Consider the following 144,179-nt stretch of genomic DNA (forward strand, 5'->3'; position numbering starts at 1 on the left):
CACCGGTTTATACCAGCTGGGGATCTGACCCATGTATTCTATTTTCTACCCCAGAACAGGGAGAAATTTTCATCTCAGTATTCAGCTAGCTCCCCAAAACGAGGTAATTTAAAACAATAATCACATCACAGTTTGCTCGGTGTGAACCGCTTTTGTTCGGAATAGTTCCCTGTCACTTTAATTAGCATCCCAAATGGAAATCTTTTGTTTCCAGCCCTTACATACCACTGATTTGCAAAGAGCCCTTGGACTGCATCCCTGGCTCCCTTTTCGCACGTGGGTGGAAAATAACAAGATATCACTGACACACAGGCCGACAAATGGATAATGGAAGCCTAGATTCCGAGGTCTATAATTTTTAATAATTTTTAAACTAGCTACAAAATTTCAATCACGTCACAAACTGACAGGAGACAGAAAGAATTTTCATATTACATGCGGCAATGATATTTATCTCACAGTTTATCTAAGATTTCATTCGTGTAGGTTATTTTTTATTATTATTTTTCATTAAGTCAGCTACTAAACATCTCAGCGATTTGGTGTGCATAGCCCTAGGTAAGCAACAGAGAACTGTACTGATAACAAACCACACGAGGAGAGCGAGTAGTAAGATAGAGCCTTATAAAAATTACATCTCTTTGCATCGATTCCTATGGTAGTCGTTTCCTCCAAAAGATAAGTCTTCAAAAGCAACAGACAAACCCAATATATTACACCTATTTCTTTTTGCCTTTGACATATTTTCAGCCAAAGGTTCAATTTTACTGGCAATGATGAAATGGTGAGTGCCCAAGCCATCTTTTTTTCCATAATTAAAAAAAAACGATCATGGTTAAAAACTGTATATATATCAACAAGAAAAAAGTGGCACGACTGCATACTTGCTGGTATAACACAGTCCCAATACCGAGCATGCTTTTGTTGTCATTTGTTGGTGTGCTACTGCCATGGGAAAAGTCTTGTTTAAGTAGAAGTCTAGAGGTCTAGTTATTTCTCATGCATAAATGCATAAATCACATCACTTTTTAGTGCAATGCTTGTTATAGTTACATAATTCCACATTGTCTTATCATGAAATTATAACAACAGATGACAGCAATGGAGAACAGAAGACAGTAAGTTTAAGTGATACCCAAAGACAGGAGTATGGCAGTAGCTCTGTGGAATGTCACAGTTTTACAAGAACAATACTGTATATTTAAGGGTTAACAGCACAGTTAGCATTCCAACATTGTTGTCATTCAGCAAACATCATAAAAGAAAACGAAAAGAAAGCAACCCAAAAGAGAGAGAGAGAGAATTGAAACAAACAAACAAACAAAAAAACCCAACCAAACAATCCCCCCCCCAAACTTCAAAGTGAGCTAGAGCCATCAAATCAGCACTATGTACAACCTTTGGAAAGAAAGGTCTCTAGAAAAAAATAATTACAAGTATCATTTTTGGAAAGCTGACAGACTACACAGGACAACATTGACAATGGGGGCTGATATGTGCATGTGTGCAAACCTAGTAGGTAAATACCATGAGAAAAGCATGAAGAGACTGCCGCCTGGGACAGTGCTAAGAGGGAAAAGCACTACGTGGCATTTAACCACTGCCCAGCATCTTTGTTGCACGTTGGTTGGCTTCATCAATCCTGGTTTTGTTGGAGTCAGCCTAGGGGAAAGGAAGGAAAGAAACAACTGATTAAACAGCAGAGAGAGAACATCTGCTTTGCTAAATATGTAGTAGAGTATTTCACCTATCGGGGCCCTCTCTGCTACCTACCTCTCTGCTTCCTGATCCTGGCCAACTCAGGAAGGGGAAGCTCAGAAATACCATGGAATTGGCTGTTGAGTTTTTTGGGGCCCAGCAGGAAGACAGAGTAGATTGTAGATTGGGTCCCTTTTGACCTTAAACTGTGTGATTCTGCGACTAATAGAAATCACCTGTTGGCATGGAATTCCCACCCGAATTTGCAAGCCCAAGAGGTTTAGGTAAAGTCCGGGTGAGCATCTCACATTTCAGGTTTTTGTCTGAGCTTCCAAATGCTTGGCCACATCCCTGGCGGGTGTGAACTGACGTAGCACCATTAAAGTGAATGCTAGGAATCTGACCCAGTTTGAAATTCATCCATCAATAATTGTAACAGATGTGCTGGTTTCCCTGACCTCAGGCTTCGTTCATCTTTGCTATTATATAAGCATGTGGGATGCCACGGATCTGGGCTCTGTCCTGGCTGCACAACGATCTAAACCTTGTCCAGGCTGCCTAACAAGACTTTTGTTTTTGTTGCATTGGCAAAGCAATGGAGAATCCATCGGGTCAGAAAGCTAGATTGTCCTCTCATATAAGCCACTGAGAAGAGGCAGGTTTCTTTTGAAAATACATCAGACTGAATCCTCAGGCCAGAGCAGAACTTGCTGCACTTGTGGTGGGAAGGGAATAGGACGCATCAGGCCACGCTTCCACCCTTCCCACAAGATCCACTGGCACAGCTGCAAATTACGGCTGCCTCGAGGCTACTCTAATTTTCACCAGCAGATAACAGCATAAATGGGAATTGAGAGAGACCAAGGATCTGGCCCATCAGTTCCACCATATGCTCTGGGGTCAGATATATACAAGGACTTACAATGCTCCCAATCCTATATTTCTCACATGTGGTCGCATCTCAAAATCCCATTGAAATCAATGGGACTGTCAGGCAGGATTAGGTCCACAAAAAGAAGCAAAAAGAAAAGATTTCTGGAGCCCCCTTGGACACTGGCTGTAAAAGAGACGCTCAGCACACTCCCCGCAACACTTTGTAGAGGGGTCTATGTGGAAGGAAAGATTCCAGGAATACAGGTTTCACCATCTCGGAGCTCACTGGAATATCATTATAAGAACAGGATTGCAATTCCTTTTGAGAAATGTAAATATCATTGGAAATAATCAGACTGGATCTTATTGAATACAGTGGGTTAAATTCATCCTTCATATAATGTCATTGTCATCCAGGGATGGATCTAGCCCAGTAATTTTGAAAATTAAACAACTCCCCTTTTTTTGGCACAGACACGTTTTTTAATTGGATCTGTGGGTTGTAGTAGCTACCCGATGTCAGCTTTGGAGACAAAGGGGCATTATCTCAACTGAAGTTGACCGGCGCAGCTATATCCAAGTGGATGTTGCTACGCCGACTGACACCAGCTGAGGATCTAGTCCCAAATGTTCTTCAGTGTTGATAGACCAATGTATTTAGGTATGGGAAGCAGGGCTGCCAGCTGGGGCTGTGTATATTCCTGCAGGTTTCGGTGCGTGACATAATCTTTAAATCAAGGTTAATCTTTAATCCCTGGAGCCTCCAGGTCAATCCTGGAAGGCTGGCAACCCCCTGGGAAGGGTGAGAATGGCATTACTGCTCTGTTAGCATTCATTTCAAATGAGCAATTGTCCATTTCATTAGCTCGGTATTGTCTCAGTGTTGCTTTTCATGATGACTATCCTGGTAGCAGTACGGGGACATGTTTCTGTCATTTCAAGGTCTGGTCTTGCGCTCATTGGCGTCAATGGGAGTTTTGTCCGTCATTTGTGAGGCCAGAGAAGTGGGACCTGGGTTTATAAAGAATTCTGTATAGAACAAAACTGGTGGAAAAATTGGTGATGCAGTCTGAAATAGTGGGTCTTCCTGGAGCCTTTTTCTAGCTCATTCCCAGGTACAAACACTCTGGAGAAGAGAACTTTTACCTCGCCTGAACAAACCACCCTCCCCCCGTTATGATTCTCCTGGGCAGAGGATAGAGCAATGGGTCTACTATCCACTAGCTGGCTGGCTGTCCTTGGGCAAGTCACTCCCTTTCTCTGTGCTCAGTTTTCAGAGCTGCAAAATGGGGCTACAGCTAATCCAGCGAGCTAGATGAAAAGGCACTGAATAAGAGTGAGGTAGTGTTATTTTACCTCTTCTGTAAAGCATTATATCAGAGCTAGGTATTGTTTTTGTTTCTGCACCCTTGATAAAGTTGAGCCATTAATATTAGACTCGTCACCATTAAAATTTTTAGCCTTTGTAAGCTGATAATAACACAGTTGTATTCCTTATATGTTATAGGTTAGAGAATGCCATGAATACTCAATAACATTAATGCCTTACTCAGGCAATTGTGAAGATTTTAATGGAGAACACGGTACCTATCTTTTTGGAAAATGCATTAGTATTTCTGTGGTTTGTCTTTGTTTGTTAGCATCTACTGCTGTCTCCAATTTTCTGTGGCATATAAAATACGTTTCACTGAATTTGAGAGGTAAGTACAGTTATCCCCTTTTTACAGGTGGGGAAACTTAGGCACAGAGCGGCACAATGACTTGCCCAGACATGGGCCTTTCCAGTTCTTTTTAAAAGTGGCCAAATGGATAGGCTGATCATCTTTTCTTTAGCGTTTGCTGCCTTGTGTCCCATAATTGATTTGAAAGGCTACGAAGAAAGATATTTTTAGTACAGTAATGAATGCAGCGCTACTTTGTTTTATCTGTGGGCCAGCCCCTCCGCAAGTGTAAATCTGCATAGGTCCTTTCATTTCACTGGAGCTTTTGTACTGGATGCGGATTTGGCCCCAGGTATCTCTGGATATCTGCGTTTGTTCATGACAAATGGTGCCTCTGTTAGAATGCTGGAAGACCATGAACAGTTTTCCATTAAGTAACAGGAACAATGCTGGGGCAAGGTTATATTTCGTCGAAGATGAAGGCATGACAGTCTACTTGAAAATGGTAAAGGCCATGGGTGGCCATTGAACTCAGTGGGAGTCTTACAGTTGACCTCAATGGGAGCAGAGGTAGGCCAAAGCAGAGCACTTTTGAAAACCCTGCCCCATATTTATGACTCATTGTCACACAAAGTCCTCTGGAGAATGTGTCAAATCTCCAGGATGTTCCTGAGTTTTTATATCTGGATTTCTGACTTAAGAGAGGGAAAGAACAAAGGCTTTTCTTTACCACTCTCTGTAACTGGATAGGTCAGTCAAGAGCTCAGTCCTCTGAGGTAGCTCCAGGTTGTTCATAGATCCATCTTAAGTTCAGTGCCATATAAGCACCCAGAGCTGGCATTGCTGTGAACCTCTGTTTTTACAGAGAGTGGCAGCAGAGGGATTTTTAATTACTCCAAGTGATTCAGACTGCAGTTTCCTATCTCCTCTGAATGACAGCACCTTCAGCAACACAGTGCCCATATCACTAGGACAGACCATTAGTCCATTACTGACTCATGGGGAAGAGTCCTCCCTTCTGAATGACCATCACCACTACTAGGAGCACCCGGGTTTTCCCTCGGAGTTGACCTGATCCAGCTTTGCTGGCCTTAAATCTCATAGCTTGAAGTAATGTCAGTAGGGTTAGAGGGAATGATATCGGTACTGTTCCTTGGTTGTTTTCATGAGCCAAGGACTTGGTCAATATAAGGATCCGTTATTTTCCTCTTGATCTGGAGTAGGGGGTTAACATGATATATTTGTGTGATGCATGTACCTTGGTGAGCTGGGTGGTGGCATATTTTGCTGTGTTGCAGGTGTTTGGTTAGAATGAAGGAACACGCTATGGATGGGAAATGGCCTCTAGTGACAATACTGTTTAAGGAAGGATGTAGGGAATTTACACAGAGCTTGGTGCACAGTGAACACTGCCTCATTTTACCGTTTCAAAAATATGAAGCTTGCTCTGTGAGCATGGTGTGCAGATCCACTATTCAGAAGCACACAAGTCAGCGTTTTCAGACAAATGCTGAGAAGCCAAGAATCCTGCCAAGTCAGTGCTCTACCTCTGGCTAGATTTAAACATCTGTGTTAGACTACAACATAGCTTCTTAAACTCTGTACAGTGTTGTGTACCTAGCTATGTAAGAGGTTTGCATAGAGGGCCATTCTTCAGCTGGTATAAATCTGTGTAGGTGAAATAACACCTGAACTACATCCATTTATACCAGCTAAAGATCTGGCCCACAGGGCTTTACCTACACGAAGTGCCTAGTCTATGTTTTCAACATCAGTCAAGATGTTTTTTAAGCAAGAACTGGATCCAGCCCAGCAACGGGATATTCCTAGCTAGTATTCAGTGCATCGTTACGTCCCATAGGCACAAATGCCACACACCAGTATTTCATCTGTGTTAAATCACCTACTGGTAAGGCTGTGTCATGCTACTGTTGGCGGCTAGCATGTGCTTCTGCACTTCATCTAAAAAAGCACTTGTGTGCTACGCCTCCCATTTCCGAGACAGATATGACCCATGCCGTGCAATACTGCGATCCCTTCTCCTATCACAGATAGGCAACTTTCATTCAACATTGAGCTGAATATTAGCAATCTCATAACGCCCCATATCAGGTTTCCTCACTCCAGAAGTGTGATGTTTTACAGGTGGTGCCGTGAGAATGGTCATGCCTTTCTCAGTGTGTCCCAGCTCCTTTTCTTTATAAAGTTTAGATTGCTGGTCTGAAGAAAATGTGCCCTGACTCACCCTGATGTCTAACACAGGTGCAGCTGCTGTCATCAAACCACGAGGCCCTTCATTCATTGCTTCATGGGCTTGCAATCTGACAAGGAACGTCACAAAGTGCTACATGTCCCCGAGTGTCAGGGTGCAGGAACAGTTTGCATCGTGGGGGTGCTGAGAGCCATTGAACCAAACTGTCAACCCTGTATTTAATGGAAACCACTTCAAGCCATAGTTCTAGCACCTATGCCTGAGTGCGCGTACGTTTTGCATTGGGCTCTCTGATTTAGTCAGTGGAAAAGTACATGTAGCCTATTGGCCCCCCATATGAGGAGGCTCAATAGTGCAAGTTATTCTGGCGTAGGTCAGCATTAACTCCTTGGGCCAGATCCTCAGCTAGTGTAAATCTCCATTGAAGTCAACACAGCCACAGCAATTTATACCGCCGCGGTTCTGCCCCCTTATTTTCCTTTCAGTTCCTTTCGGGAGATCTGCCAATACAAAGGTAGGAACTGTGTGGCTCTTCAGATATGGGGCTGCTAATGGATTCTTAGTTAAGCATGGAAGTTGCTGTCAGCTCTTTGAATGTAAAAAGAGACCCAAATTCCAAAGATCTGCAATACAGGTCTGGTGTTGGAATGGTGGCCCTGACTTTTTAGCAAGCAGGGTTTTAATAGTGATTTCAAATGGAATATTTATTATTTGTATTGTCGTAGCACCCAGAAGCCCCAATCAGGGAGCAGGGGCCCTTGTGTGCCAGGCACTGTGTACCATGAAAAGACAGTCCCTGCCTCAAAGAATTAACAATCTCAGGTTCGGATGAGATGTATGGGTGCCATCACCATGCTAAGATGAGGCCCCAGTCTCCTTTATGGGAGTTATTCCCATGAAGGAAGATGGGGATTCTAGGTCTTTCATGGAGTTTCCTTCTAATTCTTCCATTGGAGGGGGGGGGGGGGGAATTTAATCTCCCCTACCCTGGAAGTGCCAGAGGGTTCAGCCTTCACTGCCCCCCCCCGCCCTCCCCCCAGCCAAATCTGCAGATCTCTGAGGACTTTTGCATTGCAATGCACCCTCCTCCTCCAATCCCCAAGCTCCTGCAGGAGCCATATTGAGCAATGCTGTGTCCCAGCTGCTGCTGCCATAGCACAGAAGGGCCAGCAGCACAAGTTACTGGAGACCCTTCAGCACCATGCCCTGCTTGGTCCTAAGGATTTTTTGGGGGGGGGCGAGGGAGGGGGGAAATCTGGCAGAGATCTGCCAGCTCCCAGGCCCAGCTCCCTCTTCCCAGAGCCAAAAAAATGGTCTCTGCAGAGTAACTTAGACGAAGGTTTCTAACCATCAGAGGAGTGAAGTTCTGGAACAGCCTTCCAAGGGAAACAGTGGGGGCAAAAGACCTATCTGGCTTCAAGATTAAACTTGATAAGTTTATGGAGGAGATGGTATGATGGGATAACATGATTTTGGCAATTAACTAATCTTTAAATATTCATGGTAAATAGGCCCAGTGGCCTGTGATGGGATGTTAGATGGGGTGGGATCTGAGTTACTACAAAGAATTCTTTCCTGGGTTTCTGGCTGGTGAATCTTGCCCATATGCTCAGGGTTCAGCTGATTGCCATAAATGGGATCGGGAAGGAATTTTCCTCCAGGGCAGATTGGAAGAGGCCCTGGGGAATTTTCGCCTTCCTCTGTAGCATGGGGCACGGGTCACTTGCTGGAGGATTCTCTGCACCTTGAAGTCTTTAAACCATGATTTGAGAACTTCAATAGCTCAGACATAGGTGAGAGGTTTATCGCAGGAGTGGTAGGTGAAATTCTGTGGCCTGCATTGTGCAGGAGGTCAGACTAGATGATCATAATGGTCCCTTCTGACCTTAATATCTATGAATCTATAAGGGTCTTTGTGGGTTGGAGGTGGGGAATTGGCAGGATGCTGCAGGCGAAGGCTTGCAGAGAGGGCTGGGGGCATTCCATCTGGCACTGCCTGCTGGGCAAAGTGACTTGTTAGGATTAGTATGGAAAAGTTGTTAGTCCAAGAGGCAAATCAGCCCTCACCTTCTCCATGATCCTGTCAATTTGGCGGTTCTGTGTGTCAATCTCATTACCCATATCCAGGGCCATGTGACGGAGATTTCCAATGATGCCGCTGACTTGCTCAAGGTTTTCGTCCATTTCGCCTTCTCGGTCATCATTTGTTACCCTGTGAGGGAACACACAATTCTTTTGAGTGGAGATGGACTCAGCCAGTCTGGGTACATATGCAGCTATCCAGCGGCCCTTGTTCATTCAACCCTGCCAGGTACTACCCATCCCTACATCTCCCTTCACTTTGGAGCTATTCAACCTTCCTCTGGGCCATTCACCATCAACCATGCTCATCCTGCCACTGCCGGAAGTACTGACAGATTAAGTCTGGGCTGTCACTACCAGCAGTGTTATCTTTAGTGGTGGTTCTTCTGAGCATTGCTACTCTTGAACTTGAGGTTTTGCCTATGAGTGAACAGGATATTTGGGAGCTACCTGTGGGCTGCTGAGCAAGGAGATCCCATCTACCTGCTTTGAGTTACCTATGCCTAACTCATGAATAAAGTGCTGATCTGGCAGATTTGAGACTAATCAAAACACGACGGAGGAACAGTCTCATGTCTGAAACTTTTGGCTTAAATGATGAATTTTTAAGTAATTAAAAAAAAAACAAGGGCATCAATTTCTCTTGGATTCATCTGCTTCAGTATAAATTCCCTGTTGCCCCCATTAATCCCATCTGGAGTTTGCAGTTTAAAGAGAAAATTCTAGCTGGTGGCGAGCAGACCCTGCAAAAGAACTTAAAAGCCGTTAAGTCTTGAATTATGCATCAGCTCTAATAGTTGGCCAGTTATGCAGGGAGTTACTGGTCGGTGATTCAAACACTGGAAAAAGCTTGGCCCGCTTGGAAAGTCACTGCTTTTCACCATCTCCTGTGTTTCTTACAAAAGGTGGCAGATGGATAACCCTGAAGGCAGATGTCTTCTGTTTATCCGCAGAACAAATAGAACAGCAGCATAAGCTTCCCCTGTGATATTCCACCACTGCGCCACATACCTGACCTGGAGGGGCTGCCCTCTAGGGGTGAAAAGGTACATGGCAGTCTCGGTGTACTTAAATGGCAGCTGGATCCCACTGTGGTCAGCATCATAGAATCATAGAATATCAGGGTTGGAAGGGACCTCAGGAGGTCATCTAGTCCAACCCCCCTGCTCAAAGCAGGACCAACCCCAACTAAATCATCCCAGCCAAGGCTTTGTCAAGCCGGGCCTTAAAAACCAATAAGGATGGAGATTCCACCTGTCCCACATCCTCCAGTCCCATCACAGTACACACATCTCCCTTCATCACAGCATCCAAAAAGTGAGTGGTTAGTAGTTAACAGAAGAATATTTACCTATTAATCCAGTTACCTCAGTCTTCATAGAGCAAAGCTTTGCATACTGGTAGGCCATTCTGTGGAGCAGCTGGCATTATGAACTTGACTGATAGCATTGACACCTACATATCAGTTTTATAGACACTGTAATCAATATTTACTTACCGCTGTCTCCTTAGCTAAAAGAGAAGGTTAGCAGGTGGGAAGCCAAGTCAGCACACTTTCCTGGTACCAGTGGATTTCATTTCAGCACCACATACCCAGAGGTGGCCACTACATGGCAATATTTACCTGCAGTTAATGCACCACAGCATCCCGGATACTGCACCTTGGCCCCGGTTCAGCAAGGAGCCTCAGGATGCACATAACTTGAAGCTTTGGGTAGTTCCACAGAAGACAACGGCACCACCCATGTGCTTTAAGTTATGCACTCGCTTGAGGGCCTTGTTGAGTGGGAGCCTGCACAGCTATTCATTTAGGAAACATCTCCATCGCATGCAGGGTGAGCCTTCCACCACAGGCTGACAGACTGGGGCTGGTGCGGCCCCCGGTCCCACCCTAAAGCTAGCTGTGCAGGTGTTTCACTGTGGGCTCTGGAGCCTAGGGAGGGGCACGGACATCAGAGCCCATGCTCCGGACTCTGGCCCAAGCCACCACTTCACAGTGCTGTCTACACAGCCATTCTTGCAGCACTAGTGTGAGCGCTGTAGCCCAAGCCTGTCCACCCAGGCTGGGAGGTTGGGTGTAGACATACCCTTTGATAGAAAATAAGGGGGTTTAAATTGGGTGGTGTATTCCAGTGCTGATGCTCAATGATAACCACTAGGTATCTTGGAACAGTAATAATAAATTGGCATTTATAGGACACTTTTCATCTTCAAAGTACTTTGCAATCATTAATTACTTAGACCCCTTCCCCCCCTTTTTTTTGCATAATGTTGTGCCCAGGCAGAAGCCCGTCAAAGTCAATGGGGACCATGCGGGCACAGAATTCCACCGAGGGTCAGTGCCTGAGTACTAGCAACTCCTTGGTCAAGTAATTATTATCATTCATCCCATTTTACAGCTGGGGAAACTGAAGGAGAGAGATTTAATGGCCACTGTTTCAAGAGGCCACTCAGTGTGGATACGTAGGTCCTGATTTTCAGATCAGCCGAGCAGCCACAAGTCCAGCTGAAGTCAACAGGAGCGGCTGGTGTTCAGCACCTCTGAAAATCACACATCAGGTAGATGTGAACACCAACTAATCAGTAGAAAATGTTGGCTTAAGTAACCTCCCCAGTGCCACAGAGCGAATTAATGAAGAATACAGGATATCTGACCATCTGGAAGAAATCTAAATATATCAGCACCAGGGAAAATAGAGAGAAAACTGGATAACAAGGCTCACCTGCGGATAAAGCCACCGCTGATGGCCATCTGCTCCCGCTCATCCACAACACGTGCAGGCTGACTGGCTACAACCCCATCTTGATTATTGCCCCAGGCTTTTTTGTAAGCATCACTTGATTTAAGCCTATGCAAAAAAGAGGGTGAGCAACAAAGCACCAAGTAGAAAGAGACAAGTGCAAAAATCTTTACTTCTCCAAGCTACGAGCTACATCAAGCAAATGAGTTTTAAGATAGAGGGGCATTTATCGTATACCGATATATCATAAACCTCAACAAAACTTTTTTTTTTTCACTGCCACAACAACTAGAGTGCGCCGAGATTTCGTTTCCAATAGAACGAATTGCAATGGTCAAGTCTGCAACATTGCACACTGGGTTTTTGAACAAAACAAAACAAGAATAAAAATAACGGTAACGGGGAGACCATTCAATTGCATTACAACATCACGTGCGTACTTCGACATAAGACACAGAGAACACACTGGCAGACAGACATAAAAACAAAACTGCCAAATATAGTGTGTACATCACATCACAGCAACACACTGGAGAAAAATTAGAGAAAAATAGAGCAGGTGAGATTTTAACACATTCTCATGCAAAAGAGTCCTTTTAAAAATATATCTGTGGCATTGTGCGCATCTCAGGCCCTAACCTGTCCAATGTTTTTCCAAGTATATAGCGTTGTTGGAGGAGGGGCTTGTTTTTAGCGTTTGCGTCACAGTGAGTGTAATTTCATTAGATTTCTAAATAATATATCGGTACTTGAAAATAGTAACCATACATCGACCGTTGATGTACAAACCTTTGTCCACAGAGACAAAAAGTAAAATAGGCAGAAGTGGGATGAGTGCAGGAGAAAATAAATACAAGCAAACTAGCATCAGAAAGGGAAATTTCTCTACACTTTCTTCATGCACCAGCTACAGGCATGAATAAGAAGTGAAGCATTCTCATTAAGCACAACTGCCCCAGTGGTTCATCATACTCTTAATGCACTAGCAGTAACAGCCTTCACAATGAGCAATGCCCAGGCAAAAACAGATCTTGGTCTTCTTCAGGAACCTGAAACCTCAGGACTTAAAAAAATTGACTTCCAACGGGTCATTTCTTTAGCTTATGCAAACTTTTCAAGAGCCATTTTTGACTGAGCCGCCATGATGAGAAAAATTAAAATCCAGGCATACCAGCAGTGGCAGATATTAAGATGTGCAGCATACTGTGGGTTGTTCTGACACTAAAGTGATCATGAGCTTTTTGGGTTTGTAACCAAAGAACTTCATTTGGTTCCAGAAATTGAGCCTGTTTTCAGCCAAGCTCTTGGGAATGACAAATTCCAATTTCCCTGTTCTGCACATGCCTATGACTGTGTGTGTAAGAAAGAGCCTTGCCGCTTGCACTTTGTGGGGGGAGTGAACGCACTTTAAGATGAATTGGGGACGTTACTGAAATAAGCTTTAGATACTCCCATCATGTAATTCTACTCTCCCTGGAGCTGCCAGGAATTTGTTTTGTGCAAAGATGAGTTACAATCCAAAAGGGTATTGCTAAAACACCATTGAAGGGGATTTTTCTGGAGAGTCATCAGTTCTGCTGTTTTTACCTCTTAGAATTTAGTAAGACAAAAGAAATTGAGGGGTTTTTGTTAGGTGAAATGTATGATACACTATCGTTTCTGGAAACGAATTAGGGAAATGAGTGCATCCGATGAAGTGAGCTGTAGCCCACGAAAGCTTATGCTCAAATAAATGGGTTAGTCTCTAAGGTGCCACAAGTACTCCTGCTCTTTTTGTGAAGACAGACTAACACGGCTGCTACTCTGAAACCTAAAGAGGGCTAGTGATTATCACCCCAAATGCTGCCTATAGTTATCGCTATGCACTTTCTTTTAGACCTTTGCCACATGCAGAGAGTTAGATATCTCCAGTGAGTTCTTATATCCCACCCAGAGCCTGTTCCCACTCTTTTTGTGCATGCCAACCTCCCACCCAAAATCAATGGGTGAAATCCTGGCCCTATTGCGGCCAATGGAAGTTTTAACATTGACTTCAATGGGGCCAAGGTTTCACCCAATGAGAACTCTGGCTGCTAAAGGAATGGGGGAATGGGCCCTAAATTAGAACACATGGTTCATTTAATGTTATTTCCGTGTAGCAGGGAACTATTAGATGTGAAAGTGTCTCCTCGTATATGGCTACCCAGGAAAAGGAATTGTGGGAACATGTTGTAGTAGTGTTGGTATTTAGGCCCTGATGGATTTTTCTTCCCGCCGAACGTCACTTCTAAGACCCGTCACCCTTTCTAAAGCAGTTGATTCCTGGCTTGATGTCTGGGAGAACTGCCTCTAAAAGCAATATGAGCCCAATTCTGCAGCCTTAAAAGGTGAGTACCCCCACTGAATGGTAGTATCACTTGCTTACTGGGCCACTCGTGTTATGGCTGCAGGTCTGGGTCCATGTGTTACTTTGAAACAGTAATCTCAATTAGTAACAGAGTGACACCTTTAAAAACTAACATGTACCACCCCAAAAACCTGTGGGACCCTTTCGCTATGCACTCAGGAGAGTCCATGGTACTGCCATCACCCTGAAGTGGTAAATATTTGAGGGCCAAATTCTCAGGCAGTGTAAACTGATACAGCTCCAATGGAGCTCAGCGGACTCACACCAGCTGATGATCTGGCCTTCAGTTTTTAATGGCTTTCCCAACCGTTCGTACACTCAAAAAGTCAAGATTTACTGTAATATCCCATGGGATTTTCTGTATTCAAAGGGCTCCCTTGTGGCATAGGGTTTGCAGAAGATTCCCTCCCCAAGAGGAAGTTCCAGAGGCATTGTTCCTATCTTGGGTGCGATGACTCCAGGAGAGCTGGGAAAATGTGGCTGCTGATCTACCCCGTGAAAGGAAACAGCATATGCTCCTTCCCTGCAGCTCCACACCCCACTGCAGAGCTAGAACCAAGACTCCACACCAGTGCTAGAGTACAGGTGGCAGGTAGCCCCTGCATAGGGCATATGCATGTGTATGTGTCTCCTTGAGTTCTCTCCCCAACACCACCTTGTGCACCCAGGCAGGGTTAGACACACTCTGGGGCAACCCCGGAGAGGGTATTTATACCTTAATGCAGCAAATCAGAGTAAGAAAATTGACTTTTAAAGCTCAACCACTGCTTTTATGTCCCGTTCCCCTCTCCCAAACAAATACCAGTATTACATTTCCTCTCAAGAAATTAACTTTAAAAGAAACGGTGATTGCTAAGAGACAAATGCCAATCCTGCTGTTCTTACTCAGGGAAAATTCCCAGGGAATTCTAGGAGACTTTTGACCAGTTTTGCCTCAGTAAGAATAGCAGTATGATAAGACCCCAGTTGTGAACTAAATCAAGCAGCTGTGCCCCCCAAAAGACTGTAACATGGTATAATAACCCCACTCTCAGTGAAATCTTTGGGTTGGTTAATTATAAATGTATTCTCCATAACCCTCTATTCTCAATAACCTTCAAATTGCCTGACTGCATGCTAGGTCTTTTATCCATTGAGAAATCTGGTCTTTCCAGTGTATTTCCTCACTTCCTTACCCCCACAACCACATATCATATTTTTCTGCTGCATTTGAAACAAGCTTCGTTGTACTTGGATAAGAGTTTCATTTGAGTGTGATGGCATGCAAGCGAACTAGACACATTTCAACATTTCCGCTTAGTGTACACTCTACCCAACGGAAAGAAATTTGGCACGACCACTAAAATTTGATTCTTTACAACAAGATGGTAAATACTGTAGGTTGGGATCAAATTGCAAAACATCATGTCTCTTTCAATATCATGTCAAGGGAGATATCTGCCGAGCAATGAGAAGATAGTGATTTCTCTTCCATAACTGTTCGAGATATGTGTCCCAAATGACCTCTTCTGCATGTTTGAGCTATGAGTCTTAAAAACTTAATTAAGCCTGATCATGACAACATGTGTTTTAAAATTTAGGGTCTCCAGAAAAAAACAGCCCTGATGTTACCATGATTTTTGTCAACTAGGTAGTAGTCCCACGGAGTACACGTTCTGTAAAATGTTGAAACGTTTATCATTAAAAGGTTTTTACAGTAAAGCTTTCATTGCAGTATGCCTGATTTTAATGTATCTACAGTAATTCCCACTGAATTGTCTACACTATGAGATGAATGCATTGGAACCAGAATCGTTCTATCTGCATGCCACATGCTCATCCTGTCCATGTGCCTAGCAAGGATGAGCGTCACAAGGCTTTCAAGATCGGCCTTGAGTGCTCAAAAAGATTCAGGCAGGCAGGCAGCACCTACTTGTTACATGGACAGACACAAAGACCACAGAATTTTCCTAGGTCCGTCAAATTCTTTTCTGCTTCTTTCATGTCCTTATTGATTTGGTCCATTCCCTCTTCGATGCGTTCCAGTTGTTCTGATTAAACACAAGTATTTTATCCCCACAGAATGAAGCAGATGGAAAAGGACAAAGAAAAAAAAGACAAAAAACTTCAGACATTCACTGTGACAAAAAACTGGACATCACATAGCAGAGCCGGTACCCAGTACCTACTTGTTACAAGGACATATGAAAAGGCCACAGCATTTCCCTAAATCTTTTAAATTTTTCTCAGCCTCCTTCATGTCTTGGTTGATATGGTTCATGCCTTCTTCAACACGATCGAGTTGTTCTGGTCAGGACAAAGGGATGACAGCATGGAATGAATTGTATTTTTGTTGCTTGTTTGTTTGTCTTCAACAGAACATGAAAAATGACCATGGGAAACTGAATTAATAGCAATATTACAATGCATTAATCTGGGCTGATGCATTGCTGCTGGGATGTATGCCAAGCTAGATGCTGAAGTATGATGCCTTTTACTAACATGAGTAGAGTAAAGCAAAACAAAGCAAAAAAAAGAGAGAGATGTTTGAAATATATTAAACAAGATGTAATGATGTAGAAAGAAAACACGATCATAATCCTGAAAGTCCAGAAACATAATACAGTACATCCACTTACTAAGACACCAATGACATCCAAGAGAAAGAAAGAGATAGGGTTATCATCTTGCATTTATGCGCATTCATAAAGGATAGCATCTCATTCAATGGACAATACCTTAGTTACTTACACTTACAAATGCCTTTGAATTAGATGGTTGACAATGTAACTGGTTTGACTTGTGGGTGAGTAAGTGATGGAACAGTTAGTAATGAAGTTAGGGGTGGGTATGAGCTGTCAAGTTAAGACCTATGTCCAGGTACACATTTTTGCAGAGACTGGGAGAGTTGAGATCCAGAAACTTGGTTCTGGTCCATTTCTAATCAGAAAATTCTTCTCTCTGGGATTCTGTTGTAAGTCAGTGGTAATGTCACTGGGGTCAAGGGAGTTAGGCATATCTAGAGACCTGGACCAATGCTCATTGAAGATAATGGAAAGATTCCAGTTGACTTCAGTGGGCTTTGTATTAGGCCCCTCAATGAAGTTCACAACAATTTGTTATGCCACTATAATTCCATTTATTTTAATGGAGTCACTCCAGATTTGCATTAGAACTAGTGAGCAAAGTATCCAGCCCAATAACGCGGTTTATACAGATGTGATGTGCTGCTTCACTGACATCAGTGGAATTTTTGTTGACACTTGGGCTGAATTTGCTGCACCTTTTGCTTGGTGACTCTGCAGCTGAGAATAATTTCACATCGTAATTTCTTCACTGAAACTAAAGGTCCAAAGCAGCAATATGCAGAAACTAAAATCCTAGGCCCAGGTCTTTAGGTGCTGCAAATAGTCATAACTCCACTGAGATCCTGGATCCTAACTTTGACTTCAACAGAGCTATACCATTTTGCACCAGCTGAGGTTCTGGCCTTTAGTTTTGTTTTAAAGGGAAAGAAGTATCATGTGTCGGACAAAAATTGCTTAGGGTGCTATTTTAGTCCTTTAAAACTTTTAGTCAATCGAAGCAATCCTGGTTGTACACAAATAAGGAATGATTAACCATGGTTAAACTGGTTAAACTCACGCTTCCTGCACTGGATAGAGAAAATACATCCAGACATTTCCGTGTGTTAGATCTGAGGGGAAAAAAGGACTAGAGAACACAAAAGTGCAATAGAAGTGCAATGTGATACCTGAAGTTATATGGACCATGTCAACATACAAATAATATATTTTAGAAACAAGAGCCCAGTCATGCTTCCACTGAAGTCAGTGGAAATCTTCTATTGGCTTCAGCGGGAAGAAGAGCAGACCTCATTTCCTCCTTGGGTTTCTGATAACACTTTGAGATTAAGGTTTTCAAAGCTTCGTAGGGTATTTGGATGCCCATTTCCCATTACAATTAACTTAATGTATTTCAATTAATTTTAACAGGAGTTGGGCATTTTACTCACGAGGGGCTTTGAAAATCTCAGCCCCAATTATTTAAGCTGAAAGAATTCTAAACATTGAATTTACCATTCAGTATTTACACTATTTAAGTGTTTTTAATTTGAAAGTGAAAGTGGGTGTGTCAACAGGCTCTATGTTGGTTTCACTTTTCTTGGTCTCATCCCCTATCAGTATGTTCATGTGTTTGGGTTCCCAGCAGTGCAGGAAACTGTCTGAACCTTAATTAAACCCCACATTTTGGGGCCTAAATTACCTGACAGTGTTCTTTAGAAGGAATACACTTCAGAGGGTTCAAGAGTTAAACATTGATGTGAAAACCTGAGCAACATATTTCACCTGCTTTGTCAAATAAAATTGTTGAATGAAGAACCAAAAATAAAATGGGTGTTTTGCTTTGAGAAACAATATAATTTTGATGTTGAGGCTTAACAGAAGCTTTGACCTGACAATTATCATTAGACTCCTCACATACTGAACTTAACTATCTTACTTGATCATCAGTTCTGTCTTAAAGTGGCACTTTGGTCTGAAAAGTGACCATGTGATGTAAAAATGGCATTTCTGCTCACCTGTTCTGCTCCCTGGGTATTCAAAGTCCTCCCTGCTGCTGCTGCTGACTATTTGGCTAACACTCTTTAGCTTGGAAACAGCCCTTGCAGCTGTGTGAGTTTGAGCTGGATTCTATTCTGACTCATGCATCTTGACGAGAATCGCTAGCTAAGTCCCAGTAATGTGTTACTTATTACTGGTTTTGATGAAACAACTGGACTTGCTGATGCCAGACGGGGGTCAGTTAGAAGACCCATCTTTTTACTTGAAAATGTTGAGAGAGGCAATCCCTACAGAACCTTGCGGTGCCATTTTTACAGTTACTTTTCACAGGATACCTGCATATATGTTCTCAACATAATCTGACCAGTAGAAACCACTGGGGTAAGGCAGCAAGGGTCAATCACAGATCAGATATGAATGATGGACCTTGAGAATGATCCTCATGCAGGCAAACACCCTCTGAAGTCAAGAGTAGGATGGGGCCTTTGAACTTTTACTCCCAATAGATTCCTTGTGATGTTCCCCATAATGTCCAGGTTAGGCAAGGCTTAATTGGAGGGTGTATTTTACATGGCTCAAGGCTTTATCTTTAAATTATACTTCTCACCTCAGCTCTGCTTTAATTTATCATACTTCTGTATTTGTGAGTGTGCTGCTGTTTGTGATTTCACTTGATGGCAGCCTTCATCAGAGCTTATGCTATTGCTGAGGAACAAGGGGATGCTCAGGCAATCTATCTTCCATTAAGGGAAACCTCATCAGTCCGAAAAGCCTGTATTGCACTAGTAGCCCATCAGTCTAGACATCTGGTTGCTCCTTCTAAAACTGCTTGTTTAATTTAAACCCTGTAGGCCAGATTCTTAGCTGAATTAAATCAGCATAACTCCCGAGGCTTCAATGGAGCAATGCCAATTTACACAAGCTGAAGGTCGGGCCCCCAGGCAAGACTGATAAACAGACTCTTGATCCGGATCACCATTACAGTGGAATAAAAGTGAAGTGGGGTTATTGTGGATCACGTTGGTATAACAGAAATCAGAATCTGGCCCAGACTGTTTTTTTTTTTATTGATACAACATCTGATGGCTAACAAAAGGTTAATGTCACATATATTTAACTGGCTTCCCCTAATCTAATGTTCTCTCTATTGTACTAAATCAGCTGGGGCAGAGGCTGTGACAATTTGCACTAGCAAAGGGTCTTCTTCCACGTGATTTAGTGTAACAGACTCTCCATCTCAAATGGCTATAAATGATAGGAATTCCAGCAATCCAGTCTGGAGATGATGAGCACACAGATCACCATGGCCAGAGCCTTATCTGAGAGACAAGGGTGCAGTCTCCTAATAAGTGGAAGAGAGGGCAGCTCTCGACACTGCCACGGTCTGGTCAGTAAGTGTCATGGATGAATCCACAGGATCCTTGAGGTTTGCCCCACAGTGACCAATGTGGTGCAGAAGGGAGGGAAGCCAGGGTCATGGCTAGTTCTTCAAAGCACTTCCCCCATCCTGGCCAGCACCATTGTGTCTTGCCAAGGGGTAATTTGAGCCAGTTGTTCTTCTTCCAACTGTTGACGACTCTGTGACAGCATTGATGCCATCTGTGGAAAATGAACTACAGCTGGGTGTGACTGGAGTGCTGTCAGCTGCAGAATTCGGGCATCTCACTGCCACTCCAAGTAGTCTCATGTAGGTACTGAAGGGGATGGGGACAAGGTAGATCCCTGTCAGACTCCTCAGGTGGAGTTGTCACCATTCTGTCTTGTTGGAGATGACTGATTGGAGCCTCTGTAGTTATGTCAACACCTTCTCCAGCTCTGCCCTGAAAGTGGGCCAGCAGTTCCTTTTACTCAGCTGTGATGAAAGCTGTAAGGAAGGCACGTAGTAGGAGCACTGAGATATGATCTCTGTCCATTGCCATGTGGAGGTCATCCAGTAATGCTGCTAGGGCTGTCTCCATGCTGTGACCTGGTCTGAAGCCCAGTTGTGATGTATCCAAGGCAGTGACAGATGTCACAGGTTATTGGAGCTTGGTTGTCACTGCTCTCTCAGCAATTTTGCCTAGAAATGGGAGAGGATAGGTGGTTTGCATCAAGGACTGGGTTTTTGAGGTCTGGTCAGCCCATGGCATTTTTCAATGGGGTTGACGGGTTCTCTTCTCTAAAGGGTTGTTAAGTCCTGGTTGCTGCTGTGCAGATTTGTTCTTTGCTAGCTTTCACCATGCAGGAGGAGCAAGGATCTGTTTTCCAGGTGGTGGCAGCATATGTATTCTCACCATGTCTGATAGGGCCAAACACAGTCAGGCATGGTAGAGCAGCTAAAGCCATCTGCTCTGATGTAGATTTTTTTGCCTCATGGAGTTCATGTGGGTGAGCTTATCCGGGGAGTAGGAAGAGAGCTTTTCACAGAGGCCGATGCTTGTGTCCGACGTTTGCATTATGTAGTTGGGTTGATTAACCTGTACACTTGGTACAAGGGCTCTGCTGGCTGTGTGTTTATGGCTGCAGTGGCAGAGAAGGCATGGCTTCCTTTACCGGGGCAGTGCCTTCCTAGTGGCTGACAAATGAGAGACGTAAGCTTCATCTGTCTTGTCTCGGGTGAAACCTTTGTGTCTGAAACCCAGGCCTTCCTCCTGAATGGTACATCCTGCTTTCGCTGAAGTAAATGGGAAAACTTTCCTTGGCTTCAGCAGATGCAGAACCAAGCCTGCTATTTCCCTCTGCAACATACCATGCAAGTGTATCACCGCACCCATCGTCAAGGATGGTAGGGCTGAGCTAGCCCTGTCTGAGGATGCTATCCAAGTGTGGTGCTCCTGGGTGAGAAAAGGCACTCTCTTCACTTCATAGCCCCATTGTGCACTGTCAGCTTAAATTGTGAGGAGTGATATCAAACTAGTTTTGAACAATCGCCCTATAAATACAGCTGCATTTTAACATATTTTTAAAGTTAGCATCTGTTGGAGAAACAGTTAACGAATGACAGCTATTGTCATTGCACAAACAATCCATTATTGCACCACAGATTTGGAGTTTAAGGCTTACATACAATATTTTAATGATTTGACAAATAAGGAAGCTTCCATTTGTGGGTTGGGGGATCTGGCTTGGGCTGCATAGGGAATATTTTCAAAAGCACTTAAGTGACTTAATAACCTGAGTCCCATTTTCACGTGATTTAGGGCCAGGTTTTTAAAAGGTATTTTGGGTACCTCTATATTCAGACAGGTGCCTAGAGGGATTTTCTAAAGCACCATGGCAGCTTACTCATGAGTCATGACCCAGGGGACTTAGGTACCTAGGTGCTTTTGAAAATCTTACTAGCCACCTATCTGCCTAAATGCCTGCCCATAAGTTACTTCTGAAAATAGGTCTTAGGCTGCTTAATCACTTCAGCCCATCTCCTCAGCGGTATTCAGGTGCCTAACTCCCATTGATTGCAGATGTAATTTTGTACTTTCTGATGGAGTTTGGTTTGTAAAAACAAAATCTTAAGAAACATATTAAGTATGTATTTAACACCCTAAAAGGAGAACACAAGAGTGCATTTCCTCTGCTTTTTCCTTGGTAAGATCTACAACATGAGCAAAACAATGTAGTAACCTGTGGCTTGACCCTGGGAAGCACGGAGAGTCTGCAATCTTCACTGAAGTCAATGGGCCAAACTCTGAGGTTGTCACCTCACCTAGGCCTATGCACAGAGGGAACCCTACATGCAGAAATCTCAATATATGCAAAAGGAGGTCCATTCACCTTTACTGCAGTGTCTGCTGTCCCCCCATACCCTGCAGAATGCACCTGGACCTGCGAGGGGAGAGTGGGCAGGGTGGGGGAGTGGGGGAAGGAGCAGAATGTGCATCATTCCCCAGGAACCCTTTGGAGCTCAGGGAAGAAGATGATGTAATCTCAGGCCATGTTATATCCCACCCCTCTCCTCTCACACTGGGCATGCCCCTTTAAGGGGTGGACGAAGCAAGTGCTGGTGGTGGGAGCTCTGTCAAGCAGCTCCATTGGAGTCACACAGCCAAGGTGCGTGGGCTGCTGGAGACCCAGAGCTGCAGTTAAACCATGGGGCAGCTGTGTGGGTGGGTGAGGGACCTTTAAGGATCCTTAGAGCTTGTGGATGGGGCCTGCAGCATATTCCATAGAGGGGAGGAATGACTGGAAAGAAATCTCCAGAAAGGGAACCTCCTCTCCCTTTAAGCATCTTTCAGTGGATTTCTCCTGGGGAGGGGCAGTTTCTACTTATTCCTTACTGAAGCGAATCCCAATGGCTTTGGAGAGAATGTCTGGCCCCTCAGGAGTTTTGGGTACCAAGTATCTCTTTGAATCTATTAGGGCCGATCTAAAGGCCTTTCAGATCATTGGAAAGATTTTGCTGACTTCAGTGGGCATTGGACCAGGCCCCTAGTTCTCACGGCAGTCACATTCCCTGGGGGACCTATTATAACAAAGGGCATAGTGATGGCCCGCCTGGCAGCAGCTGGCTGCGGCGATACAATGTGCTATGCAGCCTCCTGGCCTGCAGACTAGACTGAACTCTTCCAGCCAAGAGGAGCTAGCCAAACTGGTTTTTACCCAGAAAACCATCTAAATACCTACTATTAAAAAGATGCATTGGCCTCTTTCCTCTGTAGTGATGATCTCAAAGACATTTGCTTACAGGTGCCAGAAAGTGAGTTCTGCTCTGTGCTATTGAAACTGAAGTTGGCTCAGAAGAATGTCTCTAGTAAGGTGTCTACAACATCAAAGCAAACACGTTGTCTAGAAAACCTACAAACAGAAAAACCCAAAGGGGGTTGAGTGGTTGGAAAGATTAGCTATGCTGTTAGCCACCCATTGGAAAGATCAATGTAATGTTCTTTGTCTAGATGGCACCTAATAATCTTAAGTAATTTATGCCATCAGGTCAGCTGAAAAAAGATCACACAGCTGTGTTAACGAATGCTTTCATTCATCTGATAATCTGCTGAGACATCCATGAGTTACCCACACTGCAGTAACTGTAGAGTTTGAAAAGCCATCCTAGGTATATTTTGCCCAATTACACATAATAAGTATATCACAATTTAAAAAACAAGTTGCAGCAATTATTATTAGAATGACACACTGCTAAAAATGACACAGACATAATGAAAATGCATTTAACATAGTGCCATAATTACAATATTTGGTTTGCAACATGACCAGTCTGTTTTACTTGAGAAAGCTGTAATCGAAAATTAACAGAGTAATTTACTGAAGCACTTAAAACACGACCATAACCATTTTAAGGAAGCTTTTATGTTGTCTGAGTCTTTCCAGTTGTGTTGACTGGCTACATACCTGATCATACAATGTCCATGTATGTTCAATGGGAATTTAGTACTGAGATTCCTGGATTATAAAGTGGTCAAATGGCCCAATCCTGCAACCCTTATGTATGCAATCCTTGCTCAAGTGAGCAGCCAATGGGACTACACACATGACTAAGGACTGCTTGTATGTACAAGGCTTTTCAGGATCTGACCCTAAATGACAGAGGTCCGAGAACAAAGAATTTTCAAGAGACAAAAATATGGCGAATGGAAAATAGCAGTTAGATTATAACATGCTGCTTTAGCAGTTAGCAGAGTCAGTGGAAAAATCCCATTGAGCTTTTCAGATAAGGCCTTATGGACACAGGTTGAGGTTTTCAAGGGCCCCGAAGGTTGTTAGGCACCAAAACCCTATTGAAATGTAATGCGAGGTAGGCTCCTAATTCCCCTAAACCATTTTGAAATTCCCAGCCTGATTCTAGTCTGTGCTCTCATGTGTGGCACAACTTTAATGAACTGCACTTGAACATTTAAGATCCATTCATGGAGAGAGAAAGAGCATCTGTAAATTTCCTAACCCGTCTGTGGATGTTTGAGCACTGCAGTAAGGTCTCGATTGACTGGAATGAGAATTGCAAGGATAGACTCACTTGGATATTTACAGGCTTTCACTCACGATATTTGTGCTTATTGAATTATTTTAAAAGTGCAGTTCGTTTCTATGCATCATAAAGGATACATGTTACTTATGCAGATACTGTATCTGTTTTGACACAGCTAATCTTTGATTTCTGAGACCTCAAAGTCTCTTTGCTGGTATTATTCATGAAAAGTTAAAGCTGCGCAAACTTGATTCCAATAAAAATCATATGTGAAAAAATGATTTATCTAATGCTTTAAGGGTGAAACTCTACATATGGCTTATGAACCACTTAAGTTCCACTCAAGCCCTCAAAATTGGGCTGAAATTGGACTTAAATGGTGCATAGACTTTGTGCTGCCCGATACAGAGGCGTGAATTCTGTACTAAAAGAAAACAGGCTTAGGAAGTATTCTCTCTTTGATTCATTCCTGACACTCCCATTATGAATGTTGGCAGGAGCTCTGTGCATGGCGGGAGAGGAGAACGTATCCCTTACTTTGAAATGTGTTTTTCCTAGGATATGATTCTGTAATTTATTATTCTGGATTTTACTGGTGTCTAAAGTAGAACTTAGTGAAACCCCAAAGCAAATGAAACTCCAATGAGTTTTGTCTGGTTTCGATGTAAAAAGCTATAAAACAAGGCTCAGATTCATTCTAAAAGGCCATGAACCATAGTACACTTTCCAGTACAGTCAGTTTGGAGTTTGGAATGAAACACAAAAGTGGGTGTGTTTCAGAAGTTTTCACTTTGGTTTCAGATATTTCACACTGCTTTACTTATCAGCTATTGCAGGGCAAACATGAAAGGCCTGAACTGTGGCTTTGACAAGCAGGTATACATAATGGTTATGGGCCAAATCCGGCTTGTTTTGCTTATGCAAGTAGTGCCAAGAGGTGTTTTCAGCGCCCATGGAATGTGGTATCGGGCTCTAGACATGTATTTGCAGTGCCAACTCCTGCCTGCTACAGTCACACCTATAGCCCCTTTGACTTCAATTGAGAGTTTTGGATGCACAAGGAAGGCATGATCAGAAATAGCCTCTTATTAGCTGAGGAGCTTAAACAATGTTTATATTGTGGGTTAAAAGCCTTTGTTAGACTGTTAGCAAAAAAGTGACACAAGGCAACAACCACAAAGCCGGCGTAAATTGTCCCAGATCCATTAGGATCTGGTCCCAAACCTCTCACTTCCTTGTGATCTTTGGCATAATATCATAAGCACATTCCCACGTTTCGCTTTAAAGAAAAATACTGGCAACAGCTCTGTCAAGAAGCTCCTCCTTTCATTCGTTTGTGATACAGAGCAGCTTCCCCAGGCATCAGAATTCCACAGTGAAAGAACTGCCTTATTACCAGGAGTTGCCAATGTTACACAGAAGTGGCACTGTACATCCTGGGACCCAGAACTGAAAATTCCCTTTTTAGACTTAATAAGACGGTAATTTCATGGTGACTCACTGATCAAATATATGAGGTTTTGCTCTTAAAAAAAAAAGCGAGGAGGGAAAAATACTTTCCGTTTAGATTACACTATAATGTTGCACTCATTTTAACATCATAAAAGAAAAAAAATTACAGAAGAAAAGGGCTGTTATGTTATCTACTCCATTCCTTAATATGCAAAATTGTTCCGGATGCTTTTTTCTGTAGCATAGTGTTGTCAAGTGTCTAGAAAACATTCTCCACTAGTGTTTCATGTTCTGTTCTATTCAAAGATGTACCGAAGCCTCACAGGGGAGGCTGGTATGAGATAGGGCCACAGGAATTAACAGTACATTAGGGAATTTTTTTTTGGAGATACCATTTTGTTGCTACTGTGGGACTGCAGCAAAATGGATGCTTCTTAATTTTATTGAAAACATTCCATTTACTGGTCATCAGGATTACAATGGGCAAACAGTGTCATTTTCCCCATGTTTATATTAAACACATCCTACTCTGGTTTTGCCCATATCAGAGCCGCACACTGAGCTCCCTTTTAAGCCTATAAGCTTCTATACTGTACATCATAATGAGCTATATTTTGCCATCACTTTTCATGCAGAACCCTCTTTGCCTTCAGTCAGAGTTCTGCCCTGGGAATGATGGAAGAGTGCATCTGATGCATCTCTCTTTTATTTTTCTCTGTTGTTTGGGATTGCTGCCTGCTCTTGAATCATAGCTAGAAAGGGAAAAATCATACAGCGCCTGCATAAATGGTACTGCATTTTAAACAAAGTATTCAGGGACACATTCTCCCGCATTTGTGCGATATTACGGCATGATCCAAAGCCCATTGAAAGATTTTCATTGACTTCAGTGGGTGTTGGAACAGGTCCCTTTACATGAATGAGTGCCATATACACAAAGATCAAAGGCAAAATAGTCCCCCCATATGCTTATCGTAGATCACTTTATTACAGAAAGAGGTTAGAGACAGTGAGACTATGGCAGATCTCACCTCAGACACAAATGCACACAAGTGTGTTTTAAGAGCATTAGTGATTATTTATAATTGCACATAATTAATACACTTCTCTGAGAGTGCTTTTATTTTTTGACTGAAGCAATTTGAACTTACCTCCTTGCTCATCCAACATAACCAAAGTCCTGATACCAGCATCTTTACTCTACATTCCAGTAATGGAAGCAAAATGAGAAGAGAGAGAGAGAGAGAAAGAGAGAGATCAGCGAGGGAACAATTAACCCTAGATTTGGGATTTAGGAAGACAAAGGAAAAACAGTGAAAGGTATGGCAAGGCCATAAGGGGCTAGTTGAATAATTGGAAGCCTTCATGTGAATGAATACAGTAATGGAAACTGAGCATTCTCCATGGCCCCATAACCCATGTTGTACTCACTAGGGTACAGAGCTACTACAAAAAAATGGAAAATTCCAGGGCTGCATTTGGAAATTAACATTTTAGACAACAGCCATTTTCTTAACAGAAGGATTAATCTTCAGGTTCCACAGGAGGCCAGGTACATGTTGCAAACGTGCATTCATTCCCCAAGAGAAATTCCAAAGGAAAACATCTTGCACATGAATAAATACTGGTAAAGTATGAGGGTGGAAGCAACTGTATGAGGCCATCAAGACATATTACTCTCCCTCACTATATATTAGGAAACCTTTCATAAAGCTGGTTAATACTCAAGATGAAAACAGGCAGTCCTCAGACTTATGACGCAGTTGGTTCCTGAAAATCGCATTTTAAGTCAAAAACGTCGTCACTCGAATTTCCCAGGAATAATGTCGGATTGAGCGTTGTAAAGTCGAAACCGGCGTTGTAAAGTCGAAACACAATCACAATTTATAAACGTACGTGCCATTCATCGTAACTCGAATGTCGTAAAGTCGAGGACTGCCTGTATGAATCATTTTTTGGTACAAAGGTTTAACAGATGTAGGGGCTGATCCAAATCTTATTGGAGACAATGGAAAGTCTCCTGTTAACCTCAGTGGGCTTTGGGTCCAGACTTCCATGGGAACAGTTAGGCCAATGCTGAGCCCTTTTAAAAATCCCGCTAAGTGTACAGATGGCAAAGTGCCCTTTACAAACACGGCTTTTGCCATTATTGTTATTGATTTGGAAGGAGATAAATTATATTGTTGGTTTTTCAACACTAAACTATACCATAGACCTGAAAGGCATTTTTTTAATTACTAAGGATAGGCTAGACTCTTTTTGCTCAGTGCAATAATAGTCATTGCGTATAACTGAGGGTCTGAAAATGCTCATGCCTGTTGCAGTTCAAGAGCAGAGGAACTAAGTTCTTTATGGCCCTACATGGTAATATTGACACATTGCCGGGAAATAAGGGCTGCCAGCAAGGGGCCCCAAGCAACTATTTTCTGCACAGTTTAACTGCCTTCCCGGTATCTATTAACTGAGTATCACAATACCGCTGTGAGGGAGATAAGGATTATTACCTCCATTGTGCAGCAGTATAAGGAGACTGAATTCCTTGCCCGGGAACTCCGCGGCAGCTGCTAGGAATAGAACCTCCTAGTTTTGTGTCTCAGCCACACCACCATCCTCCCTCCCTGAGGCTACCTAAGGGCTCAGTCCACCAACATTTAATATCCCCAGACAGAGACTTCTTCCCAACTGCTTTTTTGCCACTATCAGCTCCTGGTCACAATGATGTCCTTGCTGCCTCTTGGGATGTCAGCAGCTTGGTCCACCCTCCCTCAGTGCTGAGCAGCCCTACGCAGTCTGGCTGCACATTCAGCGCATTGGTTCAGCTACGTGACTGAGTTTCTGAGACTCAAGGATTGTTCAGAGGCAATGGCCCGTCCCCTCCACTCAGGCCCCTCACAAGCGATGCGAGGACCTCTCCTGCTGACCCTAACTGTCAGCTCCACTGTAGCCAGCAGGTGGCTGGAGGCCATCATATCTGTGAGTTGCCTTTTTTTCCCCCTCCCCCTTTCCTTTCCTCCAAGAGGGGGTGAGGCTGGAGAGATGAGGGGCTAGCCCTATGCCTCCTCTCCATCCTCCCTTTCTTCCTGCAGCAATTCATTTCAAGTCCGTTTGTAGGCAATAGTGAGGTGGACATTTGCTGCTGCCCTATGCCCCTGTTCTCTGGCTCCTTGATGTCATTTATACTCTGACATGGGCCCTCTCCACATGCTGGTCCCCCAGGGCGTGCAGTTGTCCTGTAAAGCCCGCTGTTTTGTGGCGTGACAAGTGGTGTCCGTTTTCAGCAAAGCCAGTCACTGCCAGGCTTAGAAATGCCAAATGCAGTGAAAAACATCCTTGCCAAATACCATCTGCAGGGGCTGACCTACTCAGGTGAGACCAGTAGCGTGCCTGGGAGTTGTGCCTGGAGAAAGACTCCATGATTTGCCTTTGGTGACAAGTCCATCTGTTCAAATCCTTGCACTGAGGAAAATGAGTGCAACTTTCTTCTGCCTACCTGACCTTAGCTGCCGTTTCTGTTGATCAAGCAGAATTTAGTCTGTGTTTATTACCAAGGAGGCCTGTTCCACAGGCTGCCACAGGGTTAATACAGATGTGATCAACCAAGAATTTATTAAACGCGTGCACAGTGGATATATTTGTGTGTATTCTGGGCCTGATGCAAAGCCCACTGAAACTAAGAGGAAGGTTCCCGCAGGTTTAGATGGGAGCTGGATCAGGTGCTAGGTGATCATCTACTCATACCCCAACATTCTTTTATCATTTGTTTTCAGCTGTCCACCCCGCAGACAAGGCTAAACGGCTAGGCCCACATTTTCAAATGAGCTCAGCTCCCTTACAGGGACTTAAAGAAGAGCCAGATTTTCACCCAGCTCCTCCCAGTGTGATGCTGTGGGTGTGCCGCCCAGGCTTCAGTATGGGCTAGTCACTTCAGTAATTACCCAAGGTCCTGGATACAACCTGTGCGGAAGCCCCATGCTGCTGCCGGTACATGAATGAGCTCGATTAAAGCAAGCTTGGCTAGGTCGACAGGTGCTGCACTCACATTCCGGCTTGCAGCACGGACAGACCCTGTGACAGTGTCGGACATCTCTGGCCAGAGTTTCGTAACTGCTCAATGGCCAATGTGTCCCCAACGGGCTGCGGTTCTTTTCTGGAGACAGGCTCATTGATTTTGGTGCCAAAATGCAGATGAGCGTCTTTGAAAATCTGGCCCTCAGTCTCGGCAAACTGAGGATTCATGTGAAAATGTGAAACCCTCCTTGATTTAGAAGAACGAACACTAGCATTCACGTTAGCAGGAGCAGAGGGCAGCCAGTGTGGAGTGCTGTTGAAAATCCCGCAGGAGATTTAGTTTCTTGATATATGCAGGATCAGATTCTTGAAGTATCTCAGACCAGAGAGGTATAGCCTATACACAGGACACTACAATGTGCATGGGTCTCCTTTTGTTGAAGTATCATGAAACCAGGTTTTCCAAATCTGGGCTAACTAGTTAAAATATGCAACTGTCTCTTCTCAGTAATACTTGGACTACCTTTGTTTTCCCATTGTACCTGAGAAGAGCATTTGGACCAACATGCTTTGCCATGGCATTATTAAAACCTGAACGTTTTATATGTCTGGTCTTCAGAAAAATAAATCAGAGACTCTAGAGCTTTTGTAAGGTATTGAACTGGTGGGTCTGGAGGCTGCAATCCTTTGTTTAGCCACAAGACAGGTACATCATAGGCAGCAGAAGGATAATCTCTTCAATACATTTCTCAACCCTAACTCTAGAAATGAGGAGTTCAGTCTCCATGACCATACAGTCTTTGGCCTATGCTGGGAATGCCAAGATGCCAATTAGAGCAAATTGCCATAGTATTTATTGTGATGTGGACATATATCCACTAAGGACAGGCCTGACACCACCCACACATTTCACATAAACCACCGAACAGCCATCAGATGGTATTGACCAAAGTCCCTTTCACAAATGGAACTTCTATGGAAGCCAATTAGAGTTTTTTGAATGGAAAAACTATGTCATCAAGCACTTGAGCTGAATTTGAACTGGTAACTGATTAGTTAGACATTAATTGCATTAATAGAATAGAAACGAATAGAAAACAAAAAATGTATAAGAGCAAAAAGTTCTTATTCTTCCATTATTCAGTACTACTAAGCTCCAGCATTCTGAGTACTAATGAAGTAGCCTTTTCATAAAGGCGCTCATTCAGCAAAGAATTTAAACGTGTGCTTAACTTTAAGCATGTGAATCAATCCATTGCTTAAAGTGAGGCACATGCTTAAATGTTTTGCTGGATCTATTTCCTGATTAGAAAAGTACAATCTGGAGTGGCGTATGATTTTAAATTCTATGGGTCAAATTCTGCTCTTGGATAGATCATTGTAAACCTGGCATAACTTCAATGAAATCAGTGTAACCAAGAGCAGAATTTGACCCTGTCAGTGACTATGACATACACTACCCTCTATTTTTTGTAATGTTAACAATAGTTTTTTATTACAGTCTGAGTCAAAGCCCATTGAAGTCAATGGAAAGACTTCCACTGAAGTTTCCACAGCACTTTGAAGGTGAAATGCATTGGTATATAACTGCTAAGTATTATCATTATATGGCTTAATTTCCCAAGGAGGGAATGAAACTGGGAAGGACAATGTAAAACTACTCAAAAGCCCCATCAATCGTTTCAGAAACAGAGTGGCCCTGATTCTTCCTTGCTTTGCACTTTGTACAGACATTCACACCTGTGCTAAGTGGCTGTAAAAAGGACCTTTTCTGATATAGTGGAGGTCTACACACACTTCTCCTTTGCACAGGTGCAGAGGACAACATAAGGTGCCAGGCACTGAGGAAATCTAGCCCAGAAAATATATCAGCAAGTGAATCAGAAATACAGGAAATGTTTTCCATATGTTTCAGTAGGTACATTGAAAAACAAATATATGCTTGATCATGACCAAATACTATAGCAGACATAAACACCCAGTTAAATAAAGAATTCTACTTCAATCAATATGGCTTATAGACTTTATTCTGAATAAATTAATGCAGACAATTATCTACCAGGACAGGCTGACATCGCTAGCAGTTCACAAAGACACTAAAGGGAAGTGTCAATACCCTAAAGACAAAAGTCTGGCTAACAAAGTATTTCGTAGTCATGCATTATAGTATATTTCCTCAGACCCTTTTTCGAGATAGCAGTAGCTCTATGCAGTAGAGTATTGTCTTTCCAGGTCTGAGTAAAGGAATTAATCCATTCTCTCACTACTAGAATTCACCTGATAGTCCAGAACATCAGCTGGTATAAGTCAATGTAGTTCTACTGAAGTCTGTGGGCTGGATCCTCAGCTGGCAGAAACCAATATAGCTCCAGTGACTTCAAGGCAGCAATGCCAATTTACACCACCAAAGGATTTGGCCCTGCACACTTACAGTTGACACGAAAATTCATCGATTCCAAGGCCTGAAGGACCATTGTGATCATCTAGTCTGACCTCCTGTGTAACTCAGGCCAGAGAATTTCTCCAAAATAACTCCTAGGGCAGATCTTTTAGAGAAATGTCCAATTTTGAAAAATATGTAAAAATAATCAGTGGTGGAGAATCCATCATGACCCTTGGTAAGTTGCTCCAGTGGTTCATTACTCATCATAAAAAATTTACACCTTATTTCTAGTCTGAATTTGTCTAGCTTCAGCTTCCAGCCACTGGATCATGTTAGACCTTCCTCTTGATAGACTGAGGAGCCCATTATTCAATATTTGTTCTCTATGTAGGTACTTTTAGGCTGTAATCAAGTCACTTCCCTTAACCTTCTCTTTGTTAAGCTAAATAGATTGAGCTCCTTGAGTCTATTGCGATAAGGCATGCTATCTAATCCTTTAGGATCCAGCTTCATTTTGGGGCAGATAACTTGCTTCCACAGAGATACATTAACTAAGTAAAACTCTTTCTTGACTAGAGGCCCAATCCAAAGCCCAGTGAAATCAAAGGGATTCTTGCAATGGATCAGGCCCTACATTGTCCAGAATGTTATTTTATGTGGTGCTTGTTAGGCTACCACTGAGGAACATTCAGAATGAAAGAGCGATATCATGGGGAAACATTTCCCTATTACAGATGAGGGCATGTTAATGTACATGAAAGTCAGCTAAAATAGTGACCCTACACTAAGCATCCAGTTTGAAATGGCATCATAGCATTATCCAATGAAACAGTTATACTTTACAGTTTCCATTCTGAAATGTCAATGAGCTTAAATGTAAAACCAAATCTTATAATAACATGAGAAAACAGCCCCATTTGGTTTGGGGTTTACAAAGCAGCTCTTATGTCTCCATTAGAAAAGCCTGTTGAGAGTCCTTGGTTTAAGTTTAGAGGTGAGAGCAACAAGGATGGTGTTATGGTGAGCGTCTGCTATAGGCCACCAGACCAGCAGGATGAGGTAGATGAGGCTTTCTTCAGACACCTAACAGAAGTTCCCAGATCACAGGCCCTGGTTCTCATGGGGGACCTCCATCACCCGTACATCTGCTGGGAAAGCAATACAGCAGTGCACAGACAATCCAGGAAGTTTTTGGAGAGTGCTGGGGACAACTTTCTGGTGCACCTGCTGGAGGAACCAACTAGGGGCCGTGCTCCTCTTGACCTGCTCCTTACAAACATGGAATAATTGGTAGGGGAAGTAGAATTGGGTGGCAACCTGGGCAGCAGTGACCATGAGATGGTCAAGTTCAGGATCCTGACAAAAGGAAGAAAGGAGAGCAGCAGAATACAGACCCAGGACTATAGAAAAGCAGAAATTGACTCCCTCAGGAAACTGATGGACAGGATCCCCTGGGAGGCTAATATGAGGGGGAAAGGAGTCCAGGAGAGCTGACTGTATTTTAAAGAAGCCTTATTGAGGGCACAGGAATGAACCATCCTGATCAGAAAGAATAGCAAATATGGCAGGCAACCAGCTTGGCTTAACAGAGAAATCTTCGGTTAGCTTAAACACATAAAGGAAGCTTACGAGAAGTGGAAACTTGGACAGATAACTAGGGAGGAGTATAAAAATATTTCTTGAGCATGCAGGGGTGTAATCAGGAAGGCCAAAGCACAATTGGAATCACAGCTAGCAAGGGATGTGAAGGGCAACAAGAAGGGTTTCTACAAGTATGTTAGCAACAAGCAGAAGGTCAGGGAAAGTGTGGGACCCTTACTGAATGGGGGTGGCAGCCTAGTGACAGATGATGTGGAGAAAACTGAAGTACTCAATGCTTTTTTTGCCTCAGTCTTCACAGACAAGGTGAGCACATCCAGACTACTGCACTGGGCAGCACAGTATGGGGAGGAGGTGAGCAGCCCTCAGTGATGAAAGAACAGTTTAAGGACTATTTAGAAAAGCTAGACATGCACAAGTCCAAGGGGCTGGATGCAATGCATCCAAGGGTGCTGAGGGAGTTGGCTGATGTGATTACAGAGCCATTGGCCATTGTCTTTGAAAAATCCAGGCAATCGGGGGAGGTCCCAGATGATTGGGAAAAGGCAAATATAGTGCCCATCTTTAAAACAGGGAAGAAGGAGAATCCGGGGAGCTACAGACCAGTCAGCCTCACCTCTGTCCGCGTAAAAATCATGGCGCATGTCCTCAAGGAATCCATTTTGAAGCACTTGAAGAGGAAGGTGATCAGGAACAGTCAACATGGATTCACCAACGACAAGTCATGCCTGACCAACCTGGTAGCCCTCTATGATGAGATAACTGGCTCTGTGATTATGGGGAAAGCGGAGGATGTGATATATCTTGACTTTAGCAAAGCTTTTGATACAGTCTCCCGCAGTATTTTTGCCAGCAAGTTAAAGATGTATTGATTGGATGAATGGACTTCATGGTGGATAGAAAGCTGGCTAGATCGTTGGGCTCAACGGGTAGTGATCAATGGCTCGATGTCTAGTTGGCAGCTGGTATCAAGCAGAGTGCCACTGTTGGACTGTGGTAGGAAATCTGAAACGCCTTCTGTAGTCACCTTAATGGAAATGATGCTCAGATCACTGTGAGAGATTTCTCCTGATGTTTCAGACTAACCAGTGCTATATTTAGAAAGTTCTTTGACTGAATGGGAAGCTCCTCTATGAGACGAATAAAAGCCAGATCCTGTGTTCTACTGAGCTCTTCCCATGAAGTGCTGGGCTCCTATATGGACTGATCAGCAAACTCAATATTCCCAGTCTTTTTCCCATGGAGATCAATTACTGTTATTTAATATTTGCATTCCAGTGGCAGTCACAATAGGCTACTCCACACATGCAGGAAGATATAGTCAGTGGATAGGTCACTGGATTGGGATTCAAGAGACACAGGTATGATACTTACTGACTGGGACAAGTCACTTGCTATCTCTGTGCCCTTTGTTGTCTAGGCTATTTAAGCTCTTTGGGGTAGGCCCTGTCTGTTATTCTGTGTTTGCAAGGCTCATTTAAGTAGAGTAGAAAGGTTGGCAATAGGAATGGAGAGGCTCAAGGGTAGAACTAGAGAAGAGGAAGGCGAAGGATTGATTGCATAAGGCATGTTCACTGAGTGAAGTGGTGGAGGGAGGAGGTGGTAGAGGGACAGGTAAATGGGTTACGGTGGGGTTGTTTCAGGATAGGGGAGAGAAAAGCCTTCTTGAATTGTGAAGGAACAAACCGAGAGAGAGAGCTGAAGTAGGTGGGCGGAGAATTACAGTTGTGGTGTTTACTGATCAATAGGTGTCGGACTCCACAATATAAGGCCCAACTCCATTTGAGCTGAAGTCAAAGGCAAACCACCACTGATTTCAATGAGGGTAGGAAATGAAGGCTGGAGCTTATGCCAGCTTATAAACGTGTGACTCAAGGCTATTTCTTTCCCTTTGTGTTTGCTTGGAACTCCCACTGTTGTCGATGCAAAGCAGGCATGGGGGTCGAAGGTGTCCTGCAATAATAAGCATGTCAAAATTGATGACTTATTAATGTCTGAGGGCCATAAACAAAGTCTAACAGCCTTGTTTGAAATTATACATCAGGTGACCAGGGGACCTGATGGCTGATTGGTGGTATGAATCCAATGTCCCAGATTATAAAACCCTCCACCACGATTAGGATGAATTGGCACCCGAGTGAACTACCCTTTCCCTCCCAGAAAATCCCCACCTGGTGAGGATTGAGGCATATTAGCAGGGTAGACTGAGCAAACTTCCACTCTCACTCCCAGTGCTGTGGATGATCAGAGGCCTTCTGTCTCCTGTATTCTCAATCTGCCATCTTTCATGAACCCTAACATTCTCTATTAACAACATTCCAAGAGAAGATAAAGAAGCATTGCCTAGATTCTGTGGTGACTGGGGCTCTACAAAGACCCGAAATGGATGAACAGATACATAAGGAGCCAGTCACACCATTGCATTTCTCCCCATTGACTTCTGTGAAGTTTATCGGCTTCCTGCAGCTTGATGCCACTGTGGGTATCGGGCCCACGGTGACCAACCAGAGGTCATGTACAAAGGGCGTTTCATTGCTTTATCTTGAATATTTCAATTCAACCAAAATTAAAATATGGACATAATACAGTTCCCCATTAACTATAGTAGTTATCCTGCAGTTCAGTTGAGTCTTTCAACTGCTTGATCAACTTTATCAATGGCTACACCACATCTTGTCTAGACTAATTCCCAGGAACACCTTTTGAAAATGCCCCATTTTTGATGGTCACAAAAACCTATGGAGATGCCCTTGGTGTGTGAATATTGGCAAGTGGCTCAGGCCTTTGCTTGTGTCAGGCTTTCCCATACTCTATCTACAAAGGAAGGGAGGGTAAAGCATAAGTCCTTACCTCTTCAACAAGCTGCAGCATACGACGGGTGCTTTCAAGTGACTGGAAAAAAAAAAAACAGGAGAAAAGCAAGTTAGATTTGGCAAATGCCATTTCCATCACTAGTGTGCAGGCATGTATCAATGTCATGAATAGCCTCATATAGAAGTCTTTGAGTGCTTCTTTCCTCACTCTCTAATGGCCAGATTACAGCTATCCCAGCGTGGGAGTGCAAGGAGGGAAGACGGCGTCTCTCCAGGCACTCCGGCCTGGGAGGTAGCCGGAATTCTGCAGCTAGCACTCTCTAGCAGTAACACTGTTGGCAGTGATGAATGCTCCCATAAGGAGAGGATAGCCCTGGCCTTGCCCTCCTTCCCCATCTAAAGGTGGGGCCTGGGCTCTGAGACCTTCTGCCCCAGCCAGGTTTCAAAGCCTGGGCTTCAGCCCAAGGCCAAATGTCTACACTGCTATTTTTAGCCCTGCAAGCCTGAGTCAGTTGACCCGAGCCCTGAGTCGCGGTGCTGCAGGTTTTTCTTTTCAATGTAGACATACCCTTAGATCCTAACTCTGCCTTACCTCACTCAAGTATCACTTCCATTTTTTCCACCGCCAATACCCTGAGAGTTGAGATCTGCTGGACCACTTGAGCTAACCAACCCTTGGTTTAAACAAGGGTAGATGGGTGGCAGGGCATTTTCAAGGAGGGACCCTTGATGCTGGGATATTTTTCGTGTTCGGATATCCTAAGCCTGTTGACCTACAGGATATGGTGCTAGATGTATGTTTTGCTACAGCTGTGCACATTTCTGGATGTAGCCTGTGGACAGCAAGATGAACCTCAAGTGTTTCCACCCTCCTCGTTTGCCATTGGTTTTACCTCATCCGCCAGCTGGTCAGCACGCCGCTGCATTTCTTCCAACTCATTGCGCATATCAAGTTCTTCTGCCATTTTAGCTGTGAGTCTGTCTGTCGAGGCTTCAGACCAAGGGTTTGTGTTTGTTCTGCCCGTGAGTCTGCAAGACAGCAAATTGGGGGTTAAACACTGGGGTTAAACTTGCTGCACTCTGCAGATTTGTGCTTAAATGTCAATCCCCTCAAATGTTTTTATATGAGTGCTCTCGCCAGCAATCTTTCATCAGGGCTGGTGATTCTTACAAATGAAAGAGTGCTCGTGGATTGTTCAAGGTGATGTTCTATTCCTGGGCTATTAGTCACTCTCTTGTATAGGAGCAAGGATGGATCCTCGCTGCCTTCCCTACAGAGAAATTAATTCATTTGTATTTTCTACCTGGCACGCTTCAACTGCCATTAAGCACCAAACCCTTATAAAATGCAGAATCAGAAGGGACGACTTGTAAGTAGACATGGGCTTGAGCTGCATTCAAACTTCTCTGAAGTTGAAAGGGTTCAGCTCTGACAGAAGAGAGCACTCCGGTCAGCATAATTACTCCACCTCGGTGAGAAGCGGATGCTATGTCGGCGGAAGAGCGTCTCTCACCAATATAGTGCCGGTGTGGACAGCGTGAAACTTGCATAGCTCATGGGGGGAGGGGAGACTTTTTCACACCTAGGAGCGAAGTAAATTATATCGACTCATGCTGTAGTGTAGACCTGCCCTAGGTATATTTGCCTTTATTTGCCTTTTAGGACAGGGAAGGAGTATCTGACAGAGAGCCAGATCCTTAGTTAAGCTGTAAATCTGTGTCGTGCCATAGTAGCTTGCAGATAATGGAGCCTGATTGATTTTCACCAGCTGAGGATTTGGCCCAGAAACTCCATCTCAGAAACCTGAGCCAGTCAAAACTACACTGGATGAATTTTTAAAGGCCTGGCAGGGGGTTGTACTATATCACCCAGCTCGCCTTTTCTATCATTGCGTCTAGAGGGGCCAGATTCTGATCTTGATTACTCTTGTCTAAATCCAGAGTAAATCCACTGAACTCACCTGTACCTGAGATCAGACCCCCATCCATTGAATCTAGTTTAGGAAGATATTAGCTTTTATTATAAACCAAAAGACACAACGTGGCTTCTATTGCTGACTTGAAAAGGAAAAGTGGGGCCATCCATCACCTCTGAAGTCTGTAGAACATCATCACTGTTTTATTTCTCTGCCTGATTGAAGCATGACGCGTTGAAAATTAGTGCTCAGCGAGGGTTTGTCGCTTAGAGGAAGCACTAATCCAGCTGGAAGGAGAGGCAGAGGGCTGCGAATAACTGCTATGAAGCACTGGCCATTTCATTCAATTACATAATAACATAACATAAGGATGGCCATACTGGGTCAGACCAATAGTCCATCTAGACCAGTATCCAATGGCCAGTGCCCGAAGCTTCAGAAGAAGTGAACAGAACAGAGCAATTTATTGAGTGATCCATCCCATCATCTAGTCCCAGCTTCCAGCAATCAGAAGTTTAGGGACACCCAGAGCATGGGGTTGCATCCCTTACCGTCTTGGCTAATAGCCATTGATGGACCTATCCTCCAGGAACTTACCTAATTATTTTTTGAACTCCATTCTTCTTTTGGCCTACACAACGTCCCCTGGCAATGAGTGCCATAAATTGACTGTGTGTTGTGTGACGAAGTACTTCCTTATGTTTGTTTTCAACCTGCTGCCTATTAATTTAATTGGGTGACCCCTGGTTCTTATGTTATGTGAAGGGGTAAATTCACTTTCTCCACACCATGAACGATTTTATAGACCTCTATCATACCTCGCCTCAGTCGTCTCTTTTCTAAGATGAACAGTCCCTATCTTTTTAATCTCTCCTCACATGGAAGCTGTTCCATCCCCCTCACCTTTTTTGTTGCCTGTCTCTGTTCTTTTTCCAATTCCAATACATCTTTTTTGAGATTTGGTGACCATAGCTGCACACAGTATTCAAGATGTGGGTGTACCATGGATTTATATATTATCTATTCCTTTCCTAATGGGTCCTAATATTCTGTACTGGCTTTACACCTTGTGCCACTCTAATGGAAAAGACGAGTCAGGGCAGCCTTTGGCCCTAGGAGTTGACAGCAAATAAACTATAGCATCTGTCTATAAAAACTAGCTATTATGTATTTAAGGCGGGCTCAGTCCTCGCTCAGACGATACTCTCACTGAAGCCAGTAGGAGCACAGATTAAGGATGGCAGAAGTGGACCATAAGGCCCCAGATCACAGGGTCTGCAAACAGGGAGCACAGGAGCAGATGGGATGCTCACCCCCTTCCCAGGCCATGAGCCTGTGCTAGAAATGCACCTTTTAAGCTGCTGAGAAGAGGAAGTGTGCCTGCTTGATTCACAGAGACATGGATAGGTCCCCCAGCACAAACTCCTCTAAGCTCACACAGACTGAGCCCCTGTAGTGCACATGGGGACACAGAAGCCTCCCCTGGGGGCTTCCCTGCCTGCTGACCCCCACTCAGAAGAACCACACCACTTCCTCTGCATCAAGTGCAGCATTTGCTTCTGACAACAGCCAGGCAGGTGTACGGATTAGCATTGGGAGGAAGGAACTCTGCACAACAATAGCAGTGCCCCATGGAGGGCAACACTGGTGTTTGCTTTGCTAACACATGCCGATTAATTAAAGCCAAACAAAAGGCCATTGGCTAGATGCTGACCCAGCTGTTGGCTCCCATTTCAGCAGAATGCAACAAACCAACCCCCAAAACTGTCTAAGTAGCAATCAGCCAATATATGGCAGTGAGTTAAACTCTGGTTTGGATTAGACGTCCTTTCATATTCATCTATCTAGTCCTTACCCCCCTCCCCCCCTCACTTTCTTTCCCAGCAACTCTTCTGTAATGGGATGACCTTTCCTCTGCATAAATCAACTTCCACCGAGCGAGGAGCCATAGCCTTCCAGGGATCAGGCGGCAAAGGATATTTGCTGCTGAATCAAGCTCTATCTGCTTACGAATATGTAAGAAAATCAGACAGCTGCTTACGTATCCTCTGCAGCTTCTACAAAAGCTTGTTGTTATATAAGGAGGGAAATGTATGACCTTCATGCTTTTACATTAGCTGTGCTCTCACTTGAGGTTGTCTTGCTTCTTTTCAGTCTAAAGCAGGAAGAAATCCATCTCAAAGAGGAGACTGAAAAGCCAGCCCCCAAGCAACTGGCACAGCATTCTGTTTACATCAGTCTCAAACACTGAATACATCACAACACCCCTGTCTGAGGGAGGCTAACATCCTGTGATGGCTCACATCAAATTTAGAAGTTCCCAACATACCCTGGAGTAGCAGCTGGGGTAGGCAGTTCTACCTGGTGTGTTGGATGGCTGGGCAATTCACACCGGCATTAAGGCTCAATGGCAAGAAATGTGTCTGTGGGCTCAGCTGATGCAAATGCCTGGCTTAATGGCATGGTGAATATTCAGTTTGACATCAGACACTTTTGGGATGCTCGCTGTCAGCAGTAAACAGGTTTCACCCCAAAAATAGGGAGCACTCCAGGGATTAGGAGCTCCATGGCAGAGACACATCAGGGATCCTTCTGTTTCCAAAGAAGAACACTGTGAGAGTGACTGAAGAAATCCTATTGTTCTTGTAGGGGCCAATGCAGCCCAGGCCCACATGGGTTCTCCTGGAGGCAGAACCACTGTGATTTGGATGGGCTATGTGCCTAGAGTGCAGTGCCATGAGGAGTCACTCCCTGAACAGCCACATGCAGGGGTTATGTGGGAGCGAGGCAGATAGGCAAGTGGTCAGGGGAGGTTGAAGATCCTCCATAAAACAGCTGCTCTGCAGCCCAAGTGGAGGACTTCTTGGCTATGTCTACACGACCGCGGTAAGTTGACCTATGCTACGCAACTCCAGCTATATGAATAACATGGCTGGAGTTGATGCAACTTAGGTCGAATTACCACGGGGTATACACCACCGGGGGTTGACGGGAGAAAATCTCCCATCGACTTACCTTACCCTTCTTGTCGAGGGTAGAGTACAGGGGTCAACTGGAGAGCAATCTGCAGTTGATTTGGCAAGTCTTTAGACCCACTAAATCGACTGCCAGCAGATCAATCTCAGAGCATCGATCCCAGCTGTAGCGTAGACCTGCTCCTTGACTCCTTCCTCACCAGGTACCTGGGGCACAGCTCACTGTTTGGCTTGGCACTAAAGCTGATCAGAGAACAGAATTTCCATTCATGGGAAATTCCAATATGTCAAAATTTGTTTGTCCCAAATCAGAACAAGCCGCCAAAATTTTGAAATTGTCCATGGAATGAACATTCCAATTCAGAACCATTGAATATGTTGTGTTTCGAAATGGCAAACACATCATATGGAAACACTGTAATATAATGTAAAATATTAAATGCTATAGATATTCAGTATGTACAAATATAAAATATTAATTTTAATACTGTATTATATGATGTAAAAAAGTCTAAATGAATCAAAATGACAGTCAAAATGAAAAGTTTCAGCATTACAGGAATGAAATGAGAAAGTTAGAATGATTCATTTTTTTACTCTTTCCATAGACAGTTTCATTGAAACCAAGGTTCCTGCTAAACGTTTAGATTGTGATGAAATTTCTGACACTGTTCCGTCAGAAATTTCCCAACAAGCTCTACTTGACACTAAAGATCGGACCTAAAGCCACTGAAGTCAATGGGCCATGAGATCAGGCCTGTAGAACAATCAGGGGTACAAAAGCCAGAAAGCGTTTCTGGGATTTTCAGTGCCACAGAGGGCTCGGAATAGGGATTCTCTAACTGGCCTGTTGGCCCTAGTCATGATCTGAACATGGACTGGAAGCTTCTCTCTCCATTGTGGGCGGGGAGGGGGGGTTGGGGGGGCTCAGTAAGGGTTGATGCAATAGGGGACCTTGGGGAAGAACCAGTTCTCACTTACAGCCCCTCCTTATTTTCCCTGCCTGATTTACTCAGCTGCTAAACAGGTGTGTGATATTCTTTACAAACTTGGGGGCAGGTCCTCAACTGGTATAAGCTGGCTTGGTTCCATGCCTGGTGAGAAAAATTTGGGGCCGTGGTATGTTATGGTCCTGGGGCCCCACCCCTCCCCTTTTACTTTATTTACACAGATGTTTTGGGGTCCCTTAGTAGAACTGTACTCCACTCCTTCTCCTCCCCTCCCCACACTTCCCATCAGCCCTAGTTCCATTGATTTCAGTGGGGCTATGTCCATTTACATTAGCTGACTATCTGCCCCATGGTTTGTTTCAGCATTTTCAAATACCTCACCCTGTCATCGCAAGAAGCTAGGTAATGCAGGGAGAGCCTCCCCTCCTGAGTAAGGGCAGTGCACCCTCAATGTGTATTACTTTCAAGACATGCACTGTTCTTTACAGCTCTTTGTGGCTTGTCTCCAGCTGGCTTGCTGCCAATCAGCTTTGGAGAATCATTACCCCATGACATGTGAACATCAGTGGGCTCTTGTGCTATTTCAGTGGAGGGCACTGGATTTCAGAGCCTTGCTTACCCTAGGGTTCCTACTCTAGAGTTTCTCATCATTACTAACAGTGTTAGCCATGGGGGGAGCACTAGTGGAGACAAGGAGCTGGGAATTCTAGCCACCATGTTGTCTATACCTGCTCTTAAGTGACCCAGTGCTTAAAATACTCGCAGCTGCCTGCATCTTGGTCTACACTAGCATTGGTGGAGTTGCACAAGTGAATTTTAGGGGAGGGGAAAAGTTAATTTAGACACAGCCTAGGAAGTGATATGATTTGAACGTTCATATGAGTGGGTGAAGAAGAAACTAGAATCTGCTTTCTACCTATTTGGTGTATGGATAGTCTAAATAGTAAGGGGATAAGGGATGGTCTAGGTAATACTTAGTCCTGTCTCAGCATGGGGGGACTGGACTAGATGACCTATCGAGATACGTTCCAGTGCTACATTGCTATTGACATTGTGTTCCTAGCATGGGAGATGCTAGATAAATAAGACGATGCAATGCTAATAAGGGTTTGGTTTTAAACCTCTGAGCATACGCAGTGTAAACTAGGTGGTAAATGAAGCCTGCGCAGACTAATGCTAAGCTGAGTTCTTGTGCAATTAATAAAAAAATGATAGTATTTATGAATCACCATAATTTCTAAACATTGCACAAGTAAATTAGTTCTGCAGTAGACATCTCTCCCCACAACCTGGCTCTTGATTACAGCACTTAATGATCACGAATGAGCAGTAAGTTTGGACGGTGATGAGAAGTAGAAAGATATGGAGCCCTTGTGACTTACCCTTAGAATTATAGTTTCTGATTAATATATCCCACCATGTTTACATTTAGGGATAGATTCATCCCATTTTACATCAGCCTAGAAAATGTCAGAGGTTATAACTGCAGAGGTGTTTTGTAGCAAATGATTAAACTTGACAAATTGATTGAAACTGTTTTTTTTTTTTGGTAAAGCACTTAGAATGGAGTGAGAAACACCACAAAGCCCTCTTAAAGGCAAGCTATTTTACATCATGTTTTAGTCATAAACATGAGTGCCCTACTGCGGTGCTGATTCAACTTCATTTATAGAAAACCATGCCCAGGAATCAATACAAGTTACTCATAGGCACACAGTATGGTAAACTGCATAATTTGTCTAGATGCAGGCTGAAAGTGGGTAGATTTTGCAGTTGATACTGGTTACTGCCCATATCTTTGCAATAATCTTCCTTAAGCACGGGGGATAGTATACATTGGGGATGGGATTCTTTAGTTAGATACCCAACACCCACTGAAATTCAAAGGGAGTCGGGTGCTTAACCCAGTTTAAGCTAAAATAAACACTGATGTGAGGTAAAATCCCTTCAGCTTCACTAGACACTGCAGATTTGATTTATGGAAGCAATTATTTTCCTACAATTTAGATTAATATTTTGCCCACTGATACCAGATGCTGTATTTCCAATACAGAAGAACAGTAGGAAACTGAGGGTTAAAGAGAAAGTAATAAAGAAACTCACTGAGGAGAACACATTGTCTACTTCAGTTTGAACGCTGCATTTATTATATTACAGGTAAAGTTCAGATGTAATAAAGAATCAGGTAGCTAGAATGTTTTATCTATGTGGAGTTATTCTGAAGCTCTAAGTGAACCGTCATATGTCCCTAAAGAGGGAGAAATACAATGGGTGACCTTTAAAAGGAAATATTTACTTTACTGGGATGTAAACTCTTCAACACAATAAATATAGGAAAATGAAAATGCAGCAGTTTACCATGGCAAAGTCAACATCGCAATAAAGCAACTGTTTCTTTTCAAGCACTCTCACTGTGTTAAAGTGCAGATCTATTTTTCCCCTGGATATCCTTAGCCAGAGGATGACTGCATTGGCATATTCTCCACGAAGAACATATATATATAGGAGACTGCCAATAACAATACTTTATATAGAGACTTTTCTTCTGTAGAGTTCGAAGAGCCTTGCAAAGGTGGGGTAAGCATTATTATCCCTATTTTACAGAGGGGAAAACTGAAGCACAAAGAGACTGCATGACTTGACCAAAGTTGCAGAGCAAGTCAATGGAGAAGCCAAGAATAGAACCGCCACAAAAACAGTGTTCAAATCAGAGGGCCCACATTCCTCTGTCTCAGCCAGCTCCCATTGCTACCCTCTCAAATGTCACTAGAAAAGCTTTGGGGTCATCAGCAGGCCCATTTTACACAGGGGTCCGGTTTCTATTCCCCATACTGGGACTCACCAGGAGTAACTGCTGCACTTGTCCTTGCTCCCTGATAAATTCCTGTAAGCTCCTCTATGGCGCTGCTTGCCAGGCCAGCAGGGATTTTCTCTCCAGCTGGTGTGACTGTTGGAAAGATTGCATGCTCTGTTGCAGCTTCTTCTGCTGGCCCACCAACCGCTGCGGAGTCTGCTCCATCGTCTGGACACCCAATAATCCCTGAGGCCTCCCCTGTGTGTCTCTCAATTGCCACCACTGGGGCAGTCCAGCTGACAAGCCTCAGCATGTCATGGAGCATGGCTTGCCTCCTGCCTTCTCCCCACAGAAATTACACAGACTCCTATGGTTGTACCTTCACCATATCCTTTTATTTTAAATTCCCTCCACCATTTCCACAACAACCTCCATGCAACAGTCTATTTACAGCACCAACCGTGCTTTTTGGCCCTCTCCCCCAAAACCTGAGGGGAACAGATATCTCCCTTCCAAGAGGCCTCTGTGTTACTGGGCTTAACTAGCCCTAAACCCTTCTCTCCCATTTTGGGACTTCCTGCCTCTTTATCTCCCTTGGGCTGATGAGCTAATTGGCTCCTTATCTCATCCATCCATCCAGCCTGGTTGTCTAATGGCCTCTGTCAGGTCATTAACGCCTGAGTGATCAGAGTGCAGGGGCACCCGTTTGCTCCCTGCACTCAGTCACAGAGGGCGGCGACACACAGGCTGATTGAAGAATACCAGATAAGAAAGAGAAACTGTAGAGAACTGAAACTATAAACCAGAGGGATCTTTTCCTCTCCCACTCTGGTTCTGAGTTATGTGTCTGCATAACACATAGCTGCATATGAGGGGTTTCTATCCTTGGAAAGAGGCCACTGTACATTGCTTCACAGGAGCCCCATCTGGAGGAGGGGGGGAGCTGCTCTAGTGACATGCAGAATTAGCACATCCACCTACCTGCTATGCAATTATTGTCTCCTCTTCAGCTAGCACTGCCCACATTTGGAGCTCTGCTGGCTGGCAGGTGGGGAATGCTTTGTACCACTGCCATCCCTCTCAAGGCTGCCTTTCTACTGTGAGTGCTGGGTTATACTAACAGAAGCTGGCATAAGCTGGGGGCTGAAATCTAGCCCAGAGACTGTCTACCAACCCCTTGCAAAGAAAGACTGTTTTGAGATTCAGGAATGTGAAACTGTTGAGAATAGTCCTTTGGACTCCAGTACCTCCACATGCTGCTGAGAACGAGCATTCCCCAACCCACCTTTTCTTGTGTCCAGGAGGCCCCATTGAGTCAAGGAAGCATAATGCTGCTGCACCCGGCTTCACCTTGTTGACCTGTCATTCCTTGTCCTCAGAGCTCTGCCCATCTGAATTCCAGCTCAGATAGTGTCTTGAGAACCTTATGCCTGAAAACAGATGCCAGCTGCTGCCAGAGAATGCAGAGAGGTTTATGTTTTTGAGGTGTAATCTGTCCACATTCAATTTCATATACTAATGCCAATGGGGCAGATTTTATGTGGGAGCATCATTCCCATGGCACACGTGCTATTAAATCCAGTGGGTGCTCTTGTAATTCTCCCCCACAGTTTATAATTCTTCACCAGGTCATCTGTCTACTTGTAGTAGAGTCCTCAGAGGGCCAGGTGGCATAGTGGTTAGTGCACCCAGTCACTCACCTCCCAACAGGAAGGGCCTTTAGTCCAGATCCTATCTCTTGTCTGTGGCTTATCCTTGCCTCAGAGTTTTCAAAATCCCTTTCCCACCCCTTACTAGAGATTTATACCCTCCCGCAACAAGGACAGTTGGTAGGGGCGCCAGGTCTTCCCACTCCATTGAGCTCCAACCCAGGGCCCTATAAGACACAATAGTGCCCCAGAGCTGTTTCCCTGGGTCACTTCCTACCATCCATCTCCCCCAGAGTCTCTCAGTCCAATATAAGAGAACAAAAGGAAAGAAAAAACAGTTACACCTTTGTTCCCAAATGGGCTCAGCCTCACAGGGAGGCTTCTTCAGTGTTCTTGTTCAGGAGCCCTCAGGGTAGTAGATAGGTTGGTTGGTCGGTCTTCTCCCCTGCTCTGAGCTGAGCGGCTTCCTTTTAAGTTTCCTCTCCAGCTGGAGCATGCATTGCAAGCCTGGAGGGGCAGAGCTACCGGGGCCCCGTTTTGTCCTTTAACCCCTTTATGCCCAGTGTGGGGTTTGTACACCCCATCACGCTACTCTAACACTATCCATTTGGTTTATAGAGTGCTTATAGCAGTTAATATTGCCTCTACCGAAACCATGGACCGGATAGGCCCTACATGTGTTTTAACTGCTCTGAAAGCACCTTTAAACCCTATCCAGTCTCTTCTGTAATGAAAAATCCTATCTAAAAATTTACGCTATCGATATAAAGCATTATTAACAGACAGGCTGTTTAGATATTATATTTAAATAAATAGATATGATATGTGAATTCAACATTTTGAGTAAAAACTGTGTTATGTAAAACCTGTGCCAGGCTCATTGCCTGGATTGTCTAGGATCCTGCAACCTTTTTTAGGGAAATTGGCATTATCCAGCAATTCCAAAGACAGTGGGTTTGCCACGGATACATTTCTGCTTAATTCAAAGCTTCAGCATCTACATTTTTGCAAATTTGTGCGAATGTAAACCCTTGGGACCCAGTCTGGATCTGCACAGGTCAACAAAGTAGGTGGATAATTCATCCCAGTCTGCCTTAGAAAATAGTAAAGAGTAACAACCACTACAAGGAAAGTCTCGAAAAGGAATCATATTAGAAAAGATTGGAAGAATGATCTTGCAGACAGGAATTCAGGAAACCTGAGTGTAATTCCCAGTCTGGCCACAATCTTCCTGTGTGGCCTTGAGCAAATCCCTCAATCTCTTTGTGCCTCAGTACCCCCTCTGTAACAGGGGGATAATAATACTCCTTTTCTTGCCTCCTTAATCTGTCCTATCTAGTTTAGCTGGCAAACTCCTTGGCTCAGGGTCGATCTCTCACTATGTACAGCACCTAGCGCAAGGTGGGCCTAATCTCAGTTGAGGCATCTAGATGCTACGGTTAATAGACATTTTAAATAATAGCAGGGGTGTGATATGACCCCAGGCTGCATCTTTCCCCCAGTTACTGCCAAAGGAGCCCAAGGGAGCACAAATCTAACTGGAAAGAGCACTCTTCAAAGGCCAAAACAAAGATGTTTGTTGAAGCATAAATAGATGGAGTCATGAGACCGTACCCAATAATGTTGGAAAAATAATTCAAAACCAGTGTTCCTACGGGCTGGTGTCTATGCAGTTTTTGTACAGTTAATGCTATAACTATATCAAAACAGATAAAGTTAAAGTAGTCCAATGCTAGTGTAGACATACTCAAACCAGTATAAATGCACCTCCATTGGTATAGCTGATTCTCATACAAGTATGCACCTTTCTGCTGGTAGAACCACATGCACAGTAGAGGGTTGGACCACTTTAACTATCTGATATAGCCGTAAAAAAAATGTGTAGCCCTAGGTGAAAATGTAGCACCCACTATTGTGGGACTAGTAAGAACGTCGCAAGAGTTCTCCCAAAATCTAAGGGAAAGAACAACACGGTACCTACAAAACATTGACAATGGTGAGGCTGCTCCGGTACCACGGCCACTTTTCTATCATGCTGATGTTTCCTTATACTTCCCTGACTGTCTGTATCCATCTGTGACTTAGATTGTAAGCACTTTTCAGCATAGACCATCTTTTTGTTCTGTGTTTGTACAGCGCTTAGCACAACGGGGTCCTGATCCATGACAAGAGCTCCTCGGTGCTCTGGGAACACAAATAATATACAACAACAAATACTTCCCCACACTGAAAGAGAGACTTCTTATGTTGGGTTCTGCAGGGAGCAAGACAGAGGAGAAAGGGATGCCATTGGCACTAGAAGTCTCCAAAATCATGAAGCTGCTGCAACCTGTCATGGAGTTAGACCTGTCCGGGGTTTCTTTGGAGCTAAATATAATAGATGATACGCCATGATCACTCAGTATTATCTGGGACTGAAACCCAGCGTGATGCTGAAACCTGAGATATGCAGGACATAAGAGGGATCATCACCTACCTCGGATCACTATTTTATAAATGCATGGTTGCTGTGGAGTATGCAAGTACTGTTGACACAAATGCTCTTAGCTCCTGGGATCTGCAAATAGAGGGGCCAATGAGTAACACATCCCACGGCTTTTCCCCCCAGGCACTGAAAGAGGATAGAAGTGACAGCTGAAAAAAAGCTGCTTTTGACATCTCGGAGCTTAACAATAGGACCTAAACTGTACGCCCAAAGCCATGTCCCCCACATGGCAAAGCGATTCATTGTTGTTCTGCCAGTGGGCTGACAACACTTATGTTTTATAAGGATTAAACAACAGCACAGGTGGGTGATGTGCTGCAATTCACATACTAGTTTTCTTTAGCTGGCTTCTATACTGAAGACAGGGAAGCTGAGGGCAGCCATTTTGTCATTCTTTCGCCTCACAGAATTGATTTGCTTTCTGTACATTTTCCAGTTAATCAAAAACTTTTGAAAATAAACCTTTCAACATTTTACCTCTTCACAGCCATTTTTCACAACTATTTACCCACTCATTTTTTTCTGCCAGCAACAAAACAATATCACAAATGAAACATGGGCTGAAAGTGACAGACCTACCACAGTGGTGGAAGGTAAACAAAAGAACCACCACAGGGTGTGGAGCATTCAAATGGCCATATATGCAGTTTATCTCCAGAAATGGATGATTAAAGAAAATGTCTTGACCCTTCCTTCCAATGAACAAAGTTTGTTTGCTTTCCTTACTCAGAATTTAACCTGGAAGCAAATGAAATTTCCTCAGCTAGAGGATGAGATTTTCAAAAGTGCCTTAGTGATGTAGAAATATAAGTCCCCTTGACTTATGGGATTTGTGTTCCTAAATCACATAGGTGCTTTTGAAAATCCCTACCCCTTATTGCTAGAGCAAACAAAAAGAAACATGTCTGGCTTCAGGAAGATTCTCTTTCTCTCCTTCTGATTATATTTCCTCTAGGAGAAGTCACGGCTTAGTCACACTTCTACTACTGAGTCACTAAACCTTGTTAAAAGAGAGCACTAGTAACAAGGGATAAAACCTATTCCACATTGAAGTCACTGGGAGTTCAAGTCTGGAAGTCACTGGAGAGATTAATAAAGCTGGGACTTTTCAGCTTGGAAAAGAGACAACTAAGCGGGGATATGATTGAGGTCTATAAAATCATGACGGGTATGGAGAAAGTAAATAAGGTATTATTATTTACTCCTTCTCATAACACAAGAACTAGGGGTCACCAAATGAGATTAATAGGCAGCAGGTTTAAAACAAACAAAAGGAAGTATTTATTCACACAACGCACAATCAACCTGTGGAACTTCTTGCCAGAGGATGTTGTGAAGGCCAAGACTATAACACGGTTCAAAAAAGAACTAGATAAGTTCCTGAAGGATTGGTCCATCAATGGCTATTAGCCAGGATGGGCAGGAATGGTGTCCCTAGCCTCTGTTTGCCAGAAGCTGGGAGTGGGTGACAGGGAATGGATCACTTGATGATTACCTGTTCTGTTCATTCCCTCTGGGGCACCTGCCATTGGCCACTGTCAGAAGACAGGATACTGGGCTAGATGGACCTTTGTTCTGACCCAGTATGGCCATTCTTATGTTCTTATGATGTCAGGGGGCAAGGATTTCACCCTAGTTGTTGGATGGCAACATTCTGCTGGCAATATACGCAGGATAGTCATGAGTGTGTGTGTGTGTGTGAGTATGAATGGGTGGTTCTTACCCTCAGTGGGTGCAAGGCTGGTGCCACTGGTAGGACTGTGGTCCATGAGGCAAGAGTCATGATCTTGCCTCCTTCAGAGGGCCTCAAAGGGACCTGCCTGATGCTCCAAAGATCATGGGACTGACCACCTCCATGTTGGTCAGTGGAGGTGACCCAGCTCTGGCTGGGTGCAAACAGGAGCAAACTCTGCATTCCGCCAGAATATGAAGCAGCAGCCAAGCTCCATCATATTTCTGGAAGTTCCAGAAGACATAAAATCTCCTGGGGTGCTCACTAGGGCAATGCATCTGTCTTTTGCACCCCAACATGGGACTGTGCTCCGACAGGCCCAAGCAAGTCCTTTATACACAACTGTTCATATGGCTGATGTTCTGGCATTCATATATTAGTTCTCCTAGCTGGCTCCTGCACTGAGGAGATGTGCTCAAATCCAACTATTCTCATGTCCTTTACATCTTTATTAACCATTATGCAAAACATTTGGATCACATTTCTTTTGCATAATGCAGCGGATCTCTTCTGGTTGTGAGAAGATGAAAATAAATGACAGAGCTGAATATAAACAACGGCTGAGGAAGACGAATGAGAGAGTGGTATTGTTTCCAGCCAGTGAGGGACCTGTGCACTGTACACGTCTGAGCCAGTTCCATGTGAAGGACAGTGCATCTCAAAGACTCTGACAATCTTCATTTATGTCATGCAGCTTGAGCAGAAAGAGACTACTCTGTAAGGTGCTGAGGGACCTGTCCCAGCCCAGAAAGGGCTCAGCACCTGTTAGCATCAGACCATGCTCTTTTTATAACTGGTTGGGCTATGCCATGCTATCTTCACTGTTCAATGCACTCAGTGTGATATGAGCAGTGGCAGTCAACAAGAAAGTCAGGGAATGGAGAGGAGCAGGTAGATTACGCCCAATAGCCTGTTCAGGCAGATTTCTCAGATGTGAGCAGAACGAAATCCTTGATTCGATCCCAGAAGATAATTGTATAATACCCAAAATTAATGGTGCCAATGACTACTCAGTCCCCCAAAGGAGTTTCGGGCAGTGTCTCTGAGTCAAGAGCACTTTGGATACATATCATATAACGTAACACGAGAGAACTGCAGTAGCTCAACAAAGTTGACTCATTCTTTTGCTCTTAATCCTGCCAGTCTGGATGCCTTGGAGCCCAGTGCCCTAAGAGCCAGAGTTGCTGATGTCACTCTACTCTCCCAGGTTAAGGGTCTGGATCTTTGTAAAACAAGAAGAGAAGGCCCACTGGCAACTGATGAGTCAGAAGAAAATTCTGCTTCAGCAGAAGGACATTAAACATCAGCAGTTGTTCAAAGGAAACCAGGGGCCTGAGTCCCTATTGTCCTACCCTTGCACAGTCATCATGCCCGTGCAAAGTTGGTGCAAAATGCTATCAGAGCAGAATGGTAGCATTTTATCTTTGCCAAGTGTACACAGTGATACCAAATGCCAGGCAATGGCCAATCAGACCCCAAAACTTTTAGCGTGGTCCAAGACATGCATGAAAGTAGAGTAAGATTCTGTATGACATCAGACAACAGTAGGACTGATATAAGGAGAAACCAAACAATGTTACTGGGAGGCCAGAGCATTTGTTTGCATTGAACTCTGTGGCAAGCTAGACCTAATTACTGCAGTTTCTGTGTTCTATTATCCTTTGATGAGGCCAACTGGAAATTCTGTGGCAGTTTCATATTAATTAACAGGTGAGGTTTTTAATTAATTAAATAGGAAAATGAGTAGTTGTGACAGTCTGTATCCCTATGTCCACACATTTTACAGGACTATGATAATTTTTGTACAAAGCATGACCTGTGAGGTATCATTTGAAAAACATTTGCTGATCATTACTGTCCAGGTAAAATATGTGTGGCAACATTTTATGTAAAGTTCTATGATTCTACTCTGTGATGTTACCAAGGCATATTTTAAATCTGGGGACGCAACCACAAACCAGTTCCTCAGAGACAAAAGGCAAACTGATGCCTCAGCCAAGTGTCAATGAAATCAAATGGACTATCACCTGGTTAAGCGACCATTCTTTGGCAGGTAAAAGGGCACGAGCGAGAAATTTACATCTTGGCAAAGAAATAGCTGGAGGTTCCTGTCCCCACAGACTTTCTGTCTCCTAAAGCCCAGCCGGAGTTGATTCTCAAAGAAGAGGAAAAAGTATAAAGAATGGGGAACAGACACTCCAAACCAACTCTCCCTTCATCTCTGCTCATGACAACAACAACACTTGAAGGACAAAAAGAATCATCACTGGGCTAGGGAGGGATCCTGGCAGAAAAGAATTCAGCCAGTCAGACTGCAAGAACATGTGGTGAGAGAGACTTTTGCTTTGAATTCACTTAGCTTGTTAAGTTAGGTATTAGTTGCATTTACTTTTATTTTCTTGTAACCAGTTCTGACCTTTATGCCTCATTACTTGTCATCACTTAAAATCCATCTTTCTGTTGTTAATAAGCTTGTTTTATTGTTTTAGCTAAACCAGCGTGCTTGGATTGAAGTGTTTGGCAAACTCCGTTTGAGATAACAGGATTTGTGCATATCATTTTCTATTGATAAAATGACAGATTTTATATGAGTTTGTGTTGCACTGGAAAGGGCTGGGCTGAAGAAGACGCACATTTCTGGGGAAAGTCTGGGACTGCGAGTTTGCTGGTGTTGCTCTGTAGTGTAATTCAAGAGTGGCTGGCCATAGTGTTCATACAGTACAGCTGGGAGTAATTTACATGTTGGAGGCAGGGCATGAGCAGACCAGGAGTGGTTGCTCTCTCAGCAAAGCAGTGTAAAAGGCACCACAGGTTGGAGAACTGAGGGGACACAGCTGCTCAACAGTCCAGATTATACCATGGGTAATGTCATAGTAATACAGTCAGTACAGTAGCTCTGTGTTCTTTATTTTGGTATTAAAGTCACTTAATTTTGTTCTGTTCCTTCATTTTCAATCCTGATGATGCATAATTGCATGAGAGAAGCTGTCAGGATGAATCCAGTGTTGTTGGGAGCTGACTGAGGGATGGCTGGGGGGTTTGGTACACAGGGAAGCATGGGAAGAAGTTTGGGGTTGTGTGATATGCACAATAGCTAGATATTTGTGCTACAATGATTGGCAGTGAGATGGTTAAATATGTTGACATTTAATTGGTCATGTCTTAGATTTCAGGCTCACTGAGATAAATATGGCAAACCACACCTCTCCAAGACATTGTTTCAGACTCTTTATGGAGTCAGGAAGACGACAATGCATTGGCTTGTACTTGGTTCACATTTACAATGTTTTCTTTGCAACGATAAGGGCTAGAAAACTACACACAGCAGTATGGCACAAATAGACACTTCTAAGAGTCTGGCTTTGCATGTTCTGGATATCACATGTGTGACATTATCTGATTACAGTATAACCATGTAGAGCATTGTTGCTACCATTGTTATATAACTGCAACAAATCTTTGCTCATGTGGAAACACCAACAAGGTGTTTAACCAGCACATTGTGAAGGAACTATTCAAGTTGAATGGCCCATCAAAGAACACTTAACTCATAATGGAAGATGCCTATCTACACTTAATGAACTTTCTTGTGAATGTTCTAACTGGAATATGGGTAATGGCTTCTGCTATGACTAAACGAATCATGCATGGACATGTGACTTGCCCATGTGACTCCAAACACCATTTTATTACCTGTAATTTTCCACAGTGAGAACAATGGGTTTGCCTTCACTTGACAGAAGCTATAAAAGGTCCTAGAAACATCTCCATTTTGCCTCTTTCCTACTCCAACGTCTGGACTATGAACTTATACTAATGGGAGCATTCTAACCAAGGAACTGAGGACCTTCCAATGATTTGGAAGCAACCAGAGACTTAACAAGCCAGAAGTTTATTCCATCTCTGCTACAAGCCTGAACCAATAACTTTGCAATTACTGTATGTATTTGATTCCGTTAACCAATTTTAACTCTCATCTTTCGTTCTTTCTTTCTTTCTTTCTTTCTTTCTTTCTTATTAAAAAAAAATTAGATTTTAGATACTAGAGGATTGGCAATGGTGTGATTATTTGGTAAGATCAAAGTTATATATTGACCTGGGTATGTGGCTGGTCCTTTGGGATCAGAAGAACCCTTTTGTTTGATGAAATTGGTTTTATATAACCACTCATTAAGTTCAGTGTTTTTGGTGGTGATCCAGGACTGGAATACCTAAGGAGACTGCATTTTTGACTTCTTGTTAGCCAGTGTGGTGAGACAGAGGTTTATTTTTGTTGCTGGTTTGGTATATTTCATGGAAGAATAACCACTGGCTTTGGAGTGTGTCTGCCCTTTTCCCCAGCAGCTTGTCCTGAATTTGGTATTCTCCGTTGTGACCCACAGAGGCACGGTGACAACTTGATAACCATGTATTTGTTGAAATAAGTGATTAATAAGCCCAGTCCTTTCACCTCTCTTGCCCAGCATGTATGTTCAATTGGCTGGGGAGATCACGAGATGCACTGTCAATATGCTGACAACCCCAAGGAAACTATTTTTTCCCCCATCCAGCAGACATAATGCTAATTCCCAGCTGTCACAGTGTCTGAGGGAAATTGGAAGCTGGAGAAAGGAATCTAGGCTCAGTCTAACTCTAGGGAAGATGGAGGTGATGTTACTAGGAAGAGAAACTATTTTGGTGAATTGGCTTGAGCTAGAATCTCACCCTTTACTGCAGATATCTGCTTCGGATGGTCACCTGTGTGACTCCTCAGGGGTTTTCTGACCCTGAACATCTAAATAAGCAACAGCAGCCAGAAATTCCTTTTATTTCTCTATCCTGTTGGGTGAAGTCATAGCCGCAATGATCCATGCTTCCAGCACAGCCAGGCTGCACTATTGAAAGATGCCCTCCATGGGGTTTGACGGTGACTGAAACCATCCATACGATAGACAACATCCCAAATTCCTTAATGAGATAGACAGAGCAATGTTAGGGACTCTTCGCTGGGTTCCTAGCCAGATCTGGATCTCTTCCAAGATGGGGACCCCAATCTCCAAATCTCTTTATGGGCTAGGCCTAGGCTATCTCAGAGATCTTCTGTAAGGATCTGGGGACTAGAAGCCAAGTTTCCAGAGCCTGGGGTGGCTGGTGTTCTCACAGTGCCACCAAGAGGCCAGAGAAGCAAACAAGGGAGCAATATGGAGAGTAGGTGTCACAGGAAGTGCCGGCCATCGCGCCCAAAGTGAGAATACCCTGCAGCGCTCTGATTGGCCAAGTTACCTGGGAAACCACACAGACTTTGGCCTGCTATAACGCCAGGCTTTCCTTGATCTCCAGCCTCCGACTCCAGCCCTGATTCCTGGCTCCTGCTTCTAGGCTGGTGCTATCTCTGAGCTCCGGTCTCTGACCTCAACCTGACCCTGACTCTTGCTTACAGGACCTGGCTCTTGCGATTCCTCCAGCTCCCGCTCAGTGACTACCACCCTTGCTGTGTGGACCTCAGCCCGGCTGTGACTGCTAGGCCAGACTGCCTCCACCCCTCTCCCTTATTTCCCCTTTCCATAGGGCCTCTGCTACAACAGTTATGTCAGAAGTGACCACTGTGGCGGTCCCTTCGACCACCACAGATAAGATCACTTTTAGGACACAATGCAAGACTCATCTCTGTGCTCAAGCTTTTCTCCTAAAAAGAAAACTACAGTACAGAATGGCCTAGCACCATTCTACTGGCAGAAATGAGTGAGAGAAAGAGAGTGTTGGTCTAATTGTGTACAGAAGTCAATCATTTACTTAAGAATATGGCATCTAGATACTGCAGTGATGAGAGCATTAGAAATGCAGATAGATTATAACCAACAGAAATAGATAAGGCGGGGGAGGGGGTCATAAAATTTCAAGTTAATTTATCCCCTCAGTTTTGCTTGCTGGTAAATGTGCACATATTTTAACCAGAGACCTGATATATTTTTAGCCGAAAGAACAAATCTTCTTTAACTAAGGCATCAGACTCAAATTGGCTACTGACAAAATATAGACATTGTAAAACAGGATGATTGGTCTTATTTTTACAGTATAATTTTCAGCTGAAGAAGGTTTTTTAGAGGGCGGGGGTGGAGGGAAGATCCCATAGTCCTTGTGATATTTGGTGAAGACGAATATTTTACTACCTTTTGATTTAGAGGTACAGACCCTCACCTGCAGTAAATCAGAGTAGCTCCACTGAATTCAATATCTGTCTGTCAATCCCTCCCTCCCTCCCCAGACATATTATCTATCTAATCTATTTATCTATCTATCAGATAGTAGTTGAAATAAACCACGATAAGAGAAGGAGCTCCTCAATTTTAGTGCCTGTCCATGTCTAGACATTAGGACAGTGGTCCCCAAACTGTGGGGCATGCCCCCATAGGGGGGTGTGGAGGAATGTTCAGGGAGGTGTGGTGGGTCCCAGGCCAGGCCCCACAGGGGGTGGGGAGGAAGCACCACCCAGCCCCGCTCTGCCCCCAGCTCTGCTCCGGCTCCACCCCTAGCCACGGCCAGTTGTGGCTCCGCTCCTGGCTGAGGCCCTGGCCTCAGCCCCTGGCTCCTGGCCTAGCTACGGCTCTGCACCCGGCCATGGCCCTGGCTGCTGGCCCCAACCGCAGCCCAGCCATGGCTCCGCTTTTGACCCTGGCCCCATCCACCCCAGCCTCAGCCCCCAGCTGTGGCTCCGCTCCCAGCCCCGGCTCTACCCCCTGGCCAGCTGCAGCTCTGGCTCCAGCCTCAGTTCCCTTACCCCTGTCCGCCATTCTCCCCCCCCCCCCCAACCACGGCCTCACTCCCGGCCCCAGTTCCTGACCACGATTCCGGGGGGGAGGGGGAGGGAGGAGCGGGCAGGGGTAAGGGGAGGCATGACATGAAAAGTTCGGGGACCACTGCATTAAGGGCACGTCTAATCCCCAGCTCAGGTATATGTACCTGTGGTTGCTCTGCTGAAATGAGCACACTACAATAGCAGCGAAACAGCGTGGCTGGTGGCTCAAGCGCTGACCTAGGATCTCAGATGGGACTGTGCGTGGTAGGCTCGCCCATGCTGCCAGTCCACCCATGCTGCTATCGCCACACTACTATAGTTAGGTGCCCACTCAATCAGAGCTAGTGTGTACATCTACCTGAGCTGGGAGTTACACCTCCCAGGGGCAGCACAGACCTAGCCTAGCCGGTGATGGCTCAGTGCACCATCTTGTGGTAATGGAGTGCAATGCAAGGAAGAGAATGGGCCCAAGAGATGAAGCCCATTTAAGTCAACATTTCTAAATGTATCCACTGGAGGTTCACATCCCCAAGCAGGCCCAAACAGAAGCATGTGATTTTGTCTACAGTCTAGGGGCACATCCCTGGTACTGCCCACTAGTTTCTCCCAGGATGGTGAATGTGTGTCGGTGGAAAAGCAAAGAACAGCGGGGCGATCTAAGGGGCTCTTCTCCAGAACATTCCAACGTGCCCCATTGAATGTCTTTCCTCTTAGAAGACTCCAGGGCTGGGTTCTCCCATCTGAAAGTCACTTTGCACTGCCTGTGGATCAGCTAAGCCACCAGTTTTGCTGCCTCCTGCCATGGGACCCTTCCCACTGGCATACGGGGAGGGAGGGGGCCTGTCAAGAGAAAGGAAGATGGGGGACATGAAGGAGTTGGATTCTGCTATGCCTGATTCTCCAGTGGCATACGGTCGTTCAGGGAATTTACATTAGAAGTGCACGTTAAAGCTGCAGGGAGGCTTTGGGAAATGACAAAGAGCCCCTCTCCTTCAAAAAAAAACCCCTGGAAAAATATCTCCAGCATTTCTGAAATAGCTTTTTACAGGGCCTAATCCAAAACCCACTGAAATTAATGGAAAGACTCCCCTGGATTTCATTGGGCTGTGGATTGGGCCTATGTAGGATACACAGTGGTGTAAGGATATAAGGGATTAATTGACCATTATTTGTGCATTTGAGGTGATCTGCCTAACTCACTTATTCCTTCAGCAGTCAGACCTCCAGGGATTCTGTTTCTCTATATCTTCATTTGTTCGCATAGACAGATGACAGACAGACATATTAGAAGGGAGAAAGCACACAAGAAATTCTTTGTATTAAAGTGTGGCCTATACTATTAAGAAGTTTGAGAACCCCCCTTCCTTATTCTAATAGTTTTTCAGCTCTGACTTTGGTTATTTCAAACCTCACTGCAGTGCTCCAAAGTACTAAAAATTCCAGGTCAGATCTCCAGCTGCTGTCAATCGGCTTAGCTCCATCAAAGTCAGCGGCGCTGCACATGTGAGTCGCTGTTTACCAGTGTGAGTGAGCAGTTCACAATCTGGCCCCTGAGCACGCTGGAGCTCACTCTGAAATACAGCCTCCGATTTTAGCTCAGTTGATTATAGGAGCAAGGGACAGGCTTTAGCTGCCCAGCTGTCTCACTGGGGGGGACGTGATCTGGTTATTGGATGGCTACCTCCTAGCACTCACCCTCACAATTAATTGTAGGTGTAAATACAGAAGCACAATTAATTGTGGGGATAAGTTTTGCTTTTGGATCATTAGACCCCAGGTTGATGACTGTTTAAAAATGTAGATTTCCAGATACATACATAAGTCGAATATTGAAAGCATCTGGCATTTCCAAGCTGAGCAAAAAATTATATTAGCCACAGGAATATTTAATAGTACCCCGCAGCCTTGTGATACTTACTCAGTCATTTCCAAGGCACACTGCTGCTCTCTGATTTAGACTTGTGACTAATTCCTAGCTGCCTCCCACTTCTCAGTACTCAGTAGTATAAATATGAATAGGCCAAACACACGCACACTGGCTTTCCCTGCTGCAGCACAGGAGAACTTGTTATTTTTTATTACTGCCTCCTGAGGTTGATTTAGAAACCTCTCCTTCCACTGAACCACATTTTCAGCCTTCACAGGCTGATGGAGAGTCCAATGCACAAGCTTTAGTATGCCAAAGATTCCACAGCCTTGCATGAGAGGATTTATGCTGTATTAATATAAAAGCACAACATCGACTCTGGGGTTTTGGGTGTGTGTCGGTGGCATTTTTCTGAAAACCGATCAGCTAAACAACAACAGGCTGGATTGTGCCTCAAGGCCATCACTTTCCATCACATGATCGGTAGATTAACTGAGAGGCTGCAAATTCGTTTCTGCTCAAATTGTTTTAACAGAGGATCACAATCTTTCCCTCTGCATGTAAGATTTTATTTAGTTGCTTTCATTCCATTTTGCACATGTCCTTGTGGGAATTAAGACCCACAAAGTCAGGCACAATGATCCAGAATGGTGCTGTCCTCTCTCAATAAAGCAGCCTGATGAGTTTATTTGTTAGTATAATGTTTGCCAAATTTTTCCTGGGAATTTTGCCCCTTCCTTAACCTTTATAATTGCATTACAATTGATATCTTGCACTGAGGTCTCATCAAACCGCAGATGTTGCCCTGAAAGAAAAGTTACCGCAGCTGCTTTTCTTTCCCTGGCAAAGTCTATATTCATTAATGACTGAGATGAAAAGATTAAATGAGGCAGTGATGCAATCTTCAGGGGAAATCCCAGGCGCACATGGACTGTACTGAGACGGGCTGCTCACGCCCTATCAGGTTCAGTTTAACAGTTGGCTATGGGATTAATTTAGATCACGTAAATACAATAAATAAGAACTAACTCTTAGGCCTTGTCTACACTACAGGGGAAAGTCAATCTAAGTTATGCAATTTGAGTTACATGAATAGTGTAACTCAAATCAACGTGGCTTAGATCTACTTACCGGGGGGACCACACTATGCAATGTTGAGGGGAGACACTCTCCTGTCGACTCCCCCTACTCTTCTCGATATGGTGGAGTACAGGAGTCCACGGGAGAGCGATCTGTGGTCGATTTAGTGGGTCTTCACTAGACCCGCTAAATCAACTGCTGATGCAGCAATCCCCACTCGTCGATCCCCCGGTAAGTGTAGACAAGCCCAGTGTCCCAGCAGTGTGACAAAAGCGGATGGCAATGTAGTCCAAAGGACAAAGATGAAGCAGGAATTCTCCATAAAAACCCTATAAACGCTCAGTGCCTACGTCTGCCCTGAGAAATGTGGGTACAACTCCTGTTGACATCCAAAGGGGATCCCTGATTTATTCATTTTCACAGCACACCAAGCTTTCTTACCAACCAAAGAAAATGGTGAACTTCACAAAAAAACTCTAGCCACTCTTCAAGTGGTGCAGAATGAGAAGCATACCCAGGCAAGGGAGTTACTCAGAAAAGGACATGCAGAAAGGAATGAGCCTGGAATGACCAAATGGCTCCTCTGGCTGAGAAGAAAAGGTGGGGATGTGAAAATGGCAGGAAACTTCATTGTAAGCAATACACTTGCCCAGTCAGAGAACAGATAAAATACCATGTGACTTACAGCATTTGTCCAATCAAAACTAACCAACTCACCTCAGATGCTGGATGGTAAATGACAGCAGGGAAGTGGCTCATGAACAATCTACAGAATTATTCCAAGAACTAATTCAGCAAAGAGTTTCAGTTAAGTCTGAAAAAAGTTTGACCCGCTCTGGACAAGCTGCAAAAAATGTCAAAATCCATCAAGTAAATGATTACCAGTGAACTCTTTGCTTAGGTGTTCCTGTGAGTTAGCCACTGAAGAGACTGTGTCAGTGCTAAGGACCTACCGCTAGTGTTTTCAGCCTGGGGAGCAAAATGTGCATTGTACATCTGAGGAGGAAGAAAGTTTGCTTCACTGGCTATAAAGGAAAGATCAAATTCTTCACTCATTTAAACCCTTAAAGACCTCCCTGATGTCAGTGGGAGCTACATGGATGTAAGTGGTGGCAGAATTTGGGCCTTTAAGACCAGAGGCACTATAAGGAGTGATGCTAACATGAAGGAATAAAACATTTCTTCTGTTAGATAACAATAACAGCTGTTTTGACTTTTTTAAGTATTGGAACAGTGCTTGTTTTACAAGCCCATAGACTCCTAAAAGACATCCAGATTCATACTTATTATGCCAAATTTGCTCTGATTTTCCACTGATATAAATCCAGACTCAGTCTGGATTTCAATGGAGTTAGTCTGGATTTATAGAAGTATAAACAGACTTGGCAGAATTAGATTTAAAAAAATATTTTTGACAGATAATATTGACGTCTAATTATAAGCATTTTAAAATGTTCACCGATTTAAATTTTCACAGGTGTGCAAAACTATGGATGATCAGACAATAATTATTTAATGACAATAGACAGCGAGATTTAAAAATGTAAAGCTTCATAAGCAAAACACAAATTGTCAGCATTATACAAAGTATATTGTCAAAATATACAAAGTAAATATTCTTAAATTAAGCTCCAATAAGTTCTCAACCAACAGATTTCTTACTTTGCCTGTCTGTAAATTCTGATTATCGATGGAAGTATTTTTTCATCGGTTTGCGTGTTCGGTGAAATTGATGTTTACTGACATTTACCGATACAAATTTAGCCGAAGTATAAATGAGAGTAGAATGTGGCTCAAGGACAGAAGGCTATCAATAAAACTGTCTCCAGAGTGGCATAAAACATGAGTCAGGCTAGGAGTTCTACGGGGATTAACAGGCATCCTTGCTTTCAGAGCTACAGATAGCCACAGGGCAAACTCCATGACAAAGCAGAACTGAGAGTACCCAGCTACCTATCACACAGCATGTCTGGCCAGGAAAAGACTATGACGACACCCCAGGCTGCAAATGCGTAGGTATAGGAATGGTAAAGGATACGTGAGCCAATCAATGAATAGGGTGGGAATAGAAAAGCAATAGGAGATATTGCTATTAAGCATACATGGTATGTATTAATGAAAGAAAGAAAAGCAGCATAATGTTAAAGCGGTGACATCAAGCACTCGTTAGTGAGGAAATTCTAAAAGGTCAGATTGCTCCTGTGCCAGTAAATGGGCCAAGTAGCACATATGTGGTATTTGTCAATCCTCCTTCACTTGCAAAACTTTAAACCCTAGCATATTATTCTTTGATCTAGTTAGCTAGCTAGTTAGGTATGTAACTAGCCTCATCAGCCCCCATCACCGTAGAATTTTGAGTTCCTAACGAGTAACTGATATTAGTCATTACAATAACTCTCTCTCTCTCTCTCCCCACACTGAAGAAGTAGTTAATAGGTTCCTTTCTTGTTGATTGGCTGTTTTATATTGGGTGTAGGTGAGCATGGAAAGCTGAGTCGAAGAAATGTTCTGAAACTGGGGAGGTTCTTATCTCTTGTGGGAGTGAAATTCATAGCTTAGGTGCTGCTCCCGGGAAAATTCTGTCTCCTATGCTCCCAAGTCTCTCCCTGTTGGCTAATAGTTTCATTGTTCCAGTGGAGCATAGCTGTTGTGGGAAGTTACAGTTGCTGAGGGAGAGGCAATCTCTAATGTGGGTAGGGCCAGTCCCATGGAAGGCTTTGAATATCAGGACAGAGATTTTGAACTGGACTCTGTATTCATTAGGGAACCAGTGCAGAAAGTGGAGCATTGGGATGATGATCTGGCAACCAGCATTGCGAAACAGAGTAGCTGTTAGGTTATCAATGAATACAGTACCATAAAATATACAGAATGTGCAATGCAGCCAAATTAGCATGGACTCAGAAACCTTAGTGCCCAATCTTGCTACAAGTGCCAAGCCTCTTCACAGAATTCGGCCTTTACCCTTGGTATTGCTTTGATTTTAGTTTTTTGAATGCAATTAATTAATTTCATTTTGGCATTAATAAGCTGCTGTGGGTAGCGATAAGATGAACAGCTGCACATATGCTCTGTATAGCATTTTGCTGAATATATGTCATGTGATGAAAGACCTTGTTTGTAATGCATGCACACAAAGGGGCAGAGATAAAAGATTGCAGTAGGGACTTTCACTCTGAATCTCCTTACTTTTGTGGGATTAAAATCTCAAACTTCATTTATTTCATATTTTGCATATTATTTTCTTTTGTCTTCCTTTTTGCAACTCTCCATGTAAATCCACACTATTGTCTCTAAGTAATACATACACATTTTGTTGTGGTGAAAAGATAATGGCAATGCATTAGGAATTGTGAATAGATTAAATGCAGCATGCTGATACATTGTCTGGTGAAGTTATACAAGCACTGTGCTAGGCTTACAAATAATAGCTGGGATTTTCAAAGGAAAGTCAATGGGATTTGGGTAGCAAACTTCCTTATACTCCTTGAAAATTCCAGTGTACAGGCCCAAACCCATGGCTCTTTACCACTTAACTACATAATCCCTATTTACACAAGAAATCTCATTGACTTCCAATGGATTCCTATTGACTAGAGCTAGTTGGAAAATGGTAAGTGTTTTCTGTATTTTTAGCAAAAATTTTCAGGGTTTTCAACAATAGCAAAAAATACTGTTTTTTTTTCTTTGTTTTCGGTTTTTGAAAACCAAAAGATATGAAGGTTTTGGTTTTGGTCAAAAAACTGGAAAATTTTGGAAGAAACAACAAATTTTTCCACAGACAAAGACCTTTTTGATTAAAAAAAATTTCTGACCAAACAATATTGATCAGCTGTACTACTGACTTCTGTGGAACTCACATGTGCAAGGGTAGCAGAATCAGACCCTAAACTTCTATTGCAACAATTTAAATCTAACAATTGCAACAATTTTATTGCAACAATTTAAATCTAAAGCAGACATCCTTTTTCCTCATATGTTACATAATCTAAATTCCTGTGGAAAGAATCTGTGAGTCTCTGGCTCTTCAGAACAACAATGGCAAGAATAATTCCATACCTCAGACAGAACACGGTCTCTCCACATAGTATTGTTGAATTCAGATGTTTTAGTCTGGATTGTGTTCACGATGATAACATTTATTTTTCAATAGGAAAAAAAAAAGCAATGATTACCTCCTCCCTTTGAGATCAGAGTCCCTGGTGGCACGCTGCAGAAAATCCAGGCAATGTTAAAGATCTTGAATACAGCAGCCTCCTCCACACTTGACCTTAGGGTGAATTGAGGACTGCAGCTTTAAGTGATGCTACTCTCTTAAGCTTTACAAATACATCTAAAGGGCATTCTCAAGGACATTTGACCTGGGAGCATCTAGTAGATCATAAACCTCTCATTTTAAGTATATTCAAATTGTCACTGCCAGAAAAATAAAAATATTTATGTCAATTAAAGTTATTACAGGCTTCACACAGCCAAGGGTCAGTGACTTGACACATATTTCACAGAACGCTACCAGTATGAAGGCAGGACCATGTTCTGGAACATCACAGCCTAAACTAGTCACTTTATGCAATAATTCAAACAAAACAAGCGTGTTTGTAATTATAAGCCTCTTGAGTCTTGTCCAATGGGATCATAAAATATCTGGAGCCAAATGAACAAGCTGCATTGCCAGATGACCTTGAGTAGTTCACAAATGCTTTAAAGGGATACTTCCCTATTCCTATAGACGATGCATTTCTAGGACTGCCATTTTGTGCGGCGGGGTGATACAGCAGGTTTCAGGTGAGACACACACACAGTGCTCTCTCTCGTGGTGACTTTGCTTTTGATCTTTGTTGTTTCAATGTATTTTTTCCTTAGTAATCTGAAATCAAAGTCACTCAGACCGAAGCACAGGCTTGCTCTCAACAGAACCATTTTCTTGTCTGAATTCCTCCTCCCAGGTGCAATGTGTTTTGTGTTTACTTCCACCCAGTGTTGATGAGTTCATGTGGGCCTTCCAGCAGGCTTCTGGACAACAGGGCCTCCTGCCACAACTGCCCTGTTTCTCTCCGTTCCCAAAGCCATGAAGGCCATGCCAGGAATTGTACTTGGCGCACCAATCGGCACACTTCCCCTGCTCTGGCAAGAGACCATGCTGTAAAGCTGCCAAGGAGAGAAAGGAAAGGTTTTCTCCTCAGAGGCCTTTGAACTCCATGGCAGAATCCTGGTTCTGCACCATTTTCAAGGCTATGCAATCACACAGTCCTGTCAATGTTACTGAAGTCCAGATCCTCAGCTGGTATATCAACATATTTTCTCACTGGAACTGCACCTGTGTACACCAAGTGAGAGTCTGAGCCCATTTGACTCACCCCAGGAGCTCAGTGATAAAGCTAAGGATTGAATCCACTGCTTCTGAGCATCAATCCAGGGCCTTAGCCATAAGGCCATCCTTCCTGTCTAGTCCCTTGTGTGCTAAATACTGCCCCTGGCTGTTACCACTCCAGAGATACAAACATGGTGTGTGATGGGCAGGAGTGGCAAACTTTCCTTAGGAGCAAAGAGGCGCCTGTAGATTGAGAGCAGCAGAGGAAGACAGTGGATAGGAAAAAGAGGGGAAAAGGTGACTGAGCCCTGTTCAGTGTAATGCAAAATAACTGCACAGACCGTCCTGTTGTATAACTGAAGGAAGGTTGAATTTTACGCCACGTACTCTCACTGATCAGTACTTTACTCTGCAAGTCATTCCCACTGATCCCAGAGCCCACTGTAAACCTTACTTTTGTGGAGTAAGGTACTAAAGCATGTAGAGACCTGTCTATAATTTGCTGCCATGAAAGCAAGCAGCCCTGTTTTATTTTATTAAAGACTGATGACAAACTCTACAAAGAATTTTTTTTTAAAATCTCCTTTAAAAATGCCATGCAGCCCGTCAGTCCCCTTTACTGGATGAAACCTTCAATCTCCCTAGACAGAAGTGTCCTGAAAACATAGCACACACTTCCCTGGTTTTATGGACATCCATTGTGAATCCCCCTTGTCCCTCCGAAAATATATATGAGGTTTCCAGGGACATTATGACTCTTTAAAATCAAAACCACTAGCAATGTATTGTGCTTGGAGGGGCCAGTGAGATTAGAATCTCCTTTACTGAAGAGATCCCAGGTCAAGTAGAAGCAAGGCAGAAATTAAGATGAGCAGAGAGGTCACCTCATTTTGTTCGCTTGCCTGGGAATAAACATTCCTCCAAGAGCTAACTCTTACTCCTGCACGTAAACAGAACTAGCAAAATGATCTGTAATAACGCCATCTGGTGAGAATAATATCACTCCCCTTTCTCAGAGAAAGAACAAGAAAACATGCTGTACAGCTAGTTTTCATAGACTTGACATTTCTCTCTACTGAGTATTTCAGAACATCACTATTTAAGATCTTATATTATTCCAATATTCATTTCATTACAAAATGTTCATTTTACAATAGAACCAGCTCAGATAGCGTACAACTGTGCTTGTTGGTCTTTGCGTTTCTTTGTGAATTTTGGGCAACAAAACTTCAGGCATGTTCAAATGTGTTTGTAAAATGGTGAAGAAAACTGACATCTGGTCTGGAAATAGAGCTTCTTGAGTTATAATCACAAAGGAAATGGATTGATTTCCTGTGATATGAGCAAATGTCCACAGTTACATCTGAATGTTCCCCCAGTGTCCATCTGTACCAGATAGGAATTCAGCCTGTGTAATTTGGCTGCAACAGTTCTATTGACTATTAGCATTCTGCATGCATACCCTCTCGCCTTCCTGCGGGAGAGAGAAGGCCCAGCAGCATTCCTATTACAGTGCTTGAACTGGTGGATCTCCTCTTTAATTCTTGCATTCACACAGCCCCTATCAACCCATCTCTGGCCCTCTATGTGTACTTCTCTAGCCCCATGTGTCTCTCTGTCATGTTCAGTCTCGGTGATCACAGACTCCTGAGCCTTGGACCTTTAAAAATCAAATCCTCCATAACAATTTTCTACTTATGGGATGTCCCATACCATTTCACTGTGAAAATCATCAGCAGTTCTCAGCCTTTTCCTTACTATTCACCTCCCATGTTACAAAAGAAACAAGTTTTTAGGTTCCCCCCATATTTAGCCTGTCATAAATATAAAGGGAAGGCTAATCACATTTAAATCCCTCCTGGCTAGAGGAAAAACCCTTTCACCTGTAAAGGGTTAAGAAGCTAAAGATAACCTCACTGGCACCTGACCAAAATGACCAATGAGGAGACAAGATACTTTAAAAAAGTTGGAGGGCGGGGTGGGGAGAAACAAAGGGTTCTCTCTGTCTGTGCGTGTCTTTTGCCGGGACTAGAGCAGGAATGAAGGTCAGAACCCCTGTAAAGGGTTAATAAGCAATCTAGTTAGATATGCGTTAGATTCTGTTTTGTTTAAATGGCTGATAAAATAAGTTGTGCTGAATGGAATGTAATTCCTGTTTTTGTGTCTTTTTGTAACTTAAGGTTTTGCTTAGAGAGATTCTCTATGTTTTGAATCTGACTACCCTGTAAGGTATTTACCATCCTGATTTTACAGAAGTGATTCTTTTACTTTTTCTTTAATTAAAATTCTCTTTTAAGAACCTGATTGCTTTTTCATTGTTCTTAAGATCCAAGGGTTTGGGTCTGTGTTCACCTATGCAAATTGGTGAGGATTTTTATCAAGCTTTCCCCAGGAAAGGGGGTGTAGGGCTTGGGGGGATTTTGGGGGAAAAGACGTTTCCAAGTGGGCTATCTCTCGGTTATATTTGTTAGACGCTTGGTGTTGGCAGCAATAAAGTCCAGGGACAAAAGGTAAAATAGTTTGTACCTTGGGGAAGTTTTAACCTAAGCTGGTAAAAATAAGCTTAGGGGTGGTTTCATGCTCGTCCCCACATCTGTACCCTAGAGTTCAGAGTGGGGAAGGAACCTTGACATAGCCGTAGAGGCATGAAAGGTGGTTGTAACCCCCCATGGACTTGCCTATGACCCCCAGGTTCAAAAGCCATAGTATATATTAATGTTTTCCATTTGGCCAGCCAGGGTATTTTCCAGCAACATGGACAAATGGGATCTTGCTTAGTGGCACCCCGTAGTTCTGTCAGTTTCTGGTCCAACACAAGTAACCTGTTAGACCAATTAATTAGTTCCTCAAAGGACTCCTCCATATTGTCCTGCCCTGTTAGAGACAATCTGCTTAAGGTATCAGGAACTGATAACCCTTTCCTGGTCTGTGTTTAATTACAGCATTGCATTTAGCCATCATTCTTTTTAGCTTTCTGGGAACTGCCACCATTTATTTTTGCATGATTGCTACCAAAGACATGTGGTCCTATGTGGCCTATGTAACTCCCCCCCTTGCACATACTGAGAAAAGTGTGCACAGCTGAACCTCTCTTGTGCAATTTATGCATAGTGACTTGGATACATGAACCACTGGCTTCTCTTCTTGCAGTACACCTCCCATCCCAAGTCCTAGATAGGATCCATCCATCTGAACCAGTGGAAATTTTTCAAACAAAAAATGTGATCATTGAAAAATGGCCTCATTTTCCAAAATGAGATTCCACAATCACCACTATCAATTATTTTTTAATAAATTATACGTGCTTTTTACCCAATATATTTTCATAATTTTGTAAATTAAAACATGCTATAAAACATTGGACTTTTTTGTTTGCCAAAAATCCCCTCTCCCACACCACCTATTCTAAATGTCAATGTTTTCAATTAAAATTATGAAAAGATATTGAAAAAATGCTAAAAAAGATTCATAAATGTCTCCTATGAAGCTTCCAAAATAAAAAGAACTTCCAAATTTTATTTTTTTCATCAGTTTTTCATTTTTTGTCCAGCTCTGTTTACATCACAGTACAGGTTGAAACTCTCTGGTCCGGCAACATCCATGGTCCAGCGTGATTCTATTTTATGTTTTTTATGCTTTATCTACTTATTTCCTTGTGGCAATACAGTAAAATTGTATATCAACACTACCACTTTGTTATGAAGAGAGCCAGTAAGCCTTGGCTAGGCAGCGTTGCAAGCGTTGTTCCATTTATTCACCTCGGCGAGATAAAAATAAAAAGAGACCTGCTTGCTACATATTGACCTCCCGTGGTTCAGCAAATACTCTGGTTCGGCACTGGTCAGGTCCCAAGGGTGCCAGACTAGAGAGGTTCAACCTGTATAGCAATGGGCCTGCACCGTAGCTATGCCAACATAACTCTAGAGCGTAGATGGAGCCTACACTGACAGAAAGCGGAAACACCAAGCGAGGAAGCATTCTTCCATTACGTGGGGGTGTGGATTTTTCCCACCTGTGAATGACATAGCTATGGTGACATAAAGATTTTACATTTTATTTTTCAGAAGTTTTAATATATCCATACCGACAGATTCAAATATAATGACAAAGAAAATGCAACAGGAGTTCGGCTGTAACAAAAACACAGTATGAAATATTCAGATATAAATACTCCTGCATGTTATGAAAAATAATTCCCTACCAATGCCCACCAAAAGAAAAGAAGGGAGACGCATCAGAAGCCCAGTCTACCTGGACTCAGTTTGTAATGTTTTCATGAAAGACCAAGTGTCTTCATAGCTGGATCTTGTGCCTCTACGGATTGTCAGTTTTTCCACACGCAATTAGACCATCAAACAATGGTGGGGGGAATAGCAGATTACCATTTTCATAAAATGACTCTTTCGGCCACTATATGTCCTGCAGCAATCCATTTCCTGGCATGACTCAAACAGGGTAGATCTTTCAGAATCCCCAAAACACAAACATGGGGGAAATCCTGACCCCGGTCTCCTTAGCTGGAGCACCACATATTTCCTTCTCAAATGTGCATATACTTTGACATTCAAAAACTATATGAGACAGGTTACATTAGGGCTGTCATATCTCTAACATTTTCTATGCGGGGCGAGTCCAGCTGTATGCGAACACTCAGGAGTCCAGTAATATCTATTTAGAATTTTGTTCTGAAAGAAATGCAAAAACAAAATTTAATTGGGCATAAGCTTTCGAGGGCTATAACTAGGGTGACCAGACATCCCGATAAAATCAGGACTGTCCCGATATTTAGTTGTTCGTCTTGTGTCCCGACCGATGTACGGTTGGGACACCATTTGTCCCGATATTTTGCTTCCTTGGCACTCCGGCTTTTTTTTTTTTTTGCTTGGAGCGGCAAAAAACCTAGAGCCGGCCCTGGTGGGGGGTGAGACCCCCAATGTGTCCCAATATTTTGTTCTTGTCATCTGGTCACCCAGCTATAACCCACTTCATCAGATGCATGGAGTGGAACATACAATAAGCAGATACAAATATACAGCATATGAAAAGATGGGAGTTACCTTACCAAGTGGGGGATCAGTGCTAATGAGGCCAATTCAATAAGGGTGGATGTGGCCCATTTCCAACAGTTGACAAGAAGGTGTGAGTATCAACAGAGTGAAAATTACTTTTTGTAGTGTCTCAGCCACTCCCGGTCTTTATTCAGACCTAATTCACTCCATGCATCTGATGAAATGAGTTCTAGCCCACTAAAGCATATGCCTTGGGTGGGAAGGGATAGTTCAGTGGTTTGAGCATTGGTCTCCTAAACCCAGGGTTGTGAGTTCAATCCTTGAGGGGACCCTTTAGGGATCTGGGGCAAAAATTGGGGATTGGTTCTGCTTTGAGCAGGGGGTTGGACAAGATGATTTCTTGAGGTCCCTTCCAACCCTGATATTTTATGATTCTAAATACATGTGTTAGCCTCTAAGGTGCCACAAGGACTCCTCATTGTTTTTATTGGTACAGACTAACACGGCTACCCCTCTGAAACCTGTATATATTGTGTCATACATTGTCCCACCTGTCAGAGGAAATGGAGATGGTTAACTTCTTCTCCCATTTGTATTTTATGGGATAGTCAATAGGATAAATCAAGGAGTTCAGCCACTTGCATACGTTACCCACAAAATGTTTCTGGCTAGCATACTTTTTAAGTTGCACTTCACATGGGGTGTTATTTGTGGCCTGCCAACAATTCCCCAGCTCCTTCATAATTTTGAGTCAAAGCTGATTGTAAAAAGGACCTTGCTCTGTTGGCAGCTGGTATTTATCATGAAGATATGTGAAGGAGGCTAAAACTGTCTGTTCAATAATATCTTTTATGATTAACATCCCTTGGTTAGCCAGGTGGTTTTTGAGCTATTAGTAAATTTTAATCAGGTATTATTCTAATCAACCTAAATTTTAAGTGCAGACCAGGCCTTGTTGTGCTGTGATCTTCCTTTTGGAGATCTCTTAGTGATGCTAAACCTCCTGCAAGACATGGTATAATCTTAACAGGTAAATCATCATCCTCAATATCTTTTCTTGTTCAGGGTGCTACTCTGGTGGCCGTGTCTCAAGTGACTATTGCTATTTTTGCAGAATAGGGCTTGGCATCCTCATTTGGGAGAATATGACCAAGATACCTTCCTGCAATTGCAATATTATTTTTAATGGCATCATCTGATGACTCTAAATAATGCTCGATTCACATCCCTTGTGTTTTTTTGCTTCCAGTGAAGGTTCTAATGCATAAGTTTGCTGGTAGGTAGGTTTGTAGAAACAGCAAATTTTAAGTGACCATTGGAGAATATTCCTGGACAGCAAATTTGGAATTTGTAACTGTAAACGGTTCCACTCATGGCCTTAATGCCCCCTGACTTTAGTGCATGGCATTGCAGGGGGGTTGCCGCTAACACCCCCTGCTGATTGCTTCTTTGGCTCTGATGGCCTATTTCTGTCCATGAGTTAGCCTTCCAGCTAAGTCACATCTTGTTCTAACCCCTTCCAGATAACAGAAGTCTAACCAAAAGTTCACACAAATAAAGGGTCTTTCATCCCCTTGGACTCCTCTTCAGCCCACTCTCTGGGCTCAGTTCCCAGCCCCTTCTGGGCTCTGGGATAGAGCCCTGACTGTCTCAGCCCCACTTTCGCATTCTGCTCCAGGGTCTTCCACAGGAATCCAGGCACCTCCCTGTGGTTCCTTCTCAACTTCCTTCTGTGTTCTCGTAAGTCTTTTTTATTAGGAGGCCCAGACCCTCACCATCCTAACACCTGACCTCCTCACTCCCTCCTCGTCAGGCAGGGATACTGTTAATTGTGGCACGAGTGGAGCTGATTGAACAGTGCTGGGGGAGCCCCAGGCCTCTGGCCCCTAAAAGGGGAAGGCCACACTGTTACAGGAACAAGGAGCTTTTGCACCAGCAACCTGATTCTAAGAGTTACTGTCATCCAATCAGGGAACCGAAACATGTCATGTGAACTTTCATGTACCATTAAAACTAGGCAACACAGCTCGAATTTTGAATATGTGCAATGGACAATCTGAGGACCAAAAAATATTTGCAGAAATTACTCAGCAAATAACTTTGACTAACAAGTAAGTCTGAGAAAATCATGATCTGGTGGCAGGCAATTCATGAACCAGAATAGAGGGGAAAATTCACCACATAAACGTTTCACTCCTAATTATTCTCCCACTTCGACAGCTGAGTCCTGCCTTAAGTATCTCTCTTCAGATGGTCATGTGGTTACTGAGTTGCTGATAAGCAAATTGGCTAACTCACCCCCTGCTTAATACTTCTTCTTAACAGCTGATTAATCAGGAGTGATTCATTCATATTCAGCCATTTCAGAATGATATCCTGAGCAACTTCTCACGCAGACATGAAGGCAGGAATCCTGGCTGCACTGAAGTCAATGGCAACCCCCCATTGACTCCAACAGAGTCGGGGTTTCACCTGAAGTGTGTAATCAAACTTTTTTTTTCTGCCTCCTTCAGGTCAATGTATGTACGTATTTATGCATTTTTGGGGCCAGATCCTCAGCTGGTGATCCTCACCTGGTGATCCCAGGTGTTTACCAGGATAGCTCCCTTGACTTCAGTGGTTTTGCACGGATGTGTGCTGGTACTGAGGATCTGGCCCTTTGTGTGTGAGTGTGAGTATATGTGTAGAATTATTCTCAATGCACTTGTAATTACTCCTTTTACAGTACACATCCCAGGTACATACTGAGCTTTCTTTATAAAGGAGGAGCAACTCCACAGACTGTCTTTTGTTCTTGCACCTTGAGCTAAAACTACTCGATCACCACCTGTACGTTTTTCCTTTTCTTCTGTCTGTTTTTTTGTAAACTAAATGGGTCAGATCCTCAGCTGGTATAAATTGGTGTAGCTCCTTTGGCTGCAATGTAACTACACTGAATTACGCCACCTGAGGAGCTGGCCCTAAATACTGAGTCATAATGAAAAAATATCTACTGCTTTTTAAAAAATTGTGTGTGTATGTTCTGACGGCGTGCGAGTCCAGCAGTATATCTCACTAAGACATGGAGGAGGTCACCTGGCTGTGAGAGCGGACTTGGAAATATACCTCTGGCTGATGGAAAATGGGTACAATTTGTTCCTAGTCTTCCAACTGCCAAAGCCCACTGGCTGAGCAAAATGCAAGCGCTCTTAGCACATGTGCATTGGTATTTGGGACTGAGACAAGGGATATGATGTTCACGGAGGGAAAAAAGAATATCCATTATCTCTTATAGATAGGAGTAAACCTATTATACAAATACCATTCATTTTATTAAAAGTAACATAGAGTACTTCAATCCTGGTTGTTACTATAAATCCAGGTTGTAATACCCTTACTCATATGAGGTGGCATTTAACTCCACAAGTAATACCACTCATTAACTACTCAATGGAGATACTATTCAATGTGAATAAAGTCATCATAATCTGACCCATAATGATCATGGTGAGCCATTTAGTTACTACTAGAGCAGGTGAACATTTTAAAACTCATCGAAATGATTGAAAATACTGCCTTGACAAAAATCAAAATGTTTGCCAAACTATTTGTTTCTTCAAAATGCCTCCATTTTGATAAAAATACAAAACGAAAAAAACTGGTATTTTTTTCTCGTTTCCCCTTTTCCAGTGGAAAATAAATGACAAGAGTTCTCCCACTCCCCACTTTCTCCCACTTTTATTTATTTTTTCCACTGAAAACAAGACAAACAAGGAGAGAGAAAATATTGTTTTTTCCTGCCCAAATGAAATGTTTGGAATTTTTGCTGGAAAAAAAGGAAACAATCATTTTGCATTTTGCATTGAAAAATGAACAATTTCATGAAAAAAAATGAATGATTTTTTTTTAATTCGTCATGAAATAGTTACCTTTTTTCAGCCAGCTCGAATTACTGCTAATCAATTGCTCTTGATTCTCAGCGTTGCTGTGAAATTAATTCTTAGCGAGACAACTTACTAACAGGTTTGAAACAAACTGCCAGCATCCCAGGCCTATCTTCCTTATCACAGCTGACTGGAACTTAAAGGCTGCAAAGGAACCTGCATTGGAAGATTGTCAATCCCTTCCGACTCGGAATGTTGCCAAGCCCGTTCACAGTAAGCGGATTTTGGCTTCTTTCTTTGTGTAATTGCTCTATTGTACCTATGTTTGCTTGTTGATTGTTTTGGGGTGTTTCCCGGGGGGTGGGAGGGAGGCCTTTCGCTTTTTTAAAAATTATATTTTTAATTTCCCGCTGGAGAGCGTGATTGGCTCTCAGTTGTGCAATCCTCTTCTCTGTGCATGAGCACACTGCTAATAAAGAGTTTAAAAGCCTACTTGGGGTTTGATTTTTCCTTTTGCTTTCGGGTTGCTGCCTTGCTTACTTCAGCCACATGGGACTGTGGCACGAGGCACTAGGGGCGCTGGTTTGTGGTTTGGGTGTTCCAGGGAGGTTTGTGGCTTGGGTTACGGGGCAGGGGGGAGAGGGAGAAGTGACACTGTTGCACAGTTAGTCACACAAATAGTCTTTAACAGCCTGGAAGTCAGAGTCACAAGGTCTCTACTAAACATAATCTTCCAAATAGCTATCATCTTCTCTAATGGAACGATACTGTGAGTAACTGCTTACCAGCGCAGCTTTATGTGATCAACTCTATTCTATGCACTTTCTATTCTCCTTCATTTTGTGTCATGGTTTCCACTGAAGCAACACTTTAATTCACATCACCTTTTCCCAAAACACATCCAAGATACTGTACAGATATCTATGTATGCATCCTCTGAAATAACAACAGGTTTCAGAGTAGCAGCCGTGTTAGTCTGTATTCGCAAAAAGAAAAGGAGGACTTATGGCACCTTAGAGACTAACCAATTTATTTGAGCATAAGCTTTCGTGAGCTACAGCTCCCTTAAGCTTATGCTCAAATAAATTGGTTTGTCTCTAAGGTGCCACAAGTACTCCTTTCCTTTGAAATATAATTCTTTTCCCAAATAGATACCATCTCATTTGCTTGTTCAGTTAAAGAAAAAGTCCAGTCTTTCCCTTGTGACAATTACAAATGGTGACTTGCTTTGATTTCCTGACTGAGAGCTGCATAGGAAATGTGCATTTCCAAGGAGTAGATGTCAATATTTACCACTTCACTCACCGGTGTCTCTCTCTGTCTTAAAGAAACAGCTACGCTGCTATTATACAATGACTGTACTCTGCAAACATTGGCTTCCTGCAGACATCCATGTATATCTAAGTTGGTTCTAGCTGTGCCAAAAACTAATGGCACAAGGGGCTAATTCACAGATGGGGAAACTTGATGTCATGCAGTCGTGTAGCTGTATTTTGTTTAAATCTGCCAACTATGCTGTAGTTTATGCCTTTAGGCATAGCCCTGAGCGAGGGGTGATCTATACTCTGCACCATCCCACAAGTAGCCTCAAGAGGCATAGCGCTTCCGAGACACCTCTCAGCATCTTCTCATTATACTAACAAACCCATCTGGTTGGGTAGAAGCAACACACAGTGTCTTTGTTCACATTTGTTAGTAAGGATATAAGAATATCAAAAGTCAAATGGGTAAACAAACCCCAAAATTCTATTTCAGGCAAATATACAGGCCTGAATGCTATATTACCATTTCTAACAGAGCAGTGGGGAATCCTTGTGTTGACAGATGCATAGCCCTGTGGAGATCATGTTTAGCAGAAAGGCCTTGGGACTCAGCCCTAAACCTTACAGAGCCTACAAGGCAAAGGAAGAGAAATTCTGGAAGCAGTGAGAGTTTACAAGCATCTGCCCAATTAGGACTCCCTGTAGGTCAGTGCACTGGCCAGTTTAGGAAGCCATTCTCAAGGCCACCTTCATCCTACCAGGCCACAAAAATGCTTTGCAAAGCTAAATGCCCAAAAAAACACCCACTGAAATCAACAGGAATCCTTCTATTGACATCAGTGGGAGTTGGACCACACCCCTTTGAAGAGAGAGTAGATATTTTTAGGAATATGGCTGAGTGATGGTGACCCCAGATTATGTTGCTGAGCTAAAGCAGAGGACTCTGATTAAACCAGAATTGAAGCTAAAATCAGACCCAATGGGAGAGTGCCCTGTACACCCTAATAGATTAACACCTTTTAGAGGCTCCACTGCCAGAAATTCAAGTACTAAAGATTATTTTTACGAAGTATACATAGCACCTAATTTTTTGGAACAATATCAGTTTGCTAAAGCAAATTATCCTGGGCCCTATTAGAATAATATTAATTGAAGGGTATAGTGTTGCAACTTCAGTGAACAGGCTGGATTATGGTAATCTAGTGCCCTGGAATCTCCCCAGGAAATGTACCAAAACCCAGGAAACATGGAGAGGATTGTATGGGCAGTGGATGGAAGGGAAAAAAAAAAACAAGCAAAGGGAATGTGATGGTTGCTCTGAACAAGAGTCACAACCATCTGCTTTCACTGGAATAGGACACAGTGACCAAGAAATGCAACAGCTGAATTTGGAAGGAAAGAACTATTGCACAGCCAAAACATTGTACATCTCTGACTCAGACAAGAGAAAGCACTTCATGTTATCAGTAAAAATGTTCTCTGGCACCAGTGACAACACTGGTTTGTTCCTCAGTGAACGGATCAAAGTCATCTCCAAACCTTCTAAAAAGAATCACTGAAAAATGCAGACTTATGTATTGCATCAGGGACAAAAGTGGCACTATTTAATAGACTTTGATCCCAAACAGGTAGCACCAGACACTTCCATGTAGAGGGAGAGGAATTCACGGGGAGAGATGGCTACATTCATTATGGACAGACTGTCAAACTTGTGGTTCAGATACTGTCATGGCACTCTCAAGACTGATCATTTGAAAAATGGATAAACAGACAGCGTCACTGGAGGCAGATGATCCAGCATCAGAGCTCCATAAATGTGCATTCTACCTTAAAGATACGGCAAGAACATACTCGTGCCTTTCCCAGGAGAAAATAATCCAGTTTCAAACCTCTTGTAATGCCAACCCACACAGTGACGTTGGTAATGGGGATCAAACCAGGGACCTCTGGAGCTAAATGACGCATTTTCTTAGCCAAGGCTGTAGCAGGCTAATCAATTTCTGGGGGGTGACAGAGTGCCTCTCCAAGCAAGCAGGGGTTACCTCTAAAAATGAACAGCTTATATATGTACCTTATCAGACATTAAGTACTGATTCCTGCAAGCATCCTCCTTATGGAACTCCCAGTGAAGTCCATGGGAGTTCTGAGTGGCAGACAGATTACATACTTGTGTCCAAAAAAAGGAGGTTTTGGAAAATTTCCCTGGAATATTTTTGTTACAAATGGAACATGCATGCACCAAACAGCAGGATAGCCCCAGCCTCCAAATTTGTGGATCCAGCTGATTGCATCTGCCAAAATAGGCATGCACAGATTTGGGTCTGTACGTAGTCACATGCAAAAGCAAACTAGATAGGTGGGCTTCCAGCTGCTCATTCTGCATGTCCAGATCCAGGTTCTGTAGATCCAAATGGGATGCATCTCTAATTCTGCATGCAAAGCAATGGGTAAACCAATTAAGAGGTGGGTTTGGTGTTGGCTAAAAATTTGGCTAAAATTTTTTACTCAGGATATATGGCAAATTAGTCTAGAAGGGAAAAAGGCCAAAATGAATAATAATAAAAAAAAACCTACCAAGCAAAACAATATACAAAATTTAACCACAGTAACCTAGGAAGTTTGTAACCCAAACACTACTCCTTATTTAACCATAGGTCCAAGAGTAATTTAAACACAGAAGCCAGGTTGCTAGCAACCAACAAAACACTAGCCATTAGAAACTATATTCATAACATACAACTAGTAATTGTCATCGCACTTGCATTGTATGTAGTGGGAGCAATTAGCATGTAAAGATACAGTCAGCACAAGAAGATTTCTTTGTCCTTGTCTCTTGCTGTTTACAATCTGGACTCCTTGCTAGATGATTGGGAGATGAACAATAAGACTTTGAGGTGGGATTTTCAGAATTTCTCAGAACTCGCCTGGGTGGCATGGATCAGCGTTGACATCAAACTCACCATCAGTACCCGGCCTGGGATGGGGAAACTAATGATCCAACCAGCAGACCAAATTCAGTGATGAATGCTGGTCATGTGCCACATTGTGCATACGCTAAGGGCAGGTCTTCACTACCTGCTGGATCGGTGGGTAGTGATCGATCTATTGGGGATCGATTTATCTCATTTCGTCTAGATGTGATAAATCGATTTCTGAGCATGCTCCCCATCCACTCCGGAACTCCAGCTCACGAGAGGCGGAAGTGGAGTCGACGGGGGAGCGGCAGTGGTCGACTCACCACCATCCTCCCGGCCAGGTAAGTCGACCTAAGATACGCCAACTTCAGCTACGCTATTCGTGTAGCTGAAGTTGCGTATCTTAGGTCGACACCCACCCCCGTGTTGATCAGGGCTAAGAAGTGCTGGCCTAACTCTGCTCCTGTTAAAGCCAATGGGAATTTGATTGCAATGGAAACAGAGTTAAACCAATACTGAGTGCTTTGAAAATCTTGCCTTTAATCACTATAGCAGCAACATTCTTCCCATGTTCTTTCTCTCAGTCCCATGGTGCTGTGCAATGAGATGTCTCTTCTAGCTGTTTCTCTCAGTTAAAGAGAGAGCTTCTGAAAGCTACATTCTTTTTTGTAGGAGAACTGGGTAATACAAGAAAAGCCTCAGGAGGACATAATAACAGGACTCCAGAATCAACTTGGTAAGGAAGAATGTAATGATCAAGGTAATGGATGGTGCAGAGAAGAGCAGTGGGGTTAAATAAAGCATAGGAGTGGATCTGAAGAAGAAATGGAAGGTAACATGGAAGAATGAATCCTGGGGCAACCAGAGAGGTCAGTGCCTAATCCATGGAACAAAGGAACCATGACAAAAGGATCTTCTGTATGTGAAAAATGAGCAGAGAGGATGTCAGAGAGAAATAGAGTAATCAAGACAGAAGCGGAATGAATTGCTGACGTTCAGTACATTAGAGGAGAGAGCCAGTACATCAAACATCTAGCCAAGAGAGACGGAAAGTCCAGTAGCTGGCTCTCAAGTACAACATGCAAGTCCACCATCTACCAGTTGAGGTGGAAGGTGTGACTTGGCATAAGGAGTGTATTTTGGAAAAGATCAGGAGAATATTTTTTCTAACCATCTGAAAAGGAGCAGCATAAAAAAAACAGCTTAATTTCCTCCTCCAGAAGTAATTAACAAAAAAAATCTAGACTACCAAACACCGTTTCCACCTCCCACAGCCTACATCCAAGATGCAAGATCCTCTAACATAGGTAACAAGTTTATTAAAATTACAAATAATATCATGGCATGTACAATGTAACACAATTAACTGTCAACAATGATGACATTTTTATAGACTTTTAAATCTATGGGTAAAACAGGAAGGCGGGGGTCATACCCAATCAAACCAAGCCCAACCCAACCATAAGAATGACTGCAATTCATAGAACTAACAAAGCTGAGTCAATTTGTCACCAGACTCATTTGGTTGTACAGTGTGTCCCCATTTGCTACTCTTCATCTGCTTGTGCCTTTACACTGCAAGGCCCTCAGGGCAGGGATTGTCTTTTCTATGAACAGCACCAAACACAATGGGGCCCCTGATCCTATTTGGAACTGTTGGGTGCTACCACACCATCAGTGCTTACTACTATCCCAGCGACGTGGTCTGGAGAAAAGAGTACAGGGTTGAGATTCAGGCACTCCTGAATTGTACTACAGGTTCTGCCACTTAAACACCCTATGGCCTTGGAAAGTCACTGCACCTCTTGTCTCAGTTTCCCTATCTGTAAAATAGGAGCAATCCTAGTAACGGTACCTCACAGGGCCACTGGAAGGATTAGTTGGTTAACATCTGGACAGTGCTTTGATCATATAAAAATGCTGTATATTATTATTTACATTTCTCCCCTTGGATCCATGAGTCCTTCTCTTCTTATGTGTGTGGCTCCCTCACTGACATCAACAGGAGTAAAGCACTGTGCAAAAGAGGGTAGCTTTTTGCCTTACGTTTTCAAGAAACAAAAGGGGCACAGAGCTGATGCCCTCTGAGAACCTGAAGTGCCACTAGCCTGTTCTATAACACATTGCCATCTGCCAGGCTGCTTAATATACTAGCATTAAATGCCCCGGGGGCTAATCTGGCCATTCAGGTACTACAGTAATGAACATCCACTTCACTGTCCATGCAGCCCTTTTGCCTTTTTAGTCATTAACCTGTTAAATAGCTTTGTGTAGCGTTATCACATTCAGCAAATGATTTTCAGAACAGATGCATGACCTGTGCAAGTTACTACCTGCTCCCAGAACAATCATCTCATAGTATTAAGAACAGTCAATCATGGAGAAACGAACAACTAGAAGATCTGGTGACTGCAAAATCCTCTGCTAATAAAGAAAATAACTTTAAAGATGCACTGAGCTGTCCCTACTGTGTTACGTTAAAGAAGTTGTCTATATAGCATTTTAAATTATACTCAGCACATTCTCAAAGCCTTAAAGGTTTTTTTCCCCACTGATGTACTCATCTTTTTTCCCTGATGTACTCATCTCAAAAATGTACTAAATTGACAGGACTCCCCAACAAAAGCTACCACATCTGAGAGCCATCCAGTCTGTTTTTAATATACCCTCTTATGATAGGAGACAGAAATGTTTTTCAGCCAGGGCAGAAGTGGGTGGCAGAACCCAAGAAAACGTTTCTTAATGCTAAAGAGACAAGGTGGGTGAGGTGCTGTCTTTCATCGGACCAACTTCTTAAAGGTAAAGATTTAAAAGAAATCCCTGAAAAGGCTGTGCAGGGACCATGTGTATATTTCAATCATTTTCATACAGGCGAGCAAATAGTGGGAACTTTTTCTGGTGGATATTTGCTGCAATTCAATAGTGGATTTTGATTTGTGTTCACACACCTTTTAGGTTTGCTTTCTGAGAGCCTTCAAACATTGGCATGTCACGTTTATGAATACTTGCAGAAAGTAAATGTTAAGCTCAAATGCTCACAGAAAGAAAATTCCAAGTTGTATATTCAACTGCAGTGTTCTCAATTTGGAATTTGCACTCTGTCAGTTAGTCAGGGCTGGATCCATAGGTCCTGATTCTGTTCTTACACACATGGGTTTAACACCCTTGTAACTCCGTTTACATTAGTGGCATTACTCCTGATATATACCAGAGTGAGATCAGAATCAGACCCATACATGGTTCATCCTTTTTCCCTTCCCCCATTAATTTTTACTTGTGCTACCATAAATATAATACATTCCTAGCAGTGTTTAATAAAAATACTTTGTCTTGCTATTGCACCTTTCAACATTTTCAAAAGCGGCTAAGTATTCTGGGTGTCTCAACTTTTGGATGCCCAACTTGAGACAATTTAAAGGGGCCAGATTTTCAGAGGACATGTAAGCTGCACTTTCTGAAAATCAGTCCCCTTTAAAATGTCTCAAGTAGGGTGTCAAAAAGGGAGGCACCCAAAACAAAATCACTTTTTGAAAATGTAGGCCATTATTCTCATATTTACAGATGCGGGAAATGAGGCTCAGAGAGTCAAAGTAATTTGTCCAAGGTCACACGCAACTAGCCTGTGGCAGACCCAGATCTGAATTTAGATTTCCTGAGTGCCAGTCTTATGCCTTAATCACTAGACTAGGGTTCCTATAACAAAATAGTTGGTACACGTGGGCCCAAATTTATTTTAATAGCAATTTTGTTGCCTGCATTTCCTTCAAGAACACACGATTGCAAAGAGAGATGTTTGTGTCTAATAAATTAAGAACAAAATATCACTGTTCATATGATTTGTAATATACTGGATAGTCCAAGAACCAAACTCTGAGCTTTGACAGATGTCGGGTATATTTCTGAAGCACTCTCACCAGCTGATCAAGTTCAATGCCCTGCTTTCTGAAGAAAGGATCTTATCCTATTTGCCTTTGAAGTAATAGGCAAAATTCTTACCGATAGGAATGAAAGCAGGACTGGACCTAAAATATTAATACTGACAAAAAACAAGGCAAAGCAGAATACAAATTAATCCTGCAGATGCAACTAAAACATTTTTCAGGAAACAGTTTGCAGCAGCTTTCCTTTAAAAGAGGTTAAGTATATGAGCAACATTTGTATATGATGTACCTTAACCCTTGAGTCTGTTGGGATACACATGGCATATAGCAGGTAAAAAGGCATGTATTTGTTTAATTTACAGTAGAAATCCATAACGTTCAATTTTTTTTTGTTTTAAAACATCTATGAATAGTCATTCAGTTTTTGACAGTTCAGGTCTGTTCAGATAGATTTCTACTGTAGGTCAAGCAAACACATATTATAAGCAGAACGATAAATTGGCATTATAAACTGTGATTTCCTTGTGGGGGGGGGAGGGAAGGAATTAAAACAAGCAATTCACCTATTCTACAAATGATTGATTTATTTGTATGAGAACAAATAAAATGGCATGTTTGGGAACACTCATATCACAACCCATAGAAACATTCCCCAGAATTTCTTCTAATTTAAAAGTATTTCAGAGCCACAAACATTATAAAGAATGGTAGTACTGAGAGCCTTTAGAACACATCCCACTCTGATATCTAGGAGCCTGATACAAAGCCCACTGATGCCCACAGGGGTGTTTCTGTTGACTTCTGTGGGCTTTGGGTCAGACTCTGTGAGAATTGAAGGTGTACACCATCCCTCACGAAGCACTCAGCACTTTGCAGAATCAGGCTATTATGGTATTAGATTAAAGCAATCAGCATAGAATTACAAATATGCCCTAGCAAATGCTCTGTAGCATACTTGTTAAAATATATGAAGTGCCTTTGTAGTGTTTTTAGCTGTAATATGCACCTCCCTGTTAATTGGTAGGTTTTTGAGCAAGAAATGGCAAATCATGCATTAATGTAAAAAATCACATATGTGAAACGTCCTTCTGTAATCACAGGCTAGAAAACACAATTTTGTTATTAGCAATTACACAGAACTATAATAATTATAATATTGCCTCTACCAGTATATTTAGGGCACCATAATTTTGCCATATTAAAAACACAAGGAAAACTATAATTATAAAAATATACATATAAAGTATCAGTTCCCTTGCTTCCTGTTAGAAATGTATTCAATGATTCATTTTTTCTACTTTAGCCCACCAAGAGCTGAGTCACGCTGCTAATAGAATGAGAAATGGTGGGAGTTAAAGGGTTAAATGTATTTTTTTACAAGATCTGATAATGTGGCAGCGATATGGACTGCAGTTGAGAAGATATTTGTCAAATATCCTTGATAAAGAAAAAAAGGCAAAACTGAAGATTAGACCGGACTAATAAACTGACAAGGAAAGGCACCATAAGGAATCAAAATGCATTACCCTTTCTAGAGGAACAGATTTACTTGTATATGCATGTATTTATAGAGTACTAGGGCCAGATTCTTGTCTCTGATTCTGACTTTCTGAACATTTGGCTAAATCCAGCGGCATCAGCTGAAACTCAGATGGATTCACATCAGTAACTGAGAACTGAGTCTGGCTCATCACTGTTAACCTCATTAAAAGGTTCTGCTGATATCATATACCACAAGACTGCAGCAGACCCCAAAACTGAATTATAATCTTATTAATCAGTACAGGTGTGTATATTTCTTTATTGTCATCTTCTTCCTACTATCATCATCAATCAATCATCATCACTATTTATAAGAAATATAAACTTTTTCAAATCTTTCTGTTAAAGAATAATATTTGAAACTTCAACTTCATGAAAATGTTAATGCAAAAAGAGTAGGATTTTAGGACCAGATTTTTAAAGGTATATAGGTGCTCAACTCCCAAGGAAATACCTTGAAAAGTCTGGGCCTCCAAGCCTATGACTAAACTACCAATTCATTTAAAACTCAACAGCAGCTGTTGACTGAAAAATAATGTTGTGGCCAGACTGCAGATCAATCTGAGCTCCTTTAAGCTACCCTAGCGGAGGATCTGGCCCAATAACTAACCATAGCTTGAAACAATAATAAAAGAATAACCGAAAACCTAAGTGCTTCCCAAGTACGTGGCCAGAATAGCCAGTTTGGTCAAAGCCAAATGAGCATTCAGCTTCCAAAGGAACAGTGAAACATCCATGATTAATTACTTTGTGCCTCTTTTTTTCATTTGGATTAGAATCCAACCTCCTTTCTTGCATAAAATGAGATATCATATCTATCGTTACCAATGAAGAAAAGCTAGAAAGCTTTAATAAATGTTATTCTTTTTAGGACTACAGCATAACAATACATTTCAGATGACGCATACACAGATCATTCTTTTGGCCCTTTTAAAATTTAAATTGCTAAAATGTGCAACAAAGCCCTGTTGTAAAGATGAATGGTGTGCCTAGTTTCCATTGGGATAATGTATTCAATCAGTAAATGCTGCACTTGGGAATGGTATCTTTTTGATACCTGTCCATCCCCTGCTTTCATCATTAATAAGTCAAAATCTTGATGGCCTTATCATTTAGGACCTCATCCAAAGTCCACTGAAGTCAATGGGAGTCTTTCCAATTATTGCAATATGCTTTGGATCAGGCCCCTAGTACACTGCAAAATCTCTTCTCTCTTTAGACCATCGACTTAAAGCTCCCTTGACATTTGAACTCATATTTGACATTTCATTATAACGTCCATTGATCCCTATTTGATTATTGTTGCAGACAGCCATGCTCACGACTGAAAAGGTGATTAGGAAATTAACATCATTACATTCTTCAGGCCAAAATAGAGTTCCATTCCAAAATGCTAAAGGAAAGTGGCAAAGACAAAGAAAAAACTTTAAAACAGACATTTAAAAATGCTTTAGGATAAGAAAGGAGACAAAAATAGCACTGATAATGCAAGGGGTCCTGCCATCTTAGCTATGGAGAATGGCTACCATCATCCAAGATCAGGAGAGGGCCAGTAACTTCCAGTCCTATAAATTTGACTCAACTATGGAGGAAAATGCTAGAAACAACGAGACAGGACAGGGCAAGGTATGGAAAGTTGTGGTCTGATTAAGTATAGACTGCACAAAAAGAAGAACATGAGTAAGTACTTTGGGATAAAGGAACAAGCGGGAGTTGGTGGGATAAAGCTATGAATATAATGGATGTGCACTTTAGGAAAGCTCTTGCTGCAGTGCAATGCAGCAGCGTCAACTGCAAGGCCAATAAGTAAGAAACAGAAGGTTATGAAACTTGGGGGCGCTTTGGGGTGATATCAGTTAGGGATGAAAGGAAGGTGGCTACAGATGGATGAGTGCTTTGCTAAGCTATGCTTTTGACAATTTCTGGCCATGGAAGATGACACCTGACTGCTTAAGAGTAGGCATGCTAGCTCTAGTGTCCCCAGCGGGGTGTGCATTTCAGCAGTGGGTGAAGCAATGAGTCTTGTACATACATTTCTATTCTTAGTGTAGATCCAGAGTCACTCTGCTGACAACTGCAGAGTTACACCAATGAGAATCTGGAGTGACTGAGTGGGAGGTATCTAGTCCGCTATCTTTAGAGCAGCTCATAAATCTTTAAGATGAAAGATGCTTTATGACAGTAATATTGCTATTATTACGTGTGTTACACTGCTGGTAAGGTGTTCCTTTAAAAAGGTTTTTAAGATAAAGTAGAGATAGACACTAAAAGAATGTTGGTGATCTCTCTAGTGAATAAAGTGTCTAGCCCTGTACTCCTGTGTGGCCAACAATTCACTGATCTGAATGGGAATTGTGCCCAGGCAAATACTGCAGCATCAGGCCCAAAGGGAATCGGTTACAAATAACAGAAATAAGGCCCCGACACAGCAAAGCACTTAAGCACATGCTTAATTTTAGCATACTCTTAGTTCAAAGGATTTAAAGACGTGCTTGAAGTTAATAATGTGCTCAAGTGTTTTGCTAAATCAGGGATTAAATGGTCAAGGAGCAACTATTTTATATAATATTACAGAGGACTAAGGCAGAAATTCAACTGAAAATATTTAGAGGGGTACAACTGCTAAATAAGAGGTGTGGGCTAAACTAATTAGCTGCATAGCATCTTCTTTCTCTGAAATGTCTTATGTTCCTGGGCTCAACTGGAAGAGAAATGATTAACAAATTGTAAAAAAAAATTTCCAGTCCTAAGTTGGTTCTATAAGAATTGACCCTGCTCCCACTGAAATTAATGGCAAACTTCCCATTGACCTCCATGGCGCAGGATCAGACCCTAAAAGATGTTTTAATTAAAAAGGAGCCATAGTCCTAGTTACTACGCACTGGGTGCACCTTATCAGTAAAAATAAAATAGTCTATTAAAATTTTTCATCTTTTTTTATAGAGAGAAATTTTATTTTCTACAGGCTGATCTACCCACAGTTTTTGTATCACTTTATACCTATATTGGTGAAGAACCAGTTCAAGAGGTACAACCCCTTAGTGTGGATGCAGTTTTACTAGTATAAAGGTGCTTATATTGATATAGCTGATTCCCCTAAATTTAGATATAGTTAAAGCAGCACAAAAACTGCATGTAGACCAGGCTTAATTTGCCTTAACAATACCGTGTTACTGGCTGGATCCAAAGCTCATTTAAGTCAGTGCAAGACTTTCTATTGACTTTGAAAGGCTTTGGATCAAGTCCTTACGGCTTAAACCTACAGCTGCATGTTGACTCTCATTTGTAGGGAAGCCCCTCTGAAAAAATAAATCAGTTCTTTTTCTCGTTAAAGAGAAAGTCCTCAGGGTGATATTTTCGAGAGGACTCAGCATCGGACTAGCTCTGCCCCCACTGAAATTAATGGTAAAACTCCCAGTGGCAACTGCCTTAGGCTAATACTAAGCACTTTTGAAAAGCCCACCCTTATATCTGCTCCAGTTGACACAGTAAGTTAAATAATATTGATCTGATTTCTTCAAAGTGCTAGGCCCCTACAGTTCTCATGGAGTTCAATGGGAGCTGCAAACAGAGTTCACGACCTTTGAAACATCTGGCCATCTATTCCTTTTTTTTTGGATGTGTGTCTGTCGTCCCTTTACAAACTGATTCTCCCGAGTCATCTTAGTCATTGAACATGCAGGGAATGTCCTCCTGGCTGACCTCTGTCTGCACTATGCAGAGGTACCAAAAGAAAAAAAAAAGCTTCATTCTAATTTTCACAGCCCGCATCTCTTGGCAATGGGATGGGACATTGTGGAACTCTATTTTGGCAGCTGTGTCTTTTAAAGGTGGACTGCAAGAGTCCCTTGTAACTCCAGAAATGATGCTCTCTTGTCTCTGATTAAATAATAAGACCATCTGTCTGCATCGTAACTCTCATATGTTACCCACCCCACAAACCACCACCCCCCACTTGATTTAGATCCGCATTGATACTAGTATTTTGTGTTCTGAAGAAATTCCTTCCCCTAATGTCACAAAAAGAGGTTGCCAAGTATTTGGGACCAGGCAGGCAGAGGGAGAGATTGCCCACTCCCCAGCCCCGCACACTTCTACTGCAGCATCTTCTTCCTTCTCAGTTAACGCACTTGATCTTAGGAGTCTGGGGTTTCTTTAAAGACACGCAGTACTACTGAAAGATTTTCCAGCCATTTTTTTCTAGCACCTGGCAAAGTATTTTGAAATATGATTCGGGCACAAAAAGACAGGAAAAGCAGCTGGTGGGACACTGCGGAAGGGTGTTAGAACCAGTTGGACTTCAAGAATAACCCAGCCTGGGACTGGATTCCTGACCCTCTTCAGAGAGGCAACACTTTCGTTTCTCCCTTCCCCTTCTCCTCTCTCTGGACTTCAAGAATAACCCTGCCTGGGACTGGATTCCTGACCCTCTTCAGAGAGGCAACACTTTTGTTTCTCCCTTCCCCTTCTCCTCTCTCTCCTAACTCCTTTTGCCTTTCCTGTTCTCCTTCTTTTGCTCATTTTTACTCCGTTTCTCTCCGTTGATCGGTGTGTTCCCCGCTAAGCACACTGCGGTCTCATCCTCCCCTCCCTGGCAGTCACACATATCCAATGGCCCCTGAACAGACTTTCTGGACTCCCAGCCCTTGCCAGGAAGGGGCTTCCATCATGTCATTCTACCCTGCCAACCACAGCTCCCAGCCAGTCACAGTGCCAGTGAAGGACGAAACTGCCCCCATGTCAGCACTGAAATCTGAGCCACATTTTCTACCTCTGGCACTGGCCAGCAGGGAAAAATTACAGTGCTTAATTTGTAACGAAAGAGGTCCCCAGGCTCAAGCAATTAGGTTCAGGGGCTCAAGCAATTTTTTTTACTTTCATAACAGAGGTGGCAAGCCCAGAGATGCAGGGGCTATGAACTGCCAACCAGAGGTGCGGGGGGGGGGGGTTTGACCTGCCAAGCCCAGATGTGCCAGGGCTCAGCCCTGCTGGCACAAATTAAGCCCTGGAAAATTACCTTCCCTGCAAGGCACTGGCAAAGCAACACTCCTCCCTCACCCTTTGGTAGGTACGTTTCCAAGCCCTGCCTGCTCTGCATAAAACCAGGCTGGAGCATGTCCAGCCTAGAGGGGAGAGCAAAGCCGATGGTCCTGTTAATGCCAGTGCCACCCACCCAGTGCAGGCAGCTGACAGAACCCAGCCAGGACGTGGGCAGTTTCCTGCCGGATCCTGCATTTGTCCAAAGGCTGGAGCAAGCCCAGGGTAAGAAGGGAAGGGGGCTCTCCTTGCCTCCTAGCAGCGCTCTTTGATCTCCCACATCGCCAGCGTAGACTGCCCAGTGCCGGGTTTACAATGGCACCCGTGACGCCACAGAGCCGGGCCCATGCTCAGAAGGGGCCTCGGCCTGTTCTGCTTCCACTGCAGCCCAAGACCCCGCCAGCCCACTGAGTCCCCCTCCACTTGGTCCTCTTGGCCTGCCCGCTGGCCAAGGGCTCCTCTTCTCCCCCTGACCCCACCCGCTGGCTTCTCTCTGCCTCCTGACAGGACCCCAGTGCACCTCCAGCTCCAGGCAATCTCCGCTTCCCACCCTCTGGGGGGGCCCACCCGTCTCCCTGGAGCTGAGCCACCTGGGAGTGGTGCAGAAGCCTGGCCAGTCTCAGCCAATTTGGGGAGGCAGTGTGGGGGGCTTGGCTGGGCTCCTCCAGGCAGTGGGTTCTGAGGGAGCTCAGCCAGGATGCTGGGCATAGCGAGTCTGTGGGGACTCTGGCCATAGGGAATCCCTATGGGGGCTCTGGCCGTAGGGAGTCTGTGGGGGCTCTGGCCGTAGAGGAGCGGGGTCCAGTGTTGGGCAGGCGGCTGTGTGGTGCAGCATGGGCTCACCCCCGGGGGGAAGGGGCAGGCTGGCAGCACAGGGCCAGGCAGGCCATTGTGCATCTGGCAACTGCTGGTTTGTAAATAGTGCCCTTGCACTGGGCTGGGGGAAGCGGGGCCGCCCCTGCCATGCCATGCCCCTGGCTGGCCTCTCGCTCCGGGGACCGACCCCCACCCACGCCATGTTCCATTGCCCCCATGGGGACCCACAGATATGTTTGGTGCCAAGCCCACAAAAGGTTAATCTGGCCCTGAGCCTGCCTGACAGCCGCAGCCGCAACTGACTGTAAAGAGGCTGGGGAGCGTGATGAACATGGGATCAAGGGCGCTGGAATAATTGGGGGGGGGGCGGTGCTGAGAGCCATTGAACCAAACTGCAAACCCTGCATATGATGGAAACCACTTCAAGCCGGGGGGTGCGGCAGCCCCCCTAGTTCCAGCACCTCTGCCTGGGATGGTGGCTTTCTCCCGATGGCCTCCCCCCGCTCAGCCAGTCTCTGATCCCCCCCCAGGAGATTGCATCCACCCCTGCAGGAGTCCAGGCAACGTGACGTGCAGTACTCAGCAGCCCGGGGGGGAGAGAGAGACGCTCCCCGAGCGTGCCCTTAAAAACGTGACCGTCCCCGCCCCCTGCCACTGCAGAGCCCCCCCCCCCCCCCGTCCCTCCCACGCGCCGGGAGCCGACCCAGCCGCGCGCTGCCCCGGGAAGCGGCCCGGAAACGTGGGGCCCAGCCGCGCGCCGGGAGCTGTCCTCGGACGCAGCTCGGCCAGAGAGCCGGCGGGACGAGCAGCCGGAGAGCAGCCCGAGGAAGTTTAACCGGCGTCGCGCACCCGCGGCTTTCGCCTGCCCTGCGGAGAAGCCCCCTTGCTTAGCCCCCCCCCCGCCCTTGCAAAGTTACCCACGTCCCTTGCAACGGACCTGGGGCTCTGCCCCCCCCCACGGGTTTGGGCTGCAGCCACCCCAGCCAATGCCCGGGCAGGCCAGCAAATAGGTTACATAAGCTGGCACGCTTTGCTCGCCGAGCTCTGCAGTGCCCAGGCACCGGGCCACAGGGTGCAGCTTGGACTCCCCCCTTCCCCTCCTTCGGGGCGCGCGCGTGTGTGTGTGTGGGGGGGGATGCATATTTCAATGGGCGCCCTCGCGCCTCGAACAAGACAATGGATCTGCCCCAGCGCTCCCGTGTGGGAGGGACTCTGGCTCTGCAGCAGCCCAAAGGCTCCCGTGGGGGCATGGGGCTGAGGAGCCCCCCCCCCCCCCACAGTGAACCTGCAGCGAGCGGCTCTCCCGGAAAGGGGGCGAACAGCCCGGGGTGTCTCGGTCAGATCCCCACGGGCAGGTCCACAGCCCCCAGCCCCGCGGGGAGGCCACCGCGGGTGGCTCACGGAGGAGCCCCTCCCGAGCTGTTACCTCAGTGTCCCGCCTCCCCGTGTGTTAGAGCCGCAGGACACAGGGGAACCGGGGACATTGGCAAACCACAACTACTGCCCGGTCCCTGGTTCGAACCCCGGATTAGCCATTCACGCCGTTCAGTGCAGGAGTGCACCAAGGACAAGCGAACAGCCCGGAGTCACACGCGTGGGCGCGCACACCCATGTGTGATGCCGCCCCCCCCCCCCCCCCGGGCACTGCTCGGCATGCCTGCCCCTGTGTGGGGAGGAAGGCAGGTCCTGCTGGATTCAGAAGGGGGGCGGGAAAGGGGGCGTGGGGTGGCGAAGGGGGTGGAGGAAGGGAAACTGGCGAGCAGTTGATTTGGGCAAACGGATCAGTTGCGGGGCTGCTGGCGGCAGAGGAAGGTATAAATAAGATCCGGACGGGCACATCCCCCCCCCCCCCCCAAGCCTGCAGCTGTAGAGGTGGGTGTGGACGGGCGGGTGAGGCCCCCCCCTAGCACTTTGCAGCGTATGTCACAGGGACGCTGCTCCCTTTGCACCCCGCCAGCGCTGCCCCCCAGCGCCGCACCGGTGCCCCCCCCTCCCGCCCCCAGCCAGCGCCGCTGTCCCAGGTGCTGAGCTGCACAGACCGGCCTCTGCCGCTCTCCGAGGTGCTGAACCCGGCTCTGCGGCTGCGGGCGAGCGCCGCTGTCCCCGGTGCGGACCCCCACGCTGCTGCCCTGTGCACAGGGCGGCCGACCGGGGATGGAGGCTGCTGACCCCAGGGAAACAGAGGCGCAACCTCCTCCTCATTCCCCAGGGGGTTGGGGGAGTTAATGCAACGGCTAGTTGTTCTCCTGTCCCCCCAGTGCAGAAAAGCCAGCTCCATAGCCCCTTGGGTGCCACAATCAATCCCAGGAAAACGGGGCTTTACACATCGCTCCCCGCCCCCTCCGGCGGTCAGAAATAACCTGGTGTGGAGGTTGCCGCTCTCCTCCCAGCCTGCAGCAGCTCTGCCCTGCCCCCGTGCCTGGGGCTCCAGGCAGGAGACAAAGGGCTCTGCCCAGGCGCACTCCCCTACCTTGGCTTCCGCAGAGTCCGGTGTAGGCAGCCCGGCGGCGGCTGGGAGGGAAGGACAGTCGCTCCTGACCTCCCCAAGCCTCCTTCTTCAATGGATCCGGAGCTGTGCCCTCATCAAAGATGGCCGTCCCTTCCCACGTCAGCAGCTTTTAATAGACATCTATCAGGGGGTGGGGGGAGGAGAGGAAGCGGGGCGGGGTGGGGGAAGGGGGAGGGGGCTGAGAGTAGTCTGTGAGAGCCTGAGTCGTCAGATGCTTGCTACTGCACTGCAATCCCTTGCATTTCCCCTCCAGTGAGTAACAAGAGACGCCAGAGACAACTGGCCCCAGAATTAGCTCAGCAGCCATGTGATGATGGGCTGTGATCATCCATGTGCAGCATGCAGCCGCTGGTCTTCTGGGGGGGAGGGGAGGGTGTGATTGTGTGTACGTGTGTGTGCGGCGGGGGGCGGGGTGTTGCTGAGCGAAGCTTTGCTTTAATCATTTTTTGAGAGGGGGAGGGCAGAGAGAGAATGCAGTAGTGATTTGTTTTCGCCAAAGGGGTGGTCCGAAGAGGGTATCCCTGTGAAGTCTCTGGTACTCCATATATGGCCAATCTACGTGGGCTGCTATTTTTGTGTGTGATTTCTTCTTCTTCTTCTTTTTTCAGATCATCATGTCAGGGGGGTCTCTGTGTATTAATCTGATCATGTTTTCCCCTCAAAGCAAAACCAACCAAATAACCAGATTTAAAGACACAGGGCATGGTTGATCGTTTGGGGGGTGGGGAGACATCATTGATTAAAACAAACCCACCCCCAGCAGGGATAAAAACGGTTCCAAGAGAAACAAGGTATTATTTATTATTCATTAATGGAATGATCATTTCAGAGCACATCCTATTTGGAACAACTCTCTTATTTAATTTGAATTTTAAAAGTGGAAATCAAAATGCAGAGAAGAGTCCTGTGGTTTCATACAAAATTTTGGCTGATTTTAAATGAAGTACTAGGGTCTACCTCATGCCATAGACTATAGTGCCAATTTTATTCTATACAGATTTATGTGTTCTCTTATGGAACCATCCAGACCTACAATTAAAACAAATATAAGACAAGAGGCTTCATTAATTTCCCAGTCTCAGACATTCTTGTAACCAGAAATGATTTGGTAACTACTCAGGGCACACATTAAATCCTGACACTCAATTCACAGGCTTTTTAAAATGAAGTGTGGATAATACGAGTCAAAATGTATTTCCCAGATTAGGGATAATTCTAGCCTAATCAAGTTTATTTGGCATGGCAGGGAAAACCCAGAGAGAGACTAAATGTCATGCAGCTGTATTTGCAGCTCCTGTTATGGTTGTTTGGTGGAGTGAGTAGGAGAGAAGGGAAATGTGGGTGATTTCTCCTCCCATGCTGTGTTGTGCCCCACAGAGAAACGTGATTGTCGGTTGTGCCTGGCAATCACAGCAGCTCGTACCCCCTCCCACAAAAATATGTCCTTGTTTAAATAAGACATCAAAAGTTTGCTAATTATACTACAAAGAATTTCTCAGACAAGAGGGGCTCTCTGATACATTACAGTATCCAGTAGTCTATGCACACGAAAGACTCAGGAAAGGAAATGATCGGTCAGGTTTAAGGTTTGTAAGAATATCATATAAATATATTATGACTGTGTAGATCTCAGGTATCTAGTTAAGACACTTGGAAAAATATTCCTTTTAAAACTAATTAATAAGAAGCTTTATTAACATCAATGCCAGTTTTGAAAAGCAAGCCATTTTCCATCCAGGTCGTGTTTGTATTAACATTATCCATTGTTTTGATTAGATAAAGATTCCAGATGTCTAGATAAAATCCAGAATGTCAAAAATCCAGAGTCTGCAGGTACATTTATGATGGGTTGTAAATTATCAATACAAATCTAAAGTAAAAAAAAATAATTAAACAGTCTATTAGACAGGCACTTGGAAATGAAATTTGATTTCCAATAGAGCAATGCTAATCATTATGAATAATGCACAATAATTAACAATAAAGAGGTGAAACAAAAGGCAAGTTATAAACTGCTGCTTTGCTTAGGTCAGTAGCACTGCAAAATCCTGGCTGGTTTTGGATTCATTCCAAAGAATGCCTTTGAGGAGCATTACAGCCCATTACGATTAAACCCTGAATGAATTTGGTCCATTATAACAAAAGTTGGGGGAGGGGGCACGGAAACAGTGCTGATAGCAACATAAAATTCAGTGTGATAAAAACAAAGAAGCTCCAACAGCAGACTTTGTGACATAAGGGAAAGGAAGGGGAAATCCATACAAAATGTGCAAAAAGTGAGCTGTCCCAGATGGGGAGTATCATTATGCAGACAAAAACATTACTACAAGATCAATTGTAAGAAAATTGGATTGGGATATAAAATGAGCTTTCAAGCCCCACTGCACCACACACATATTTTAATAAAACAAAGTGGGACCAAATGATTGAATAGACCATGAACAATGGCCAGTAGTCCTAATGAGAGTAACTATCTATCTTGTGTTTATGTCTAAAGTTATATGGGTAAGGGATACATTGTATATTGTTCACAAAGGTGGAATAATCTGTTCTGAGAGATACAAGGAGGCAGCCTTTTGCAGCCAACCACTAAGAATTCTATTGAAAGAAATGCTACTAAGCAATTTTTAGTTGCTTCAGGAGCACTCTTATGATACTTGGTTTTCAAAAAAATGAACAAGTGGGATGCATACCAGTTTATCACCTCTTTATGATATTCATTTAATAATAAGTAGGAGAATGGATGGAAACAAGGCCTAAAAACAAGGTGGCAGGAGAGACCAAGATAAGAACCGAAATTTGGTCTAAGAAAGATTCAGCTCCTTCCTCATTATTCAGGAAAAGATTCAACAAGCTGAACAGCTAGTACGTGCAGGCACAATCCATGAGTAGTGAGAAAATGAACCTGCTTTGGTGGATGCAAATGTCCATTATATTACCAGGATGCCTATGTTACTGTCAGCAAGTCTACTGAGGATATTGAATGCAGAACCTGGAGCACACTGATAGTGTGAAAACCACTTTTGTTTCATACATGACACAAAGCTTTCACATATCACGCAAGAAATCAGAAAGATTTTTGGTTTTAGATAGTGAAAGTTTTCCAGCTGGTAAAAAGAACAAAACAAATAATCTTTCTCCTCACCTGCAGCCTCCAAAAATACTTCTGTGTTGCAAGGGCATGCTGGGTAGAATTTTTAACAAGGAGGTTTTATAGTTTGTGTGTCTGTGTGTATATACCAGTGCTCATAAGACCTGATCCAGAGCCCAAGGATAGATGCCCAAATTTTCCAAGCCGAGGAATTTTTGAAATTACATAAACAAATATCCTGTTTATTGATTTATTTATTTATGCTTGAAAATATATAGGCTGGTAATAGATTCTCCTGACTTACTTGCCAAGAAAGAGACACAGTTTTTCTCCGTTTGAATGTGAATTTTCACAGTGTATTTGAATGTTTGAAGACACACAGGCTACCAGTTTCCAAACCTGGGTGCATAAAATTATGCATCTAAATACATGTTTTGGCACCTCTATGGAAGTGACCTACTTTTCAGAGCTGCTAAGCAATAGGAGCTGTCAGTGCTCTGAAAACTGAGACATTTTTATTTAGGTAACTCAGAGACTGCCTTAGGTGCTTAACTTTATACATCCATATTTGAACATTTTGCCTACACCGAGTAATGTTTGTGAAAGAATAGCCATTCAACTCCCCTTATTTTTAACTGTCTCATCAATATGATGAACCACTTACATTTGTTTTGTGCCTGATTATTAGAGGAGCTGAGCATTACCATGGGAGATGTGAGTGATCACTACATCTCAGGATCGAGATCTTTATGTCTAATTTATAGCCACTTTGTATCTTACACTGAATTTGGCTGAGAGACATAAATGAGAGAGGCAAGTGCCTACTGCAGGCTGTATTTGATTAAATTTTCAGCCCTGACTAGATCTGAGCTGCATTGTTTTTACACCTTCGGGATATACAGATATAGAACAACATAGTAAAACCATATTTTTAAAGAGTAAATCTGTGATTCAACCCAACTCATTTGCATGCCCAAGGTTCAATTCAACTTTATTTGGTGAAGATATAAACAGAGATTTAAAATGAAAATTCTAATGTATGGTCTGATCTAATGCCCAATGAAATCAGTGGAGAGATTTCCATTGACTTTCCTGGACACTAGCTAGAGAGAGGAAGGACACTCTAGTAGCTAGGGCACTAGCTTAGGACTTGGGAGACCCTGGTTCAAGTCCCTGCTCTGTCATGGACTTCTTGTGTGACCTTGGGCAAATCACTTAGCCTCTTGGTGCCTCAGTCCTCCATCTGTAAAGTACACTGCCCTCCCTCCCAGGGGTGTTGTAAGAGTACGTTAAAGATTTTGAGGCGTTCCGATACTATGGTAGTGAGGACTACATAAATCCCTGAAATAGATGGATAGTTCTGGTCCCTAGTCTTGCCATCCTTACTCAGGCAAAGCTTCCAAAGACTTGCATGGGAGATATGTGCTCAAACGAACTGTAGGATTAGGACCTTAACTACAACACCACTGCTAAGATAATTTCAATATGGAAGACTATAGACAAGAGTGACAAGGTGGGTGAGGCAATATCTTGTATTATAGGCGAGAGTGGTATTAGTTCACAAATGGCAACATTTGCTTGTGGTGTGGAGGGAAGGTCAGAACAAACTCCTCTGCTCCCAGGCCTCAAAAAGCTGCTACATGGGGGTTCCCTTGGCAGGGGCAATTACAGTGAGCCCGTGGGCCAAGTAACTTGTCCATCTAGCATGAATAGCAGCTGTGGGGGGCGGAGGGTGCTGTGCAGCAGCCCTGGGTTGGGAATGGATTTCACACCCCCAATGACTTTGCACTCACCCTGCACAGGGTCTGGATACAGGGACTCAGTGCAGACTGGAATGGCTCTCACTCAGAGAGTAAGCCTTTGTAATGAAGGATTGCTGGTTGAATATTTACCAATGAAATCAGTGCATACTGGCAGATCTAATTTAGATCTTTCCAATTATGATAGACTTCAGCATCAGTTATACATTTCTTAAATGCAAATAAACACATAAAGGAGAAATAACCAGAATGCAATCAAAGCAAGGCTGGCACGCCATCAAGACAAATAATAAACTACTCATTCATTACTAACATCAAAAGTGGGCTTGCGACAAATCCCACCAGCTATTAGGGGAATGACATATATCAAATATAGCATGAGGTACAATGATAAATGAGGAAAGGCAACATGGGTCTCTATTTCTGTATGTTTTATTTAAGAAGAAGTTGTGGAAAGAGGTGTGTGTGTTTGTGTAAGAGAGAGAGGTTTAAAAATCTACCATTTACGATAAAAGAAATAATAATTTGTTATAAATTCTTCTCCTCTTACGTATAGGGGCTTTAACATGGGGCAACATTTTCCAAAGCACCCAAGTGACTGAGGCACTTATGTCCCATTGACAGTCAACAATATTTAGGCTCCTAAGTCGATAAGTGCTTTAAAAATGCTTACCCATAATCAGTAACCAACTTTCAGTGATGGAGCAGGAAGGCCCCTAGCTTAACAAACAGACCTTCAAAGGCTGGAAATTCTGATAAGCAGAAACCTAGAGAGCTGATGGTGGGCTATTATTGTGAATGAATTTCATCATGGATTTCCTAGGGAATATAAAAAGGGCAATGAAACGAAAATCTTATTTCACATGCCTAAACTGAGTAATCACATGACCATATGACTGTAACCCTTGCCTTTCCTCACACCACTCCTTTACCGTTTGTCACTATTAAGAACTAATGTGAAAGCTGCACAAAGGGAGCCATTTGCATTTTGCACAATAATGTTTACTGGCCTTACAAGGTCCAGGAACTATATTACATATTCTTGGCTGCCATCTACTGGAACTTTATCTCTAAATTAACTATTTACATATATACAAACATACAGCACTCCTGTAACAGTCACCCTGGCTTGTTGTGTCATAACTAGAATGTAGATTGTGAGCTCCCTGGGAAAGAGACCATGTCATTCCATGCTTTTTCAAAGGCATCATAAATTAACTTAATAAATAATAATCCATTTTTACTGCAGAACTGCAATATTTTAGTGCTTTCCATAAGAGACAGTGCTGTACCCCAGAGGAAGCAACTTTAATGTAAATACCAATTAAAACCAGCTGTGATTTGTAAAACAACGTGGAAGTGTGCAAGAGCTGAACATTTCTTCATTGTGATAGTCCCTTAAAGTGGGATTTACAAAAGCAGTTTGTGTTGACTTGACTCTCATTGACTTCAATGGGAATTTTACCTCTCATGCACTAATAAATAATAATAAGAACACCTAGCTCGGATACAGCACTTTTCATCATGCTATAACCTCTAGCTCTTTGAGTGTCTTTGGGTACTCACCAGAAATATAATGGGTCAAATTTATCTATGGAATAAGTGAACACAAGTCCCATTGACATCAGTGGAAGTTGTACCACCTGAGGTCATATCTGAACTTGATCTCATGTATCTACAGGAAAAGTGAATTTCTGGAGGTGGCAGATGTTTAACATCACTGAATAAAAAGATATTCCTAGAGTTGATGTCATAGAGGTTGCCAACTTGCATTTTTACATAGGAGAAAAGAAAATCTTGCCTCATGCTGGTTTGAAAATAGTTAACTATGTCCTAGTACAATGCTAAGTAATGAGACTACTTGTCCAATGACTGAATCCTGATTCATACCTCAGCAGCAGATAAAACTATCCCTTGGATTTATTCTGTGGTTAATCTGATTGAATATGCAAATCTCCACTTTCTGATTGTCTTATCAAAAGTAAATAATCATTTTCCATACCTCTAGACTCATTTCCCCTTGGGAATACTAACTTTAAAAAGCTGATGATGACATTCATTCACATAGAGGGTCAGATTCTGACGCAATTGACTTCAGTAGAGTTATTTTATGTTTGCACTAATCTAACTGAGATCAAAATGGAGCTAAACAACAGCTGAGGAGTTGGCTCCTCCTAAATACCTTTGGAAATTGATAGTGTACTACAAACATTAAGGAAGAGTCATTTCCTTGCAATAGCAGTTTACAATAGATAAGACAAAGACCAGATACAGGACAATAGTTCAAGAAAGTTCTATACAAGTTAGTCCATTTATGGCTTCTTTAATTTCATTTCTTGGTTGTACTTCATAGTGTATTGAGTAATAATGCACACTATTTGCTGCTATATTCTCCCATTCGCTTTCTTTTGCATAACTGTGACTATGAAAAGACAGCAGTGCAATGCTAAAATATTTGTAAGAAGTCCCAAACTTCCACCAAATGCTCTCTTTTGCCACTAAGTTTTCTACTAGTGAAAATTAGCAATTCTTGCCTGTCTTTGCTTAAAATATGGTTACAGCTATGGATACATATTGTCCATATAGCCACCGTCCACAGGAAATTATTAAAATGTCTGACATTTAAAACTATGAGAGGGGTTCAAGAACTGAAAAATCCAATTAGTTCCGTGGTTGCCTGCTTGTAATTTCGAAGTCAACAGAGCTATAATGATCAACCCCAGCTGAGGCTCTGGCCTGTGATTTTTAACAACAGCAACAAATTAACAGTGCCATGTGGATCCCCGTCTACTTACAATTGCAACATATATGTGGGGCAGATCTTCAACTGGTATAAATTGCAACCACTCCATTGACTTCAAGGGAGCCATGCTGATTTACACCACTTGAGATCTGGCCCACAGAAAATAAAGCAAAATTTTTTCAGGGACAAAAAGATACAGGAAATAAATATTACTCTCCTAGTGAGAGTAGGAGATAAAGCCGGTGGTTCTCCGCACAGAGGTATGAATTCAGTAGTCAGATTGCTGTTATAAACAACACCAAAAAAACCTCCCCTCAGGGACTCAACTAATATTACTAGGAAGATTGCTGTTGCCATAGCAGAGGAGGACATCAAATCCGGTATACTTCCCATGGCACTGGTCAGTTAATATTTGTAAAGTGCTTTGAAGCTGAATAGTGTTGTACAGCTGTTAGGAATGGTTATAACACACACCCAAAACTTCAGAGGAAGGCAAATTACCCCTTCTAACGCACTACCGCAACTTCCATTGAAGTCAACCGAGGTCCGCCGCCAGTGGGAGTTGGATTGGGCCCCTGTGTCTATTGAGAAGCAGGGAGAATTCCTGAAGTGTGAGTGTTACTAGTCCTATTATAGAATGTTATCTCCCTAACTTTTAAATGCATGATCTAGACATTGTGTGTTGTATGGGCTGGTAGGCAGGACTGTGGTGCCTATCAGAGGGGGGGAAGCCGTAGGACTCAGCACTGGCTCAGTTGTTAGGAGCGATTGTGACTCAAGTGTTTTTCGGCGAGGAAGAGCATAGCAGAAGCCTAGCGGGGGTGAGGAGATGTTGTTTATTAACAGGCCTCTGTAGGGACAAATTCATTCAGCTGTAGTAGTTTACTGCCTTTTTAAGGGTTAATGTTTTGGACCGAGCTGGTATAGTTGTTGTTTATGGAAATATCGAACTCTTCTGAAATCCTGCTAAGTTATTAGCCTCAGTAATCCCCCAGCAGTGAATTCCACAAGTTGACCACAAGCAGTCTAGAAAAAGTATTATCTTCTCTTTGCTCCTCTTTGTGAGATTACGGGACAGAAAGGGCAGAAGCCTTCAGATGGCTTCCACTAAAATGGCAGAGAAACAGGCCCTCAGCTGGTAAAAACTGGCTTAAAGCCACTGACTTCAATGGATCTGTACCCAATTACCCTAGCTGAGGATCTGGCCCTCCTTTTTACCCACCTCTGCCTTGGTATGCAGCTGCATCGTGCACCCAGGCCTGCTGTCTGCCCTCACTGCCTCGTGCGTGCTGGTAAGCAGCAAGCCAGGGGCATAGGCAACCTGTGGTGCTTGCCATTTGCCATCTTTGACCACAAGAAATGAGTTAGGAGCACAAAGAAGTGCTACAGTTTCTGCGTTTGCTCCCGCTCCTCTTCCTCATTGTTTTCTTTCCACAGAGGAATCTGAAGTGAACGTGTGTGGGAGGCTGGGTGGGTGTTGGCAGTTGATCGGAGTGCATTTCATGCTCTCCTCTTCTTTAAACTGGGTCATCCTCATTTAGCCTGTTCCTAGCCTTCTCCCTTGCTGTAGGGTTTCATTCCTTACAGCTGCCCTCCCCTACAATCCCTTCTCCAATACTCCCCACTCTTCCCCTTGTACCATACAGGGGGGAAGTTCATTTCATAGCTTGTTCTCTCTAGCCTAGACAAACCCAGAAGCATTGAACAGAACAAATAGGTAAGTGTCACCTATTCTGAGCAAATTATAAAGCTGTTTTTTTCTTCACTGTACTCCTTGGCTGGCATCATTTCCTCCCTTCCCTTCTCTTCCGACAACCTCCCTGCTGTAACAGCAATTGCTGCTCTCTAGTTGGATAGTCAAAATCAGTTTGAGGCTAAGTGACTCAGCAGGCTGAAAGCAAGATAGTTGGGTGGGATTTTTTTTTTTAATTTTTGGAGCTCACAAATTATTGCAATGAGGAGGATCATGCATGTGTACAGAAAAAAAGGAGATACATTATTATTGTAGCTATTATATTGTAGATACAGTGTTGACTGTGGTTTCAGGGATTTTAGCAATTACCAAGGGAAAGAGGTGAAGATTTTCAGCTTATTGCAAACCAATGTCTGGATCTTATTGCTCACCACATAACAGGGCTATGGATCCCCATCTGCTTGCCATGCTCAGTGTCTGAAAAACTCAAGAGACCCCAGTCCAGCAATGCCTGTGGTTGCTCATAAGTATGTGAATAGTCTCATTGACTTCAGTGAGGTTTTTGTTTCGGTGGGTTGGGTCCTAATCACTCACAACAGGATAAAGAAAATAAAAATATAGAATATAATACTATGAATATAATTCAAATCACAATCCTGGATATGAACCCACCTCCTGAACTGCAGGGAGAGCTGGAATCCGGGCTTAGATCTAGATGAGTGTCTATGCCTTGCCTGGATCTCTTCAACGGGGCAAACCCCAAATCAAAACACCTCTGGACTTTGGGTGGTGGGGAGTTCAAAATCCAGTTTGAAACTCTGGATCATGCTTTGGATCAGGTGGGCCCAAGCAACATTCTTAGATCCAGAATATGCAGCTAAGAAGGACATGGTGACTATTCCTAGCCAATATGCCAGACAGGATTTTCTCAAGAAGAAGATTTTCTCAAGAAGAAGGATGTGTTGTGCTTGTAATAAACCCTACAAGAACTAAAAACCTCCTGTCCTCTTCACAGCGCCCATCATATATCAGTAAACATTGTCAGATAGCTGCCAGGAATACTCTGTTATTAATTTGAACTTAACCTCCTGCTTTGATTTTAATGCATCAGACCAGATATGCTACTTTCCCCTGTCAGTACTGGAGAGTCTCAAATTCTCTTCTCACTTGCTGTATGGAGAGGCAGAATGGATTAGGAACTGGACTGGGACTCAGGAGACCTGGCTTCTACTCCCAACTTTGCCACTGACCTGCTGCAGGACTTTGAGCAAATCACCTCTTGGTTTCCCTTATCACCTTTTACCCCACCTCTTCTATTTAGATTTTAACCTCTTCAGATATGGACTGTCTTTTAGTGCGTGCATGTATCGTGCTTAGCAATGGGACTTGGTTGGTGCTTCTGGGCATGTCTATAACACAAATAACAACAACATATCGTGTAAGCTGTTCCTGAGTTTTCTTGTTTATCTCTTCAGGAAAACAGGCATAACACAAAATGAGAGCTGAGAAAAATAGTGATTGAAAATTGGATACGAAGAATGAAGTAGACACTATATCTTAGAATATAACTAGTATAGTAATATTGCATTTAAAACCATGTTGAGATTGCGTGATTAAGCACTCAAAAGTCAGGAAATGCCACAATGGAGATTGCCCACACGGTCTTGTGGAGTAACTTCTTCATTGCATATGCGCATTATATTCTTTCATATGCTGAAAAGTATTTTATTTTCTCTGTAAGTATGATGTGATTGTTTCTTTGACTCCCAACAAAATAAACACAATGGAAAGGCAATTTAAGCAGAGTATGAGTGATGCAGGGGTTGGAAACAAAACTACTGGTTTGGACGGGGGGGCTGATGTTCAGAGATTAGAGTCAGGGCAGCCTTCATGTTGCTTACATTTCAGTGATTCCCATTTTGTTTGGTTGGGAGCTGACCAAGAATGTTTCCTCTTTCTCATACACCCAAGACTACAGCAGGTGCTCATTTTCCAGGACACAAGAACTGTATTTAAGATTGACTAGTGGGGAGGTTTCTCTTTATTAGAGAAATGGAAACATTCCAATATTAAAATGTTAATCTTGTAAACTCCTTGATCCCTCTGGAGACCCATCATGACCCCACCTTATCCTCCAGAGTCACAACACACATTGTAGGAAATTTGTTTAATATCACTCCAGAAGAGAGAGAAAAGTTAAAAAGGGAGAAAGCACAGGAATCTTCTGTTGTGACCTAATTTCTATTCTCAGTTTACGTGGGTATAAATCCAGAGTAACTCAAAAGACTTAAAGGGAGTTACTCTGGATTTAGAGCACTGTACATGACAGAAGAATTTGGCCTTATGAATATCCAGTCAATGATTTTGAATAGGATGTTACAGCTTGTGCTTTTCCTCCACATCCGTATTAAAATTTGAAGATGAGTATAATCTATGATGGTATTTCCCAGTCTGCACTGGGCAAAAGGTACATTTTTATACCTGTTTTTCAAACCAGCAAAAAGGAACATTCTAACAGGTTTGCTTTATGCATGAAGCTTTCCCCATTCCTCTCCAGTAATGTTAGGAGTGTGAACTGAGTTGGAGTGAAAAAAGTGTGGGGTTTTTTTTTTCTGTGGAAAATTTACATAAAAGTGAAATATTTTTTGCAATTTTTTTTTTTTGCAAATTTCCAGCAGAATATTTTGACCTTTTGTCAGAAGATCCCAAACTGACACTTTTTCAGCGTTCAGCAAATGGAAACCAAACTTTTTAGGCTGGATAATGAAAATATTTCTGTCAAAAACTGTGAAAAACTGAGCCCCCCCAACCCAGGTTTCAGGTTTTTATCTTTCCGGTGGAAAAATAAAATAAAAAAATTACTTTTCTGTAAAAATTTTCATTTAACCAAAAATCCCATTTTTCCCATCAAAAATTTTCCATGAAAAATGTTTTGATTAGCCCAATTCTCAGTCCAATATGCATAAAGCAAACTCTTGTTGCGTAACTGGCATTCATTCAGCCCATGCAATAGCAATGCTTAATACAGACATTAGTCCAGGAGGTCTCATCTTGATGCTTCAACTTCATTTTTTACATCACATAAGTACCAAACACTTCAGTGTAATTGTACTTGATAATCAGTGCCAATGATAAGCCCTGTACTGGACTAGCAGGGGCTCTTGAAGGTCAGGATTTCAGTGCATTAGTGGAGTAAGGAGAAAGCTTTTACATTGCCTGATTGCATTGTCTTGTGTGCTTTCAAAGTTTAAGAAAACAAGAAAATAGAGTCTAAGAAAATAGGTTAGGGGCCTCATTCAAAGTCCATGGGAGTCTCTTCATTGATTTCCGTGAGCTTTGGAACAGGTCCTAAGGCAGCAGTATACATTTGAAGGATGCTTTGGATTGTTATATGAAATAGTTTGTTTAAAACTACAGCATTTATGATCAGAAATCTCTCTTATGGTTTGGCTACTCTGGCCAAGCAGCCTCCTGTGATCCAAGGGCCTGACCCAAAGCCCACTGAAAGCAATGGAAAGACTCCCAGTGACTCCAGGCCCCGGGAGAGCAGTAGGCTCTACGTTCACAAGGGATCTTGCTGGGCCTATCAGGAGTGGAGTGATCGGGAGATGGAGTTCACCTGTGGGCTGTCTGGCTTCCGGCTGTAATTCTAGAAGCCTCGCTTTGGAAGCTTAGAGTTGACACAGCTCTAGCAGGGAGGCAGGCCTTATTTCTGGTATACTCCTTTGAAGAGCTTGAAAACTATATTCAGTGTTGGCACAAGTGACGATGCTTGTGCGTGCATCCAGTACACACTGCAAGACAAAATGGTCATAGCCTTGGGACTGCCGAACTTATCCCAGCTCGGAGCCATCGCTCCTAACTTACAAAGAGGGGGCTGGGGAGTCCAAAGTCATAATATATTTGGTTCGTTGTTAATTCACCTCTCTGCTCATGAAGTTGATGTATCCGCACACAGGGCTAGTTTGTCACTTGGCCTCTGTGCCTGGGCGAAGGAACCAGAACCTTCTCGGATGCCTCTACATGAGCTCCTTGGGCCCAGATTCCTAAGAGTGAACTTCCCAAGAGCTCCCACTGGAGCAGCTGGGTTGGAAGTGGGCCGGGAATGGGTGGACCCTGGGTGCCATCCCACCTGTTCGCTGGCTACAGTAGCTGAGCTGGTACAGAGGGAATATAAAACAATTCATTGCTGGTAAAGGCCGATAGCGCATTACTATGCTCCTGGGAGCAATGAGGAAGTTGAGAAGCATTGTGGCTTAGAGGAGTCACTAGGGCTTCTGCTGATGTGGGGCAGCTCTCATCCCAGCCCTTATTCAAGCCTGTGCCTGGAGTCGCAATCTTACACGCTTTTCCTTTTGCACCTGAGATTCGTTCACCCTTAGGTTTTGATCTCCTAGCTCCCCCAGAGCCAGGAAGGAAGCACTGTGCCAGTGACGAAGGATCAAGACTTTTGAGTTCAGCAAGCCTTGGACTTCCTCTCAGTTGCTAGAAACCCTCTCAGATACTTGTCGTGCTCTCTCCAGGCGATCTGGGTCTCTGCTGCTGACCTATGCCTGACCCTTCAGTGAAACAGGCTGGTTAGAGAGGACCAGTCTGAATCTGGAGAGGGGCAGCAGGCTGCTGGCATTTACAACAAGGCAGTAAAAAGGGAATTTGCTGTCCGCAGAGGAGCAATCAACACCTGGGAGAAGCTCTGAACACCTACGGGGAGGGAAAGCAAGATCGGCGCCAACAAATGGCCACATCCGCTGCGCTGAAAGGGTTAACAACAGCTAGGTGTTCACCTGGTTTTAAAGGGGAATTAATATGTGAGGATTTGTGGGTTAGTCTTTATAATGGTTTTAAGAGCATAGAAAGCTCAGAGGAGCTTTAGAACAACAGAAGAGGCTTTCTGACACTCTGACCAGCACGCGCAGGCCGGACATCAAGAGGCGTAGTAAATAATCTAGAGATAAGAGGGCACATGGCCCTTTAGTTCTGATGCACCGTGGTAAAAGCAGATCAAAGATCACAACAAAGATGTGTCCCCCTCCGGTAGTCCTACCTCTCCTCCCTCCGCTCCCATCACCACCTCTTAGTTTCCCTCTTCTTCATCCAGTCAGCATAGCTGTGGACACTAACATGTCTGCTACTTAGTAACACTTCTATGTCTTACTGCCTGCTCGGTTTCTAGACTTGCCCGCCTGCCATTCCAGCTGCCCACCCAAATCTGCTCACCACCAACCTGCCTGGGAATAATCTCTCATTTACTCCCCCTCCAAAGCAGGTGAGCAGTGGTTAGACTCCTGGATCCATCCTCCCCGCCTTCCTGTCCACTGCCCAGAGTAGCCAAGCCAGCCGGGGGGTAGTAATTTACGTTTGGTGTAGACTAGCGGTAAATGACTAGCTCCTGGGAGCAAGGAGGAAGCAGGTGAGGAGTTTTGCATGGGAGGGGTGCATCCGAGTCCCAGCATCTCCTGGGGCAGTACAGCGGTTCGCTCACCAGCCCTCACACAGCGCAGTGCCTATGGCGAAAGCCTAGCCTAGAGCAGCGTTCCTCAAATGCAGCCACCGGGGCCTTTCTCCTGGGTGATGATGGGGGGCCAGGGGAAGCAGTGGCCTCTCCCCCCTGGGCCTGGTTCCTACCCCGTTCTGGAGCCCCAAACACTGTAGGGGCAGGCAAGCCGTGTGAGTTCTCCACCTTCCCAGGGGTGGTGGGGCTCGGGCTTCAGCCCTGGGGCAGTGAGCGGTGGGCTGTAGCCGTGCAGCAGTGGGCTCCATCCCCCAGCCGCCAGGCTTCGGGCTCTGGCCCTGGGCTCGCTCTCCCATGTTGCTCCTGACCCCACTGCCTCCTCCAGTCCCCAGCTGTGCAGCAGGATCCCAGGCTCCAGCCCTGGGCTCACTCCCCACCATTGCCATTATCCCCGCTGCCTCCTCCAGCCCCCTCGCCCCACCTCCCCATCCAGGGCTTAATTTTTCCTCCAGCTTGCTGGGGCTGAGTAAGGCTGCTGTGAAAAGTGATATTAACAAATATACAACTGTCAGTTTTCACAATAGCAGGCTTGCTAGCTAGCAAGTCTGGGGGGAAAAATCAACTAAGAAAGCAAAACACGCAAAGCACATTATTTGTGTTTCTATTCTGTTTAGGTCCAGTACAGAATAGAGACAACTGTACATTGTTTTTATTATTGAGTCTGCAAAACCTTACGTAAATAAATTGCAATGATTTGGACCTGTAGATGTGCATATTTATTTGTTCTTCCTCAAGTTAATTAAGTATTTTAGGACAAATTGTCAGAGCGGCGACCAGCAAGAGTTGGTGGCCACACTCTGAGGCCACCAAAAATTTTGTTGTGACAACGCCTGGCCTAGAGACATTAAAACTAAGGCATGATGAGAACTTCCCCATGATAGTGTGAGAGAAACAAGGCACAAGATTTAACTGTAACAAACCACCACAAAACATCACTCTCCAAGAAATAAATAGAAGGGCCGCCCCAAAGGCTCCTTAGTGCCTGCCGATCTCCACAGGCTTTGCCAAGCATAACCTTTGTCCTCTCTCCCCTTACCCGCTTTGCCTAGAACTGGCAAAAAGGCCTTAGCATCTCCCGCTTTTCCAGTAGGGAGGAAGGATGGTCCAATGAACAGTGCACTAGCCTCGCCTGCAGGTAGCCTGAGTTTAATTCCCTGCTCTGCCACAGGCTTCCTGTGTGACCTTGAGCATGTCACTTAGCCTTTCTGTCCCTCACTTCTCTATCTCGCAGGGCTGTTGTGAGGATACCTACATTAAATATTGTGGTAACAGGTGCCTAGGTGCAAGTATCCAACTCAAATGGAAGATTTCTTCTGGAAATACATTTCCCAGGCTATCAGAGCAGTCTCAAATATCAAGCGTGCTGGTTATTCAAAATGTCTTCCTCTTCCAAAATGTCCCCTGCTATGTTGTCCAAGAGCCAAGTAATCTAGAATACGTTAGTGCTCCACACCAAATTAGCTATCCTGAGTGGCTTGGATGTTTATTTCCTAACCAGGCTCTCACAGAGGGTTCAGTTTTCAGCCCCACATCACACCTAAATGTGAATTCATCCTTGCAAGTAGGGCGGGGGAGGGGGTGTGTGTCCATGATTCCTCATTTTAAAGGGACATCCACGATTTGGTGCCCAATGACCCTCGCCTTGCACCAGTTTCGTGCATTTTGTCCCACCGTTCTGCGAAGGAGCACACATTGTGAGACCAGTACGGTGCATTCCAGCTATTCTCTGCTTCCCTAGGCGGCCACAGGAAGCCAAGTGTAAGAACAGCCCTGAGACTCCTCTGACTGTTGACAGAGGCTATGCTGGCCCTCGAACTGCCCCAGAATACAGGTAGCACAGAGGAGGATTAAAGCCACTTTTGAAACATGTACCCTTCCCCCCAACTCTCTGTGCTGAGCACAGAGGAGAAACAACTGAAAATTGGCCTAATGCTCCCGTCCTAGGGTGTAAATCAGGAGTGTTTTGACTTAAGACAACGGAGGAGCATTTCTGTAAAACTGATGGCAACAGAGAGCATTGTAAAACTGGAGTCACTCCCTTTGAAGTCACATGCATGACTGCAGATTTGTACCAGTGTAACGGAGAGCACACTTTGGACCACGTTCATTATTCTACAGCAGGCCCCCCATGCGCATACAGACACTGCATGCTGTACCAGGGCCATCTCGTTTTATTTAATCGCTGGTGTTAGACTCAGAGATGTAAATCCAGGGATGCTGAACACTCAGCACTGCCCAGAAACATGTCTAGCATTTAAGACTAGTTAGCAATTGGCATGAGGCAGGGTTTGCTTTTTCCCCCCACAAATAACTATAGAGCTTACATAACTGTAGATCCAAAGCATGTAATTTCTCCTGCGTTCCTTGGAGGTGATTCATTCATTCCCGTGTAATATTTTACTCCACTGGGGCCACACAGACAGCATTAAGCTATGATTATGTTTAGATTTGACTATTATCATCATAGGTCAAGAGTGGCAAGCCTCTATAATAAATATTACAAAGCAATTTTTTCCCCCCTTTGCTCTTGCCTTGTGTCCATGGATGGCTTGGTGCAGAGATAGAAGTGTCAGCTCTTCTCTCTAGAAAAATTATAGGATGAGACTTATTTTACAAGGTGAGATTCTCCCCACCAAAAATTATGTCTGATTTGTTTTCATTGTACACTGGCCTTTCCGGTGTTGTCAGAACAATGATGGCTTGATCCTGATAGGTCCTGAGCACCTGCAACACCCACTCCCCTGGGTGGAAGCCATGGTTGCTCAGCACTTCTCAGGACTCCTTAGTCAAGAGAAAAGCATAAGCCAGATACATCCGTGCACTGGTGTATTCATCAGTTCAGGAACAGAAGGGAGTCACTTTCACAGCTTAGTGGCAGCAAGGACTCAGTGGGCCCCAGTGCAGGCAGTGTGGTGTGTCCTGGAGTGCTGCTCTGACTTGCATCTCTGTTTCAACAGCAGGATAGCAAGGGAGTGAGAATGTCCTGGCCACATCCCCTCCCATCCGGACATGGCCCTTCCCTACTCTGGCCCACCAAGGGCACACTTCTGCCCTGCTCCCAGCCACCCTAGGAACACCCCCTGTGCCCGGGGCTACTGTGGAGATAGCATACAGCTGGCAGAGCTGCTCCTGAGTCTCTGCCCTGGGGTGTTCACCAGAGGGCTCATACACCTGCTCTGTGGCCCCTCTGCACCACCCTAACAAGCATAAAAGGGCAGAGGGCATCGATGAAGAGGGTCCAGGCAGGGTAGCTAAGCTCTATGATTGTCTTTTGGAGAGTTTTCCCTGTTCCTATGGGTCTCTTGGCACTTGGCCCCTGCGAGTTAGGTACATGCATATCGTTGCTCATTGTTTTCTGTCTGACTAGAGGAGAGTCTATCTACAGAATATACCCTCCAGCGCCTCCCTAAGCTTTCCCATACAATAAACCCTAATGTTTGTAAGGTCTGATTCTTTCCCACTAAAGCAGCAATAGCCTCGAACTGGAGCCATATCTCTTTCAGCACAGGAGTCCTTCATTTGGTAGATATCAGTATCATTGCACACACTAAGCTCCTGATCTTCCAGCAGCAAACTCTGTGGGAGTCAGGTCTGCCAACCCCAAGCATTAAACAATCACGAGTCGGGTCCCTCCAAATCATACAATTGACTTAAACATCATAAGATTTGAAAGACAATGTACAATCCTTGGAGGGATGTTTATTTGCTTTCTGGGGGGCACGTTTCCAAGCTTATCTCTGCTGTCATGAGGGCTAGAAAACTTACTTTGTTTTAAGCGACTGCTGAGATTCTGGAGTATTCACATGAGTCCAACAGCTGGAGCTTTCGGGAAAAACCCACCACATATCAGGAGGTTCATGAAAGACAGGAACACTGGAGAGTTTTGCCACTGACTTTAGTGGGTGCAGGATCGGGCCCTAGATTCTCTACCTGAGTAGGGTCTATGTCTTACATGGGACTGCTTTCCACATGATGTATGATCACTTGCATGCCGGGAATCTGCAGGAGCCATTCAGGAGAACTCCTCCTGGGGGTCTCTCTAGGGCAGTGCAGCTCTGCCATGCCCCTTACCATGGGCTTTGCCATAAGGGCACAGGGTCTAGCCTTTCACAGTGATTATAGTGTCTAGCATCTTCCTTTACTTGGATTATTAAAAGAACTGCAGTATTCTGAGCAATGTAGCAGCCAGACTATGAGTCAACACTGCCTGCCTACCAGTGCCATGTGCCCAACTGCTTTAGACTGTCAGTTACTCTCAGTCTCCTATTTAGCCACTTTGGGCCAAAGAATCATATCTTTCCTTACAATGAGAAGTCCCTTGCTCCTTGAGTGGCCCCACTGAAATCAAGGGACGGAGGTGGAGCTAAGAACGAGTAAAGGCATTAGAATTTGCATGTGGTGAGATTATATTGTTTTTGCTGGTTAGTTTCATCACACATATGCGGAAAATGCCACAGCACAGATAGACGCTGAAGGCAGCAGTACCCTGCATATATTAATATACCACATACACTTTCCCATTGAAAAGGAGATGGATCTAGTTTACCTGTCTGAAAAAATGCTTGAGTTTGCACCACTGGCTTTGTTCTCTTTCTGCACAGAGCCGATGGGATTGCTGCCATGCTATGCACCAGTTCTATTGTTTGTTTGGCAGAGACAGTAGTCTTGCATAGTACTAAGTACGAATCTGTAATCGAAAGGAATTCTCCCACACACCAAAAAAGAACAGATTTACTGCCAAATGCCTACCCAAGGTGTTGATTTAATGTGTTGTTTTTAAATTCTGCATTTTAATCTTTTTTCCAAGACAGCTAATAATATAGTACCATTAGATTTCTGTGCATGGGACAGGAGGGGGAAAAAGAGAGATCTGAAGAGAATATTAATAATATTATTGAAAATGGTCAGTCTCGGCACCTAGCCCGTTTCGTGATCAAATGAGGTTTGCCCTTCTGTGCTGAGATTATATTAGATCTGATTCAAAGCTGATCTGTTCTGAGTAGTCCTAGGAGTCCTTAATTCATTACATTCTGTTAACCCCACACATTTAAACAAGTCCTGTGCAAACAACTGTATGCCAGGGAAATGCAACACCCTGGTTGTAACCCCAAACTGATACCTTACAAAAATCAAAATGTAATGACAAATGATAGCATCTCTCTTTCTCTTTTATCCAGCCTATGGAAGTAGGGGTAAAAGGCAGCTTGTCACAAGATCAGTGTAGGAGGGCAGCACCCATGCAACAGAATGGGAAGCTGATTGCAACTCAGTGACCCCTTACTCCTATGTAAAGGAGCGTTAGACTGCAACTATCTGGGCCTTCGAGAATGATAGCTCTGCTATAATATCGTATAGGTTGGTTTAAAACCTCCATAAGAAGGTTATCGTTCCCTTATGTTCTATAGGACTTTCCTACAAGAGCACTATTAGGTTCTTAAAGAAACAAAAAAATCAATCACAATCTGAATGTAATGTTATATCATTCTGTATTATTTGTGTTACAGTAATGCCTTAGCCAAGCATCATGCTGGGGGCTGCAAACATGCATAGAATGAGTCAATCCCTGTCCCATAGAGTTTGCAGTCTAAATAGACAAGACTGACAAAAGGTGGGTGAAAGGGAGTAATTGTCCCCAGTTTGAATGTGGATTTGACTTTCAAACCAAAGAGTAAGGGTTTTTAAAAAGCCTAGAGTTTTGGGAAGGATATAAGCCCTCATGCTTCAGGACATAAACTAACTTCTAAGTAATGGAGGCCAAGGAGAAACTTATCCTGGGGTAGGTTATCCCATCAATTCCTACTGCAGGGTTTTTAACACCTTCCTCTGAAACAAGTGGTACTGACACAGTCAGAGAGGATGCAGAGCTTGATGAATGCTGATCTGATCTGGTATGGCAATTCATAGAATCATAGGACGGGAAGGGACCTCAAGAGGTCATCTAGACCAGTCTCCTGCACTCATGGCAGGACTAAGTATTATCTAGACCATTCCTGACAGGTGTTTGTCTAACCTGCTCTTAAAAATCTCCAATGATGGAGATTCCACCATCTCCCTAGGCAATTTATTCCAGTGCTTAACCACTCTGACAGTTAGGAAGTTTTTCCTAATGTCAAACCTAAACCCCCCTTCCTGAAATTTAAGCCCATTGCTTCTTCTCCTATCCTCAGAGCTTAAGAAGAATTTTTCTCCCTCCTCCTTGTAACAACTTTTTATGTACTTGAAAACTGTTATCATGTCCCCTCTCAGTCTTTTTTCCAGACTCAACAAACCCAATTTTTTTCCAGTCTTCCCTCATAGGTCATGTTTTCTAGACCTTTAATAATTTTTTTGCTCTTCTCTGGACTCGCTCCAATTTGTCCACTTTTTTCCTGAAATGTGGCGCTCAGAACTGGACACCATACTCCAGTTGAGGCCTAATGAGCGCGGAGTAGAGCGGAAGAATTACTTCTCGTGTCTTGCTTACAACACTCCTGCTATGTTTGCATGTTATCGCTGTGTGCTCTGCAATAGAATCAACCAGGGGGCTGGCTCAGCCCCCACAAGTTGCCCCCCCCCCCGCAATACAATGCAACATATAGAGTTACCCTGCTGCTGAACACACCATCAGAAACTAACAAATAAATAACAAATCAGCGTGTATTGTGATGTTGTCCCTGAGAGGTCGATTGAATAGATTCCACACATGACTTACAGTCTCAGCAAATTGGCTGCAACTGTATCAGATGATAATGGAACATATGCAAACCAGGCACACAAAACAGTGCAGTGCAATGACTGTGTTGCCAAATGGTTATCGCTGGCCCAATCAGATGGAGGCCCCAGACAGACCTCGCCCTATGAGCTACAGCTTTATACCCAAGTGTGGGGGACAGAGTGGTGCATCTTCATTAGAGAAAAGGGTGTTGAGGAGGCAAGTGATCCGGCTTAGAAATCCACCTTAGCGTAGGTGTAAGGACCCTGAAGTGTCCCCCAAAGGCCTTCTGCCCCAATGAATAGGGAGATGCTGAGTTTTTGCCATTCTCTCCCTATCTTAGGAATTACCTGCTCCCAATACCATAGAAACTGAGCACCTCACGGCCTGGAATATATTTACCTTCACAAGACCCCTGTGAAGTAGGAGATGCTATTATCCCAGCTTTAATAATAAAAAACAACAACAATGATAAGGAGGCTCTGGAACAGATGCTAATGATTACTCCTCTGTGCACGTATGAACTCAGGGTGTTACTTATTTGGAACAGTTTTACTGTCACTAGTAAACGAGCATGCAAAGAAGCCTACACGTGTATTTGACTTTACATACAGGAGCAGTCCCACCTAAATCAAATTATTAGCTCCTTTCCCCCTACCCTTTGTCCATGGCCGTGCATCTGTGAATAAAATGTCTTTGCTGCATCGATCTTAGGTGCTTACATAGCCCCTGTTAGCATAGTGTCAGAGCACCTCACAGAGGTGTACTCATCCTCACAACACCTCTGCGAGGTAGGAAACTGCTCTTATCGCCATTTGATGGATGGAGAACTGAGACACAGTAAGAATAAGACCCAGATTTTTAATGGTATTCTGGCTCCTAAAGAGGCAAATAAGTACTTAACTCCTGTTGATTTCCAAAAGCTCCTAGGCTCTTAACTCTAATTTCAGTGTGCCCATTCACAGGAGACCATTGTGCTCCAGGTTTGTTGATGCAGCATTTTACACAATGTGATGGGTCTATCAGGCCTTCTCTGCCTCCTGAGGGAGGCATAAGCAGCCTGACACTCCTCACCCAAGGAAAATCCACTCAGACCGAGTGACCGAGACCTCCAGAGGCCGAGAAGGGTCAGGAGAAAATACTGACCAATCAGGAACCAGCAGGCCAGTTAAAAAGGCTTACCTGCTGTTGCTCTGGAGCAGAGGAAGAGGTCCTCACTGCTAACCCGGAACCAGGTCAGGGGGCCTTGTCCTAAGTGTTTGCATCTGGAAGGCTTTTTCCCCCCTCTTTGTTTCAAGGTACAAGGAGCTGGATCCTGAATTGCTCTTTTGTTATTTGATTGTGTAGAGACTGATGCCAAGCTCACAGCTCAGGCTTACCCTGCCCCAAGCGGGTGGCCAAACCATGCACCTCAAGGGGGCGCTGCTGAGCAGCCCTGCCTTGCACACACAACAAGCATACATTGATTAGTTACAGACATAGATAGTTGGTGTTGGTCCTGCTTTGAGTGGGGAGTTGGACTAGATGACCTCCTGAGGTCTCTTCCAACCCAAGGCTTCTGTGATTCTATGATTCTATGATTTAAAAAGAAGAGTGAGTACAAGTGCCGACTCTTTATGAAGACAGCCCTCTGCTGTCCAGCCAGCCCTCACGGAAGTGCTCAGCCTTTACTCACATAGACAACCCCATTCACATTACTGGGACGAGACAAAGGAATCTGGGCTTTCACAACTGAGCCTCACTGGTGCAGTGAGCCCAAGAATGCTTTGTCCATTTGAATCTGGGGAGCTCCGTACCAGCAGAGGAATCTTTACAATTGGGAGGCTAATCAAACCAGCACTGAATTTCTGGGGAGAAGAAATAGGACCCAGAGAAGGGCGCATTGCTGGGAAACTGAGGCATTCTTGTTCTTTACTTGAAAACAACAAGAAGGAAAATACTTTTCTAGATCTGGGCAAACAAAAATGCTAGATACTAGAATCGAGCTGAATAAAAACATCTGGCTTGATATCTGCATCTAGGGATACTTGAAACATCACAGGAATCAGAAATGCACTGGGGAGGGGGATGAGACTCAGAATTGACAGGGGTGTGCAAGAGCCGCTCCTCAGAGCGCCAAAGGAAGATAGGCAGCAAGGGAGCTAAAAATAAATCAAAGAAACAAAGCGAGAGAAGATGCGACAGCAGCTAAGCCCACTCTCCCTTTCCCTTTGGTACGTGTGTAGGGGGATGCAAGGCACTGGAATGCTGCTCTGGAACAAAGGCACCTACTTCAGAACTGGTCTCAGGAATCTGGCCAACAGCTGCCCCCACACCCTGCATTTGTATTTTATTTTCATCAGGACAGTTGTATTATGGGGCTCAAGCTCCAGGCAGGAAAAGAGATCTCTGGCTTTTGCTAATGTATCACTTCCAGGGCTCCTTGTGGGTTTAGCACAATCTCACAGTCTTCTCCACCTCCCTGCCCCTACAGGAGTCAGCAGCAAAACTCCCACTGGCTTCAGTGTGTGCAGAATTGGGCCTTAACATACAAGCTGTTTGACTGCTACAAAGCGGCGATGATGTGATCAGATCATTATGACTTTGTTATTATTCTACCCCATGGCCCATCTAACCCTGCAATTATTATTAATCCCCAGATATAACCATATATTGGAACAACCTGGAGTAACAGGGAGAAATAGAGGCTTAGAGGTATAGGGGCTGATCCTCAGCTGGTGTAAGCTGTCATAGCTCCATTCAAGTCAGTTTACATCAGTTGAAGGATCCACCTCTTAAGGATAACAATGTGCCTAAGGACTGAGAATACCTCCCCAGGTCCCAGGAGGAGTGTGTTACTACACTGCTTAATAAGAGGGCAGCCTGTTCCTTCCTGCATGCTAGTCCACTGGCTGGCGTGGTGGGGCACAGGGGGTGTCACATGGCTCACGTCTTCCCTGCTGCCCCTTCTCAGTTCCCGTGCATGCCCGGGTTGCAGGGACTGCAGTGCTGCTGGGCTCTTACATGGGCAATGCACAGCGGAGAAAGGCTCCATGGAATCTCCCTTACCCCCATTACACCCTTGCATAGAGGCCTGGCAGAATCAGACGCTAACTGAGCTGTAGGGAAAATCCATTGGTGCCACGGATGCAGTAGCAGAAATGCCAATGGGCTTCATGTCTATGAGGAGTCCCGGAGAAGGACATGTTTATTTATAACTCCGACTGTTTATGCTGTGTGTTTCTCTATGCAATGCTTTAATGTAGCTTGCAGATGGAGAACTGCCTACCCTCTGTGGAAACCAGTAGGATCTGTATTTAGTCAGTGCAATTTGCTAGCTTAACTTGCATAGCCCTTAGTCTTCACCATTTACACTAGCCAGCTGTTTTGTTCTTTCTTAAAAACACACTGATCCTCATAGCCTTGAAATGTCCTCAAGATACATTTGTGCTGATGAAAGGCGGCGGATTGTCAGCCCTAGTGAAAGAAGCTCTTTGCATCTCCACAGGAGGAGTACAAAGCCAGCTTCCCCACCCTGTCCTACCCACGTGTCTCATCCTTGTTCTGGTACACCCCTCCCTAGATATAAGAAGGCAACTTGGTCTTTATGCCCTTGGCCTAGCCAATGAGATTACCCCAAGGATGCCAGTTGTGGTGATGTATGTGGATACTTTTCCTTTTGGAACTAGACTGAGGCCAACAATCCATTTCTCAGCAGCCACTGAGTGGCCCTCAAATGAAATGACTTTTGGTCATTACTAGCCGATTATAGGTATTGCAAACATGGAAGACAAAGCTGGAACTCAAACTCCGTGGAAGCCAGACTGAATGTGTCAGTAGCTAGTAGCTTGTGTTCCATAATTGGAATCCAGAGTAAACACGGTAAACATGGAACACAATCATGGAATGCAATCAGAGACAGATCTGAAGGACTGAACTAGAGGTGAAAGGATCCATATTCCATTACTCATTCCCTCTGGCCTCCCCTCGCCACACACAGCACTGCTATTTACAGATAATACTGTCACCATATCGGACAACTAGAACAAACACAATGGGATAGATCCTCAGCTGACATACATGGGCGTAACTCAGTTGACATCAGTGGAGCTATGCTGATTTACACCAGCTGGTCCAGGGGCCGTAGTCTGACCTAATGAACGTGTATTGGAAACGTTTTTCGTCTTCTGTTGCTTTTAGAAGGCATGACAGGTAAACTGCCATCTCAATGCTCTGTAAATGGATGCCTCTTGCCTGGGAGGTATTTGGGTGATGGTACAATATGTTTAATGCAGGGACATAAAATCGGGGAAGCCTTATGCCACTTAAAAAGGATTTCACAAACAGTTTGCACACTTTACACTGGAAACAGCATAAAAAAAGAGCCACCCATAATGTGTAGCATAGGGGCTGGTTGCTTGCATGGCCCAATATGGTCTAGTTGTATTGACACAGTCTACTCCCATCAGGCCAGACCCTGCCTTGAACACCAGCTGATCCAGTAGACCATTCAAAGATTGCACCACCATAGTGGAGTCTTCAGGTGGCACAGAGTCACGGCAGTGCTTCTTCATCACTTCATCACAGTGCAGGGGCCATGGCAGGAGAAGAGTGGCATGGCAGGGGCATCCTTATATCTAGCAAGCTCCAGCAGCTAAAATGCTTTGTAGGTCAGCCACTGGCAGCTAGCATAGATTAGAGCAGCCTTTAGGCTGCTGTAATTTATGTCAGGGACTGGCCAGGATTGGGGTGGGTACAAAGCTGGCAAAAGCACCTCTCTGCCTGACCTTGTAGCCATCCAAACATCCTGGCTCAAGACTTGTGCTAAGTACTCCTTGGCCACACCAGAGCATTGACTGGGTCCTCTGCTTCTCAACGCTGTTCTCATAGCAGAGACGAGGAAGATGTATAATGGCCAATATACAGAGATAATGGAGCAGAAGGCCATTACACTATGATGACAATGGAGATATTGGCTAAAAACACTCCTTTTGCAGATTACTCCTGTATGGTGAAATTCAGAAGAAAGCCAGTGTAAGACATAAGCCCTATTTTGAGGGCTAAGTGGAACTTAAGTGGTGCATATACCTCATGCTGGCCCTCTGCACAGGGTGCATTTCCCCCCGTAATGAAGATAGGATCCATAGCAGTGGTGTCTCGTGGGCGTCCAGTGGAAATTTTAGGCTGGACAGTCAACTTTTCTAGGCGATGTTTCATTTTTGCCCTTACTATTCAGATATATTTGCTTGTGGGAAATAAGATTTTCTTTCCTTTCTACCTCTCCGGATCCCTTCCCCCATTTCAGAGGAGTTGTCCTTGGAGGCCATGCTGGCAAAGATAGATTATTTTTTCCAGCAGGCAGGAGGGAGGGAGACTCCATTTCTCCCCACTGACGTCGCAAACAGAACCAACAAACCAGCGTTAGGGTGGCGGGCAGTATCCTTAGCAGATCCTTACCTTTACAGGTGCAGACTGACTCAGCCTCCAGCCAGAGCTGGAATTTCTATCTGCACAGAGACACCCACTCAGAACATTTTGCAATCTGCTTCTTTTTACAAGTGCAGAAACAGCAGGGGATGCCGCTGAAAAATGCAGCTGAAATGGACAATGTGTTCCAGGAATGAAACAAACACGCTCCAATCCACGTATCCAGGACCTGCATGCGTTTGTTCTCTCACCTTCTTCTAATAAAACCCAGTTAATAAGAAAGTAAAATGTTTACAGCTGCAATGACCTGAGCCACACGGTAAAGAACAAATAACAAAGAGCAGCCGAGTTGGTTGCTGCAATGAAACTATAACCCACACAGCACCAGGTTGAACAAACCGCTGCTGCGTGGCAGAATCGATTCATTGCAGCCCTGACTTGGCACACGCGACTCTATTCTCGCTTTGTCTTTCCTTCCCTCTAGTGCAGTGTTGAGTGTCAGGAACCTGACTCATTCTTCCAGCACTGAGAAAAAGAGCCAAGCACGGTTTGTGCAGAGGGGAGGGTCCTGGTTGGGGGGGTCTCCTTCTTCGCGACAATTGATGTGGGACGCGGTATTTGGGGGCCCTCCCTCCTGCCCCCGGATTCGCTTCCCATTTCTAGTGTTTCTTTTTACCCATCACACCATGTTAAAACATGACGGAGAAAATTCATGCACAATCTTTCCCAGGAAGGATCCATTGCTAACAGAAAAGTAGTTCATGTCAGGGCAGCAAATCAAAGAGACAAACACATGGTAAGGGCTGGATTGTAATCTGCCAGAGCATGGGACCGTGCAAAGAATCTGTCATCCTGCTTCGAAGCCTGATGGATGGCCATGTTTTCAGAGCTCACAAATACCCATAATTCCTATTGAAGACAAGGGGAACCGGATGAGCTTGGGAAAAAAAATCAGACCATGTGAATTCTTGGTCTTTTATTTCTGACCTGCAGTTTTGCAGGCCCAAGTTGCTGTTCTGTGTGCCAGCAGCCATTTGACACATGCAGAGGGATTTGCAAAAAAAAAGGGGTATTTGGAGACTCAGCCAGGAATGCAACGGCTCAGCTCTGCGTGGTCCAGAATTCAGGAGAATTTTCAAAGCTGAGGGTTGGACATGCAGGGGCTTTGGGAATCTTCATCTGAGTGCCCAGCTGCCTCAAGGCCTAGCCTCCAATGCTGGCCACCAGGCAGCTGTCACAGTGGTGAATGCTCCCCAGTTACGGCTATGCCCTGTGGTTGCTACATGTAGAAACATCCCTCTGCTACTCTAGGCCCCAAGCATGGCACAGGAAGCCAGGCAGGGTCTCTGCAATGGCTACTGGGAAGCCCACACACAAACACGGGAAACACACAAGACAGCAGAAGCACCAGTGCAGCTCAGATGGGTAGGGGCAATCCCTCATAGCACATCTGCCCTGGCTAGCTGCCAGGGACATGCTGCAGGAAAATAACATGTGCTCAGCAGATAAAGGGCCATGGCAGCGTACTTCGCCTTCAAGCAACAACATTTCCAATCAAAATGCAAGCCTGTACCAGGAAGAGCTACCGCTAGTGGCATCTCAGATCAGAGAACGTTGTATTGAGCCGGACTCAGAGTCACCCACATGATAGTAATTTCTGATCTCTGATCTGCACATGAGTCTCTGAAATGGGTAAGTACATAGGACACTTTTCATGAGACACGGAGAGAGGCAGGAACCACCATGAGCAGAGCTCAGACCCACACAAATCTATGCCATATTCTACTGCCCACTAGAAACCCATTCTATACCCTGGGTAAGGAGTTAACTCACATGCAGATTTGGCTGGTATTTAAATGATGGTGCCAGCCCACATCATGCAGAATTTCAGCAGTGTCCAAGCAGGGGAATAAGGCTCAACCTGATGCTAGAAAAAGATCTCCTGGCCACACAGGTATACAAGAGATTTATCTATGTCGGCTGTGAGTGTAACCCACCAACTCTGTCCCCTCTGGCCACCATGAGAGGATGATGAGTCTCCTACAGACTTGGGGAGGAGGCTCATGCTTTTAGATTATGAGTGATATTCATTGTGGGTTTGATCCCCAAATGGGCCATCATTTTTAATGCTGAACCCCTTGGGCCTCTGGATCGAAAAGTATCAATCTCTGTCTGAACTGACTGACCCACGTCTGTGGCCGAGATTAGAGGGAGCTCAATAACTTTCCAAGTCTCTAAAAAGCAACCGTGATGCTCACCCATTCTAGTACCGGCACATGCTCATGCATGGCGACCTCTCTCGCAGCAGCTGGTATAGGGAGGCTTATGAGGGCAATGCATCCTAAAAGCAGCTAAAGAAATGGTTGCTATACTTCACCTTAACTTAGAAACTGCTGCCTAGCTCTCACATAGGGCAACAGAACATGGCAGCCAGGGACAGCCTAAGAGATGGAATAAGCATGCCCAATGGGCAAGGGAGGGGAAATGTCTTGGGAGAACCAAAGATCTCCCATAGCCTACATGCAAATCAGCCACCATGGAGGCTAAGGGTATGTCTACACTGCAGGTAGACACCTGCAGCTGGCCCATGCCAGCTGACTCAGGTTCGCAGGGCTTGCGCTCAGGGAGGTTTAATTGCAGTGTAGACTACAGGGCTCAGGCTCCAGGACCCTGCAAGGTGGGAGGGTCCCAGAGCTGGGACGACAGCCTGAATGTCTAGAACAAAATTAAACAGTCCCTGAGCCCGAACTCTGCGAGCCCAAGTCAGCTGGCACAGGCCAGCCACAGGTGTCTATTTGCAGTTCAGACATAGCCCCAAAGTCCTTGCCAGTCACGTCCCCTTTGCTGTACCTAAGGATCTTAGGTTTCAAGGTTGTTCTTGGCCAAGAATTTTCCATTGGCCCCTCCTCTACTGACCATCTAGATACTGGCTTCCAGAAGATGAAGTCTTCACTGGTCACGTTCTTGTGGGTGGTCTCCTGGTGCTTGCTGATCCAGCCCAGAGGAGTCCCTCCTCCCAGAGTGCCAGCCCTTCCCAAGAGTTCTCAGTGGCTGAGCCTCTTCTAATCCCTGGTTCCTCCTGGGGTGTCAGTTCCTGATGGTGAATCCCTGGGAAAAAGCAGGTTCAGTTCTGTTCATTCTGCAGATGGTACAAGTTAAGATTTCTTCATGCAGTGTCTGCCAAGTTCAGATTTGCAGTCTGTGGCTCTGTTGCTTAAAATGGTGGATGTCTTATATGGGCAAGGAGCAGGATTAATAGATTCCAAAGCCAGAAGGAACCATTATGGCCACCTAGTCTAACCTTCTGCATAACACAGGCCAGAGAAAATACCTGACAAGCTGCCGCTAAATTCAGCATTAATCCCCATTGTTTTCCCAGTTGCACTCCATTGAGGCAGAGTATAACTACCGCAGCAGCTACCAGGGAAACTAAAGAAATGGAAGCTTTTTTTAAATGAATATGGAAATGAATAATACACTTAGTACAGTATCCTTAGAGTTATTTGTTTTATATCAGATTCATCATATCTTAAATTGCCTCACAAATGTTCATCGTGCCACAGAATTGTGTACAGAAATCATGTAATTGCAGTGTAAAGTTGCCATGGGAAACTGGCTGTTTTAGTAGCTGCTGGGGGGGGGGTTTCCATCATTAAGTTTCAGAGTAAACACACTCTGGGCTGAAGGGGAACAGCTAACACTTATCCTTTGAGCTATTCTTTCAGGTTGTCTTCATGTTCAGTAAGAGAACTCTGCATTATTTTATCCTGGGTTCACTTTTGGAGGGTTTTCTTCTCAACCATAAGGGCTGGAAAGATAGGGTCTGATTCTTAGCTGGTGTAAATTAGTGTAGGGCCTTTGACTTCAATGGAACTATGTGAAGTTGCACCAGGATGGTTTTGTGATTAAGGCAATGGATCTATTGACTTACATGGCTGCTGCTGGCTATTGAGTACTTTTGAGAATCAGGCCACTCATTTATGCACCTAAATATGGACTTAGGAATCTAAGGGTATGTCTACACTGGCAAGTTTCTGCGCCACAAGTTATACCACTGTTAATAAACCGCTGGAATTAAACCGCTGTGGCGTGTCCACACTGTGCTCCTTGTGACGCTGGAGCGCATCCACATTAGCAGCTCTTGCAGTGGCAAAGACAGCCGTGCACTGTGGTAGCTATCCCACGGCGCCACTGGCCACAGGGCGCTTTGGGGAGGGTTTGCAACGCCTCAGGGGGCAGGCACAGTGTCACATGACGCAGGTTTCCTAATCCCATTGTTCCATGGGCATCCGACTACTACGTTGCCAGCTGCTTTTCGACTGAAGTGTGTGTGTGGGGGGGGGAGTGTATGACAGGGAGTATGTGTGTGTATGGAGCGGAGGAGAGAGACAGTGTGTTTCGGGGGACAGAGTGTGTGTCAGCACGCTGTCTTGCAAGTTCAGACAGCAGCAGGAAGCAGCCAGTCCTGAGGCAGGGGCAGGGGGAAACCGCAACATCAGCCCCTGCCTCTCTCCCTGGGCTCTGCACAGCAACCTCTCTCTCTCTCTCTCTCTCACACACACACACACACACACACACACCCTCTGTGTTCAACAGCAGGAGCATTCCACATTAGTGGTTGGCTTTGTGTCCCGGAGCTGATCAGAACAGCGCCCAACAGCTGTCAGAAAGGGTGCTTTGAAAGGGGAGGGGCGCAGGTCTCCAGGGCAGCTGAGTTCAAAACAAGGAGCAGAGCGGTCACTTGAGGCATTAGGGGACAGCTCCGGAGACCAATTACAGCACAGAAAGCAATCCAGGGTCTACGCTGGCAGCAGAGCGCTGGAGCCTCTGCACAAATAGCCTTACGACTCTCGTCGAGGTGTTTTTTTTTTTTGCAGCGCTGCAACTGAGGAGTTTCTGCGCACAAAGCGGCTGGGCAGCGTGTCTGCAATTTGAGTGCAAAAAGCTGCTCGTCTACACGGGCAAGTTTCTGTGCAGTAAAGGCCTGCGTTTAGGCTATCATTTTGAAGACAGATCTTGTCTGAGAACCTGCCATTATTGGAAAAGGAGATTTGTAGTCTTCCACTAGGTCACAGAGCATTTGCTTCTAGCTCTGGACGATTCTAGGATATTGGACTTTAAAACAAATTACATTTTATGTCCAGAAAAGGTTTTAAAATATCTATTAACTTTAATTTTTGTCTCCCTCGGAGCCCTGAATGGTTAGATTCACGACAGCTTAAACACTTAATGTTATAGGCAGACAGATGAAAAAATGATCCCTATGAACTTGCTTTTTAAAAAAACCTCTAAAATATATTGACAATAATGATTCTGGAAGCATATGGCTCATGCACAACATACTCATCGCTAGTGAATAATTTGTCTGTCTACATCTTAAATTCATGGCTGACCATCGTGCGTGTGTGTCTAATTTTGCATACAGTGATTTTATGTACATAACTATAGATCGAGAGCATGCTTCAGAAGCTGTTAACTTCTGTCTTGTGATGGCACAATCCATTGTAGAGTCTCTCAATCACGGAAAACTCTCAGTCAGAGACCAATTTTAAAATGAATGGTACACAAAGACTGCACCCTTAAAGAAAGTACCTGGATCAAAGGTGCAATATTTTCAAACTGTAGATAAGCTGGAAATGTGAAAGCAGCAAGGCAGCTCAACAGGACTTTTTATTGGCCAGGCAATTGTCTGGTTTATTTATTATATTATTCGCTGGATTTGCAAGAGGCCTGGAGAGGAAAGTGATGAAGAAGAAGGCAGCTGGGGAGTTTTAGTAAGCAGCATTAAGGGAACATCACACCCTTTTGTTTATACAGCTTCATTTTCACAATGCCTTCCCTTTTACCACAACTGCATGGCACATCAGGGTCAAAGAACTGCGGCCTTTCTGCCAAGCAGTGGCAGGTTTTAGGGCTTTGCAGATCAGTTTCCCATGGAAGGAGAAATCAGGGACATGGTTTATTTATACTTTATGGCAATCCCTGAACAGGGGCGGTCAGACAGCAAGCAGGTAATTCCGGTCCCTTTCAGGACCCTCAGCCAACATATCAATGTCTGGTTCCCAGGAAGCAACTCTGTCCCAGGAACTGAGTTTGGTTAGAAAGCTTACTGCAGACATCAAAGTCCCCTGCTGTTCGCAGCAGCTTCCCCTCAGAAAACTGCATCACAACTAACAGCAGAGCATTTCTTCAAAGACTGAGTAGTGCTGTCATGCTAAGAAAGAGAACTTGAAAACCAGTAGCAGCAGCATCTTGTGATACCTGCCATAACTAGATTAATACAGTGTTTTACATGGAGTAGTCACTTAAGGCTAGAATGTGTAGGAAAGTTTTACAAGGAACCTGCCTCCTCTGCAAACCCTGCCACTGTGTCTTGACACAGACAGTCTCCTGTTCCCAGGCTCAGGTGACTGCTCCTTCTTAGCACCCCTTGGGGATACAACCCACCCCAAAGAGGGAGGAGAGTTAGTAGCCTAGCCACACACACCTGCCCTGTATCAGCCAGCAGATCTGGCCATCTGTGGAGAGCCAAGCATGGTCTCCCCCTCCCCAGAGCAGCCCAATCACAAAACAAACTCACTCTTTGGGTTTTAAGCATTGAAGTACCTCAGACTGCTACTGCTTGCTTCCTTTCTCTTTTATGTTTGGACCTGATAGGCTTTTGAGCCCACCTACATGTGATCCTCGTACCATTTGCTCACTTCTTCTACATGTAGAGATAAAAAGGGGGTTGGCAGGGAATTGCAAGCACTTTGATATCCACCCTGACTTTTTTATTATCCAAATTGGCAATTTCTAAATTTCAACCAGCTCTAGAAACAATGTGGGGGGAGGGGAAGGGAGAGAAATTCACTTGATTTTCAAAATTTTGTCAAAGGACAAAGTCAAAGTATGAGGAGTCGTAAAAAGCAGCTTAGTTCAACTCTCTTGTAAAGCCAGCTTAACTCAACTGACCAGTGTTGTCTGGTGGCTTTGGGTCCATATGGCAGTGAAGAGCTAATAGAGGCCTATATTTGCAGCAGTGACTATCCATTTTGGTTGCCTCAGTTTTTGTGTGCCTAACTTGAAACATCTTAAAGGGACCTGATTTTCAGAAAATGCCAAGCACCTGCCGTCTGAAAAATCAGCCCCTTTAAAAAGTGTTTCTAGTTGGGCACCCAAAAATCATTAGTCACTTTTTGAAAATTTAGGCCCCAGGGGACAGGTGAATCAGGCCCAGCTGTTTTACGTTAGGAAACCATTGCATGTATTAAGTTACAAGCCACTCTTCTGCCACGTGCTGTCAGCAGCAAAATGGGCTGGATTCAGTTTTCAAAAGGAATCTTAGAAACCTTAAACACCAGCTCAAGCCCCCACTCAGAAACCTGGGAAACTACATATATCACCCTGGGTGACCTTCACAGGCAACATTTCTCCACTCTGTATGGGGGGGGGGGAGGCATAACAGAATAAGCTTAATTTATTGGTTGTTGTGTTTCATAATATCAATTAGGTAAGACTCCCCTCCTCCCACCTGAGTGTCTTAATAGCCCCAACCTCAGTCCTCCACTTGCAGTTGTGATAATATATTCTAGCCACTTCTGGCTAGTTCTCTGCTCGCAGTTTGTTATCCAGGTTTGGAGGAATCCAAGAATTCTGGCAGGTCCATCTCTAGCCCGAGAGGAAGTGTTGCCTGGTCTGCTCTGTGGCTGTACCAGCTGATGGGATTTTACCTTTGACTGCTGGGTAGGGGAGTCCACACTGGAGTCCCTCAACTAGACTCCTGCTGCCTGTGGCTTCAGCCCATGCCAGCTCAGCAATCCACCATCTCCAAGTCACCTCAGCTCTGTCTGCTGCCTCAAAGCCATCCACCACCTGCAAGCCACCTCGGTGCTGAGCCTTCAGAAAGGGATCAGCTGTATAAAGGACTCTGAACAGAGTTCTTACCATCAGGAGGTAGGAGCTAGCCTCTCTTCTTAACTCAGTCCAGGCTCCCTCACCCTGCCGGGCCCGACTTCAGCTGCAGTCAAGGTGATCCTTCACCTCCGGCACATTTGGTGAAGTTCTCTTGTCCTTTCATTCCCCATTCTGGATCAGGGTTTTGTTGCCCCCAAATTCAAACTTTGGCTAGTAGTTTCCCCTTGCTTACCAAGAGATGCCAGCACAGAACTCCCTCCCTGCCATCTGGCCTTCTCAGGCAGTTCTGGCCTGTTATTCTCCCTACTCACCCAGATGTATCAATAGGCTGTTCTCTACTTTTTAGAGTTTCAGTCCCAAAAATTTAGATACGGAATTTTCTACAGCTTCAGGCCTTCCCCTACAATGCTCTATAGGAACATTAACTAACTTTTGAAAAATAAAATTTGACCTAATATTAAGGTCAAATTTGGTTCTCAGATACACAAGTGCAAATTCCATTAATGTCAATAAAATCTTCAAACATGTCTAGTTCAGAGCAGAATTTGGTTCCTGGTCTTTAATTTGGACAAAACCCATTTTTCACTAGAGTTGGCAGATAGAAAGTGGCTGTAAAACATATGGTTGAAAGTCAGTAGCTAACTATACACCATAATTTCAGTAGCCAGTCTAATGAAACGTATCTCCACCATATGAAACCTTTTACATTATGTACTCTGTTCTCCTATATCAAGTTTTGTTAATGTTAATCTTGTTCGAGTGCTGTCTCAATTGATGGAGTATTGCTTCACAAATTAATCAATCAGCAGCCCTAATTCATAATTTCTGTGCATCTGTGTTCTTGTGTTGCAGCCAGAATGTTCCTTCAAAATGCCGTTCTGCAAATGGAGATAATAAAAGCATGGAACGGACGCACTAGACTCTGGGCTGGAAGGCACTATTTGTATGCAAGATATAAATTGTTTTATTTGACATATGTGCATGCCCTGTGGCTTCTTTCACTAATTCATTAAGACCCTTAATTGCTTCTGAGACATCGTCAGCAACACCTGAACCTTAATACTGGTTAGCGGTGGGGCTTGTTTGGGTCACCACACTTAGGCTTGGGAACACATGCTGGAGCAGACAGCCAGCTGCTGTTCCTACCTGTGACGTGAACATCACCTTGCTTATACATCATAGCTTTGTAAATGTCTTCCTATAATTCTGTACACAACCTGTTCCTTCAATGATGGCCAGTTTGGACTTTGTCAGCACTAACTGCCAAGAGCTATGTGGTAACTTGGACCATGTGCATGTACAGGGATACAAGGAGGAAGAACCTCCTCCCTCACACTTCAACCTTGGTTTTTTAACTTCTTTGGTCCCCGGTATTTATTTGAGTCCTTATGCTGGGGGAGGGTCCTTTAGCCATAGGCGGGCACCTCCCAGAACCCAACAGGACCTCAACCTTGAGTCGAGTGCACAGGAGTAGGTGGGTGTGGAAGGGCAGGGAGGGGCTGGAGCCTTGGCCTTGCCTCTGCCATGCACCAGCCAACAGAGCTCAGCCAGTGCTGAGGTATCATAAAGTGCTGCTGGAATAGGCCACCTGCAGATTTCTACCCTGCATCACTCTAGAGCAAGGAAGAAGCCTCAGAAGGGTGTCTAAGACAAAAATGCATCCTAGGTCTGTTCCTGGGGTGGTACATCTTACACAGCCCTCCATACTTATTGCTCTTCCCAAAGACACTATTAAGCGCTCATGTTAGGGTAACCCATGCCCACTCCGTATGGTGCTCTGTTTCTCTTTGGAGATGGCAGGGCCACAGAGAGAGGTTGATGACACTGCTGTAGCCTTGGCTAACAATTGGGTGTTTTAGCTCAGGCAGTAGAGACTCCAGAGGCCCCCCCCAAGATCAATCCCTGCTGCCAACGATTCACCCAGGGAAAATTTGTTATGCCGTACCCCTGAGCATGTTGTTCTGCCATGTTAGGTAATCCACAAGACAAGTTTCACAATATTAAGGAATCGCCTGAAAGGCTGGGATCTATGTTTTTCTCTCTTCCTCATCCTTTCTGCTCCAGTAATGCATATTCAGGCACGTAATGTTCTGCAGGTGACTTCCGAACAAAACGATGCTCTTCAGGAACGCTTCCTCTTAGAGCTTCTTTGGCACTCTGCAATCCACGCTTAAAGGAATGTTTTCCTTTAACTGCAGAAATGGCTGGCTAAAGAGGACAGGAGTGGTCTAGCAATGCTCACCTTCTGGAATTATATAATTAGAGCCATGAGGCTATTAACAATAGCACATTGCAATAGAGATTGTGCTACTCTATAAAACCAGCCCTCCTTAATTCACAGGTACTTTATTTGGAAGAAACCACCAGCTACTTGTGAACCTTCTGTTCCAGCCACAGGGAACTTGTAATAGGAGCAATTTATGGAAAGGGAGTAGTCTTCTATGATTGGTAAATACCACTGGCAGATAAGTATCATTGCACCAGGCACTTGGATGCAAAATAGCTTTTTAGCTATTGCAAACTGAAGAGCTGCATCATCCAAAGATTTATAGCTGGTTAGTATTTATTTAGCTGAGCCTAACAAACTTCCCAGAGCTGACTGTTTCTCAAACTGGCAGGAAGAGAAGACACTGCAACTGCACCAATAAAACAAACAGTGAAATACCTGGCATGCTCTCTCACCTATCTGCTCTTGGGAGGAATATTTAGTAATGCCAGGTGCCCTGAGCCAATTCCTGAGGTGTCGCTCCGCTCATTCTTAGCACTGACTGAGGCCAGTAGGAGTTGCCAGTGCTTGGCCCCATGATAGCTTTGATATTTGTGTCCAAAATATTCTAGCTGAGCATCAGTTGGAAGTTGGCACCCACTGAAGACAGAGGATCTATGTTGCTTTACACCAACTGAGGATTCAGCACTCCAGCTTTAATTCTTTGCTCTTTGACCATGGAGTAAGTAGACACCACAAACTGATCTAAGCCCTGGTTCTGCTCTGAAAAATAACGTGGGGAAAGTAACACAGTGGGGTTTGTTTGTTCTTTTTCAGGGAGCCCCCTGCCAGAACGGCTCAGTTTACAAGATGATTTTTTCCAATGCCAGCCCTTGCCGACTTGAGTCCGACCCAAAGATCAGGCTGTGACCCACTGCAGATCAAGATTCTGCAGCTAGAACCAAACACGATTTGCTGTTGCCGCTGTACAAAGTGGAGCGGAATCCAGCTCATTCTTCCACAGTTACGTTGACTTTTGGGTGTTCACAATGTTTAAGACTGACCTGCGTGTATAAGGAAAGGAGGCAGGTGTTACTGCAACCCAGTGGGAGCAGATGTATTGAGTGAGACAGTTTGACATAAGCACTTTTGATTAACAATTAATTTGTAAATAAAGGCACTTATGAATCCTAAAAACAATATAGAAATCAATAGCAAGAACAATTAAAGAGTCCTCAAACAAAGAGGCAGATCTTCAGCTGATGTAAATCAGAGTCGCTCCATCTGAAGTCAATGGACTCAAGTTATCGATCTGGCCTATAAAATCTTAATAGAGCACACTCCTCAGGCAACCTTCACCAGCAAGGAATCACGGCTGGAATTCTAAGCTGTGCTTCCAAGGGGTGAGGACCCCCCCCTCCCTTTTCACTGTCCCACATACCATTCATTAGGTCCCCTCCATTCCTTGTTCGTTGCCTTCAAAGGTACAATTCTTGTACCTGTGCGCTGCCAAACCAGAACTCCTACCAGCCCATGTGTGAGAGTCAATGGACACAACCCCTCATGCTCTTCATGAATGGGCCATTGGAAAGCTTTCCTGCACGTTGCTGAAACAGCCTGAATCTCTGTTCTATGGAGATATGGCAGGTTGCCTTGGTTATGATGTTTTCTGAGTTTCCCAGCTACGGCTCAGAAAACTCAGTAGCTGATGGATGCCTGCAGGGTTCAGTTCATGGACTTCACTCAACAAACCCTACAGTCTAGGTCATGGGAACTGATAGTGAATCAAACCCTGCAACTTCTCTTAGGAGGTTTGAGTCTGATAAACTTTAACTTCTGAAGAAGACATGCAGGTTTCTCCCTATACCTGCCTTGCTGGGGCCAGATCCTGATCCCATTGAAATCAATTGGAGTTTTGCTATTTGCTTCAAATAGGAATGGGAATGGACCTTATTTATTTTCAGGGGTGTTGAACCTAGAGCTTAGGGGAAGGGGACAGCTATTTGGTGGGAGGAATCAGTGTGGTAATTTGCGGGAGGCTGTTTATGTACCACTCATCCCACATACACACAAAGATGGGCTGAAGTTCATGGATGAACTTCTGTGGTTTGAGGTCAAAAGACTAAACGAAGTTCTAGCAAAAAATGGGCCAGGAAAGCACATGCAATTGACAAAGTGTAAAAAGCCTGTGAGAGTTAAGGAGAGCTTAGAGTCAACAGAGAAAGGAAAAGTAGCAAACAAATAGATCAGGGGATATGCAGGTGTTTGTGCATGGGAAATTCTTTCTGGCTAGGGAAAGAAAGGAAGAAGAGCAGTGAGCAAAGCCAGACACTTTTGCAAGGAAAATATTTGTGCTAATAGTTTAAAACTATGGGGCAGATCCTCAGCTGGTGTAAATCAGCACAGCTCTTCTGCAATCAATGGAGTTAACTCTGTTTGCAGCAGCTGAGGCTCTGACCCATCACCTTCCCTAAAGGGCATACTCAATGCAAGGAGCTTAGCTGAATAACTTATTCAATACATAACCCTCTTTTCCCCCTCTCACAAAAGAATTTTGATTAACCTATTCACCAATAGTTATCTGATGAGCAGTTAATGCAATAACGGTCACCCTCTGGGTTGTCTGTAAATTGTTCACCATGATAACTATGTGCCTTGTCACATGGTATTGTTTCTGCATCGAAAAAACACCTGAATTTTTAAAGAAAAAACGTAACCGGCAAAGAAAGAACCAAGTGAATAGCAAGGACTCTTGTTTGAGCATGAAAACTCTTGTTTGCAAGTCAGCATCTGCTTTCCTCTGAAGAGCAGCCATGCCTCAAACATATGCACAAACAACCACCGCATTGTGTGAGAACTCACACAAATCGTGATAAGAAGGATCATTTGGGGGACCTTGAATTAGCTGGATTTCTCTTCAAGAAGAGAGTGATTCATACTCAGAACCTTAAAGTTTATTTGATGTCAAAACACAAAGTGAGGGTTGGGGAAGGCCTGCAAGTTTTTCCTTAAGTAACCAAAGAAGGGATAGGAAAACTAATCAAGGGGCCTTTGATAAATCTGCTGAACAGATCCTGGTTCTGGCTGAGCCTTACATTTGGCTGGCATAACCAGCCTGCCTAGAGTCAGCCTATGGCTTTACTGCACCCCCTTGCCAGCCTCAGTGCTGGGGAACCATAGCACTGATACACTCCAGCAATCCCTTTTGCAGAACAGCTCTTTGGGGGTGCTGTAGTTGGGTGTATTATAAATTGCACCAGGGGTTGAACTGACCCGCAGGAAGCCCTGGGAGCAGGGAGAGGAGGTCTGAAAGGTGTAACAAAGTTATCTTGTGAAAGAATGGTTTAAACTAAAAGAAAACCTGAGACTTAAAAAACAAAACAACTCAAAGATTAAGTTTTCATGAAACAGCAGGTTTCTCGTGTTCATAGCCTGAAATGGATTTCAATTTTTTGCATTAAAGGAGGAATATATGTAATAATACCTAGCATCTGTGTCACAGGGTCCAGTTACCACATATGGCAGCTCCTCCTGTCGGCTCTGGGAATTAACTCTGGCCAGGCGCTGCTCTCTGGCGGTTTCTCTAGCCATGATCTCTTTCATCATGCGGCTGCTCTTGCTCCTGGAGCTGCAGCTTCCTATTCGTGGCTTGGCCCTCTGGCCAGGTTACTAAGGTCCTCCCTTTCTGGGGATATAAAAGTCCTTCTGGACCAGCCATCTGGCTGGCATTTCCAATGCCCTGCACCACTTCCCAGTGGCTGGCAGGGGAACCCAGGCCCACCCTCTACCCTGGCTTCCAGCCTAGGGACCCTATAACAAGCAGCTAAGCTCTGTACGGTTCGACCCATTGCTGCTGTTTCCCTGGGCTTCTTCCTACTTAGCTGGCTTCTCCCTCTTTCTGGGTTTTCCAGCCCAAGCTCCCTCCTCCCAGGGAGTGACTGAAGACTACTTCCTTGTTGCTCACAGCTCCTGGGCTTTACACAGGCCCCTCCTGTTCTTGCCCAGCTGAGCCCATTTGCAATGAGTGGCCTGCTCCCCATCTCCTCCTTCAAGTGCAGGCTGGGCAGCTAATTGACCTGCCTAGCCACTTTAACCCCTCGAGGCCTTGTGCAGCTTGGGCACCCACCACAATCTATAAAATAAACCACTGCCACCTAGATTTCATATGTCATGTCCTTAAAAAGGGAACTCTGCCTCTATGCTTCAGGCCACCAGTCTGTAATTTCAGCAGGGAAAAACAAAGCTGCTTGGATAAACTCCACACAAGCGACAGGAAAAATACAGACAGCTGGTGCCGTCTGTTGAATTGTCAGTCCCTCCGGATGAGCACCGCATCTATTGTTTTCGCCGGGCGCCGTGAGCGCCACATGTGAGGGCGGAGAAGTCAATCATGGAACTGGGGAGCAGGGCAGTCCAGCGTGCGATGTGCGTGGTGGTAGCTGGCAGTCCCAAATAAACTGTCTGGCAGCGAGGCCTATTTGGAGACCTCTGTCCAAGCCCGCCCAAGTCTGCCTTGCCCTCTTCTTGCACCGCCTACAGCAGCGGTACCAGAATTCCCCCTGCTGGCAGCCAGATGCGCTGCAGCCTCCAGGACCACCCTCCGCTGCCCCCTGCAGTGCATGAGCCACACTACATCCCGGGGCCATAATTGGTGAGACTTAGTCCCATTAGCCCTGAATGACCAACTGCCCTGCATGTGTTGCTGAAGTGATAGGAGGCATATCACGCAGCTGGGGCTTGAGCTGAGAGCGGGCTGAGCACCTTGCAGGGCCACTGCTTTTTGTTTATGGCAGACAAGCAGTTAAGCAGGGACATGGGACAAGGTGAGGCCTTTTTGACTTTAGTTACATTCAGGTCACATGCAGCAAAAACTGCCCCTGCCCCCTTTGCGTTCTCTCAACAAAACTTCACATTTTGTTGACCAAAACCAAGACTTCTTGGTAGAGCTGGTTGAAGAAGGTGGGGGGAAGGGTTCCAGAGAATTGTCATTCTTGGTGGAAATGTAAATACTGAAAGATTTGGCCAACCCCCCGCCCCCCTCCCAAAAAAAAAAATTCAAAGACTGAAAAAAGTTCTATTGCAAAATGCAGCCACAGTATCTCCTGGGTGTTATAGTTTGGGTGCCGCAAGCTCCCATGGGTCAGATTCCCTGGTCAGACTACATCTACCATGATGCACCATTCTCCTGGAGAGGGGTGGCAGTGCATCATGGGAGTCCCTGGTCATGTTTCATCATGGAAAATGTGGTTCTGCTGGGGAGCCCAATCCATACAGGATAAATGGGGACATGAGGATACCCCTATGATGCTCCACTCCACAGCAGCATTTCCAAACTGGAATATTTCCATTTGGGGTACTGTTTTTGTGATGAAAAAAAATCTATATTTTCTCACACAAAACAGACACTTTCTCTCTCTCTCTCACACACACACACACAAATGTGTTTATAGTCAAAAATCCAATTTTCAACCAGACACAGTTTCAACAGAAAATCATCCACCAGCTCTACTAGATGGAGAGTCTGGCATAAGAATGACCTATTTGTTATACAGAAGGCTGCATCTTGGGGAAATGCTATCCATGTGAACACTGGCATGTCACCAGAATTGGCCCCCTGTGCTTCAGCTAACGCTGTTGTTTGTCAGGTGAATTATCTCTGCAGCTCGTAATGAAATTACCTGGGGACATTAACTTTTCTTTGTCAGCTGGAACAAAACCAAGGCAACAATTTAAAGTAGCCTCAAATGCAAACTAAGCTATTGATTAACCCCTGATTCAGTGTTTCTGAAGTGCAAACCTATATATAGCCAGAATACACATTTGTAATAGGAAGGAATATGATCAGAACTTTGCAGTCCTCTTTAAGTGGAGCAAAATTAAGGAATTACAGGTGTGTATCTATTGTTCAGCTGATAATTTATACTGAGATAGTACTGTTTCTCCAAAAGCACTTTGCTTCCCATATTGCTGGCACAGCCATTGACAGGGTAAAACGGGGGTCTGCTGAACACAGCTGATTTTCAGAGAAACAAAAAACAACTTGCCTGCTTAAAACCACAGGTTGGCATTTTGACAGGATGTAGCTAAGTTCTTATACAGGCCCTCAGCACCGCCCTATCATGAATGGATTTATCCTCACAAACTTCCCTGCAAGCTGTGACACTATTGTCCCCATGAGAAACCGAGGCACAGAGAGGTTAAGTGACTTTCCCAAGGTTTCCCAAAATATCTGTTTTAGCATTCATCTTAAAGATGGCACCTAAGACAAGAACACAGGTCAAGGTGACAAATGAAGCCCTGGTCTTAGAATTCAGCAGTGCTGGCTGACTGTGATTTTGAAAGGAAAAGAAGAAAACAAAAAAACTAGTTGAAGACTGCGTGAAATAATTGATCTGAGAGATAATTGGTTCAGGCAACCTTGATACTCCTGCTTCATGTGTCCTACATTGGCATCTCACAATGTTATAATTGCCACATCTGGCACAATACAGAGAAAAAGTTTTCACGCACAATGAAAAGATATTATTACAAATATATTCACCAGAAGGGTCCAGTGACACAAAGTAGCCAGAAATCTGAATAAACCTTCCTTACCTAGCTGGACTCCACTGGTGAATCTGACCCATTGATTCAAAATGTAATCAATTAACGTATAAATACATGGGTGAAAATGTTTTATTTTCACTAATTTACCAGTATGCTCTTGCTGCTTTGCAGCACTCATCTTGGTCAGCTAAACTGCTGGCTGCTTTGAATTACCAGAGTGGCAGAAAGCAGTTGGAGTGAGGCAATGGATCTGTCCCGTCTTTTGGAGTAATTACTGCTTTACGCATCAATGACATTAAAAGAAACCCACTACATTAAAAGAATATAAGGTTGCAAAATTAAGCACTCAGTAGTTTGGAAATGCCAAATGAAGGCTGATAAAATATTGACTAGCTGTTCCTGCCCTGAGCACATCCTGTGCACTGAGTGAGGCATGATTCCTGTGGGGAGAAAAAAGTATACAATCATATAATAAAAAACGGTATCAAAATACTATTGGGCTAGCCTCTGAGATCACTTCTACTTGCTTCCCCAAGAACTCAGTACGCCTTCGCTCTCATCACTTAGTTTCCTTTATTTGGCTTCCAGCAAAGCTACTCTGAGTTGATTCAACTCGAATGTAGGGGGTGGGTACCGGGCATGCCACACATCCAAAGTTATTCAGAAACTCCCTTCCTTCATACACATTTATGCATGACCTCACACTGAGTATACATGTCATGCTTTGTGATTGGCTTGGTTACTTTGCAGGAACCAATCCCTGTCCAGCATGCTCTGTCCACACACTCTATGTGTTCAATGGTACTCTTTATCTCATTTTTATATTCCTGACTTTTCTTGTCCATTGTTATCTTGTTCTTAACAAATGGTTCCCTGGGTGCTCCCTTTCTTATCTTCGCTAGCTCAGGCATTCGGTCTTCAAGCTTACTGACCCATTTACTTATTTTAGCACAAACATGATCTAGTTACCTCCCTAATCCTGTCTTCCAAGAAATGAGGCCTCCCCATGTTTAATTATTCATGTCAACCCAGGCCTACTAATACATACTCACAAAGGGGGCAAATTAAGGCTGCATGGGCAGCCTTAATTCTAGCATTTCCTTCCTAACTTTTGAGTGCTGACTTTGTAGCCTTAATATGTTATTCAATGTGTGTGTGTATGTGTGTGTGTGTGGTGTGTGTGTAATGTTCTAGGTGTTTAAAAAAAGCAAATAAAAAAATCCACCATGTGGCATTCTGTACCAGGGTGTACCAGGCCCCGAGGTCTTCTGCTGGAGGCCTAGCAGTCCTATCACATCCCGCCCCAGAAAAGGAGCAGTAAAGGTGAGTCCTTGAGGCCTGCCTAGAAAGGCTGCATGGAAGCAGCCAGTCAGAGCACAGCAGGCTCAGATAAAAGGAAGTGGAGCAGGTCAGTTGCTGGGTAGAACTAGAAAGGTGAGGAAGGACTGGAAGGCTGTGAAACTCTCCAGGTGAGGAGGCTGGGGAAAGATCCTGCTGAAGCAGGGAACAGACCAAGAACCCAAGGACCGTAACCCTAAGGTAATGGGTGAAGGTGATGGAACAGAGTGGGAAGCAGCCCATGGAAGCAGAAGCAGCTATTAAAGCAAGCAGCACATGGCTGCTATTTCTAGGGCTCCACGGTTAGGACCCAGAGTAATGGGTGAGCCCGTCCCCTACCAGCCACTGGCGAAGTGGCCAAAGCCCTGAGAAGGGGACAAGTTTTGTGCAGAAGTCCGAGCACAGGGCTGGAGTTTAAGGGGCTCAAGGATGGGGCTGAAGACCCTGCAGAGGGCCAACCATTGGCTGAACTTTGTTTCCCCTGGAAAGGGACTGAAGTGAAGGATCAACCTGGCTGGAGAGCTGGGACAATAAGAACCGATAAGGCAAAGAGTCTCTAGGGAGAAAGCCCTGGGTGCAGTGCTCTATAACAGGCCAGGCATGGACCCCGAGCCCAGAAGGGGCTGAGGACTGAGGCCAGAGACGGGGCTAAAGACTAACAAGGCCACAGGCCATGTTGGACCTTTACCTTGGATGGGGTTTGTTCATGGCTACTGATTGGTCTGACTTGGCTGGAGGACTGGGTCACCGAAGAAGTTAACAGCCAACAGGGGGAGCCGGGAGCAGAGGGAGAGCAAGCGTGCAGGTTTGCACCCAACTGACAGGAGGTGCCCACGAGAGGTGAGTGTCCCCGTCACACACTCACATGGATCATCAGCAAGGCTAGAACCGATAGATCCTTTGCACAGATCTTTGCCACTTAGGCCAACAGAGTAACCGACAGCAAGCATAGGTTGTCATTACCAACGTTGACCAGCTACTGGAGGGAAATGAGACTTTGTCAGTGGGTTCCACAGATATCCGGTGGCACCAGAGGAATGGTGAGACCCAGGAATCTTGGCTTCACTCCCAGATTCTGGAGAGGAACATGTTATAATGGTCTGCCCCGATTTCTTCAAACCTGACCTCTTCTGCCTACATCCCATCTCCACCCCATACCCTGGGTTCCTCATTCAATAATCCCCCTCTCCTGGCAGCTCTTCCTCCCAGCCCCACTCTCCTTGCCCAGCCTATCCTCTCAATCCAACCTAAAAGAGTTTCCTTACACCTGTGTTTGGGGTTGGTTTACTTTTTCTTTTACCTCTTTAATTTTTCATGCCTCTGAGCATCACATTATTGGTGCACAAATGTCACAGAATCCTGACCATGCATCCTCCCTCCTGGGTCTGAGAACAGATCCATCACTAGGGACCAGCACAATGTATTTCTTATTAAATAAAAGCCGTCTTCAGATTTTTCTCCTCTAAATTGAAATTGCTGATCCTAGTACAAAAATGACAAGAAGCTAAACTGTGTGTCAATACTGCAAAACTTCAAAGAAGTGACAGCGTAACCCCTACTTAGTGTGGCTCTGTCCCCCTCTCCTGGGGAGTCCATGTATAGGGATTTATGACACCGCTACAGTCATCAAGATGTAATACTCAGGTTAGATACCTCAGTCAGCCGAAGCTCTTGCTCCTAGATCCCCAGCTCCCATGATCAATCCCCAAAGATTAACATCCCACCTGGGGTGTCATGTTGGACTATTGCTGCTGTCGTTTGCTTTTTCACTGATGTAGAGATGCTCAGCAGGTGTGAATCAGTATACTGCCACTGAAGTAAATGGAGCTACACCGGTTCGCACCAGCTGAGGAGGTGGCTCAAAGCTGCTAGTTACAACTGTAATGAAAGCATATGCTTTGCTAAATTAAGCAGTGATATTTTTACCCCTTAGCAGACGCTAGATAACAATTCTGATTTATTTTAGAGCTCTTCAAGCAAAAGCAAATAAGCCATAAAATAATAATACGTGTAGCACCACTTCAGCAGACGGTCAAATGTTGTCATGCTACCAGCATCTTATTTAATACACCGGTTGCTAAGTGGCATGGCTAATAGCATTTGCATTAATACACAAAGCCTCTTTAAAAATTAATTAGCCCAAAGTAGAGCATCACATGTTCAGCCAAACCAGCCGCGAAACAAGCCATTTCTAAAATGCCTGCCACACTCACGCCAAGAAGGGCTAGAAATCTTGCCCCTCTGACCTCCTGCCATGCCAAAATGTTTGTAGCTCAGTCAGGACGTGGAGAGGAACAGAGAGTGAAGAGTCACCATGGAAAAGTCTCAAGTTGATTTTAGACGGGGGGTTATACCCAACAGCTACTGCGCTAGTGCCAAAGGCTACTGGGAAATAAAATGAGAGAGGATATGTGATTAAACGGAGTAACTGGAGGAAGAAAAAGATGCCTTGCTATTTAAAAAAACAACCCATACATTCTCTAAGGGGGCAGATCCATAAATTCTATCACTGCCTTACACCAGGAGAGGATCTGGCCCCATATTCACATCTTGTGTCTGTTACTCATAAATGAACAGTTATCATTGTGTTCCCGAAATTGGCTGGCCACTTTAGTTTGTGTTATTTCAAGAAGATACTCTCAGGGCTCGTCTACATGGCTCAACCTACCGTGCACTAGCTTGTTGCTCAGTAATATGCCCTGTGGACACTACTGTGGGACTTTATTATGTAGCAAGCAAGTGCACTGTAGATTCATACCCTGGCTTGCCAAGCACTAACTGTATGGAGAGGTTGCACCACCAACAGTGGCCCTCAGCAACATACTTACGCTTAAGTCATTCAATTGCACTGAATGGTGAGAGACTAAAGGGGAAATGTTATTGCATGACCGTTGCATAGGTTGAAATGTTTGCTCATAGCTGCTAGGTATTGCAGAGAGCTTACCAGTGAAATGTATGCTGAAGCAAAACTATCCTTTCCTTCACCAGCAAGAAAATGGAATGATGGTAGGTTGCCTGCCTTGGGTGGTAGGGTCTTATTATCATATCTTTAGTATGAGTAGCTTTTCCACCATAAAAAAAACCCTCACTGCACTGGCCCATCCATTGCCATTGTTCCAAGTAGGGAACAACTGAGGCCAGGTCTACGCTATAACCACATTGCTCAGGGGTGTGAAAAATCCATACCCCTGAGCGATGCAGTTGTACTGACTCAACCCCTAGTGCAGACAGCACGATGCCAACAGGAGAGGCTCTCGCGGAGGTGGATTAGCTGTGCAGACAGGAGAGGCTCTCGCGGAGGTGGATTAGCTGTGCAGACAGGAGAGGCTCTCGCGGAAGTGGATTAGCTACGCAGACAGGAGAGGCTCTCGCGGAGGTGGATTAGCTATGCAGAGAGGAGAGGCTCTCGCGGAGGTGGATTAGCTGTGCGGACAGGAGAGGCTCTCGCGGAGGTGGATTAGCTACACAGAGAGGAGAGGCTCTCGCGGAGGTGGATTAGCTACGCAGTCAGGAGAGGTTCTCACGGAGGTGGATTAGCTATGCAGAGAGGAGAGGCTCTCGCGGAGGTGGATTAGCTGTGCAGACAGGAGAGGCTCTTGCGGAGGTGGATTAGCTGTGCGGACAGGAGAGGCTCTCGCGGAGGTGGATTAGCTACGCAGACAGGAGAGGCTCTCGCGGAGGTGGATTAGCTACGCAGACAGGAGAGGCTCTCGCGGAGGTGGATTAGCTACGCAGACAGGAGAGGCTCTCGCGGAGGTGGATTAGCTATGCGGACAGGAGAGGCTCTCGCGGAGGTGGATTAGCTACGCAGACAGGAGATGCTCTCGCGGAGGTGGATTAGCTGTGCGGACAGGAGAGGCTCTCGCGGAGGTGGATTAGCTGTGCAGACAGGAGAGGCTCTCGCGGAGGTGGATTAGCTGGGCAGACAGGAGAGGCTCTCGCGGAGGTGGATTAGCTGTGCGGACAGGAGAGGCTCTCGCGGAGGTGGATTAGCTGTGCAGAGAGGAGAGGCTCTCGCGGAGGTGGATTAGCTGGGCAGACAGGAGAGGCTCTCGCGGAGGTGGATTAGCTGTGCGGACAGGAGAGGCTCTCGCAGAGGTGGATTAGCTATGCAGACAGGAGAGGCTCTCGCGGAGGTGGATTAGCTATGCAGACAGGAGAGGCTCTCGCGGAGGTGGATTAGCTATGCAGACAGGAGAGGCTCTCACGGAGGTGGATTAGCTATGCAGAGTGGAGAGGCTCTCGCGGAGGTGGATTAGCTACGCAGACAGGAGAGGCTCTCGCGGAGGTGGATTAGCTATGCAGAGAGGAGAGGCTCTCGCGGAGGTGGATTAGCTACGCAGACAGGAGATGCTCTCGCGGAGGTGGATTAGCTATGCAGAGAGGAGAGGCTCTCGCGGAGGTGGATTAGCTATGCAGACTGGAGATGCTCTCGCGGAGGTGGATTGGCTATGCAGATAGGAGAGGCTCTCGCGGAGGTGGATTAGCTGGGCAGACATAAGAGGCTCTCGCAGAGGTGGATTAGCTGTGCGGACAGGAGAGGCTCTCGCAGAGGTGGATTAGCTGTGCAGGCAGGAGATGCTCTCGCGGAGGTGGATTAGCTGTGCGGACAGGAGAGGCTCTCGCGGAGGTGGATTAGCTGTGCGGACAGGAGAGGCTCTCGCGGAGGTGGATTAGCTATGCAGACAGGAGAGGCTCTCGCGGAGGTGGATTAGCTGTGCGGACAGGAGAGGCTCTTGCGGAGGTGGATTAGCTATGCGGACAGGAGAGGCTCTCGCAGAGGTGGATTAGCTGTGCAGACAGGAGATGCTCTCCTGTGGGCAGAGTGGCATCTTCAGTGAAGTGCTACATTAGTACAGCTGCACCAGTGCCCCTGCAGCGTTGTCAGGGTAGACTTGCCTGGAGCGAATGGGAGACTTGTCCGAACCCTTTGGCAGGATTTGGCCCACTGTATTCCCATACCTTGACTGTAGGCGATAGGGTGTCAAATCTGCATGTACAATACACTAGAATGTTTTCCTGCTGCATGATTCACATTAGTTGACCCATGAAGAGTAAACCCAGAAAAGGCGAGGTGCATCACCCTTGCTATATTTTGCAGGACTATTCTCTACATTATTCTCACTAATTGCTCAAGTAACCTTATTTTGGTGGATGTAAGCAGTTGTGAGGCTAGATCCTCCGCTGGTATAAATCAGTGAAGCTCCAGTGAGATCACTGGGACAACAATTTACATCATCTGAAGATTTGGCGCATGATATCTTGACCATTTCTCCAGTAGTCTAGTCTACTGGCTTATTACCCCTAAGAACGATCCCTTAAGTAGAGATTGGACTTTTCCTCCCTTATCTTTAGACCATTGCACTTTGTCCTGTAGTCTACTAAAACTATGAATAATTCCTTGCCTTCTTTTGTACTATCACCTGGAAGCGGTGATCATGTCCCTTTTGAGTCAAGATCGTGTCGTCATTTCCCAGTGTCTAATTTCAGGCTTCATAATTCAGCGGTAGAAATTCACTCTGGATTGAAATTTGGCAGGCAAGGTCTCAGTTTGGGAGCAATTAAAAAAATCAAATAATATTATTAGGTATTTAAAACTGTACAAGTACGGGGAGAAAACTGTTAGCAGCAGACTGTTTTTATAACTCAAAAATAACTTTGTTTACAGGAAGGACTCCTTTCTCTTTTCCCTTGAGCACTCACCTTGATATCCCTATCTGTATAATTTACAGATGTACTCTAATAAAAATAAGGCAGGTGTTCAGATACTATGGTGATCAGAGACTGTCTGGATTCCTAGATAGACAGATTCTACATAGTGGACCAACACTATGAGCCAAAATTCAAATCCGTGAACTTTTACCAGGAATCAGTGTGTCCCTGTAGGACAAATCCTGCAGTCTTTGCCCTATAAAACCCTCTTTAAAAACAGTGGAATTTTCCCCTGTATGAGGGTAAAGTTAGAAGTATAGGGCACTGCCTCTAAGTTGTTGGTTTTTTAAGCTGTAGTTATAGATCATTATTGTAGAATCCTGCAGTGTATTTCAATTGTGTGTTTTCCAAGTGCTTTTATATGTAGATCTATTTGTCCTTACAGGTTGTTGTTTAGCTGGTTCCTTACAGGCTGCTGTTTATATCAGCATTTACTTATGTGATGGTTGAAGTTACTACCTCTAGGAAGGCATCATTAGAACTAAATAGTAAGCTGATCCTAGAATTGATGGGTCTATCACACAAATTAAACTAGGAGTTTATCGAGGTATATGGACATTGCTTAGGAGAGATGAGGGAGGATGCTGAATTACTCTGAACACCTGATGCTCCATTCTGGGACAAGATAAGCTTTGTTAATAGAATTTTCTCACCAAGAAGAAAGATTCAAAGGGTTCCTGTGAAGCTCCAATGTGCTAAAGTGACAGCAGATGAAAAATAAACCATCCATCAAGGGAAGCATATTTCCATGCTATCAGGTATGAGATAATAGTATCTTTAGCCTTAACTTACTTCTAGATTCTGCAAGGAATTCCAGTTGGTGCATATTGTTTCAACCCATATGTGTCAAAACACCTAGGAGCTGCAAG

At 44.4% G+C, this 144,179-nt stretch overlaps 1 protein-coding gene across 3 annotated transcripts; it reads right to left on the minus strand.

Annotated features, from left to right (window-relative positions):
- Positions 1 to 340: 340 nt before the first annotated feature.
- SNAP25 (synaptosome associated protein 25) lies at positions 341 to 92,989 on the minus strand. 3 transcript variants are annotated; one of them, XM_073339619.1, is made up of 8 exons: positions 92,678 to 92,989; positions 37,242 to 37,377; positions 36,386 to 36,427; positions 26,697 to 26,745; positions 15,822 to 15,939; positions 11,250 to 11,375; positions 8,512 to 8,656; positions 341 to 1,662 (listed from the first exon to the last, which is right to left on the minus strand). In XM_073339619.1, the coding sequence occupies exons 2-8, from the start codon at positions 37,311 to 37,313 to the stop codon at positions 1,594 to 1,596; spliced, it is 621 nt and encodes a 206-aa protein (XP_073195720.1). In that variant the 5' UTR covers positions 37,314 to 37,377; positions 92,678 to 92,989; the 3' UTR covers positions 341 to 1,593. The 3 variants fall into 3 exon arrangements, with proteins under 3 accessions (XP_073195720.1, XP_073195718.1, XP_073195719.1); XM_073339617.1 differs by lacking the exon at positions 15,822 to 15,939 and adding an exon at positions 15,566 to 15,683 and having other exon boundaries at positions 92,678 to 92,837; XM_073339618.1 differs by lacking the exons at positions 15,822 to 15,939; positions 92,678 to 92,989 and adding exons at positions 15,566 to 15,683; positions 92,568 to 92,649.
- Positions 92,990 to 144,179: the final 51,190 nt, after the last annotated feature.

Source organism: Lepidochelys kempii, chromosome 3 (assembly GCF_965140265.1).
Source record: "Lepidochelys kempii isolate rLepKem1 chromosome 3, rLepKem1.hap2, whole genome shotgun sequence".
NCBI lineage: Eukaryota > Metazoa > Chordata > Testudines > Cheloniidae > Lepidochelys > Lepidochelys kempii.

Excerpts from the sequence above, each read along its gene's own strand:
- SNAP25 (XM_073339619.1), bottom strand. The coding sequence starts at position 37,313 with ATGGCAGAAGAACTTGATATGCGCAATGAGTTGGAAGAAATGCAGCGG. Across the intron at positions 11,376-15,821 it reads TTCATATGTCCTTGTAACAA|GCTTAAATCAAGTGATGCTT; the intron begins GTAGGTACTGGG and ends TTTTTTGCATAG. Across the intron at positions 8,657-11,249 it reads AGCGGTGGCTTTATCCGCAG|GGTAACAAATGATGACCGAG; the intron begins GTGAGCCTTGTT and ends GTTCCCTCACAG.